The 144,179-nt window shown below is 38.6% G+C and overlaps 4 protein-coding genes across 7 annotated transcripts; 1 reads left to right on the forward strand and 3 right to left on the reverse strand.

Annotated features, from left to right (window-relative positions):
* The first annotated feature begins 3,580 nt into the window (after positions 1-3,580).
* Positions 3,581-47,731, forward strand: LOC127415306 (rho-related GTP-binding protein RhoA-D-like). Of its 2 annotated transcripts, none has more exons than XM_051654012.1 (5): positions 3,581-3,738; positions 39,469-39,626; positions 40,080-40,200; positions 44,872-45,002; positions 47,150-47,665. In XM_051654012.1, the coding sequence occupies exons 2-5, from the start codon at positions 39,471-39,473 to the stop codon at positions 47,321-47,323; spliced, it is 582 nt and encodes a 193-aa protein (XP_051509972.1). In that variant the 5' UTR covers positions 3,581-3,738; positions 39,469-39,470; the 3' UTR covers positions 47,324-47,665. The 2 variants fall into 2 exon arrangements, with proteins under 2 accessions (XP_051509972.1, XP_051509971.1); XM_051654011.1 differs by lacking the exon at positions 3,581-3,738 and adding an exon at positions 4,869-4,929 and having other exon boundaries at positions 47,150-47,731.
* LOC127415305 (zinc finger BED domain-containing protein 4-like) lies at positions 5,855-8,340 on the reverse strand. The gene is made up of 2 exons (XM_051654010.1): positions 6,744-8,340; positions 5,855-6,545 (listed from the first exon to the last, which is right to left on the reverse strand). The coding sequence occupies exons 1-2, from the start codon at positions 7,352-7,354 to the stop codon at positions 6,356-6,358; spliced, it is 801 nt and encodes a 266-aa protein (XP_051509970.1). The 5' UTR covers positions 7,355-8,340; the 3' UTR covers positions 5,855-6,355.
* A 121-nt stretch (positions 47,732-47,852) lies between the features above and the next one.
* LOC127415294 (putative helicase mov-10-B.2) lies at positions 47,853-79,725 on the reverse strand. Of its 2 annotated transcripts, XM_051653993.1 has the most exons (22): positions 79,357-79,725; positions 79,074-79,176; positions 77,030-77,238; positions 75,997-76,235; positions 75,322-75,571; positions 74,616-74,750; positions 74,285-74,444; positions 72,902-73,056; positions 71,937-72,113; positions 71,711-71,858; positions 71,360-71,527; positions 65,798-65,895; positions 65,618-65,715; positions 65,387-65,485; positions 62,680-62,782; positions 59,162-59,279; positions 58,275-58,466; positions 54,204-54,275; positions 53,968-54,093; positions 53,663-53,751; positions 52,909-53,024; positions 47,853-49,449 (listed from the first exon to the last, which is right to left on the reverse strand). In XM_051653993.1, the coding sequence occupies exons 1-22, from the start codon at positions 79,509-79,511 to the stop codon at positions 49,388-49,390; spliced, it is 3,072 nt and encodes a 1,023-aa protein (XP_051509953.1). In that variant the 5' UTR covers positions 79,512-79,725; the 3' UTR covers positions 47,853-49,387. The 2 variants fall into 2 exon arrangements, with proteins under 2 accessions (XP_051509953.1, XP_051509954.1); XM_051653994.1 differs by lacking the exons at positions 79,074-79,176; positions 79,357-79,725 and adding an exon at positions 78,910-78,999.
* Positions 79,726-102,415: 22,690 nt separating this feature from the next.
* mov10b.1 (Moloney leukemia virus 10b, tandem duplicate 1) lies at positions 102,416-125,316 on the reverse strand. 2 transcript variants are annotated; one of them, XM_051653995.1, is made up of 22 exons: positions 124,842-125,316; positions 124,558-124,660; positions 122,887-123,095; positions 121,111-121,349; positions 120,621-120,870; positions 119,242-119,373; positions 118,906-119,068; positions 117,533-117,687; positions 116,262-116,432; positions 116,027-116,174; positions 115,712-115,879; positions 114,144-114,241; positions 113,948-114,045; positions 113,666-113,764; positions 112,801-112,903; positions 112,466-112,583; positions 109,400-109,591; positions 107,738-107,809; positions 107,509-107,634; positions 107,275-107,363; positions 107,051-107,169; positions 102,416-104,920 (listed from the first exon to the last, which is right to left on the reverse strand). In XM_051653995.1, the coding sequence occupies exons 1-22, from the start codon at positions 124,994-124,996 to the stop codon at positions 104,859-104,861; spliced, it is 3,069 nt and encodes a 1,022-aa protein (XP_051509955.1). In that variant the 5' UTR covers positions 124,997-125,316; the 3' UTR covers positions 102,416-104,858. The 2 variants fall into 2 exon arrangements, with proteins under 2 accessions (XP_051509955.1, XP_051509956.1); XM_051653996.1 differs by lacking the exons at positions 124,558-124,660; positions 124,842-125,316 and adding an exon at positions 123,178-124,546.
* Positions 125,317-144,179: the final 18,863 nt, after the last annotated feature.

A 144,179-nucleotide genomic window follows, 5' to 3' on the forward strand; every position in this document is an offset into this window, starting at 1 on the left:
ATTGTGTAATTTGTAACTATATTAAATTTATGAAACTTAAAATATTTAGGTTTTTATTTTATTTCGTTAAAGATTTATAAAAATTAAATTTGATAGAATTTTGTTATAAAATTTAAATGCGTTAATCGTAAAGTTATTTTTTGGTTACATCTCTCCTGATCCAAACTCACAATATGCACCATACTGAATTCAGCTAGTCCTTCACGCACTGCGCCCAGACCTCAACCCCCTGCCGTCGCTCGTGCCAGTGATGTCATTCTATTTTAACGGCGAAAAGGCGGAGCTGTGACCGGTTGGAACGCAAAGCTCCTCTCTTCCAGCCAATAGCGCTCGGGCGCAGACGCCACCAACAGCTAGGGCTATTCGAATCCAGAGATTTGGGAATCGACTCCGATTCCTGGTTTTGGAATGGATGGAATCGATTCCAAGAGTCAATTCCAGACTAATTTATTCGATTCCAGAAAAAAAAAAAAAAAAAAAAAAAAACGAATGGTAAAAGTTATATCTCATAATAAACAGCTCACTACAAAGTGTTCTTTGCACTATTTATAATAATATGAACAACATTTAGCCTACTATTAATAGGTCCATTCTAAAATTAAATCAGGGCCTATATACACATACCAAAGCACGAGGCTTCAATCCCATGAGATAAATTTGAGGGAAGTATGAGTAGATGCGCCTGTATTTCGAAGAACTACCGCAAATCATCTTAAAAGCACCATTTTACCAACACTGAAATTGTCTGTTACGACTCATGAGTTCTTGTTTAAATTATAATGTATAGTAATTGTCCACTACATTTTGTAAACAATATATATATATATATATATATATATATATATATATATATATATATATATATATATATATATATGTGTGTGTGTGTGTGTGTGTGTGTGTGTGTGTGTGTGTGTGTGTGTGATAAAATCACATGCCAATATATCAAACACAAGTGAAAGCTATTTGGTTCGTTAAATGAAGCTTAAAGGTGCAATATGTAACAGTTTTCATGTAATATTCACCTTTTTTTTTTTTTTTTGCCAATGTGTGAATGGCTTGTAACGCAACTTAAAAAAGGAGCCCTTCCCGGACTTCCTAGGTTGCCTATTAAAGCCTGTAGACTGATTTTCATGCGAAGGGAGCAGGTCGCTTTTTCCGGGAAAATCCAAAGGATGTGACGTTTATGCGCACTCCCGAGAGCCTTGCCTCAGTGCTTCCGCTATTAATCATCGACAACAAACTGCAACACTAGGTAATGTTATTTTAGAGATGGAATCCAGCAAATGTCTGGCTCCCAGCACAACACCGACTCCTACACAAACTCAGAGTAAGCTAGCTAGCTAGCTAATGCCGACATAGGCTATTGTATAAATGCAGTCAATATATCATGCAAAGAAAAGTGATTACTTCAAACTACAGTCTCGCATAGTCAGACCTATATCCACACTTTGTTTTAGCCCTGTTCCAGCACTGGAGAGTCAAATATAATATACAGTCTCAAAGTTTGCAGTAAAACAATCATAACTGTGTAATTTTAATTATGCTACCTCATATGTTAGCATGATGTCGGTAAATCATGTTCAGCCTCTTTGTACGTTACGTCATTGTTTTGGTCAATTCTCGCGTCCCTATGGAGTGTGTGCACGAGCACGAGCAACAGGTAGCTGGCTGCAGTTCACTTAACGGCCACAGATGTCATTAATAACAAGGGTTTCTGAATCTTACATACTGCACCTTTAACATTGTCTTTGTTTTTGAGTTGCCACAGTATGCAATAGACTGGCATGTAAATATTAGGTAAAAAATGGCAAAAAAGAAAGAGCTTTCTCTAGAAACTCGTCAGTCAGTCATTGTTTTGAGGAATGAAGGCTATACAATGCTTGAAATTGCCAAAAAACTGAAGATTTCATACAAAGGTGTACACTACAGTCTTCAAAGAGAAATGACAATTGGCTCTAACAAGGACAGAAAGAGATGTGGAAGGCCAGATGTACAATTAAACAAGAGGATAAGTACATCAGAGCCTCTAGTTTGAGAAATAGACGCCTCACATGTCCTCAGCTGACAGCTTCATCGAATTCTACCCTCTCAACACCAGTTTCATGTACAACAGTAAAGAGAAGACTCAGGGGTGCAGGCCTTATGGGGATAATTGCAAAGAAAAAGCCACTTTTGAAACAGCAAAACAAAAAGAAAATGTTAGAGTGGGCAAAGAAACACAGACACTGGACAACAGATAATTGGAAAAGAGTGTTATGGATCTTAAACCCACTGAGCTTTTGTGGGATCAGCTAGACTTTAAGGTGCGTGAGAAGTGCCCGACAAGACAGCCACATCTATGGCAAATGCTACAGGAAGCATGGGGTGAAATGTCACCTGAGTATCTGGACAAACTAACAGCTAGAATGCCAAGGATCTGCAAAGCTGACATTGCTACACGTAGAGGATTTTTTGATGAGAACTCTTTGAAGTAGTTTACATTTTTTTTTAAACTGTCATTTTTCACATTATTAATGTCCTGACTATACATTGTGATCAGTTGAATACCACTGTGATGAATAAAAGCAGTGCTCGAATTGAGGGGGGGGGGCTGGGGGAATCCGGGACCCCCCATAAGAAGTAAAAAATAGACTTCTATTTTAGTAAAGATACTTATATTTTAGTAAAGATAATAATGATAAATCTGATTAAATTCATGCAGTGGATATTTTGTGAATTAATTATTTACAATCATTTATATTAAGTTTGTTTATAGGCTAGTTGTCACGTCTCTTTAAAATGTAAACGCTCCACCCCACATCTAAAGACCGCTAAGCGCATGACATCGTTGACATGACTGCTTGCTTGGCGCCGCTCTGGTGAATCTAACTTTAGCTAAAAAATGGAGAATAATAAACCTCCACTCGCAGTCGGGAAGAGAAAGCTTCATACTGATTTTTTTGAGGGGTAATTTTCTCTCTCTCTATATCTTTCTACTGTATCTATCCACTCCATATCGGTGCTTTTGTATTCCTTGCGTAAATTGGAAACATTTAGGCTTACTCATTTTTCATTATTAATAGGCCTGGTTCTAGGGGGTGCTAGAGATTACTTGGAGTAAGCCATTTAAAAGAAGAATAGTAGCTTATCTCTCTGTGTTATATAACATTGGACTGAAAATGTATATATTTTTTATTCTTTATCAACACAAAAGCCTGTTCTTTTAAGTAAGCCTGTTTTTAATAAATAGTATATAGTTATGCATATTATGATCAAATAAATATATTGTATATTTTGTATAAATTGTATATTGCGAGACTAACACCACCCACCCACACACACACACCCACCCACCCCGACTAGAAAAGACTCAGAGTCAGGTTGATGATCGTTAAGATGCAGTCATTTTATAAGCCTTTTGTAAATTATATTAGTGTTGTTAGGCTTCAGAAATGTGTAGTAGTTCAGTGGTCGAGGAAATAAACACAGTCCGAAAATATCAACCGGTTTCCCCGAAAGGAAACGACTCCAGCTTTGGAGTCGAATCCAACGTTTCGAATTGATTCTCGATTCCCAACGCCTCGGAATCCAAGAGTCGGTTCTTTTTGGAATCGATTCCCAGCCCATACCAACAGCCAGTGTCCGTCTACAGCGCTCCACTCCTGCACGGTCAGCCAAACACTTGAACAAACACACTGCGCCAACCAAAACGAAACCTTCTGCGCTGTCTCACTGAAACTTCACTTTGATAAAGAGGTAAGACTTCATTTCGAAGGCATTGCTGATTTTAATTAGTTTTGATGAATGCAGGAACCCGTTCATGCATTAGCACTTCTGCAGGCAAAAAGTAGGTGTTGGCTTCAGAAAAGCGTCTTTTATGAGGATCAACAACTTGACGTGTTCCTTAAAAACCTCATGAAACAGAATGCTTACAAGATTAGATTGTAGTTCACGAGGATACGAACGCGTCGCGAAAAGTTGCGGTGTGTTTTGGAGGGATTACCACCTGTTTTCACGAGCAGCCTATTCCAGAAGCAGTGCTTGTTTTTGACTACATTCAGATGGATTTGGCTTGGGAGAGTGAGACAACACCCCTGTTGATCGTCTCACACCGGTGTTTTTAGATCCATATTTTAGATCCATTCAGAAATGTGAATGTTACATTGCAAGAGGCTCATATGGGCGTAGACAAACGGATAAATGTTCGTTTGTGAAACTTAAAGTGAACGAATCCCACCTCGAAATAAAAACAACCAACTTTCAGCGAGTGATTTTGACGTCTTCATGCGTGCGCGTTCAAGATAAACTTTACCCCCCAATATATTTTCGAGCGAAACATTTTATTTTGTCGACTGCTGAAAGAGACATTTTTATCTGGTTCATTTGAGAACTTGTTAGACAGGAAAGATTCAAGTGTTTGTGTTTTAAGCAGTTCCTGGAAAACTCCCTCACAGTGTTTCTAAACACTGTTCCTAAAGGAAGGAAGAGGCCACATTTCAGCTGGAATTTCCGAATAATTTTCTCAGGAAAAGACCTCTACCACATTAGCACAACGTTTTAGACAACCAAATTTTATTAACTGTGTCTCAGAACTAGTGATCTGCCTACAGAGACAGCATTTATTTGGGCCAAAGGAGCTATCTTTGGTGGACAGCTCTCTACGGTGTAGGCTATTAGGTTAAACTTGTTATTAAAAAAAGACTCGAAAGTTCGTGAACGCTGTCTAGAAACTTAACGCACTGTCATGCCATGTTATTTCTGCTCTGTTTACCTACCTACCTACATACCTACCTATATATCTCTGACTAACCAGTGTGGCTGTTATATCCTGACGCAGAAAGAGGTGGAAGGTCTGGAGAGCACCAGTCTCTTTTTATGAGAATGTCTCAAGTGTGCCAACCATGCCAAGGCAGCTGTGTAGATCTGCAGTCTCAACAGTGTCAACAGGTGTGGGCTCACAGCACTTAAAGGAATAGTTCACCCAAAAATAAAAATTCTCTCATCATGTACTCACCCTCATGCCATCCCAGATGTGTATGACTTATTATCTTCTGCAGAACACAAAGATGTTTTTAAGAATATTTCAGTTCTGTAGCTCCATAGGTTTTGGGGTGAACAGTACCTTTAAGGCCCTGGCGTACTTCATATGAATTCAAAGAACGAATGGGTGTGACATCATTCTGAACCAAATCTGGCCAAAACGAAGGTGTTTTTGAGTTCAGCAGTTCAGTGGTTTGTAACAGCTTGCCAGTGCGAACTTTCAGGAAAACTTCATGCCGGCTGCCATTCACCTTTTTACTGCCATTGGTCTACACCATCAGTAGGTGTGACCAAGAGCTCATTCGATGGCGAGCAGAGTTATTAGCGAGATTGTGCGAAATTACCCACATCTGTATGATCGCGAACATGTCATGTGATTTTTGTTTAACTAGTCTGCAAAAGAATGAAATTACTCAAATACTCTTAAGTGCCCATTCACTCTGTTGTTTAATATGCTGCTTCATTCATGTGTTGTCTGCAGCTGAAACTATTCACACTAGGGATGCACTGATCATAATTTTTCATGGCTGATTCCGATTGCCGATTTTTTTACAAGCAAATGGGTCAATTCTGATGTCGATTGCTGATTTTTTTTCTTTAAGCAACAGACAAGAAAGAATGAAAGAGTTAATCAAAAATGTTTATTTGCTCTTTAAAAGGCTGAACTGACCTTAAATGAAAAAAATCTGTAGCTATGTGAAATTAGAGGCAACAACTGCATATTAAACACAACGATCCAAACAAAGATGCTACGTACATGTAGCATCAGCAGTTTTTTTTTTGTTTTAGATTGTATATTTTCAAGATTTAAAGTAAAAAAATAATGGTCTGACTTTAGCTGTGTAAAACTACATAAAACACAAATAAATAAAATAATTTCAAAATGTTACATCAAATCACGTTTAGTGCAATGAGTAAAACATAAAGATGCTACAGCAGTTGTTTTTTAAATCAAATTATGTCAATATAATTTTAAGATATAATGAAATGACAATCTTATACATAACTAGGCTATATTGCCTTTATTTATGGCTTTTCTTTCAACAATGTATGTAAGTTCAACTTTACAAAAAGAAGCATTTCAGCTTTTTCACAAGCTAATCTGTTTCTTTTTTCATCCACCACATTAGAAGCTGAGCTGAACAAACATTCACTGTCTACACTCATGCAGGGTGCAGACAGGTACGCTTGCGCAACTTCAGCAAGCGCAGGAAAGTGGCTCTTATTTGTGCTCCAGTAGACCAACGCCTGTTCGCTTCTTGGTATCTGTGCCTCGGACAGGTAGCTCTGCATTCCCATGACGTGATTCTGCTCAGAATTTTCTTCCAATATCTCATCGTGAACAGTGAGCTTGCTCTGCGTAGTATTTTCTCTGCTGGCGCGTCTGTGCTTTCCTCTTTGCTCCCGTCATCAGCGTGTCCCATCTCTGGCCTCTGTTCTCCTGTCTCTGTTTGTAACACATTCTGAAGCATTTCTCGTACTTGATGTTTGACTGTGTTTTGCTGAAATATCGATCCTTGTACCTTTTTGATTAAACAAAACGACATCATTGATTGCATCATTATCTAGACAACCTAAATTTTTTCATCATTATTAGAACTACTGGTATGATTTTAACAGTTTAAATGCCATTTTAAATACATCATTCTGCTAGGCCTATTGTTGTTGCTGATTATTATTATTAGCCAATTATTAACATTTGTTGTTATCGTTGTTGTTACCTTGGATCGAGGATTGTAGCCAGACAGTACATGGGCTCCAATTCAGTGTCGCTGAATCTTTTCTCAACCGCTTCCAAAAGAGTGGTTTTGAACATCTTCATGCCATGATCCGTTTCAGCACTTTTTCTTAGGAGACGTTTCAATGCAACAATTGAGCGAATGACATCAGCCGCAGTCGCTGTGGAAAAGCTGATCTCTTTTGTAAGCTCCTCAAACGGTGCAAGAAGAGTCGAGATGTTCTCAATTAGACCCCACTGGTACGAAGTAAGGGTTGCCGGTAATTTGTAGTCTGCAGCATATACCCCTAAAGCATGCTCCTGCTCCGTAAGACTTAACAACATATAATATGTGCTGTTCCATCGGGTTGGAACATCTTGTTGTCGACTTTTCTTTGACTGGCCCAGTTGTGTCTGCACATTCTGGAGTCGGGAGCAGGCGAGAGGCGAATGTGGCCAACTATTCTTCTTCCAGTATGCTACTATGTCACTTATGCTGCGCTGTGAGAGCAACCCTTCATTTACCACCAGCTGAAGCATATGGGCCATACAAGGCAAGCTAGGTAGTTGAGCATCCTGCATTGCTTTAGACATATTTGGGGCATTATCACGCATGATTACGTGCACTTTGCTCTTGGGAATGTTTCAGGTTTTAAGCATTTCGTCAAAAGCCATTGCAAGAGCAGATGCTGTTTGTGAGCCAGAGAATTCTTGTGCATGTAGGAGAACTTTATGTCTTTAGTTTGAAGTCAGGATCAATATACTGGGCTGTCAGACTCAGCATAGACATTGGGCTCACATTAGAGCTCCATATATCAGTTGTAAAACCTATGGATGTGACATCAGCTTTAAGTAGACTGTGAATGTGGGATGACACATTATTGTAAATTTCAGGTAGAGCCACATCCGAAAAGTAATGTCTGCTAGGCAGTGTGTATCGTGGATCCATGTGCGCCATTAGAATGCTAAAACCTTGATCTTCTACAACCAAAAACAGCTGGTCATCTAATGCAATAAATTCCATTACTTTCTTTGTAATGGCTAGTGCTTCTTGACTATCTTGGCCGTAGCTCTGGGTTTTCTGGAACATGGCTTGTACCGATTGTTGAGTTAGGGGTGAAGCTTTTGGCTGTTTAGTATCAACACATTTAAGATAATCATAACGTTCTTTCGGGTGATGCACTTTCAAATGTCGGATCAAATTTGCCGTGCTGAACGTCTTCGCTGTTGTTCCTCCGTGATAAACTTTTTCTTTGCAGACATTACAGATTGCAATCTTAACATCCTGTTTACAGACTTTGTAATATTTCCACACAAATGACATTGAAATTATTCCAGTGCAATTTGTGTGCATGGGTGCACTTCCAGAACACAGAAAAAAAAAAAAAAAAAACTGTTCCGATTGATGGCTGGTCAACCTGTGCATCTCTAATTCACACTTCTGCCTAAAGTGAGAGATGCCTCTTTTTTTTACTATTCTTTTGTCTATATTCTTCCCAGTAATACTCTTTTATACACACATCTTTGCAGTAGTATCAGTGTCACCATAAATTACAGTAACTGAGTGTAACCGGCGAATATTATGGCCGCGTATAGTGTGTTAGCGCATTAGCCTCATGAATGCAGAATGTAAACATGACAAATTATACATTATCTACTGCATATATTGCTTTAACATCGAGTGGTTAAAACAGTTTCTTATGCTGTAAATTCTACTCACAGAATGAGGCATATAGTCATTAATGTTTTACATGTAGTCTTGTGCGTATATTTTGTCCTCATATTTAAATGCTTCCCTAAACACCTCCCCCAGCAGCGTGGCTGGTGTCTGAATGTTCGCAAACAGAATACCGTTGCTCAGCTTTTTCAAAATTATTTTTGGCTCTGAGTGAAGAACGAAGAAGTACTTCTCTGTGAGTATACTGGGGCCTACTGTGTATGAGCAAGAGGTGCAGGTCGATATCTGGGTCATTATTCAGCTCGCTGTCTAAACATCTGAGAATCTAATGGGGCTTTTCCACTGCATGGTACAGCTTGACTCGACTCTGCTCTCTTTTTGGGGGTTTTCTACTGAGAACAGTACCTGGTACCTGATACTTTTTTTAGTACCACCTCGGTCAAGGTTCCAAGCGAGCCAAGCCAATACTAAATGTGACGTCAAAACCCTGCAGATCACTGATTGGTCAGAGAGAATCGTCACTACCAGTGTCACTGGATTTGCAACACGGGACATCAACCCGCTAGTTTTAAAGTTAGCAGCAGCAACAGCAATATCATTTGTTCACGCGACTTTCGAATTGTACAAAGAAACGGATGTGCGCAAAACCACGCCGTGGTCAATAAACGAGGTGCAGACGTTTCTCTTGTTAGCGTTGAATGAAAATGTGAAACGAAAAAGTCTTTCAGGAAGTGTCTCAGCTGTTGGCCGCACACGGCTACCACCGGACCTACCAACAGTGTAGGGAAAAGTAAAGAAAAACGTAAAAGTGACTACAGAACCATCAAGGACCACAACAGCCGGAGTGGTTGAAACAGAAGAAAGTGGAAGTGGTTCGACCAAATGGACGCTATCTATGGCAATATACCGGCGAGCAATGGGAGGGAGAGTGCCCTGGACTCGGCGTTGTTGGAGTCCGTGATGGAGGATGGTACATTTTGTTATGTTAACTTTATATTCTGCTTGAAAGCTTCACTTTTAGTTGACCAGCTACTGGAAAGCTTGCTTCTAAAACAACCACGCCAATTTAACTGTTACACTTGTGTAAAATCACCATGCAACAACTGCTTTATGCAGCACAATGAGCTAGTAGCTAACAGCTAGCGGTCGTGTTTTTTATGGTCAGTAATGTTTGTGTCGCGTTTAAGATGATGTCACGGCAGTAGAGGCTGCGCAACTATGATGATCAGCCTATAATTCCACCCGGATTGAGGCGGCACTAAACTGCAGTGGAAAAGCAAGCTCAGAAAAGTAAAGCGAGCAGAGTCGAGTTGAACCGTAACGTGCAATGGAAAAGTGCCATAAGTAAGGCACACTATTTGGATTCTACTGGACCTTTTAATGCTTATTCAAATAACATTTGATACAAGTGCTACACATGCTAATAATTGCAATTTTATAAAAATGAATAAGACAATAACAATTGTATCTGTTATTCACCTTATGCACTGGGGAAACTAGCACACAGCCATCTTGAAAATGTTGTCTTTGAGCTTCCATTCTAGCTGTTGCTATATAGATATATATGGTGTTCATATCAAAGTGTAATTAGCTAGCGAAGTGGATTTAAAGGTTATAGAGTTGTCAAAAACTGTCATGAGTATTTTAAAGTGTTCAGAGGATGCCATAAAAACTGAAATTAGAGCAGGGAGATTTTAAAACAAGAGTACTTCATAAATCCACAAGATCCTACCTTCCTGCTGTGGACATACTGATATTCTTCTGTGCTCATGAAACTCCAAGAGACAACACAAAGTCATTAAAAATATCTCTGTACGACATCTCTGGCCATCTTTTTGTGTCATTCACCCATCGTGTTATTGTTAAAGTGAGCAGATTTTGTGTTAAACCGGGATGGGGGAAAGGGTGCTATTTATATATACACATACACACACACATATATATATGTGAAAGTGTATGTTTTATTTTATATTCAGTTTACGACCATTTTTATCACATTTAAACCTCTAAAAAATGTAGGGTGACAAATCTAAGAAGTGCAATTGTAATTTTCTTTAAAGGTGCAATATGTAAGGTTCAGAAGCCCTTGTTATTAATTACACCTGTGGCCGTTAAGTGAACTGCAGCCAGCTACCTGTTGCTCGTGCACACACTCCATAGGGACGGGAGCATCGGACAAAACAATGACGTAATGTACAAAGAGACTGAACCTGATCCACCGGCATCATGCTGACAGATGAGGTAGCATAATTAAAATTACACAGTTATGATTGTTTTACTACAAACTTTGAGACTGTATATTATATTTGACTCTCCAGTGCTGGAACAGGGCTAAAACAAAGTGTGGATATAGGTCTGACTATGCGAGACTGTAGTTTGAAGTAATCACTTTTCTTTGCATGATACATTGACTGCATTTATACGATAGCCTGTGTCGGCGTTAGCTAGCTAGCCAGCTTTATCAATAGCTGATAGCTAAATTTGGTGGATGATGACAGTAGCTGTTTATAAAATAGAATATACATTATAAATACAGTATGTTGTCACAATTCAGTATTGATGTGATTCCATCACAACTGTCATTTTGATATATCGATGCACTATTGTGTTATAATAATAGAATGTATATATTTTCTGTATAACCAAGTTACGTTACACTAATTAATGGGTCATTTTTGCATTATCTTGAACATTGTCTAGCATTCATTTCATGTGTTTTTGTAGTTTACCTTGCTGAATAATTACAGATTAACATTGTTTATGACAGTTACTGTGCAGGCAAGATCAAGTTAGCTAATATTACACAGATCAATCCTTATGGCACTATATTTCACATGCTTTGCAGCTATGTAAGCTTACCTGTCCAATAAGAAGAACGCCAATTCAGGGTCGGTTTTGATCCCCAAAACCGAACGAAGGTCCTTCCAGGAATCAAATGCCCTGCCGATTTTCACTCTAGTTTTCGCTCGACCATGCATACGTTCCCGCTTAGCTAGACGGGATTCAGTAGATAAAGGTTTTTTTTTGTTTTTTTTTGTGCTGGGTGTTGTGCTGAAAGCCGGACGTTTGCTGGATTCCATCTCTAAGATAACGTTACCTAGTGTTGCAGACAGTTGTCGCTGTTGAATAGCGGAAGGGAAGCACTGCGGCAAGGCTCTCGGGAGCGCGCATAAACGTCACATCCTTTCGATTTTCCCAGCAAAAGCGACCCGCTCCCTTCACATGAAAATCAGTCTACAGGCTTTAATAGGCAAACTCGGAAGTCCGGGAAGGGCTCATATTTTAAGTTGCGTTACAAGCCATTCACACATTGGCCAATTTTTTTTACATATTGCACCTTTAAAGTTATGAACTTGCATGTTAACCCTCTGGGGTCTGAGGGTGTTTTGGGCCCTGGAGAAGTTTTGACATGCCTTGACATTTGTGCTTTTTAAAGTTATAAAGTCTGATAACACTTCAGCACAAACTGGCCTACAATAATATGTGAGCAACATGTATGTACATATTTGTACTTTTGAGAAAATAACGTTTATGTGTGGTTTTTGAAAAAACAAAAATTTTAAGTCACTGAAATAAGGCCATATAACACATACTAAACATTTGTTCACAAGAATTTTGAGAACTGGATCTTATAGCCTAGAGTTTTTGCTATAAAATGATGTGAAAACATCCTGATCACTCATTCATAAAAAAACAATAAAGTCATTTAACTTTTGTAAGACGCTTTTAGTGTTAGAAAGGCCATATGCAAGGAGGCGTGAATGATCATGAATACTGATGTGATTCACACCTGAGGAGACAAAGACCCCTCCCCTGAGAGAGAATGAAAGGAGACTTAATGATTGAATGTGTTATCTGACTATACATTTTCTTTACATAAAGACTTTACTTAAAAACTTTAGACTTGCACTACCATTTAAAAGTTTTAGATATGTAAGATTTTTTAATGCTCACCAAGGCTGCATTTATTTGATCCAAAATACAGCAAAAACAGTGATATATTGAAATATTTTTACAATTTAAAATAACTTTTCTATTTGAATATACTGTCAAATGCAATTTATTACTGTGATCAAAGCTGAATTTTCAGCATCATTACTGCAGTCTTCAGAGTCACATCATCCTTCAGAAATCATTCTAATATGCTTATTTTCTAATATGGGCATATTTACAGCACATTTTACACATTTACACCCGAACAGATATTTGCAAGCACAAGCTTCGTTGATGATAATGAGGCAGCATAAATACTAGTTAAAATATAATCTAAACATTCATATTATTTGTATATTATATTGCATATCATATTTATATCATACAACATACAATTTAAATACCTGCTTTAGCCGACACAACATTTAAATGTAACAACTTGCCTATTAGGACATATTTCAAATTTCTATTCTCTGAATCCTGTCTGGCAAGTCTGGAAATAGTCCAACTAGTAAAATATGTCCATGTTTATATAAAATAGCATGTCAACTAATGTAAGTAAAGACTTACTCATCCGAAATTGTATCTTTGGCTGGATCAAATCACTCTTCAAACATCGTCGGAGTCCCACTCTTCTTCTGAGGAAAATGTGAACTCTTCCTCACCTGTGTAGCGTGCCATCTTCCAAACGCGCAGGAAAGTGAATGAATCGGATGATGAACTTGATGCTTTTGAAGGCACTGTTGGGGGCGTTTACCATTTGCATTGATCGCCATACATTACCGTATGAATAGCGTGCTCTGCTGGTGGGTGTGATCTCATTAGGGATAATTAGGTGAGCCAAGAGAAACTGTACATCGCTTTGTTTCATACAGATTACATTGCAGGAGAATATTTGTTTTAAATTTGAATTGTTTTATTTAAAAGTAGACATTTTAAGCTTTGTTTAGACATATGTTTCATGTTTGTGTGATAAGTATTCGCGGAGTTTCACTTCATTTTTGTGACGTGTTTCAGAAAGATGCTCGCGGAGACAGACTGCTGAAAGCACACCCTGTTTATTTTCTTTATTTTACAAAATCACAAGGTTTTGTTGTTATTGTGAGTGTATACAAATAAAAGTAGACCCTTTATAGTCTCTAATGATGTCTTACACTTATCTGTATGCCCAAAAATGACAGTATTTTAAGTTGTTTCCGCTGTCGTGAGGAAAAAATCCAGCAGGACGCGCCGGCGCGTCCGTCGACCCCAGAGGGTTAAATAATGAGCTGTCATTGTTGGAAATTTCATATCAACAACACATTTTAATACAAATTATTAACCAGCTGAAACCTAAATATTAAGCAGAATTACTTGTATAACAATTAAACGCTTGTATTATGAAAAGTGCATTTTGTCATAGCTGTCTGAATGTGATCTGCCAGGTCCAATTTACCTGGACTAAAAACGGTTCAAGGAACGAAACCGAAAACAAATGAAATTTTTAGCAAAACGTAACCGAAAACCGGAACAAAGTGATTTTCAATTGTTCTGGAGTGAAAATTTTATTTTTAAATGCTGGTAACCAGTTATAACCGATTCGTTTTTTTCCGATAATTTTTTTCATTAAGCTAAAGGCCAAAGGGTTTATCACAGTACATTTCTGTAACTACACCACATCATGTTGCCTGAAAAAATTATACATGAGCTTTGATGAGTGCCCAACCGATATATTGGTCGGCCGATATTAGCCTTTCACCGATATATCGGTATCGGCGTATATTTTACAGATTATATCGGTATCGGCGTATATTTTACAGATATGCGCCAAAATGAAAACTTTTTCAGAACATATAATGCAGAAAACAATGCTTTAGAATTGGTGTCATAGTGTAGTTTGTCCAGCAGAGTGCGCTCCAACTCCATTGTTTACAGAGCTGAACTAACAGTGGCTCTGCAGACAGGGCGGAGTTCAGCGGTGTCATCACGGTAAGTTGTTAACTAGTCTGTTAAATACATACTGGGAACTTAATAAACAATGACCCCATCATTTTCCCTTTTCAATATAACTAATATAACGTTAACCTTGTCCCTGACAACCATGTCACTCATGTCTGTTTGCTGTTAGCCAGCTATAGTTTGTCAGTGCAGTCAGTAATGTAGCAGATTGAAAGGTAAACATCAGAGCATCTTTTGCCGCTCAGCAGACAACGGTGCGGTGGTGGATTTTGTCTGAGTGTTGATTTCATGCTATGTTATTACCTAGTTGGTGAGACACAATGCTGGAAATTAAAATAAACAACGTCCGTCTTTTACTCTCCGTGACAATGAGCTTATAGCTAACTAGCTAATCACATAACTACTTTTATTGTTGTCAGTGTGGAAGCTGAGTAAACATGTAATCACCAAACTGTTTTGTTTAGGATTCACAGTTTGGTACCCCCTTCAACCGAACAATTCCAGTTGTGTCATTTATAAAATATAATATAATATAATATAGTGTAACACGGCTGCCACTGATTATCTTGACTCGGCAGTATTAATATAGTCAGCATTTGACTGATACTAAACAGTAATACTGATGTTTATTTAGCTATTATTTTATTTTTATTTATTTTTTTATTTTAATGGTCAGCATTTGATTGAAACTAAACAGTACTGATGTTTATTTAACTATTTGTTTTATTTTTATTTATTTATTTTAATGGTCAGCATTTGACTGATACTAAACAGTACTGATGTTAACTTTGTTTTATTTGTATTCTTTATTTTAATGGTCAGCAATTGACATACTAAACATACAGTACTGATGTTTATTAAGCTATTTATTGTATTTGTATTTATTCTTTATTTTCTCAGTGTTCATTTCTAGAATTTGTTGACATTGTATTATAATAATGTCAAATATTCTTTGATAAAAATATTTAAGAAAGCAGCCTTCTGAGTACCTTTGCATAGTCATATCAGTGCAAAATTGGTGAAAAATCCACATAAAAAAGGTCTGTTTTCATTCCAGCTCAAAAATTAAATATATCGGCCACCATATAGGTAGTCTGTGAATTTTCCCCCTCTAAAATCGGTATCGGTCTCAAAAATCCCATATCGGTCGGGCTCTAGCTTTGATCTTGAAGGAAACTGCTGCATCACACATTTCTTTGCCTAATTGTCCATTGTGGATGTAGTATTCTGTGAATGAAGACCTTTTTAACAACTGTGCATATTTACTACACATGCATGGCTAATCCAAATACAATGAAAAGGTGAAAAGAGGTAAAAAGTTAATTTCTCAGTTGTTTTCAAGTCTTCACTGAATTATTGTTAGATATGATGTATTAATACAGATTCAATGCTGCTGGGTTTTGACTCGGAAGCAGATCTGTAGTTAAAAATTATACTTTACTGTTAATTAACTGTATGCTGTTATGATTTCTTTGCTGATAAATCCACCACACGGGTGAAAAAAATTTATTGCTAATTTTTGCTTATTATAGTGAGGCAAGTGGCTTATTTTGGGCTTGTTTACTTATTTCTCTTGTGAGATCTGGCAACACTGCAATTGGTATTTCACCCACCCCTCAGTGCAGAGTATTGTCACCTTAAAAATAACGTTATTAACCATTCTTTTATTTAGTTCTAAGCGGTAACCTTTTGGAAAGGAGGCTGCAGAACTTTTGAACCGGAATGATACCGGAATGATAAAAAATAAAAAATACAGTTTTTGCTCAGAATGAACCGAAATGAACAACATTTGAACAACAGGTTTAATCCCTGATTTACAGTGACAGAAAAAACACCTCAGGAGCCTTTTCATGTAGTAAATGGGTGCTGTAGACTCACACCATCAACACTTGGGGAAAAATACTTTCTATTGTCTCACACATAATCCATTTTGATCGACTGTTCTCAGTAGCTTCAATGCTAACAGGAAGTTATATGACAAAATTCGGAAGACTGGAGTGCGGAAAAGGGGCAGGGCTGAATAAGGTGAATAGGGCTGCACAATTAATCGAAATAAAATTGAAATCGCTATATGAACTTGTGCGATTATTAAAACACAAATGTGATTTAATTAAATAAATGGTCTGCTCGTGCTGCTCTCTTCAAAGTTTATGTGGGGTGCTCTGTCCTGCCTGTGTTGTGCTGGTGCCTTATTTCATTTTTTTCTGAGTGGTTCTGTGCTCCATAACTCCATCTGGTGCTGAGAGTAACGGTTCTGTTTGTTTCTGTGCACTGAGCATTTTATATATAAAGGGCTCCAAATTTAACTTCAGCATGATTAAGTTAATATACAAATAATACACCCCATGGTGCCGGGTGTTTGTGGACAGAGGAGGAGATGTTGAAATGAGGAGCATATTATACAGCTGTTGTGAATGTGATCTCACTACTGGACAGACAAATCTTCATGTAGATGTCGCCAAAACTAAAAGCTTGACGGTTTAGAACTCTTTGATTTAAAGGGATAGTTCACCCAAAAATAAAAATTGTTTCATCATTTACTCACCCTCATGCCATCCCAGATGTGTGATAAATGTAATCCATAAGACCAGTGGTTAAATCCATATCTTCTGAAGTGATATAATAGGTGTGGGTGAGAAACAGATCTTTTAGTCAAACAGATTTTAGTCAAACTGTAACTGTTCCAACTGGTCCGGATCGGCACAGATTAGTACGGTTTCCCAACGAGAATCGTTTGGCCCAGTGGTGGAAAAGTCGCTATAGTTCATCCAAAATTAAATTCTGTCATCGTTGACAAATTGTTGTTCCAAATCTGTATGACTTTCTTTCCTCTGTGAAACACAAAAGGAGATTTTAGGCAGAATGACAAGCTCAGTCATCCTGCTGAGAAGGCAAACTAAATTCACTGTTCCAGACATATGAATACTCAGAATTAGAAATCATAAAATTTTTATTGCACTGTTGGTTGTCTATCCAATTAAATTTACTGTTAAGAAACCGAGAGACCTTGAGAACCGGGCATGTCTGAACTAGCAGCTGCTATCTTTCCCTTTTGTCTCGCTGTCTGGTTGCTCAGTAATCAGGTTTGTAGTGTATAATGTCACTCTGATTTTGAGTGATTGTGCATGAGAAGCTGTTTTCAGGTCAGTGTGAGCCCTTTGGGCTAAGTCCATTTACTCTCTTATGGTGACCTTATTGTGTGAAAAGGGGGAAGAAAAGAGTTGAAAAGGAGGAAGAAAGGACAGTGCTTAATTAGAAAATCCTCTTTTTCCTCCTCTACTCTTCCCCTCTCTAGGAACAAGAACAAACATTTAAGTAGGTCAGACCCTTCTGCTGTTTCTATCCTTCTGATTTGGAGAAATCTGTCTGTTCCGTTTATGTTGGGTGAGGCCTGGCATAACTTGTCACTTGGCCTTGATTTGAATTTTTTAGAAACTTTCAAATACAAAGCTTTACTACTGTTGAAGTCAGAAGTTTACATACACTTAGGTTGAAGTAATTAAAACTCATTTTTTAACCACTCCACAGATTTCATATTAGCAAACTATAGTTTTGGCAAGTCGTTCAGGACATCTACTTTGTGCATGACACAAGTAATTTTTCCATCAATTGTTTACAGACAGATTGTTTCACATTTAATTGACTATATCACAATTCCAGTGGGTCAGAAGTTTACATACACTAAGTTAACTGTGTTTTTAGGCAATTAGCAAATTAGCTTCTGATAGGAGGTGTACTGAATTGGAGGTGTACCTGTGGATGTATTTTAAGGCCTACCTTCAAACTCAGTGCCTCTTTGCTTGACATGGGAAAATCAAAAGAAATCAGCCAAGACCTCAGAAAAAAAAACCGTGGATCCCCACAAGTCTGGTTCATCCTTGGGAGCAATTTCCAAATGCCTGAAGGTACCACGTTCATCTGTACAAATAATAGTACGCAAGTATAAACACCATGGGACCATGAAGCCATCATACCATTCAAGAAGGAGACACATTCTGTCTCCTGGAGCTGAACGTAGTTTGGTGCGAAAAGTGCAAATCAATCCCAGAACAACAGCAAAGGACCTTCTGAAGATGCTGGAGGAAACAGGTAGACAAGTATCTATAGCCACAGAAAAACAAGTCCTATATCGACATAACCTGAAAGGCTGCTCAGCAAGGAAGAAGCCACTGCTCCAAAACCACCATAAAAAAGCCAGACTACAGTTTGCAAGTGCACATGGGGACAAAGATCTTACTTTTGGAGAAATGTCCTCTGGTCTGATGAAACAAAAATGTAACTGTTTGGCCATAATGACCATTGTTATGTTTGGAGGAAAAAGGGTGAGGCTTGCAAGCCGAAGAACACCATCTCAACTGTGAAGCTTGGGGTGGCAGCATCATGTTGTGGGGGTGCTTTGCTCCAGGAGGGACTGGTGCACTTCACAAAATAGATGGCATCATGAGGAAGGAAAATTATTTGGATATATTGAAGCAACATTTCAAAACATCAGCCAGGAAGTTAAACCTCAGTCACAAATGGGTCTTCCAAGTGGACAGTGACCCCAACATACCTCCAAAGTTGTGGCAAAATGGCTTAAGGACAACAAAGTCAAGGTATTGGAGTGGCCATCACAAAGCCCTGACCTCAATCCGATAGAAAATTTGTGGGCAGAACTGAAAAAGCGTGTGAGAGCCTACAAACCTGACTCTGTTACACCAGTTCTGTCTGGAGGAATGGGCCAAAATTCCAGCAACTTATTCTGAGAAGCTTGTGGAAGGCTACCCAAAAGGTTTTACCCAAGTTAAAACAATTTAAAGGCAATACCACCAAATAATAACAGTGTATGTAAACTTCAGACCCATTGGGAATGAAAGAAATAAAAGCTGAAATAAATCATTCTCTCTACTATTATTCTGATATTTCACATTCTTAAAATAAAGTAGTGATCCTAACTGACCTAAGACGGGGAATGTTTTCTATGATTAAATGTCAGGAATTGTGAAAAACTGAGTTTAAATGTATTTGGCTAAGGTGTATGTAAACTTCTGACTTCAACTGTATGTGATTCTGTTGAAAGTCTTTCTGTCTTTCTCTTTCAGAGAGCTGAAAACAGAAATGTGCAATCATCTGTAAAGTTAGCATCAACTTTAGGGATGTTAATGAATAAGCGATGATTGATTATCCGTCATTAATAATAAGATCAAGTAAGCTTATGGATTGTCGATTAATACATTTCAGTAATAATTAAGCCAGCATATACAGAAAAGTCTCTGGTAGCAGATCATCTGCTGCTAGAGGGCACAATGCTGTTTGCGAACAGCATGTCATGTCCTGTCAGCAACTAATGGTGGGAATTTTGATTCATCCCAGTGGCTTGAGTCTTTTGAATCCGTTCATCAAAAAGGTTCAATCAGATTCATTCATTGACAATTTCTGCAAACTACCAGTCATATATATATATATATATATATATATATATATATATATATATATATATATATAAAGACCTCTGTTCGGTCGGGAAAGGAGGAAGCTGAGACCCAGCTGTGCAGTCAACATAAAGTTTTAATGATACAAATGAACTTCAGCAAAGTAAAAGACACACACAAACATAACTCCATGTCTGTCTGTCTGTCTCTCTCTCTCTCTCTCTCTCTCTCTCTCTCTGGCATCTCTGGCTCCCCTTTATCTCTCCCCCCTGCTGATTAGGTGACTCAGAGATATATACAGCTGTGCTCAAAAGTTTGCATACCCTGGCAGAAATTGTGAAATTTTGAAAATATGACTGATCATGCAAAAAAGCTGTCTTTTATTTAAGATAGTGATCATATGAGGCCATTTATTATCACATAGTTGTTTGGCTCCTTTTTAAATCATAATGATAACAGAAATTACCCATATGGCCCTGATCAAAAGTTTACATACCCTTGAATGTTTGGCCCTGTTATAGACACACAAGGTGACACACACAGGTTTAAATGGCAATTAAAGGTTAATTTCCACACCCGTGGCTTTTTAAATTGCAATTAGTGTCCGTGTATAAATAGTCAATGTGTTTATCTCTGACGTGGATGCACTGAGCAGGCTAGATACTGAGCCATGGGGAGCAGAAAAGAACTGTCAAAAGACCTGCGTAACAATGTAATGGAACTTTTTATAAAGATGGAAAAGGATTTAAAAAGATATCCAAAGTCTTGAAAATGCCAGTCAGTACTGTTCAATCACTTATTAAGAAGTGGAAAATTTGGGGATCTCTTGATACCAAGCCAAGGTCAGGTAGACCAAGAAAGATTTTAGCCACAACTGCCAGAAGAATTGTTTGGGATACAAAGAAAAACCCACAGGTACCCTCAGGAGAAATACAGGCTGCTCTGGAAAAAGATGGTGTGGTTGTTTCAAGGAGCACAATACGACGATATTTGAACAAAAATGAGCTGCATGGTAGAGTTGCCAGAAAGAAGCCTTTACTGCGCCAATGCCACAAAAAAGCCCGGTTACAATATACCCGACAACACCTTGACATGCCTCACAGCTTCTGGCACACTGTAATTTGGAGTGACGAGACCAAAATAGAGCTTTATGGTCACAACCATAAGCGCTATGTTTGGAGAGGGGTCAACAAGGCCTATAGTGAAAAGAATACCATCCCCACTGTGAAGCATGGTGGTGGCTCACTGATGTTTTGGGGGTGTGTGAGCTCTAAAGGCATGGGGAATCTTGTGAAAATCGATGGCAAGATGAATAGAGCATGTTATCAGGAAATACTGGCAGACAATTTGCATTCTTCTGCACAAAAGCTCCGCATGGGACGCTCTTGGACTTTCCAGCACAAGGCCAAGTTGACCCTCCAGTGGTTACAGCAGAAAAAGGTGAAGGTTCTGGACTAACCATCACAGTCTCCTGACCTTAATATCATTGAGCCACTCTGGGGAGACCTCAGACGTGCGGTTGATGCAAGACGACCAAATACTTTGCATGACCTTGAGGCATTTTGCCAAGACGAATGGGCAGCTATACCACCTGCAAGAATTTGGGGCCTCATAGATAACTATTACAAAAGATTGCATGCTGTCATTGATGCTAAAGGGGGCAATACACAGACTATGCAGACTTTTGAACAGGGGTCATTTCATTTTTTTCTTTGTTGCCATGTTTTGTTTTATGATTGTGCCATTCTGTTATAACCTACAGTTGAATATGAATCCTATAAGAAATAAAAGAAATGTGTTTTGCCTGCTCACTCATGTTTTCTTTAAAAATGGTACACATATTACCAATTTTCCAAGGGTATGCAAACTTTTGAGCACAACTGTATAATACGTTTAGCAGGCAAATAAATTTACGGTACAAATTATGGTTACTCCAGGGATGCTTGTGCATCAGCATTAGATGCTGGAAATGTCTAAAATGTAAAATATGATTGGTTAGCAAATATCCAATCAAGTCTGAAATTAAAGTTCTGATTGGTGGATCAGCTTTGTCAGTCTGTCTTGCCTGTGCCATCAGATGCGCTCCCACTGCTCCATGCGTGTTTAGAGAGAATCTCTGTACCCTTTTTAAAATGATAAAAAAAACAAAACACAATTCACCCAATGGTGCTGCGGCATTGTGTTATTAGATTGAAAAAGTTCCGGGTGAAAATCCTGCTGGCGGCCATACATACCATCACTTATTTTAGGTGGGCATATGCAAAATCCTAAGAAAGATAGGTGGGCATACGGTGTATGCCTGCGTATGCCCTAGACTACACCACTGTTCGAAAGGGAGAGACATCAGTGAACGAGAAATAAGTATCATCCACACCGACAATGACGTCAGTTCTTCCTGGGAGAACATGAGGTTGCGGGAGAGACATTCACCTGAAAACTCGCATTCACCAGTGTAGAGGTATGTTATTAGCTGTATTCACTTGGTGTATTTTTACTTATTAAGGCCTGAAATATCCTACGATCTACAGCGTGAAGTTCTTGAATCTGAACTCGAATCTGTATCTTCTGTACAAGTTATTATTAACAGTAATACATTAACATCAAATTAATTCAAAAACAGCATGAATGTGTTAAAAATGCAATAAACTGAAAAAATTTAAAGAGGAAACTAACAGTACTCACATTTCTTAAGTGTATTTATTTCAGTGATATTTAAACAGTGTACTTCGGTGGCTGTTTGATGTTTTCACGTTTCCTTCTACAGTAAGGAATTTTTATGTTGATGTTTTCAAGTTTGCATTAGAATGGTTGGTCAGTCAAAAATCAAACTTTGTATAAAGCTTTAATTGGAGAAAAATATGTATCATATATTTTTTTTTCAAGCTGTTCACCACTTACAATTTATTAATCAACAGTAATGATTGTTGTTTATTAAGAATTTCTTAAATTTGCAACTCTAAACAACATCAAATATTAATCATTGTTTTTACTAAACTGAAGCAAAGGAATTTTAATTAAAGTTGTGCTATATTTGTGTGTGTTTTCCTCCCTGATTTGAGTGTTGCACTGGAAGTGTTTCCTCTGTGTGATAAGGAAGCCAAACATCAGTGAGGCCTCAGGAGGCCCTTAAATTAGAGTTTAATCTTCTGTGCACTTCTCTGTGCTGCTGTCTGGAGAATCCGATCTAAGGATCTGCTGCAGGTCCACAGAACTCTGAGGCAGTTATGGGCTTTTCCACTGCACGGTACGGCTCAACTCGACTCAACTTGCTTTTTGGGGGTTTTCCACTGTGGATAGTACCTGGTACCTGATAATTTTTTTAGTACCACCTCGGTCGAGGTTCCAAGCAAGCCGAACCGATACTAAATGTGACGTCAAAACCCTGCAGATCACCACGCCGTGGTCAATAAATGAGGTGCAGACATTCCTCTCGTTAGCGACGAACGAAACAACGTGAAACGAAAAAGTCTTTCAGGAAGTGTCTCAGCTGTTGGCCGTACACGGCTACCACCGGACCTACCAACAGTTTCCCTACGAAAAGTAAAAAAAAACGTAAAAGTGACTACAGAACCATCAAGGACCACAACAGCCGGAGTGGTTGAAACAGAAGAAAGTGGAAGTGGTTCGACCAAATGGACGCTGTCTATGGCAATAGACCGGTGAGCAATGGGAGGGAGAGTGCCCTGGACTCGGTGTTGTTGGAGTCCGTGATGGAGGATGGTATGTTTTGTTATGTTAACTCTATATTCTGCTTGAAAGCTTCACTTTATTTAGTTGACCAGCTACTGGAAAGCTTGCTTCTAAAACAACCAGACCAATTTAACTGTTACACTTGTGTAAAATCACCATGCAACAACTGATTTATGCAGCAAAATGAGCTAGTAGCTAACAGCTAGCGGTCATGTTATTGTTTATGGTCAGTAATGTTTGTGTCGCGTTTAAGATGATGTCATGGCAGTAGAGGCGGCACAACTGTGACGATCAGCCTATAATCCCACTCACGTTGAGGCAGCACTAAACTGCAGTGGAAAAGCAAGCTCAGAAAAGTAAAGTGAGTCGAGCCGAACCGTAATGTGCAGTGGAAAAGTGCCAAATGTTTGCTGTTGATTGGCTATCACACTCTGGGTCAATCAGTCCTGTAATAAAAGAGTTGCTGTAGCAGTCTGCCGGAAGTTTCAGTGTGATTGTGTGTCGGCAAGTGATTTGTAAAGTACTGTAGCTCATCTGGCTTTCCACAGCACGCACACTTATTGCATCACATCTCACCCACATTAAACCATAATTTCTACTAAAGTAAATTTGCAACTATTTTTAAATTAATCTGCCACAGGCATACACTCCAATACTGTAAAAATAAATATGAAAAAAATAAAATAAATGCTTCATACCCATTTGTTTTCAACAGCCCTACCAATGTGTGTGTGTTAAACATAATTCTAAAGCCTTTGAGACAATAGACACAATCGTTTAAAAATTATGTAATAAATATAATTTGATGCCATAAAACATTCATTAAAGTTGAAGTGTGTTGTTTCTGAGCCAGGTGGCACTAAATGGAATTGGAAACATGATGATTGTTTCCAAATAGGTTTCCCAAATTCTTCTACTGATTGCACGCCTTAAAGCTCAACAAAGCAAGGAATATAAGTTTAAGTTAAAGTGGAGACTGCTTCAGCTAAAAGGGACAATCTACATCATTCAGATTTCAGTTAATGGGGCTTACGAATTTTAATGAGCGCTTGTGTGTTTTTTGTTTATAATTGAGATCAGTTACTCTGAAACATTGAAAACATGTAAAGACAGACAAAGTTATTCATTGAAATTTATTTCGAAGTAATGTAATTACCAGTGATTTGAAACTAGCATCAAAAAAGCATAACCACCAAACTATCGATGTTGACAGAGGTTGTTCTTAGTAATGAAGATTGTTGCCTTTTTAGCTGAAGCAGTCTCTGCTTTAGCTTTATCAAACTCATCATATTCCTTGCTGTGTCAAGCTTTAAGGTGAGTAATCAAATCACTTGTGTTAAGTTTTAAAGGTATTTCCACCTAGTGAAATTCAAGCAGTGCAAAGCATTTCCACCCAGGAGACCTTGTCTTTCCAACACTGCACGTGTTGTAGGCTTATTGTCTACAATATTATTATTAATGTTTTTAAATAAACGGCCATTGGCCGATACTAATGTATGGCCAGTATATCGGTGCATCTCTAGTTTTTTTACACTTCAAATATCAACCTACAAATGGCTTAGGCTACTTGTAGTAGGGGGAGGAGAATGCATAAATTACAAACTTCACCTTTAATTTAGAGAATAATTTGTCTGCCACCAAATTGAACAATCACTCAAAACAAGTCGTCATTTTTATTCATATAGCATGTGTGCAGATCAAGGCCCGTATTCACAAAAAATCTTAAGGCTAAGTGTTGCTCCTTACGTGGAAATTTTGGAGCAACTCTTAAAAATTAGGGGCATAAACTTGTAAAATTTTCATCTAAGAGTAATTTATGAAGCATTTTAATACTAAGAGTAGCTCCTAAACCCACGACAGTATAGAAGTCGTCCTGAGGACTTCTAACTCCCTAAGATTGACTCACAAACGTCCTGAAGCATATCTGCTGTTGTCAATCCACCATTAAAAACAATATATTAGAATATTATTATGACATTGGCCTTTTAAAAAGGTACTGTCTGAATCGCGGGGTGCTTTACATTATTGTAAACTTGGATATAGAAATGCAGTTACCTCTCACACGAATCGAAACAACCAAATTACACCGGAAATAAAGGTTTTGACAACTTTGCACTCACTGACCACATCAAAATAAAACTTAAGCGTGGATGAATGGGGAATTTCTGTCATCCATCAGCAGAATAATCCATCAAACTCATCCGACAGTTCAAAGCATATTTTTTTTTGTCCTGTGGATGCGCGTGCCCAAGGGGGGCATTCATAGGGAATCACGGCAATTGCAGGGCTACCCGGTGTTTTGATGCTGTTGATGGGATGCACGCTCGTTTCATTACATCAACACAGGATGAATAAATGTTCATAGATAGATAGATATAAATATATTATCTATAGATGGATTAAATCCATCCATCCAGTGTGTATACACTGCATGTACTGTATGAATGGATCGTTTGTTCGTTCTGTTGTATGTACTGTATGTATGGATCGTTCTTTTGTATGTGCTGCATGTATGGATCGTTTGTTCGTTGTCTGTCTTTGCTGACAAAATGCGGTTCCCTGTCTACCAATCACTGAGGGTAATTTAAAAGTGCACCAATAAAATGACGTCATCCATAGCAATGAGGTCAATTCCGCCTTACTCTTTTATTAAGATTTCCTTACTAAAACTTGCTCTTGGCAGTTTTGTGAATTAGCTAGGAACTCTTTGGAGAACTAGTGGTAAGATAAAAATATTTGTGAATACGGGCCCAGGAACCTGAGAGCATTCCACACAGTCCAATCACCTCTGTGCTTCCTTCATGCTGCCTTCAGAAACCATTTCCATTTTAGGTTCATGTCAGGGTTGGATTAGACAATAGAGGGTGATTCCAGATCGACATTAATAACAAACTAGTCAAAGTTTACTGTAAGATTACCATCTTTAATTACTGGACTCCACAGTAAAAACAACAGGTGATTAACTGTGTTTGTGTTAGTGATAGTGAGCCATTTTATCACATATAATAGTGTATTTGCACAATATCCATCTGACAATTGCAGCCACGTTTTGTAGTTTTGCTACAGTGTTCTGTATGGCTGTGTAAATGTTACCTCGGTATAGTGAATTTGTGCATGTGTGATCGCTAATAAATTATTATTATTAGGATTCTAGATGCTTCCTGTTGATGTTTGTGATTCACATTTCAGGGGGAGAGCTGATAACTGATTCTCTTAGTCATCTTTGAAAGATTCCCACATTGCTTTTTCAGTTAAACAAAAAATGACACAAACAAACACACTGAAGGAACCTTACTGCTTTGGGAAAAGCAGTATATACTGAAATGTGTTTTCTGAGAAGATAATTACGATAGCTCTTGTCTTTTGAATGAATGCCTGGGTCAAGCATTTCTAGATTTTCTCACATGGAGCTTGCCAAATTTTTGTCACTTTCTGCGACGTTTCAATAACCAAACTTGGCAATGTTTTGCTTTTAAAACTATGAAGTTGTTTTGCCAGGTTGCCACAGTGGAAACTTCGTGCTGTGTTTGCTGATTCACACCAGCAACTACTAGAGGAAAACAGAAAGAAATGCTCCTTATCTGAAAGTGGTTTGATGGTTCTATCGAAAAATGAGGGAATGAAAGAGATAAGAAACTTGGACACTAAGAGTTTATGAATGAGCTACACCCTTTCGCTCGGCAGGAATGAGGTTGACCTGTGATGGGAGATTAGGACTTTTGAATCAACCATACACATCAGCAGAAACTTTAGAAAGTCCTGATAAAATTCAGTTTTGTCTTCAGTTTTGCTGATATAAATTCGGATTGGTTCTGGTTAAGTGAAAACATTAAGTGAAAATTGAGATCAAGTGGGACTTAATTTTCCCCCAGAAGAAGTGTGTGTTCCACTGTAGTTTGGCAGTAAGAGAGAGAGAGTGTGTGTGTGTGTGTGTGTGTGTGTGTGTGTGTGTGTGTTTTCAAGGTGTGTCAGTCTTAAGTGAGAAAAAAAGACAATATATTACTATTGTATAGTATTATAATCTTTACTGTTATTAAATGTAATTAAATAATAATAATAACAAAGCAATATTTCACATCTGTGATGTTCTGTTGTGCAGCACTTCATTTGACAAAAAAATCTGAAGTGATGTTTACAATTGTACTGTGAGGATTTTGTATAAAAGCACTTCATTTGATAAAAGAATGTTATGTTGAAAAATTAAAATAATTCAATTTTCATTTGATTAAAGTTATAATGAATTCCTTTGACTAGACACCATTTTGATAATCAAATTTAATTAAACTGTCAAATAAATTCAGAATAAATAACCATCCGATAACCATAATATACATTATGATCTATACATGGTTTTTGCTTATATATTACACATGTTGGGCACACACCTGTATGTCCTGGAAATGTCCTGGAAAATTATGGGAACCCTGAACACACTGTCCACTGTAAAATGTTAATTTTTAGAGGCAAGAGAACTGATTCCTTGTCAAATAAAAATTACATTTTAGTTTTACCGGCAGTACATCTAATCTGTAATCCGATTTTCTAAAGCTATGGCCAGTTGTGCAGTCCACCAATAACGATAGAGCGACAGCAGTAGGAACGCACACTAGTGAATTCACAGTACAGGGACTAGCGACAGCAAGCTAAAATTATGCTGGTGGTGTGAACGGGGCTTAAAGCAGCATATCAAACAATAGAGTGAATGGCCACTTAAGAGTATTTGAGTATATTTGATTCCTTTTGTACTCTAAACAAATATCACGTGACATGTTCTTGGAAAATGTCCCTGCACTAATTATATTATAGATGTCGGTAAGTTTGCACCAGCTCGCTGGTGGGTTCATGTTGATTGATCATAACTGACATGTTGATTGATCATAACTGACTGAACGGGAATTAGCTTTCGACCTCAAAGTAGGTGGAGCTCCAGGTCAAACCTACCAATGACGTGGACCAATGACAGTAAGGTGTTTAGCAGCCAGTACGAAGTTTTCCTAAAAGTTTGCATGAGCGAACTAGTACGAACCACCGAAACAAACTCAAACACCTTCGTTTTGGACCGATTTTGTTTGTAATTACATCATACGCATTCATTCTTTGATTTGATTTCATATATCGTAGACATACGAAACATCTGCAGATGCATTAACATCTGCTTTTGTGATCCATGGAAGAAAGTAACACGGGTTAAGAACAACATGAGGGTGAGTAACAGAATTTTCATTTTTAGGTGAACTTTCCCTGTAAAACCAGTTATAAATAGGACAATAGCTGTTGAGCCTTCAGGCAAAGTCAGTGTGCTGCATAGTGATTTTACAGTCTGCCTACAAGCCTCAGACACTCATTTCACAGAGCTCTCAGTGCTGCGGCTCCCAATGTGGGCATCATATTTTCACATCATTCTCCAGACACACTCTCACCAGTACTCGCATTAGCCGTTACTTCCTGGGGACAGAGGAATCAGGCCAGTGGGCATCACTCAGCATGCTTTCATTTTTCTTGTGTGCCCAACCTGTCTTTGTAAGGAAGATTGAGAGAGAGTTACTGACTTTGAACATTATGGTGTCTCCTCAGTGAACAAGTAAACTGACAGATGACTGCAGTCTTAAGGTGGTAGAAGGACAGGGACACTCTTCGCTAACTGGGTTTCCATCAGTGGCAGCTGGTGCTTTTTAAAAGTGAAGAAGCACAGACTGTTGTTTTTGGTCTCTGCATCCTTACTTTCAAAAGCAGCTCAAACTGCATGCATACTGTATCTCCAAGGGCTTCCAGGTGGGACAAAAATGCATTGTTTGAAAGCCCAATATCCAATAGGCAATCCGATGCAGATCCAATGCAAATAGCGCTTGCAAAGCTCCCATAGACTCCCAGAGAAACACTGTGTCCGAGTGGGACCCAAAATTATGTGTTTAGAACCTCTTATCTAATCATTATTGATCTTTTGTGCCGTTTGATTGTCATTGGTAAAGGTATCTGCCATAGACTCCCATTAAAGCATGGCTTCAATAGCATTATATGGGCCATGTGTACACTGATTTCTGTTGACATATTCATGCAGAAAAAAGCAGATAGTGTTACCTAAACAAATCATGTGAATGAATAATGTGCTCATAAATGATTGGCTACTGTTGCCGGCCAACGATCACTAGCAAACATGAGGTTCATCTAAGCATTTTGTCTGTGCACTCTAAACCGCAAGTAATTAATTTCATTTAATAAAAGAGCCACTGTGGCTTCCCCAGTGACTACAACTTTCATTTCTACTTGGCAACAATTATGATTTTGTTCTCTTTTAACACATGGCATTAGAACGCTGCTTTATTCGCAAATTGTTTTTGCGGTATTTCAATAAATATATAATATAATTGTATTTATTTTTTTCACAAATTCTCAACTTGGATGGAAACTAAACGGCCACACACACAATCACACACACAGAGCCATCACTCCACAGCTCCTGTGGCTCAAGGTCAATTGAAAGCATTTAAAGTGTCAGCCTGTCCACTGCACAGCCCTGAAACATTCTCTTGGTCCCAGTTTATGAGCTCTAGGTGTGCGTGTCATTTCTGTGGTGGGCATGGTGAGGAGAAGGCTGTCATGATGGACTGGACTCAATTATACCATGATCCCTTATGGAAATCTTTGAAGCAGAACGATTAAGCCTTCTGAATCCAATTTAAACCTCAATCATTTTCCATATCCAGGTTGTATTGAGCTATTATAGATTCCTATCAATCATAATGACACCTGTTTTTTCTCATTTTCTTCTGATTAACTCCAACTGATTCATTGCAGCTTCAGTACAGTGCTTGACTCGACATGTCTTTGATTCTTGATGTGTGTGATGTGTGTATATGATGTCCTAGCTCTATTTTTCTCCATTAACCAACATTTTATGGAGTTTTGGGTTCCTTGCCACAGTTGCCTTCGGCTTGCTCACTGGGGTTCTAAATACAGTTATTATTAAAAAAAATGTATAGACAATTTACAATCATATTTAATCAAACTACACGATGATTTTAAGACTTTATAGATATTACAATTTCATTTTCTGTTAATGCATGATTTTCTGTAAAGCTGCTTTGAAACGATGTGTGTTGTAAAAAGCGCTATATAAATAAAAATGACTTGACTAGCTCAGGTCTTTCCTGGGAGGTTTATGAAACCAAATATATGCTTCCAAACAGACCTTTAATATACAGGAAGTAAGTTGTTGGGCTTCACAAAATGGGTCTTTGGCCCAGTCCCTATACTTAACGCTAACCTATATGTGCTCTTAGCTCTTGTGTATAGTTCTAGCCTATACATATATTAACTGGCCTAATGCAGGCCAAGATACAAGCAATTTGTTACTCTACAAAGACCTCACATGCTTGCCTAAATTACATATGTTAGCGTGTTTGTGTAAGTAAAATTATGTGTTCTGTCTTTTAAAAAAGTATTTACAAAGTGCTTTAAAGAAGAGATACATGTACCAAAAGGTTGTTACAAATGACTAACAAGCTAAAGATTGATTATTCTGACTTAAAATATTGATGACTTTTACTACATATTTTTGACCAATCAAATGATCTCTTGAATGAAAATGCCACTCCCCCTAATACAACCTGCATGTTTGTTTACTACAAAGTCGAGGGTTATTTATAATAATTTTAATAATTTATTCGCTAATCTCTTTAAGTCTGATGTTTGCTATTTTATTTTTTAAATACCAACACCATTTACCATTAAAGCTGGAAAAAGTTCCCTCCTGCTCAATGTGTGAGACAAACAGATTCCAGTTTTTCTTCTGTTCCAGTTTGTGTATGTTTTGTTCCCAAATGCAGATGTGGGAATAACGAGAGCTGTGATCTCAGATAATTTAACAGACATAAAGTTTTTTGGAGCTAGCATGTGAACAGGAAGGGAGTTGTCAGAACAGGAAGTGAGCTCCTTCTCTTCCTGCCAACAGAGGTTGAAGACATATTTCCACATTGTGCACTCAGAGAAGGGGGAAACATTCCCAGAGAGAGCAAGGTGGGAAATTCCCACAAGCCATGTCACAGGTCCCTGCAGCTGCTGGAAAAATGAATTTACATTTAAATGAATTGATGAATTTGATACTTTTTTGTTTTTGTTAATTTTATGATGTTTACTAAAGTGACCTGAATGACAGTGAGTGGACTGTCAAAGCAATTCAGTTATAGTGAAACATTGGAACATTATTTTCTTCTGCTGTAGAGTGTTAAAAACGAGGTCACGTTGTGAGCTCATCTCTTTTCAATAAATTTTTTCCTGCCGATGAGGAATGTTTAAATTCTCCTTTAAAGAGAGAGTTTCTTTCATCATTTAATGTTGTTCCATCCTGACCCTTATGATGCCTTTTTTTTTTTTTTTTTTTTTTTTTTTGTGGAAGACAAAAGCACAAACTTTAAAGAATATACTGGTTGCTCTTTTCCATGCAATTGCAATGATTGGGAACTGATGCTTTTGAACTTCAAAAAGTATTCTAAAGAATATCATAAAAGTGGTCCATATTATTTGTGTGCTATATAGTGCTATATTATACTTTTATTTGAAGTCATGCTGTGTAGCTGTGGGTAAGAAACAGATGAAAAGTTATTCACTGAAAATGTTGACATTTCACCCTGGCTGCTCTTGGCCTGTTCATGAAAGTTCATGAGAGAAGTAGCATGTCTGATTCATAAACAAATTTTTCTATTTAAGTTCACAAAACTGGTCTGAATGATTTCATGATTATTGATGAAACAAACTTTGCTACTTTTCTGATGAATGCTCCAAGGCAGGGCATTTGCGAGTGAATTACTGGACAATGTGTGGATAATTATTTGGCTGTACTGCTGCAAATGACGGCTGATCTTACACCCGAAATGATGGACAACATTTTAAATTATGACTGATGTCATAAAAGCATGGCGTTCGCGTGCAACATTCTGAGAAAAGCAGCGAAATGCGGCACAATGGTCAAAGACCCTCTTCTAGTGCAGGTTTTTATAGAAAAATAATTCAAAAACAGCAAATAAGGACGCAGAACCCCATCTTCACTAAAATTGTGATGTTTGTGCGCGTCATATAAAATATATTACATTTTTATGACTATCGTGAAAAACATTTAAGCATTATTGCTTTATACAACACTTAATAAAGATAGTTACAACTAAAAATACATTTAAATAGGTATGAATGTCATGAAAAATGTATAATATATTTGAGTGTTGATGAACTAATCTGTTAAGAATTACCAATATAATGTTTGTTACTGGCAAATGGAAGTATAAAGCATCATCGATACATTTTTAGTTTATTAGATGCTCATAAAGGTGATCAGTCAGGACTGATGTTGTTTAATGCTGCCTGTAAGGTTAACTTAAAAATAACTTGGGGGAAAAAAAGGTTTATCAGTAAAGGTGTCCTTTATGTAACAAGCATCTTTTGTTTCTGAATTCTATTTTAAATATTTAACTGTTACATGTAATCTTTAAAAACCTAAAAAGACCTCTGACTGTGCCCCTAAATATTTGACTGTGCCCCTAAGATTTTTCACATAGGAGCATGAGCGATCCTAATAAAAAATGTTAGTGTAGAGCCCTGCAAGGATAGCTAGGGTGGATGTTTGACTTTGGAAGACTTGGAATAATATACAGCCTGAATCACACCACTTTTATGATACTGTTTTTCTGCGTCCTTTTTGAAGCTTGACCGCTCATTCCAGTCGCATTTAAAAGAGCGACCAGTACATTCTTCAAAATGTCTCCTTTTGTGATCCATGGAAGAAAGTCAGTCACATAGTTTTGGAATGGCATGAGGGTGAGTAAATAACGACCGATTTATTTTTTTAAATTTTGGCTGAACTATCCCTTTAACTCGTTAACATTTTGCAGAACTAGGTGTATTTGAAGAGCTTGTGAGATGAATGTAAGAAAGATGAATGTGTATTCAGGTGAGAAACCAGGCTGCTGTCACCAAAAACACATTTCTTTCTCCAGGGATGTATATTCAAGAATAGCACTGACCTGCTTGAGATCTTTTCCCTCTCTCAGAATGTGTCCTTTGTTTTTGAGGTATCGAGTGTGGATGTGTCACCTGGAAACACTTATTGAAAACACCTGTAGTCATCTTATCCAGCAAAAATACAAATGTCATATGAAACTATCCTGACCAGACCAGCTTGTAGGTAACCGAGCAATCAAGTGATGTGCAGTCAACCTTGTGGCCAATTCAAATTAAAACAAATGGTGTTCTCTTATTCACTAGCCTCTCTTTTAACATGCTCCTGAGACAGATTTGGCATGTGTGTGTGTTGGTGGTGGAAAATGAGAAGTGAAGTGTAAAAGCATCTGAAATCCATGAAAAACATCCTGCTTTCCATCTATACAGTCTACAAGATTTTAAGTAAAGGCGCAGTATTGAAGTGTGTTTGTTTTAACCTACATTTCCCCTTACTTATTTGCATCTCACACCTCATTGCACATTAATCTGTAGTTAATCTGTTGTTGTCCACACATGACAAAAGAACATAATTAATTGAGCTTGGTTAATCAGGTTTTTGTAGAGTGTCAGGTTTCTGTCAGAGGGCTACTGTATGATGGCTCTGCTGTTCTATACGTGTGTGTCCTGCTTAAATGCGGACAGCTGGTGGGATTGTCACTATTTAAAGAAAATTGTGTGGGTGTGAGTTTGGTTCTTCAGTGACGTTTTGGGGCCATGGTGTCCTTGCTTTTTTTTATTTTATTATTATTATTATTATTGTGGGAAAACAAGGAAAAGGGTGAGGCAGGGAAATGTATCTCTTTCTTTCTGTATTTTTTTTCTATTATGTTTCTATGTGTGTCTGTCTTTGTGAATGCAGAATCGCTCCCAACAAAATGTGCTTTCTTTCTAGAGTTATGTTCATTTATTAGGTCAGTTAATTCCATAATCAGCATTTTTTGGTCCTTGATTCTTCATCATTGCAGGATTCTAATTGATCTTTGAAAAGTTTAGCTGCTGTTCTGATTCACAGGGTCCCTACACAGTGTTCAATGCTCCCAACACACTAAGCAGAAGATATCTGTAGAAGTTCACTTCACTTGACAGAATGAGTTCATTTGGAATTCACTGCAACTTCATCAAACACAGAACATTTTGTTTCGGGTATGATGGCATAATTGTGTAAACTGTACTATCTATATATACACTCACCAGCCACTTTATTAGGTACACCTGTACACCAATCATGTGGCAGCAGTGTAATGTATAAAATCATGCAGATATGGGTCAGGAGCTTCAGTTAATGTTCACCTAAACAGTCAGAATGGGTAAAAAATGTGATCTCAGCGATTTAGACCGTGGCATGATTGTTGGTGCCAGACGGGCTGGTTTGAGTATTTCTGTAACTGCTGATCTCCTGGGATTGCACGCGCAACAGTCTCTAGAGCCTTGTTGATGACAAAGGAGAATGGCTCGACTAGTTCAAACTGACAGAAAGGCTACGGTAACTCGGATAACCCCTCTGTACAATTTTAGTGAGCAGAATAGCATCTCAGAATGCACAACACGTCGAACCTTGAGGCGGATGGGCTATAACAGCAGAAGACCACGTTGGGTTCCACTGTTGGGTTTACTGTTCTTAGCTGACAGTAGTAGTACCCGGAGGGGTCATCTGCTGCTGTAGCACGTCCGCCTCAATGTTCAACATGTTGTACATTCTGGGATGCTATTCTGTTCACTACAATTGTACAGAGGGGTTATCTGAGTTACCGTCGCCTTTGTCAGCACGAACCAGTCTGGCCATTCTCCGCTGACCTCTCTCATCAACAAGGTGTTTACGTCCACAGAACTGCTGCTCACTGTTTTTTTTCTTTTCACTCCATTCTCTATACACTCTAGAGACTGACCCCGTTTACATGCACTTAAGAAAACGATTTATTTCAGGGTTTTTGCAGAAAGCGGCATTCTGAAACGCCATGTAAACGAGAATGCGGGTTTCCTTACGCCAGGGATTAAGGGATTAATAGAAAGCGGTTTAACACACCAAGTTGCTCCCAGAGAATGCGGCTTATCTGGCCATGTAAACACACAAGCGGCGTTCTCACAGGTTTTTGAAGAGTGCGCATGTGCGTGAACAGACCGGGGTAACACGCGTCATCAGATGGAGCCGAACAAGAAGTAAACAAAGACTTCAACATTTCCGGGAGTACAGTAGGAAGAAGCACATACACAATAAACTATACTCATTCATAAACACCAGTGTAAATTATCGACTCTCCCTTACCTCTGTGTATGTGCGCTCGTACATTGGGGGAATACCGTTGTTTTACGTAATAGAGAAAACCCCACTATTGCTGCGCAATTCCGCTTCAGGTCGCAACAAAGTTAAGGAAACAAACACAGTAATAACTGCGAATATATGTAAATAAAGCGAAGCAACAGAGTAAAATAGCAAAGTCTTAGATACTGTGTTTGTTATTTACACAAACGTTGCGGGGATATTACGTTGCTATGGAGAACGCTGCTTTCTCACCAATCCGCATGTATACATGAGTTAAGAGTACACCACTTATACAGTACATGAAAACAGGAACGCAGCTTTCTCTCAATAAGCTGCATTCTCGCAATACGCTGCTTTCTGGTTTCCATGTAAACGCACTCACTGTTGCACGTGAAAATCCCAGGAAATCAGCAGTTACAGAAATACACACACACATATATACACTACCTGTCAAAAGTTTTGAAACACATTCTTTATTATTATTATTATTATTTTTTTTTTTTTCACATTTCAGAATAATAGTAAATTCATCAAAACTATGGAATAACATAAATGGAACTATGGGAATTATGTTGTGACTAAACAAAATCCAAAATAAATCAAAACTGTGTTATATTTTAGCATCTTCAAAGTCGTCACCCTTTGCCTAGAATTTGCAGACATGTACTCTTGACATTTTCTCAACCAACTTCTTGAGGTATCACCCTGGGATGCTTTTTAAACAGTATTGAAGGAGTTTCCATCTATGTTGGGCACTTAGTGGCTGCTTTTCTTTATTATTTGGTCCAAGTCATCAATTTCAAACACTTTTTTTTTAATTATTATTCAATTTTAGTTTTATAATGAAATAAATTAATATGATGGCACAATAATATTTTTGTCAACAAAACTAATTTCAAGCATTTAAGCATACGACTTCAGATCAAAAGATTTTTAAGATCATGAGAAACTACGGAAGCCTTGAACCGCAAGGTGGAAAAAAAAAATAACGGTGAGCCTAAGTCTTACATTTTTTTTTTCTCTTCCTAAAATTTTTTTCTCTCTTCCTAAATTTTTTTTTTCTCTCTTCAAAATTTGTTTTTTTCTTTCTTCAAAAAAATGCATGGGGTACCAAACTTGGCCACCAGGTGCCACTATCAGTAAACGTAATCTTATGCTTTTAATGCTTTCTCTGTTGCTATATAGCTGAATAATACATTTATTATTTATTTTAAGGGTTTGCAATCCTTAAGACAAAATAAGGTTACATATGTTTGATATGGCATTCGTTGTCGTGTAACAACTGGAGTTATTTTTTTGTTTGAAATTGTTGGTCTTTCTAAACCATCCGTTTGCTCAGTGTTACATGGTGGAAGCGAAGGAATGTATTGAGGAAAACGGGAAACATGGGGAAATTATTATGTCTGTACTTTTGACGTGTTAGGGGTACATCTGGTAATGTTAATGTTGTAAGTAATCTAATATCTGAATGAAAAGATCATTTATAAATTAAATCCTCACGACTGTACGGGGATGTCATGTGCAGACTTTCATGGTGGAATTTAATTATAATAATATATTTTAATATAACAATTTGTCTATGCATTTGAAACACACTGTCTACTGCAGAAGTGAAAAGTTCCAGATGAAGAATGTCAAATAAATATCCAAATATTGTTGGTCTGTCTAAACATGAGCTAGACAGTTACACAGATGTAAAATGCTCATCCCAAACAAATTGGTGAGGGGTGAGGAATCACCTATAGTATCGCTCCCTGGGTTCCGCCTGGGGAAGAATAGTAGTAGATTTCTGTTGTTGGGGGGGGGGTTTTGGTACTGCTAATTTTTTTGCCGGAGCTGCCGTGCCGGGGCATGGGCTGGCTGTTATTGCGAAAACGCTGTGAGTAAATTGGGAGGGGTTATTTGGGACTTCGGTGTAATCTTGAACTCAAGGTTTAGGTGGCCGCTGTTGATGTGTTCTACGAATACTGTATCCCACGTCTGGTAGCGGGTTAGGAAGCCAGCAGTACATTTTGTTGTTGGGTTATTTGTTGTACATGCTTGTGGGTTTCTTTTCTCCGGGGGAGAATACACAATTGAAAAATATTTTACTTATGGTAGCCATCCAGCTTTTACCTTACAGTATTTTTCATTACAAAAGATTCCACTCATCTTTAATTACCTCATGGATATTTTACAAATTGCACTTATTCTTACATTCACATTCGCAGTACAACCTCAATTAGGCACTTGCAACTTCTCAAATCTGTCACTGCAATTTCAAATCTTCGTGCCTTGACTTTTGCAACTATTTTCACGATATATCTGATGCATAACTAACTTGTGCACTTGCAAACTCAGTGTTGGAGAGAGAAAGGCGGGGCAGGGGGAGGGCGCAAAGGAGTTGTTTTATAGGTTGGTGGCTAGCCAGTGAAATCGGACTTATTTTGTACACGATGTCACGACCATATCATCACCAATCCTCAACCTGGTCGACTAAAGTTTAGACGGAGACCTGGAGAGGCCTTCAAGTGTCTCGCACCCACTGTGAAATTTGGTGGAGGATCAGTAATGATCTGGGGGTGCTTCAGCAAGGCTGGAATTGGGAGGTCCTTTGTGAAGGACACAGGAATCAAGCCACATACAAGGTTATCTTGGAAGAAAACTTGCTTCCTTCTGCTCTGACAATGTTCCCCAACTCTGAGGATTGGTTTTTCCAGCACGACAATGCTCCATGCCACACAGCCAGGTCAATCAAGGTGTGGATGGAGGACCACCAGTTCATGTCATGGCCAGCTCAATCTCCAGACCTGAACCCCTTTGAAAACCTCTGGAATGTGATCAAGAGGAAGATGGATGGCCACAAGCCATCAAACAAAGCTAAGCTGCTTGAATTTTTGTGCCAGGAGTGGCATAAAGTCACCCAAAAGCAACTTGAAAGAAACGTGAAAGCTGTGATTAAAAGTCAGGGTTATTCCACCAAATATTGATCTCTGAACTATTCCTAAGTTAAAACATTAGTATTGTGTTGTTTAAAAATGAATATGAACTTGTTTTCTTTGCATTATTCGAGGTCTGAAAACACTTCATCTTTTTTTATTTTGACCAGTTGTCATTTTCTGCAAATAAATGCTCCAAATTACAATATTTTTATTTGGAATTTGGGAGAAATGTTGTCAGTACTTTATAGAATAAAAAAAAAAAATTCATTTTACTCAAACACATACCTATAAATAGTAAATCCACAGTAACTGATAATTTTGCAGTGGTCTCAAATTTTTCCAGAGCTGTATATGTGTGTATTTAATACCAATACATAGCTGGTGGTGTGCAATGGTGGGTAAATTTATCTTTCCAGTTCCTGTGAAGGGATGTATCAATGCACACTTGTTCCCTATGCCCTTCGGGCTGAAAATGTATACTACTATTGTGATTTAGAATTTTACTTAAGGTGTCATTCACACAGAACCAAATGCATTTTGCATGTGTCTGCACTATTTTTAATCGTTTGCCCCCCCCCCCCCCCCCTTTTGTAAACACGTACTGGATGGATGACTTTGACTGTTGCAGTGGGTCTTGTGAAAGAGCACCACATTTTTTTGATGCTGTGTCAAGTACAAATGAAGTAAAATAACAACAACAAAAAAAAAACCTCTATTGCATTCTGTTCCATTTGCTGCACTGTGTTTAGATTTTTTCATTGCAAGAATGTGGCCCCAAAGATGGACAGTACCCCTTCTGCTACACTGTATTGTGTGTCTCATAATTCATGTGAAATGAAGTGTTATGGCAATTATCAGGGCTTGTTTGTGAATTTTATTCTCATTGCAGACTTTATCTCTCTCTATAGTGATGGCAGCAATCCGTAAGAAGCTGGTGATTGTGGGAGATGGAGCCTGTGGTAAAACCTGCCTGCTGATTGTGTTCAGTAAAGACCAGTTTCCTGAGGTTTACGTGCCCACAGTGTTTGAAAACTACATCGCTGACATAGAGGTGGACGGCAAACAGGTCAGTCGGCCTAAAATAGAGTTGTACACAATTCTAGTTCCTCTCGTTTTGTATATAGAAACTCAGAGCAGCTTGTGAGTATGGTTGTTTTAGAGAGAGAACAAGTTGTTCCTTCATCAGCCATATTTTCATCCCAAATTTGTCTGTCTGTCCCAAATTTGTCTGGAAATGGCTGTTTGTTCCAGTGTCCTGTTTGGGATGGCCTTGTCCTCTATTTTAAAAGAGTTCAGAAGATTGCAATGTGTCTGTGGTTAAGAGTTGAGATGTTCAGTCTGCTTAGTGCCCATCAAAGACTGCAAGTACACTGCAGTGATCTCTTTAAATAGCTTCTGATTTATAACTGGTTTTTATATTTATGGCCACTGACATTGATGTTAAGGCCACTCAAAGTACAGAGAAATAACTTAAGCCAACAAACACTGATGTCTGTACCTCTCTCTCTCTCTCTGTCAGGTGGAGTTGGCTCTATGGGACACAGCTGGTCAGGAAGACTATGATCGGCTGAGGCCGTTGTCATATCCAGACACAGATGTTATTCTGATGTGTTTTTCTATAGACAGTCCAGATAGTTTAGGTAATGCTGTTAGCCACAAATGTGATAAATAGCTTTAACAAAAAATAAATGTAGTTAAATACGTTTTAGTTACATTGATATGTGTCAGAAAAAAAAACGAGTGCTATCAGTTGATTCATATATTAATGGTGATCAGTTTCATTATTGTTTTTGTAGTTATTCGTGATTAATCGCAGATTTTGAAAGTGCTGAAATTTGACATTATACAGTGCATCTGGAAAGTATTCACAGCGCTTCACTTTTTCCACATTTTGTTATGTTACAGCCTTATTCCAAAATGGATTAAATTCATTATTTTCCTCAAAATTCTACAAACAATACCCCATAATGACAATGTGAAAGAAGTTTGTTTGAAATCTTTGCAAATTTATTAAAAACAAAAAACGAATAAAATCACATGTACATAAGTATTCACAGCCTTTGCTCAATACTTTGTTGAAGCACCTTTGGCACCAATTACATCCTCAAGTCTTTTTGAGTATGATGCTACAAGCTTGGCACACCTATTTTTGGGCAGTTTCTCCCATTCTTCTTTGCAGGACCTCTCAAGCTCCATCAGGTTGGATGGGGAGCGTCGGTCCACAGCCATTTTCAGATCTCTCCAAAGATGTTCAATCGGGTTCAAGTCTGGGCTCTGGCTGGGCCACTCAAGGACATTCACTGAGTTGTCCCAGAGCCACTCCTTTGTTATCTTGGCTGTGTGCTTAGGGTTATTTTCCTGTTGGAAGATGAACCTTCGCCCCAGTCTGAGGTCCAGAGCGCTCTGGAGCAGGTTTTCATCAAGGATGTCTCTGTACATTGCTGCATTCATCTTTCCCTCGATCCTGACTAGTCTCCCAGTTGCTGCCGCTGAAAAACATCCCCACAGCATGATGCTGCCACCACCATGCTTCGCTGTAGGGATGGTATTGGCCAGGTGATGAGCGGTGCCTGGTTTCCTCCAGACATGACGCTTGCCATTCAGGCCAAAGAGTTCAGTCTTTGTTTCTCATGGTCTGAGAGTCCTTCAGGTGCCTTTTGGCAAACCCCAGGCGGGCTGTCATGTGCCTTTTACTGAGGAGTGGCTTCCGTCTGACCACTCTACCATACAGGCCTGATTGGTGGAGTGCTGCAGAGATGGTTGTTCTTCTGGGAGGTTCTCCTCTCTAAACAGAGAAATGCTGGAGCTCTGTCAGAGTGACCATCAGGTTCTTGGTCACCTCCCTGACTAAGGCCCTTCTCCCCCGATCGCTCAGTTTGGCCAGGTGGCCAGCTCTAGGAAGAGTCCTGGTGGTTCCAAACTTCTTCCATTTACGGATGATGGAGGCCACTGTGCTCATTGGGACCTACAATGCTGCAGACATTTTTCTGTACCCTTCCCCAGATCTGTGCCTCGATACAATCCCGTCTCGGAGGTCTACAGACAATTCCTTGGACTTCATGGCTTGGTTTGTGCTCTGACATGCACTGTTAACTGTGGGACCTTATATAGACAGGTGTGTGCCTTTCCAAATCATGTCCAATCAACTGAATTTACCACAGGTGGGCTCCAATCAAGTTGTAGAAACATCTCAAGGATGATCAGTGGAAACAGGATGCACCTGAGCTCAATTTTGAGTGTCATGGCAAAGGTTGTGAATACTTATGTACATGTGATATTTTTCTTTTTCTTTTTTTTTTCGTTGTTTTTTTTTTTTTTTTTAATATAAATTTGCAAAGATTTCAAACAAACTTCTTTCACATTGTCATTATGGGGTATTGTTTGTAGAATTTTGAGGAGAATAATGAATTTAATCCATTTTGGAATAAGGCTGTAACATAACAAAATGTGGAAAAAGTGAAGTGCTGTGAATACTTTCCGGATGCACTGTATATACTACTATTCCAGTCAAAATGCATTATTTCCATCTTAGGGAAGAAAACAAAACAATATGTAACAATATAATACTTTATTAACATTTTCCTAACAAAGCCTTCCACAGTATAAAGATAGAAATGCACTAAAATAGCACCAATTCAAGAAACATTAAACTTTTCCCAAAGTCTGAGTGGGAGTTTGACTAATTTAAAGAACTAGTGTCTCCACATAGGTTGCATTTTCATTGCAACTGGCATGAAATCTCTTAATTTCTCATCCTCCACAATATTAATCTGCCGGTAGACTGTGGCTATCTGCTTTGTTACAGAAATCACGTAGCCTTATTCATGATTTGTGTCAGTTCATCCACAGTTCATCCAGCCAGCGTCAAACGCCACTTTGAACTACGCATGAAAAGTGCTTGCAGAGGCTGTACAATACTTGTTTTGTACATCAAATAGTTATAATAGGTCATTTCTCCATCATTTGATCACTGACACGGAAGTGCTGGTGTGTGTGTGTGTGTGTTGTGAAGGGTGCGTCAGTGTAATGACTCCGGGTGGACACATTAGAAAGGTTCCACCCTTCCAACCCTTGTTTATGCCGGTTAATATTGCATTGATTGTAAATGCATTAATTATGCTTAAAAAAACAACAACTTTAAACTTTAATCGCATGCGGTAACGCATTCTGACGGCTCTTAAAAAATAAATAAAAAAAACATAACATTTTTCATTAAACATTGTGTATAATGTAACTTCATGACAGCTACAGTGCTGTGAAAAAGTATTTGCTGATTTCTTCTGTTTTTGTGTATATCTCATACTACATTGTTTAAAAAATTCAAACAAAATCTAACATAAAACAAAGGCAATCTGAGTGAACACAAAGTACAGTTTTTAAATGATAATGTTATTTATTGAAGCAAAAACATTATCCAATACCAACTGGGCCTGTGTGAAAAAGTATTTGCCCCCTTACTTACTAAACCCCAGATCTATGAAACCGCATTCATAATGGGGTTCAGCAGGACTAGACACACCCAGACCTGATTACAGCCAGCCCTGTTCAATCAAATCAACACCTAAATAGAACTTTTTCAGCAGCATGAAGTTGGGTAAAAGGTCTCATTCAGTAGCCCACTATGCCAAGGTCAAAAGAAATTCCAGAAATGATGAGGGAAAAAAAGTGATTTAAATACATCAGTATAGGAAGGGATACAAAGCTATCTCAAAGGCTCTGGGACTCCAAAGAACCACAGTGAGAGCCATTATCTCCAAATGGAGAAAACTTGACACTGTAGTGAACCTTTCCAGAAGTGGCCGACCTTCCAAAATTCCTCCAAGAGCACAGTGACAACTCATCCAGGAAGTCACAAAAAAGCCAAGAACAACATCCAAGGAACTGCAGGCCTCTTTCGCATCAATAAAGGTCACTGTTCATGACTCCACTATCAGAAAGACACTGGCCAAAAATGGCATCCATGGAACAGTGGCAAGGTGAAAACCACTGCTAACCCTGAAGAACATTTAAGGCTCATCTGAATTTTGCCAGAACACACCTTAATGATCCTCAAACCTTTTGGGAGAATGTTCTGTGGACTGATGAGCCGAAAGTGGAACCGTTTGGAAGACGGGTCCCGTTCCATCTATCGTAAACATATAATTCAACAAAAAGAACATCATACCTATGGTCAAGCATGGTGGTAGTGTGATTGTGTGGAGATTCTTTGCTGCTCCTGGGCGACTTGAAATAATTGAGGGAAACATGAATTCTGCTCTCCACCAGAAAATCCTAAAGGAGAACGTCTGGTCATCAGTCCATGAGTTGAAGCTCAAGCACAGCTGGATTATGCAGCAAGACAATGATCCAAAGCATAGGAGTAACTCCACCTCTGAATGGCTCAAAAGAAGCAAAGTGAAAGTTTTGGAGTGGCCTAGTCAAATCCTGACTTGAACCCGATTGATATGCTGTGGCAGGACCTTAAATGGGCAGTTAAAACCCTCCAACCCTATGCTTGAAAACCCTCCAATGTTGCTGAACTAAAGCAGTACTGCAAAGAAGAGTGGGACAAAATTCCACCACAGCATTGTGAAGGACTGATCTCCAGTTATCGGAAGCGTTTGGTTGCAGTTGTTGCTGCTAAAGTTGGCACAACCAGCTATTAAGTTTAAGGAGGCAGTTAGTTTTCACATGGGTGATATAGGTGTTGGATAACTGTTTTGCTTCAACAATATATATATATATATATATATATATATATATATATATATATATATATATATATATATATATATATATATTTGAAAACTGTATTTTGTTTTTACTCAGGTTGCGTTTGTTTTATGTTATATCTCGTTTGAAGTTCTAAAACAATTTAGTGTGAAAAATACAAAAAAATAGAAGAAATCAGGAAGGGGGCAAATACTTTTTCACATCACTATATACATTTGAATAAACACATATCTGCTGGAAAATAATGGCAGTGTGTTACTGATGTGTTTACCATTTTTAACCCATTGTTCCAAGACTTATCACAAGACACTTTTGCAATTTCTACAAATCATTATCTGTGTTAGCCTTTGCTATTTATAGATAGTTACCTTCATGATGTATGTAAATAAGCAGAATGCAAAACAGTGTTAAATACATCACAAAAATCCAGATGTTTAAGTTAAACATAAAAACACATGTACATGATTGACAAATGTAAGGCTGTGTGTGGCTCCAAACTGTTCACTGGCACCAGGTCATCAGGCCATCCTTCTAACATAATGCACATATCTGTTTTCTGAATGACAACAGGTTTTGTAAACTCTTTTGTTCTCCCATAGAGAATATTCCAGAGAAGTGGACACCAGAGGTGAAACATTTCTGTCCAAATGTTCCCATCATTCTGGTGGGAAATAAAAAGGACCTGCGAAATGATGAACACACACGTAGGGAACTCATCAAGATGAAACAGGTATGGCCAATGTGTGATTTGTGAGGTGTTGCCACGCAACTTGAGGTAGTGTTTTATAAGAGACAGCAGGGGCCTTTTGTTGTCCTTTGCCTTATCAAACAGGACACTTAAGTCACTTCCTGTCTGGAAGTGCAGCCGTTTCCTTTGGGGATAAAGCTGCTTCTCATGAGTTACATCATACTGTATGTGTGTGAGAGTCAGACACTGTAGATACGTTCAAAATTGCGGATGACTTATCATGGTCTACAGTGTGGTTGGGCGATCAAGAAACAGACGCAGTGGGTGTGGCGTCAAGCCTCAGAGAGTCATTTATTGGAAATAACAATGAACAAAATGTCCATTAAAGGAGAAAATAAAGTGTCCAGGGGGAATGATGTTTAAAACAAAGGTATCCTCGCGGTGAAACGGGGCTCTGTGAAGGGCGGGAAAGTGTCCAAGGAATGGCCCAGGCATGAGCGGGTTCCAACGGCCGCACGTGCTCCTCTCCTGGGTCTGCGGCGTCCTTGGCTGCTTGTCTTCCCAAGCCCGCATCAGGTGAGAGGGGAAGGCGGCCCGGCCTCTAGCCTGTCAGCCACAACGCGGGATGTTCTCCCCCGGCGACACATCTAACTCGGTCCGAGGAGTGTGCAAGGATGCCAGTGTGCACATGGAGATTTGAAGCCGGCTCGCTGAGAAGAGGTGTGCTCTACGTTTTAAAGACGGCGGTGATGAAGCATTATTATATATGACATGTTTGCTACGACAGCACACCACTCTTTAACAAGCACGAGTGCCATTTAGAAGGGAATGTATGAAGTAAATTTTAGGAGAGTTATAAAGATGTAAAGAGAAAAGAAAATAGATTTTACAGGTGTACTTCTAGTCTAATACTTTATTTTAATTATATATTAATATAATAATACATATTACATACTCTGCACCCATCTACTGAGGTACTTAAACTTGAGAATTAACATTACTTGTGTTTGAACATCATATTTACGGGCAAATTGGCGTTATTATAATTTTTTAGACATTTCCGTTGAAGCAAAGAATTGTGGGTTGTGAGAGCCAATGAGGATAGACCTCATGGATCCTCCGAATTCCCGAGAAGGTCGCATTCGAAGGCTGCATTCGAAGTGTCCTACTCGATTTTATGAAACGAGACGTATGCGGCCGACAAATGCGACCTCCAGAGGACGCAGCCTTCCAAATGAGACACAGCCATGCTCAGCTAGTTTTGCCCACAAAGCAATATGTTGGGATGGAGCTGTTGGGGGTAAAAATGTTTGAACGCTATTTTAGGAAGCTAACAAAGGTGTCGTTCGTTCTGGGAATGCTCATTGAGCTGAAAGCTTGATTTTATCTCTACAGGAATGCACCAGATTGTGGGACATGCGATTAGTGTTTCAGTATACTACACTATGAAACATTTGCTGTGGTTTAGTCTGTACTGTACCATAGACTATTTCAAAGTGTATACACTATTGTAAAGTGTAATGTTAAACAGCCTTAACTCGCGCTCACATGGAAATGTTAGCAATGTTAAAAATCACCTTTAGCTTTCAATTTAAAAGGATAGTTCACCCAAAAATGAAAATTCTCTATTTACTCGACCTTATGCCATCCCAGATGTGTATGACTTTCTTTCTTCAGCAGAACACAAAAAGATTTTTAGAAGAATATTTTAGCTCTGTAGGTCCTTACAATTCAAGTGAATGGTGATACAGTGGTTAATACAGTTTTTACAAAATTGGTTATTAAAGGAATAGTTCACCCAAAAATAATAATTCTCTCTTCATTTACTCACCCTAATGCCGTCTCAAACATGTTTTTTTTCTTCTTCTGCGAAACAAAAATATTTTGAAGGATAAATGTTTTTTTGTTTTGTTGTTTTTTTTTTGTCTGTACAAATATAACTCAATAGGGTCCAAAACTTTCATGCTCCAAAAAGGGATATAAAGGCAGCATAAAAGTAAGGCTTGAATGGTTTAATTCACTTTCCATAAACAATCACTTTGGGTGAGAAACAGACCAAAATTTAAGTACATTATTCACCATAAATCTTCTGAATAAGAGGACAGTGTCCAATCCAATATGACTTTGATGCCCATGGTTTACTGACTTTGACTTAAGATGTGTGTGTGTGTATACTGTGTGTGTTTCAGGAACCTGTAAAACCAGAGGAGGGCCGTGATATGGCTAACAGGATCAGTGCTTTTGGATATCTGGAGTGTTCGGCTAAAACTAAGGAGGGAGTGCGGGAGGTGTTTGAGATGGCCACCAGGGCAGCGTTGCAGGTCCGCAAGCGCAAGAAGAGAAGCGGCTGCCTGCTCTTATGAGCCACACACTGATGCAAACACATCTCCATCTACTTTCAAACAATTGATACACAACCCCAGAAGAACCTTTATCTAACCTTTGTCTGCCTCCTCATGCCATTCACTGCATTTCAAATGGTCGAGGCATGGATGATCGAAAAATATTTATAGAGAAACCAAAATGTGTGTCAATACCTCTCCATCTTGACATCTTTCTTGCTTTTTTCCTTTTCACCAGCAAACCTTCTTTTCTGGGAGAAAGACTGACTGATTCATTTTGTATTTGTACATAAATCTCTGTTTCGCTCTGTACTCTGGTTTGCAGTTATTCTATGCCTCTATAAATGATGTTCAATGATCTAAGTTGAAATCTGACACATTTGTGAAAGAAAAAATTAAGAATACATTTATCATTCATTTAAACTGCCAGTCAGTATTCTGTCTCTGTGTTTGTGAATGCTAATTTTGGGACTGTGTCCTACTGGAGTCTTAATGGAAGAAACAGCAAGTTCTCAAATCAATAGTAAAGGGATACTGATATGTCCAGAAGTATAAGGGTTTAGTAGGCCCAAAAAAAACTGAATTAGGTCAGTAAGACTGAGGCTGTCATGCTGACCTGGTGTGCTATACTGTGTGTGTGTGAGGAATTGGCAGCTTTCATGACTAATTTTTTGCACTACCTAACAGAATTAGGCAATTTTCCCCCTGCCATATTTTGGCCAAAGCGGTAGTTCTGCCACAAATTCAAGCTATTGGTTGAGCCAGAAGTCGGTCAACTGCACAAACAAACAAACAGCAATGGATGGCACCACAAAAGTGTTTACACAAATCACATCAACTTGTGAATTACTTGCTTGTTTTGTCTGCACAGTAAAGTTGGAAAGTATTTTAAAAATGGAAAAACATACTTCACAGCTAAAAAAAAGTAACTAGTATTCCAAACAGGTCGTACATTATAGGGATAGAAGTTTGTCATAATGGGGACTCACAGTGATCACAAACAAATTGAGTAGCAGTACACTACTGCCAAAAGGAGGACACATTCATTATACAATCACACATCAAGAAAGATGCTGATTTTATTTTTAAACTATTTAATCAAGAAATAATGTTTCAGTGAAAGTGTTATTAACATTTGCGTTTTCAGAATTTGTGTTGTGGTTGGACATATAATATTTACCATTATGCACCAGGTGCACAACCCAAAACAACAGGAATGTAAATGTCAAAACCCAACTGTCATTTTTGGCCACATTCCACGATGATTTTACACACACACACACACACACACACAATTGGATGTTTTCTTAATGTGAATGTATAAGATTAACTAGGAGATTTTGTTTGATAGTTTTATTGAAGAAAAAATAAGGCAGATTATAATTCAAAATCAGTGATTTATCGGCCATGTGCTCATATCCATTTCATTTTGACAGCTAATATATTTTTCTTAATCTAATGAAACCATTATCAAACATTCAGATTTCACAGACTCTAGCCCTGTGATTAATGTAATATTTACATATTAGTATATGATTTAATGTAGGTGCTATCTTTAAAACCAAACTTATACTTCGAGTCTATGTGTGTCTCAATCAGCTCCCTGGATCAAATATATCGTGAACGCGATTTCGGCCACTGAACATTAGCACACTTTTAACTCGACCACCTGTGACACAATAACAAGCTCGCTGCTGGTATTAATCAACAACATCGCATTTGTTAATACATTACAAACAACATCATTTTCAAAGAGGAAAATAACGTCTTTGACTTAATAGTTTTACATTTGTGCAAGTCTTTTAACGACTTGAAAGGCTTCAGAATACCTGACGACGTTTCCGGTAAGGAAACATGGTGAGCATCGATGCTCCTTGTTTTTTATAGTGCATTCTGAAGATTTTTGTTTTTGTTTTTGTTTTTTTGGGAGCGAACGTTTCAGTACACTGCATCTATTTTGTTATTGGGACAGCCATATAAATGGCCCTATAAATGGATGACTCCTTGATCAGTGCCTTGACTACTGAACTAGGGAGCTGTTTGAGACGCTGCGGATGGAGAGGCTTGAGCTGGATGGATCTTTATTTAGTGCTCGTGTCTCCACTCAGGATTGAGATATTGTTGGACCGCACTCTCCTCTGTTTCCACTAGAGGGAGAAAGAGCACAATCATTATATTAACAATGCAAGGAGATTGCATGGATGTGCGTTAATTCTATGCACTTATTAGTAATATGTGCAGATGAAATAGCCAAACCCATTAATTATAAAGGGTGTGGTGTCTACATACTTATGCATTGTTAAATGAGTTAGTCACCCATTAATTTTTCCTATCAAAAATGGGGCCTGTTTAACTGCATTAAATCAGTAAAAATGTATTTCTCAAATCTACATACATGTTAATGTTATAAATAATTATAGATGAATTGAAACAACATTTGAAAAAAGAAAAAGGTATGGGATTAAAAATACAGAACTTGTAGTTAAAGGGATAGTTCACCCCCCCCCCCCCCCCCCAAAAAAATAAAAAAAATATGAAAATTCTCTCATCATTTACTCACGCTCATGCCATCCCAGATGTGTAAACAAAGATTTTAAAAATAATATCTCAGCTCTGCAGGACAATACAGCGCAAGTGAATGGTGGCCAGAACTTTGAACCTCCAAAAAGCCCAAAGGCAGCATAAAAGAATTTAATTAGACTCCAGTGGTTAAATCCATCACCGTATCTGCTAACCACAATATAGTGCACTATTTTGGGTGTCAGACATTTTGCAGACGTGTCCAAATTCGTTCCCTACATTTGTTCACTCATTCTTACCCACAATGCATTCCACAATGCGAGCGACAGCACTTTACAACTTCATTTCATTCCTGCAATATTTTATTTCAAGCTGACTGCAGTGTTTTATTTTTTGACATATCAAAACTCGATTAAAAACAACATAATAAAATATAACGATCCAAAATCATACAGATAAATTGAATATATATAAATATATATATATATATATATATATATATATATATATATATATATATATATATATATATATGAAGATTTATAGTATATACCATTATATAAGAACAAGTATTATTATTGTTGTTATTATGATTATTATCTTACACGTAATATAAAAGTACAAATGTGACAAAGTTGTTTCTGCGTCATCTCCAGTGATCTCTCTGACACTCCGTAAATACGTCAGCATCTGAATTCACTCAGTAGCTGTAGTTGCGTCCCAAACCGCACACTTCTGCACTATTCTATGCCATTTTGTTGTGTAAGTAGTGCGAGTAGTAAGAAAAGAAGTGTACTTTAAGTACACGGATGATGCGGTTTTTCAACCGTCAAAATGGAGTGTGGAATGTTGGACACCTTCGTATGGCAAACGGAGACAGAACTTATCATGGTTGCTATGACAGCACACAACTCTTTAACAAGCATGAGCGCATTGAGTGAGAAGGGAACAAAGTCCCTTTGGAAGGGAGAGTATAAGGTAAATTTTAGGAGAGTTATAATGATGTAAAGAGAAAAGAAAATAGATTTTACAGGTACACTTTTAGTCTACAATACTTTATTTTAATTATATATTACTATAATTATACATATTATATACTCTGCACCCATCTACTAAGGTACTTCAACTTCGGAATTAAGATTACTTGCGTTTGAGCATCATATTTTCAGACAAATTGGCATCAATTATTCAGACAAATGATGTTCATTTCCGTTGAAGCAAAGAATTGTGGGTTATAAGTGTCCACGAAGGATACACCTCATGCATTCTTTGAATTCCTGTGAAAGAAGGTCGCATTTGAAGGCTGCATTCGGAGTGTCCTACTCTCTTTTCTGAAATGAGACAGCCTCGATGACGTATGAGCAGGGTTGGGAGGGTTACTTTTGAAATGTATTCCACTACAGATTACAGAATACATGCTGTAAAATGTAATTTGTAACGTATTCCGTTAGATTACTCAAGGTCAGTAACGTATTCTAAATACTTTGGATTACTTCTTCAGCACTGGTAGATTTTTTCACTTGTTTTGACTATAAAAATTCTGCCAGTACGGTAAGACAAAATACACGTTAAAAATACATTCTCTGAAAAACCTAAATATCTTATGCAGTGTTGTTTCTAAAACAAGATCAATCAAATTGATCTTGTTTTAAGGATTTTTAGATATTTTTACAGGAAAACAACACAACATTTTTTATCAAGAATATGATTTTTGCCCTAATATCAAAGGTCTTACTAGAAAAAAAGAAATTATGATCTAACGTGAATTTTCTTGATAAAAAAATATGATCATGCCTGGTAACGTGCATGTAAATTGGCTAGAAACAGCATTTTAGCTTATCATAAAGCTGACAATTTACACAAGGTTTATTTCTATTTCTTCTGCTTCAAACTTACTTCTCTGTCTGCTCGTATGAATGTAACACATCAACTTAGTGAAGACCCTGTCTGTGCACAAATAAAATAAAGAAATTGCAAAATGATGTTAAAGAATGATTTTTATTACATTTTAATGAATGTTGCAACTGTCCCTGTGGACTGTTGCAACCGTCCCCTCTTATGGGGTCAGTTGCAACATTTGACTTTGTCTATTCAAGTATAAATTTTATGTATATTATCATATGTACACATGTTACAGCAGTGTGGGTGGGTAGCTGAGAGATGTGGGTTTAATGTATTAAAATGTTGGCTTTCCAATACAAACAGTCTCTGAGAAACTGAAGGAAATGCAAAAAGTGTTGCAACTGTCCCCACTCTCCCCTACCAATGATTTAAATTGCAACTGTAGTGGAATACAGTTACTTATATTTTGTATTTTAAATACATAATCCCGTTACATGTATTCCATTACTCCCCAACCCTCTGAAGGATGCAGCCTTTGAAACGAGACACAGCTACTCATTTCATTTACTGCTTGCCTGATATAGGGCACTCACAGACATCCACTATATAGGAAATAGTGAATGAGTGAACAAGTGAGCGATTTCGGACACAGCACATTTTTTCTGAAGCGATATAATAGGCATGGGTGAGAAACAGATCAGCAAGTCCTTTATTCCTATAAATCTCCACTTTCACATTGTTCATTTGTTTTTGGAGATTCGTATTCTTTGTGCATATCGCCACCTACTGGGCAGGGACAAGAATTTATAGTAAAAAGGATTGAAGTATTAGTAAAAATGACTTAAATATTGATCTGTTTCTCATCAACACCTATCATATCGCTTCTGAAGACATGACTTTAACCACTGGTTCGTATGGATGTCTTTCATGCTGCCTTTACGTGCTTTTTGGACCTTCAAAGTCCTGGCCACCATTCACTTGCATTGTATGGACCTAAAAAGCTAAGATTTTCTAAAACTTTTCATTTGTGTTCAGCAGAAGAAAGAAAGTCATTCATTTCTGGGATGCCATGAGGGTGAGTAAATAACGAAATCATTTTCTTTTTGGGTAAACTGTCCCTTTAAATAAAAAATACTAAAAAACAGACAATCTAAAATCAGGTTTATTGTTGTGTTGGTCAAAATCATTATATTGACCAGACAGTGGAAGACAGAGGTTTAGACTATGATAAAGACCCATCTTACCCTTGTCCTCCTGAATGTTAAGAGCAAGCAGACGCTCTTCAACCTCCTCTATTCCCTCCACGCTGGAAAAATTAAATCCAGTGTAACCGCCCTGCTCAGTGCAGAAATCAATAAACCTACAAACACATATGCAAGCATCACAGCGTTAAATTTAAACTCAAAACAAGTTCATTATTCAAACAAGGAATATTTTCCCTCACACCCTGTCTACACCGGAAGCTAGCGTCTCATTACAATCAACTATGCTGTCTTCAATGGATGTGTCCGTAGCGTAAACAGTGGACAGATGCCCCGTTCTATTTCTGATGCGCTGCAAAGCTACTCCAGCCACCTTTTTAAGTTGTCTGTCTAAAATTAAATTATTTTAGTTACCAAACATCATGTGTGAGTTCCTTTTGCCATGAATAATTAGTAAAATATTTAAATAACTCCAACATTAAAGCCAACTTGTGATGTTACTGGTCTTTGATCTATTAATTTAAATAATATTTTGATTCTAACAATATGTTCATGCAGTTCTTCAAATAATAACATTATATTAATAATTATATAATAAGTGTATTTCCCTTGAAAACAATGTAGGATACAGGTTATTCACCCATTTACCATTGCTAAAGTATAGCCTTGATTCACTATGAGCTTTGTCCAAGACGATTGTCAAAGCCCCAGAAACAAGAAGTGACAATATATTAAAATAATTATCAACTTTTTCATGATCACAGACGTTTCATGAACTGTCAGTTTATATGCATACCTGCCCCAGCTTTTATCTGTCCGTAGAATGATGGGGTTTCCCACCATGATGAACAGGGCTTTTGCTCTTGTCACAGCCACATTAAATCTCTGAAGAAAAGAGACGTAAAAAAAAGAAAGTCCAGGCTAAGACACCACAAACACTTAAAATACTATTAGCAGTAATCATAAATACATATATTACAATTTCAAATGCTGAAACTGCATAGTAACACTGAGAAAGAAAAAATTACTGGGCTGGTTACGGAGAACATGTCCTAGTTTACATTTATGTGTGTGGTTTTTAGAGTTTTTGTGAGCTATTACCTTCTCATTCTTGAGAAACCCAATGTTAAACATTTCATCCAAACTAATGAATTTCCCACTGCTGCGAACAGCTGACACTATGATCACTTTCCTCTCCTGGCCTTGAAACTCCTCCACGGAACCAACCTACACAACCCATAGCAAATCGCCACAATGGAAAAGGGGATTTCATTTGTATCGATTTAGGATGAAAAGTCATACCAGAGTAATGGAGTGTTTACAGTCCTTAAACTAACCTTCAGGTTGTTAATGCCCATGCATTTTTGAAGGTCCTCTTCTGCATCAATGGCCCGTCTGATCTTCTCCACCTGTGAATCAAACCTCAGAGAGAGAAAATGTATTAAATGGACTTCACCGGAAATTAACTGCCATGAGCTTGCCCTCTGCTTGCATCATCTTGGTCATAAGCTGGACTACACTCCCTTAAAATGGAATACATAGACAATAAATTAATGCCAACTAAAGCCTTCATCAACCAAATAAAAGGACACTTCCTCTTTGTGCACTTCCAAGTCCAAGTCAATTCGGGATGAACTTCAAAGACACTTAATGTCTTCTAATGTCTGTTTATATAAAATTCTTGAGTTTTAAACATTGCCCACCAACATCTACTCAGTTTACTCACATAAAAACAAGACTTGTACTACACATAGATAACTAATATTGGCATGATTTTGAATTCTGTTATTTAAAATCATTACAGCATTATTTTCTGTAAAGCTGCTTTGAAACTATGTGTGTTGTGAAAAGCACTATACAAAAAAAAAAAAAAAAAAAATGAGGGATCCAAGATAAGTTTTACTGTATATACAAGCTGAATGTATGGCTTACTAGAGAAATGGCTAAATTTGCTTTCTCCTTAGTAGAACTGTGGCTTTTGGGCCAATTAACAGCTAATGCTTCTTGCAGCCACATTAAACCATTAAAGGAAAAGTTCACCAAAAAATGCAAATTGTGTCACCCTTTCATTAACTCACCCCAGTACAAATTTCCTGTAGTAGTAAAAAAAAAAAAAATATATATATATATATATATACAGGTGCATCTCAATAAATTAGAATGTCGTGGAAAAGTTCATTTATTTCAGTAATTCAACTCAAATTGTGAAACTCGTGTATTAAATAAATTCAATGTACACAGACTGAAGTAGTTTAAGTCTTTGGTTCTTTTAATTGTGATGATTTTGGCTCACATTTAACAAAAACCCACCAATTCACTATCTCAAAAAATTAGAATACATCATAAGACCAATAAAAAAAAACATTTTTAGTGAATTGTTGGCCTTCTGGAAAGTATGTTCATTTACTGTATATGTACTAAATACTTGGTAGGGGCTCCTTTTGCTTTAATTACTGCCTCAATTCGGCGTGGCAAGGAGGTGATCAGTTTGTGGCACTGCTGAGGTGGTATGGAAGCCCAGGTTTCTTTGACAGTGGCTTTCAGCTCATCTGCATTTTTTGGTCTCTTGTTTCTCATTTTCCTCTTGACAATACCCCATAGATTCTCTATGGGGTTCAGGTCTGGTGAGTTTGCTGGCCAGTCAAGCACACCAACACCATGGTCATTTAACCAACTTTTGGTGCTTTTGGCAGTGTGGGCAAGTGCCAAATCCTGCTGGAAAATGAAATCAGCATCTTTAAAAAGCTGGTCAGCAGAAGGAAGCATGACGTGCTCCAAAATTTCTTGGTAAACGGGTGCAGTGACTTTGGTGTTCAAAAAACACAATGGACCAACACCAGCAGATGACATTGCACCCCAAATCATCACAGACTGTGGAAACTTAACACTGGACTTCAAGCAACTTGGGCTATGAGCTTCTCCACCCTTCCTCCAGACTCTAGGACCTTGGTTTCCAAATGAAATACAAAACTTGCTCTCATCTGAAAAGAGGACTTTGGAACACTGGGCAACAGTCCAGTTCTTCTTCTCCTTAGCCCAGGTAAGACGCCTCTGATGTTGTCTGTGGTTCAGGAGTGGCTTAACAAGAGGAATACGACAACTGTAGTGTCTGTGTGTGGTGGCTCTTGATGCCTTGACCCCAGCCTCAGTCCATTCCTTGTGAAGTTCACCCAAATTCTTGAATCGATTTTGCTTGACAATCCTCATAAGGCTGCGGTTCTCTCGGTTGGTTGTGCATCTTTTTCTTCCACACTTTTTCCTTCCACTCAACTTTCTGTTAACATGCTTGGATACAGCACTCTGTGAACAGCCAGCTTCTTTGGCAATGAATGTTTGTGGCTTACCCTCCTTGTGAAGGGTGTCAATGATTGTCTTCTGGACAACTGTCAGATCAGCAGTCTTCCCCATGATTGTGTAGCCTAGTGAACCAAACTGAGAGACCATTTTGAAGGCTCAGGAAACCTTTGCAGGTGTTTTGAGTTGATTAGCTGATTGGCATGTCACCATATTCTAATTTTTTGAGATGGTGAATTGGTGGGTTTTAGTTAAATGTGAGCCAAAATCATCACAATTAAAAGAACCAAAGACTTAAACTACTTCAGTCTGTGTGCATTGAATTTATTTAATACACGAGTTTCACAATTTGAGTTGAATTACTGAAATAAATGAACTTTTCCACGACATTCTAATTTATTGAGATGCACCTGTATATATATATATATATATATATATATATATATATATATATATATATATATATATATATATATTGTGGAATGCAATAGGAAACATTTTGAAGAATGCACTGGTCACACTTTTTTCATGCTTTCACAATAAATGGACATTTAAAAAAAAAAAAAAATGCAAATAAGAGCTTTCAAAATTTTTCTTTAAAGCAAATTTACACATTTACCAATTTTCACATTTCACATCTGACGTTTTATTCAGCTCCATGTGAGTTCTGAACACTTGCTGGAATTGGGCTGAACCTTTGCGATGTGTCTGGGATCATTACACTTAAGCACATACCACAAACACACACAACAGTGATGCCGTGTCAATGATCAAGTGATGGAGAAAGAACCTCTTATCCATAATTTTTGGAAAAAACAAAAACCATATTGGACCTTTGTAAAGCTGCATGTACAAGACTCTCTGGAGTGAGGCATCAGCATTTACCCAGTGCCATGTTGCACTTCCATCTTACCAACAATTCTGATGAAGTATCGTCTACATGCGCAGTGCCAGCGCTCAGAGCAAAACGAGACTCAGCAAGATTGTAGCACTTTTATGTAAAGTTCAAAATGGCACGAATCATGTAAATGCGGCTTCACGATTGCTGTAGCAAAGTGGATAGCCATGATTAATATTGTGCAGGATGAGGGCTTAAGAGATTTAATGCCCAATGCACTGCATACACAACCTAGTTCTTTCAGTTAGTCAACCTCCCACTTACACTTTGGGAACTTTTAATATTTCTTAAATTGGTGCTATTTAAAAACAGTGGAATGCTTTGTTTAGAATATTTTAATAAAACATTATTGTTACATATTGTTTCTTTTTTTTCTAAGAAGGAACTAAATGTATTTTGACAAGAAAAGAAGTATATATATATATACAGTCAAATTTCATCACTTTCAAAATCTGCTATTAATCATCATTAATTAAGAAAAATTATGCGATTAATTGTGAATAAACATTTTAATCAACTGACCGCATTAATGAAAATATATCTTAAAAGTAATCTAAATGACTTAAGCGCTATATTTCAAGTCATGCAATGGTGGTGGGTGAGAAACAGACCAAAATTCGTTATGCACAAATAATCTTGACATCTGGCCAAGCTCTCCTTGGCGAGTTCATAAGAGACATACATTTCATGAACGAATCATTCAGACCAGTTTTGTGAACCGGATCAATCGATTCTTTGAAAAGATCACACACAAAAAAGAAACATTTGTTTATGAATCGGGCATTGCTACTTCTCTCATGAACGCACCAATGAAACCTAGGATGGATGTTGAGAACTCTAATCTTGGACTGTTTCTCACACAAAGCTATAGCATTATTTCAGAAAAATTGGAATATAGCGCATGAGTCATATGGATCACTTAAAAAAAACAACAAAAAAAAAAACAAAAAAAAACCTTTATGGTGCTTTTGCATAATTTTTTAAGCTTGAAAGCTCCAGTCACAATTCATTATAACTGCATAAAAAGGAGTGACCAAATTTTGTTTTAAGGAAGAAAGTCATACAGGTTTGGAGCAAAATAAGGGTGAGTAAATGATGTTCATTTTCGGGTAAACTATCCCTTTAAGCCTCATCTGCAGCTCTATATATTTAATGGTAATTGTGCTTCAGCATCTATTTTGGTGATTAAAAAGGGCTGTCAAAGAGGAGTTTTGACCTGTTTTCTGTAGGGGGCAATAATGCCAATCTCTTTGGGGAAGATTTTAGAGATACCCCTCTTGGCCTGTGTCAGGAGCAGCTTCTTCAGGTAGTCAATGATGATAATTATTTCAAAGGTGTTAAAGAAAGAGGGGCTGTTTGACTCCCTCTCATCCTTCCCAGGCACTCCATGGAAAATCACAGGAAATCCCTTAAGGAAAAAAAAAAAAAAAAAAATCAGAACATTACAGAAGCATGGGTCATCTCTGGGAAGCACAACAAATAAACAAAGAAAAGCATACAAAAACATGACTAAGAACAAAAAAACTGGGAGAAGTTTTACATTTACAATATGTTGACAGCAATAAATTATATGTGTGCAGGCTGGAAAATGAAAATTCTCTGATATCCTAAAGCACCACGAAATACAAACACTGGGTCTCATTCATGAAACATGAGTAGAACAAATTTCAGTGTGAATAGCAGTACAACGTAAAACCAATTGTTCATAAAACTGTCCCACTGACAAATGGATTTATGAATTATTTACACAGTAATTTGTTCTGCTTGTGTTTCATGAATGAGGCCCAGTGTACACAAAGTTCATAGTGGCAGTAATCTTGGTTTCTGGTCTTCACATTCCTCACAATAATAACTACTGTGTCTGTGAATGTTTGTGTGCATGTCTGACACAGGCTGAAAATCAGTTTGTCAATCCCTGTGTTTCAGAATAAAGCTTAGACACAGATTAGCAGATATAGGGCATGCAAGTTAATAAAACCCTGAGTAATAATTATAAGGGTCTTATCACTAAGTGTTTTCTTAACTTAAAGGGTTTGTTAAAAATGGCTGTAGGTGTTTTGCCAAATGTTGTTGAACATATTTTGTGTCTGGTATGTCTCATACTATTTTGGGCAGGTGTTCCCAGGTGCAGTATTGGTTAGAGTTGATCTCATTTGCACAGGATATCAACTCCCCAGCATAAAACAACTCATTAGGAACTTTTAGAATGGATGGATGAGACCTAGAGAGAGAGAGATAATAAAGACAAATTAGAATTAGAGACAAACACTTTGACATTATTAATGAGAAAATTTATGTTTTCCACTCAATGAATTTGGAATGTCTACATTTCCTCCTGGTTCATTGTTGCACCACACTTTTCTCTCTTACAATGACTCTTTAGTTACTCTTCAGATTTTAATGAGTGCAACTGCACATGTTAACTTATGACTTTAATAAGATGATGTTACTCAAAAAATAAATATACCTATATATATTAAAATATTTAATCGCGATCAATCGCATGATTTTTCATAGTTAATCACGATTAATCGCAGATTTAGAAATATACTTTTATACTTTTTCCTGTCAAAGTGCATTTATTTTACTTTTTTAGAAAAGAAAACGTTACAAAAAAAAAAAAAAAAAAAAAAAATTATTAACATTTTCCAAACAAAGTATTCTACAGTATAAAGACAGAAATGCACTAAAATAGCACCAATTCAAGTAACATTAAATGTTTCCCAAAATCTAAGTGGGAGGTTGACTTATTGAAAGATCTAGTCCCTGTAGGTTGCTAGTCCACTGCAATGCCCATCCATTGCTACAGCAATAGTGAAGCCGCATTTACATAATTCATGCCGCTTTGAACTCCACATGAAAAGCACTTCCAGAGAACGTCTTGTTTTGCTTTTAGTGCTGGCACTGTCCACATAATGATAACTCATCCAAATTGTTTGGTAAAGCCGGGGCCACACTAGCCAAGTTTTCCATCGATTTTTATGTGTGAGCTTAATTTACATAATTACCGGTCAGGTGGAGGGAGACAGAGTAGGCATTAGCATCTGCTTGACCGCAGGGACTCCCTGCTGAGTTAATGGTTCCAGCAACGGAAAAAAGGATCCAACATGACAGAAAAAAAAATTCCAATGAGCTTCTTCTTTTACTGAAGAACTGACAAGACATCATGCTTATCTGAGTGACCAGTGAGCTTCTTCTTTTACTGAAGAACTGACAAGACTTCAAGCTGACACTACAGTCTGTTATATTGAACGTAATTTCTTTACTCATGGAAAGCTGCATATGGACATACGCCTTCTATGGCAAGTCATGAGGGGATAAATACACAGTCACACATTTTCAGGTAAAGTTACTCCATTAAAAACTTTTTTTTTACAAATGCTTATGCTCACGCGGTACTACTATTGTAATTTCGGTGAGTTCCATGTGACAGGGAATCAGAGAGAAAGAGTTGCAGTGAGTTGGTATGTGTGTCACCCCTCAACCATTCTGAACACAGCAAGATCTCAGAAAAACAGTCGACAAGTGTGACACCCTCGGCCAAAATCGAGTTGTTTTGAGTCTGCTAGTGTGACTCTGGCTTAAAACAGAGGTCCAACTCAACGCTGGGGAAATACTGATGCTTCCTTTCAGTGGGTCGTGTGAATGCGCCTTATCACAACTCCCATCTAGTTTTGTAAAAAAAAAAAAATATATATATATATGGTTAAGAGGTCCTTTCCCCATCACTTGATCATTGACACGGAATCACTAGTGTGTGTGTTTGTGGTGTGTACGCCAGTGTAATGTCTCCTGACACATCACAATGGTTCAGCCCAATTCCAAACCTATGTTTAGAACTCACACGGAGGTGAATAAAATGTCAGAATCTAATGTCAAGTTCGTAAATGCATTTATCACGTTAAATTTTTTTAAAATGTTAAACATTTTAAATTAATCACATGCGTAAATGAGTTACTTACCCAACACTATATATATAATGTTGAGTAAGTTACTCAAAAAAAATTATCTACTACAAATTACTAATTACTTTTGCCAAATTAAAATTGTAATCAGATTACTGACTTTACTGATTAATTAACTGAAAAAGTTATGAAATTACAAATTACTTTTACATAACTTTTTAAAACATTTTTGAAAGAAAGGTTTTTGTTTTCCGCTCAACGAATTTAAAATGTGTACATTTCCTCCTTCATTGCTGCATCCAAGTCATATCACTCGGCACCATACGTTTCTCTCTTACAATGACTCGTTAGTGACCCTTCAGCTGTCACAGAAACACAAACAGACATGCATATGAACACAATTCCTGTTTTATATGAAGTAGAGACAAACATTTTGATTTCATTAATGAGTGCAACTGTACATGGTAACTTATGACACAGTCATACAGACTCTGAAAAAATTGCAATCCACTACAAATTGATAATTACTTATACTTATTTTGTTTTTAACTTATCTAATTTAAAATGCCTACATTTCCTCCTTGTTTATTGCTGCACACAAGTCTGTGAACCCTTGATTGACAGGATAAAATGTGAAATGTGTAGTAGCTTGTGGCACAGGGAAAACATAAACATTAAATAAGGAAGAGGAGAAATTGGCCAAAAATCAAGGTACTGTTTGCCATGCCATGGGTTTTTAAACTGGGGTCTGCGGAGCCCTAGGGGGGGCGCAAGGAGGTGCTAGGGGTCCGCAAAAATGTCAGAGTAAAAAAGCGTAGAAAATGTGGATGAAAACAAGAAAGTTACAATTGCACTCAAAAGGTTACTGAAAAACAATTTGCTGTTGATGTGATAAAAAGTAAATAACTATAGATAATTGTTAAATAATTTATTTTGACTTCAGTACAATGAAAATATAAACAGGGTTCCCACACTATGTGACTATTTGAATTTCCATGACATTTCCATGAGCTTTCCAGTCATTTGTAGTTAAAGGATAAGAATTTTTAAAACTCATTTTGATTCAGACTGATTTGCTAATGAATCATTCCAACTAATTTGTTGAATTGGTTCAACGATTCATTGAAAATAATCAACCCGAAAGAACCATTTGCACAAAATTGTGTCACAATTTTGCATGTTTTAAATTAATAAATGTTAACTAATAATATATTAGATAACAAAATGTTGTCTGTATAATATTATTTTTCTCAAACAGTATAAATGTGTCTTTATACATGAAGATTTACAGCTGCCTTTATACTTTTAGTAAGGGGATCATCATATATGGGGGTCCCTGGCATAAAAAATGTGAAAACCCCTGTGCTATGCCACCCACCCCAGAGCTCAGTTATAAATTAAGGGGTCAGGTATGTGTATTGGTACAGCAAAGACAGAGTAGCTCTTCATTCTGTTAAAAACGTGGCAAGACTGAGCCAAAGTGTGCAATTAAGTTTTATTTGTGTCCAACTTGGATTTTTAAAGTAGTGAACTATATGTTTCAGTGTTTTTAATGATTTGTTGTCTAGGATAGCATATCCTATTTTTTGTCTTTTATAAATCTTTTGTTTGTTTAACATTCAACATAATTACAATATAATTATACATATATAATTTTTATGTATTTTTAATTCATGGCTGATATTGTGGCAGTGAGAGATCTTTGAATTACCCTACCTGTAGTTCAGAAGCAGTTTGGTGACGTAGCGTTTGTCATATTCCATGTTATCTTTCTTATAAAGCTCATTCTGTGTCATTAGCCTCTCCAGCAAAGAGACACCTACAGGAGAGGAACACATGCACAAAATTCTGTGTAAAGACGCAATGATGCATAAAAGTCACACTAAATTATACCTGTTCTGACCCACCTCAGCCCCCAGTATTAAAGGCAGTTCTTATGCTGCTTTGGTTCAGTGTAAATGAAATACAGCATCAGAGCAGCCTTAAACATTTTTGTAGTCATGGTGGAGCATATATTTAATAATTTAGTTTAACATTTAAAAATATAACATCACATTTTCATTCATTTCATATTTCTACATTCATAGTTTTAATATTTAAAACATTAATCTCATAACATTATTAATGCAATTGTAATTGCTGTGTAAATGCATGCTTGCTCTGAGCAGCATTAAGTAGTCTGTGTAAATACAGTACACCTAAATGCCACTTCAGATGCAGCTTCTGTGCCACCTTTACAGTGTAAAGATGGCTCCACACATTCATACAAACCAGTGTTTCATGCAGGATTTTTTTTTCTATGCAGCTGGGCAATGACCTCCCTCTCCTATTTGTTTGCAGTGGTTTAAAGAAGTTTTGCAGCCCATTTTACTTCTCTATAATGATCTTTTTTAACCTGTTAAGCTCTGAGAGTGTTCTTAAAGATTTCCTGTTTCAGTGGCATATAAATTGTATTATTGTAAAGAAAACTTTTCAGATTTTTGTATTATATAGATTATGATAAATTCTGAGACTCTCAGCCTAAGAAACTGCTGAAATATCAAAACATGAGCCAAACTTTTTTTCTTATTTTTTCTGATTTTACATTATATATCTCTGGGTGTAAATGAGGTGGCTCTGAAAAACTGCTTTTCCCCCCAGTCATGTCAACTGTAACTGAGTACAATTTTGTGTTGATTCAAAGCAATCAAAAGTTATAGCATTACAAAAATAATTTATCCTAGTGTACAAAAACATCTCCATGTGTCCAAAAGCTTCTCCAAACAAATAAAAAATAATAATTGCACATAGGAACTACAGTAATTACACATGCAAACACAACAATGACTAAAGGTTTGCATAGCATGCAGACATGATTTTAGTAATGAGATTTCACAGAATGAGTGCCATTTGAATCGATGAGTCTGCATTATTGAGTCTGTGTCATTTACTTGGCGCCATCTCCTGGTGTCCATATGCAACAGTCACCTATCACGTCTCTCTGCCCAAATATGGATAATTTTTGCACCGATCTGAATCCAATCCGATAAGTTTAGCGTTCCATGACACTACATCATTTCTGCTGAAATCATCTGATCCAGGAAAGATAACGTGTTTTCAGCCAGATTGCAAAAAGACAGATACTGTGTGCATATTGTGCACCGTGTCAATGATCTAATGATCTATGCATCCGATTACCTTGTGTGTGGGCTCGTTTGAAAGATAATCACCTCCTCTAAGTAATGGTATGATATTTTATGTTCTCTTTATTTTTCGTGAAGCTATAAGCAAAAATGCAGCATATAAGCAACACAAGAAACATAAATGTCAAAGACATATACTTAGCTATTACATGCTATATTTTTGTCTGTGAATAAAACAAATAGGCTGGTTATATTCTACTCTTTGAGAACTTTCCAACAACATACGATAATTTTTTCTTTATTAATCATCAAAACGGAACACTTCTAATTTATCTGCAAATTTCAAAGCACTTGAAGACCTTAGTTATTAATATTTTGACAATTATATTTGTTCTCGCAGGTCCATCTGAGCTTAAAGGGTTATGGAAGTTTTGATGTTTTGAAAGAGGAAACAAGGCAAAATATCTGATAAAGAATGTTGTATCACTGTTCCTAAAAATATTTAATGGTTTTATTAGCTAAAGGCTGTGCTAACTTGCTATGTCATTTGCTGAAGAAATAGATTTTTCAAAATTAAGCAAGGCTATCGGTTGCCTAACAGTGTCAACGTATTTCATAGGATTGTGCATCCCTCGGCCCCAGCAGTGAGAGGATTTGCCTTGAATGCTCTGACTCAATCAATTCAAAAGCCTCTAAAAGAACTTTTGCTGTGAAACTAATGATTGAAGCAACTACATAATAGCATTTTGTATCGTCAGCCGCAATGTCTCATAGCATCAGTGAGGTTTTGCTATGCAGCAGCTACTCCCAAAACTCCAGCAATTTAAGGGAAACTGCGTAAGTTGTCACGATAAGAAATTCTGTACTCATCAAAGTGCTTTGAGTCAAGTCAGTACATTTATAACTTATAATTTGATTTCAGTTGGACTAAAACAATAATTTGTCTTTTTAAAATATAATGTAAATGCTTTAGTCAGACAGAAATTTAGCAAAGTCGAACTAACAGATTAAGATAATGCGATTGTAGCTCAGCTTTGTTCAGCATTTATAGTACATGTTAAGTGGACCACAATTAGCCATTATAGGCATTATGCCATGCTCCGAAAGACAGACACTTCCTCAGCTGACGGCCTTCTTTTAAATATATGATTACGCATTGTATCATGTATACAGACAGATGAAGACTGTGACTATATGAAAACTCTCTGTAACCCGATTTGAACTGCGCATGTAAACATACTGTGTGTTGTGTTTGCGCAAGCACATCGGGTTACCCTAGTCTGTATACATGTGAATCTCACCAAGCCCGTGATTAATGGCAAGAGGAGATCTCAGAATCGGCCCCAACTGCAAGGGATCTCCAGCCAAAACAAGCTGTCCAGTCTCTGCATTCAGCAGTCCTACACACAGACACATCCATGCATGCAATTATACACAAACACACACCAAATGAGAGACAGTGACTTGTTACCACATACAGATCTCTAGTGCCCAATGTCAAAATTAAATATCTAAAGTTAGTGACTGTCCACCTGCCACACTGATGACGGTCTCTGACTCCACAGCATGTCCAGCCTCATCTACAAAGATATGAGTGAAATGACCCAGAGGAATCCCCCCACTGACCAGCCTACCAACACATATAAACATAGTTCTTATTGATTTCTGTAAATGTATGCGAAGAAATCTTGCATGTGTACATGATACTTTACCTGCCTGCGGTGACCAGAGTGCTGACTAGGATGCTGTAAGACATTAGATCCTCTTTACATGGAAAAACAATTAAATCACCATCCAGATTACTGTTTTTCTAAACACACACACACACACACACACACACACACATACACACAAACAAACGACATGAACATGTACAAAGTCAAAATCAACAGCAGGAAAACTATACACATTTTTACATAAAGTGGCCCCAAAAACGATATGGATACTTAAAGAAATAGTTCACCCAAAAATTATAATTCTCTCATTATTTACCCACCCTAATGCCGTCTCGGTCCGTGTACCTTCGGATAGTTCGTTTTCTCATTTTTGTCTTCAAAACGTAATAACCAATAAATTGACCATTTACTAATTTTTCATCTAGAAAGAAATTACAAAATTGAGAAAACACTTTTATTTTTCATTTTTTCATTTCATATAAGAACTAGAATACATTTTTATAATTATTGTATACCTTTTTAAAAGTGAAATATCGGTGGGGGTGTAAATTTGTGTCCATATACAGCAGTAGTGTAGTCTAGGGCAAATGCAGGCATACGCCATATGCCCACCTATCTTTCTTAGGATTTTGCGTATGCCCACATGAAATAAGAGATGATATGTATGGCCGCCAGAACAACGGGTAGTCTTTTGACTCTGAACTTTTTCAATCTAATAACACGATGCCACAGCACCGTTGAGTGAATTGTGTGTTTTTTTATTATTATTATTATTATTTTAAAAAGTGTACAGAGATTCTCTCTAAACGCGCACGGAGCAACGGGAGCGCAACTGCTGGCACTGGCAAGACAGACAGTCCAACTAAACTGATCCACCAATCAGAACGTTAATTTCAGATGCGACTGGATATTTGCTAACCAATCATATTTTACATTTCAGTAAGGTGCAGGACATTTCCAGCGTCTGATGAACAAGCATCTCTGGAGTAACCATAATTTACACTGTAAATTTATTTCCCTGCTAAACATAAATAAATAAATAAATATATATATATATATATATATATATATATATATATATATATATATATATATATATATATATATATATATATATATATACACATTTAAATTTAACTTATGCAATTAAACTTTGTGAAAATACTGCATGTTATTGCACTCCTGCTAGTTTTTGATGCTCTTTCTTTTTTTTTTTTTTTTTTTGCCTTATACTGCTGTCTGTGGTGCCTTTTTCTCATGATATCAAATCATTTCAGTTTATATTTCTAAATAGGAAAACCAATTCACTATACACAGAAAAGCACATTATAGTTTACAAATAAAACAAATAACCATTAATTTTTATGTAGGCAATATAGTAATACAAGATAACGTGTTAACGTGAACTTTAATACACTCATATTAGCTACAGTGCTTAACAGTTTATTGTGTATTATGAATTAGTTTATTAGTTAGAGTAATAATAAAGTATTAACAATTTTCATAGTAGCCTAATAAAAGGAACAATAATGACACATACTAATTTAAATAAATATTTAACATCAAGTTACCATACCATGTTTCTTAGCAGAGCTACACCATGCCAGCAAGACACTTACCCTGATATACATTTTGTAAGTTTATGTGTGACTACAATTACAACAGCCATTTTTTCTTTTTCTTTTTTTATGAAAAAAAAAAAAAAAAAAATCCTTACACATTTTACATATGTAATGTATATAAATGTAAATGAATTTTAGAGATCAGGTGCATGTGGGGTTGGGTCTTTCATAAATTCACAGTATGCCCACCTCTTCAGACACAGCTACACCACTGATACACAGTATGCTATGTGTTAAACAAAACAGAATGAACCTAACATTTTTAATGGCTACAAATAGTTTTCATTTTATTTTTAGGATACATCTAACCATGAACTGATTGAATAAAATCAAACCCTTATCTATTATGTAGTTGTCTCTCTTTAACATCTGGGCTATATGATCTGCATACAGACAAGATGTTACCTTCACTATATGAGTTCAACCATTATGCAATAAAATATTATTTATGTACAGCGAATTTGTTTAAAACTTAAGGGGAATTAAGTTAAATAATTGTTGTACATAGCCTAAGTAAGGCTCTTCTAGCCACAATTTGATTATGGTTTTAAATATTATTAACCCATTATAATAGCTGGCCTTATTAATATTAGGCCTATACCCCATGTGAGTGCCTTGGATTTTTGGCTTGATGTAGCCTACCATTATTCTCTAAGACCACTTAGACACTTTTAATACATTTGATAAAAGAAAGTTTAATAAAAAAGATGATCTATTACTCAGATGATCAATAAGTTAATTACATTAGGGATTCATGCTTTCAGCGTGAGGGGGCCGTTTTCAGGTTCAGATAAGTAGGTCTAATGATTTTATTTTAATTTTTTTATAAATCAAGCAAAATGCAACTGCATGTCAGCGAAAGTAAATCAAAAAAGGGCGCAGTTAGTTGCATTTTATTTTATAAATTCAATGGAACGGTGAACGGGCCTCGGATAGGTGATAAGTGACTAACTGCACACCACTCGTGCCCCGACAATGAACTTGACACTTGCCGAATAAAGACTGGAAAGCAAAAGGTGTAACTACGAATGAAAAAAAATCAAAAGAGAGAATAAAATAATTAATAATACATGAACAATACGGGCTGAGATCCTTCCCTCAAAATATCCTATGGTCCTTTTGTGCCCTTGTCCTGCAAGGTTTATTCACATCCAATGAACATTTATATTTCCCCTTATGTTTCCCCTGTAATTATTGGCTTGATTTAATTATCATTAACAACAACAACAACAACAACAATAATGACCAGATAACAAAGTATATTTAGTTACAATTCATAATTTCCCAATTCATAATTTCCCAATTCATAATTTTCCTTTTAAAAATAAAAAAGCACTGCCACCCCATCCCGCGGTTGTCCTATCCAGGTGTTCATTGCTTGATGAGATTGCAATAAACATGCAATAGTATTTCTTTTTTTTTCCTTTTTCACTCAATTTGGAATGCCCAATTCCCAGTGTGCTATTAAGTCCTTGTGGTCGCGTCGTGATTCACCTCAATCCGGGTGGTGGAGGAAGAATCCCAGTTGCCTCCACATCTGAGACCATCAACCCGCGCATCTCATCACGTGGCTTGTTGAGCGCAGTGCCACGGAGACATAACGCGTGTGGAGGCTTCACGCCATCCACTGCGGCATCCGCGCTCAACTCACCACTCGCCCCACTGAGAACGAACCACATTATAGCGACCATGAGGAGGTTACCCCATGTGACTCTACCCTCCCTAGCAACCTGGTCAATTTGGTTGCTTAGGAGACCTGGCTGGAGTCACTTAGCACGCCCTGGGATTCGAACTAGCGAACTCCAGGGGTGATTGCCAGCGTCTTTTACCACTGAGCTACCCAGGCCCCAATCAGAAGTTTTTCTAAGAAATATTAAAGTTCTTCATTAAAATGATTAGAATCTATCTGCAAAAGCAATTGGTAAACTTGAACTTGGTGAACAGGGTTGAGGAAGAACAGACGATGATGCACGTTGACAATCAGTGGAAACAGGAGACTCGGGCCCGCACACATGTGCAAAACAAATATTCAAGTTAGAATCAAGGGCATAGCCAGGAAATTACTTTTGGGTGGGCCTCAACAAAAATGGATGGGCCAAATTTTAACCCAATTTTTTGTTTTTTTAACCAAATTTTACTTAACAACAAAAAGGCGTTACATTCAAGGAGTTCTTTCACATTTTCAGAAATCAGAATTTATGCATTTTTTTAAACTATTTTATAAATATTTATTTGAAGTCAAAGAGTAATCTGTAATATTCTGGGTGGGCCTGGCTACGCCACTGGTTATAATCTCGGTTTATACGCACAAATGAAAAGTTTGTTTTCTTGTTTCTGGCTATTTCTTTTATATTGAAAAACAAGCAGATACAACATAAATGGTAGTGATGTGATAAAAGAGAGATAACGGAAATGTGATAAATGAACGGTTAATTGGTTATTTTGTTTTGAAGACAAAAACGAGAAACTAATTATCCAAAGGTATACGGACCCGTCTCAGACTCTCGGACTTTATGAATTTTTAGAAGGATGTATAATATGTGTTCATTGTAAGTTACCCATTTATGTGAAATATTTCTTTCAATCACAATTAAAATTTATGAATGACATTGCATTAATAAAATATAAAAACAAGTGAATTATGCAAACAAATTTAGTTTTGTTTTGTTTTGTTGCCCAAATGCCCAAGGACATTTGTAATGTATCAACAAGTTCAGTTCCCCTCAAGTTCACACAGGTGTCCTAGCAGAGTCCAAGTGACTGCGCTCCATAACATCAGGGAAATCAGACCTTTTCTGTCTGAATATGCTGCACAGCTCCTGGTCCAAGCTCTGGTCATTCAAGACTGGACTACTGTAATGGTCTAACACAATTAAGCCACTGCAGATGGTCCAGAATGCAGCAACACATCTGGTCTTCAATCAGCTAAAAAGGGCTCATGTCAGCCCACTTTTGATTTCACTTCACTGGCTACCTGTTGCTGCCCACATCAAATTCAAGGATTTGGCTCTGGCCTTCAGGACAGCCAGTGGAACCGCACCCTTACTTCAATTCACTCCTTCAGGTCTATGGTTCAACTCGCTCACTGCAGTCTATGAATTAGCGACGCCTGGTGGTCCCATCAAAAAGAGGCTCAAAGTCTTATTTCATGATTGTTTACTTTCTCTGTTCCACTGTGGTGGAATGAGTTTCCAACATCCACACGATGTGCTGAAACTATCTCAACATTCAAGAACCAGCTGAAAACACATCTATTCCGTGAGCACTTAACCAATCCACACTAATTGCACTTACTATTGAACTTAACTTGCACTTAGTGCACAAAACAAAACACTTGTCAGTCTCTTTCTTCTGCGCTAGCGCCTATAACACTCCAGCCACCTTAAGAGCTTGGCAGTACAGCACTGTAGATGTTGTTGAACTTTGTATGACAAATTACTTGCTATGTTCCTCATTTGTAAGTCGCTTTGGATAAAAGCATCAGCTAAATGACTAAATGTAAATGTCACACAGGTGTAGTTCATCACATTAACAATGGACATGTTACATGTTAAGTTTGACAACCATGAAGTGTCCAAATATTTTAATTTCTTTGTTTTAGGATTTAAAACCTAACAAACTTTTTGTGAAATGTTTGTCTTAAAAAGTATGCCTTTCTTTCTTTAAAACAAGTGCCATTTAATTTGGTATTGTTATTTAATGCAAAAAATAAATAAATAAATAAATAAATGTAAGTGTGCCTTAAGTGTCCAAATACATTTATGGGGCCACTGTATGTCATTATTTTTTCATATCATAACTGACATTTTTATGGGTTTTACAATCAGTTTTTTTTTCTCTCTTTGTATTATTATTATTATTTTTACTGTGTTGTATTTTCACTTTTTATTATCATCATTATTCTATTTTTTTCAACATAATGTGCACATTTTGTTTAACTTTATATAAAAAAAACAAAAAAAAAACAGACACTTACAGCTACAGCCTTAGGGATGTCTTTAGGATTGCGTGTACTAGCATAGAGTCGGTAGATTTTCCGTGAGTCAACGTGTTGGCTACTGATTAGTTTTTCGCACAGTTGATCAGCAGCACTATTAGAGGGAGCACATGCTAGGATACAGGCACCAGGTACAATCTTCTCCACCTTAGAGATGAAATAAAGAGAGAAATACAGAGAAAGAAACAAATAATTTCTGTTTGCCTACATGTAGTTTTATATATAGGCAAATATAATCTCATTTACAAACTAATTCATGCAGGTGTCTGATGGGGGTGTTTATTTATGAAAGTGTGTATTTGCATGTGTGCGTGAAATAACCTGCTTTACCTGTTTGATGGCCTCCACTATTGTGACAGTTTTACCAGTGCCAGGAGGCCCAAACACCAAGTAAGGTGCTGGCTTGGACGTACCGGCCACAATGTTACATACTGCACTGTACTGTTCAGGGTTCCTCTCCAGATTTTGATCAAAGAGTCTATATACACATACAAACACATTCAACTGAAATACTCCATAATGTCTTATTCTAAAGACTCAGCTGGCTCTTACTGACTTCAGGGAAGGCTGAGGTGTAGGGGTCACATCCCTTGACCCCACAGGGAACAGCACATCTTTGAGGTTGTGCTGGACCACCATGTGTACAGCTCTGTGTTGTAGTCTTAACGGGAGACGATTAACCGTGAACTCTACACGGAACTCCATGTTATTTATGAAAATTTTATCTAGGAATCTTAACACACACACATACACACAAATGCAATCAATGGGTTTTCATCGGATGGATTTCTGTTGATGATTTTGATACAAGCTGCATGAAATTTTTTTAAATAATCTTTTTATTGCTGTAGATCAGTGTTTCTCAATCCTGGTCCTGGAGTACCCCCAACACTGCACATTTTGGATGTCTCCTTTGTTAGACACACCTAATTCAGGGCATGCAGCATCTACAAATGAGAAAATTAATTGAATCAGGTATGTTAGATTAGGGAGACATTCAAAATGTGCAGTGTTGGGAGGCCTGGGAACCTCAGCAAGCAAAGACGCTGACTACCACCCCTGGAAACACGAGTTTGTATCCAGGGTGTACTGAGTGACTCCAGCCAGGCTTCCAAAGCAATTATGGCCTGGTTGTTAGGGTGAGTAGAGTCACGTGGGTTACATTCCTTGTGGTCGCTATAAGGTGGTTCTCGCTCTTGGTGGGTCTCTTGCTCAGCAAGCCACGTAATAAGATGCACGGGCTGATTGTCTCAGAAGCAGAGGCAACTGAGGTTCGTCCTCCGCCACCTGGATCGAGGCGAGTCATTGTGCCACCATGAGGAATCAGAGCGCATTGGAAAGTGGGCATACCAAATTGGGGAAGAAAAGGGACAAAATTCCCCCCAAAATAAAAAATTTGCAGTGTTGGGGGTCAGCAGGATCAGGATTGTGAGGCGCTGCTCTAGATTTCTCCTGCAATGTCCTAAAACAGTATCCTAATTACAGCTGCCATACTGTACACCTTTAACTCATAATTCATACCTTCTGGAGAGGCCCAGTTTGACCTGATTCAGTTCCACTGTGTGGACGTAGCCCTTGTATTTTGTTACAGATGAAAGACTGACCTCATTACTTTTGGTAAGAAGAAGGTGGTCTCCCCTCAGAACTGATGGCCGATTCTCCGATACACCAGGGAGCTATTGTGTAAGAGATATAAACAAAAACCTCAAAACCTTTTCTCTTTCCAACATATATTAAACACATGAACACTGTGTGCATTAGGCTTTGCTCCAAAACCTGCCTCCTGTCTACCTAGACAGCTGCCTTCTATGGCAGCATCCTTACCAACATGGAACTTCATAAGTGACTGATTTGAAACGCTCTACATAGCAGCAACTCCATGCGTCACACACTGTAGCGCTCCTCACACACAGCATAGTGAGCACACAGGGGAATATTCAATGAGCATAAATATACATAGCACACACACAATGTTTGTTAATATAGTACATTTTCTATCATGAAGGTCACATTAAAACTAGCTTGGAAATTTTTTACCATGCCTTCATCATTTAATTTTGGTACTTCTCAAATTCTATGTATAGATTTGATTGATTTATCCTTGTTCCAGACCCAGACTTTCAATAATAAAATATGAAAATCCATTATAAAAATACAAATTGTAACGTTTAAAGCTATGAGAATTTAAGCAGAGTTAAATAAGCATACAGTAAGCAATTTTAATATATATTGTGTAAAAAGTATTTATATCCATTCTTTATAAAAATACGACTGCCCCACAGTTGTCCAACACCAAACAATTTTGCCCTTAATAATTTTTTTTCGACAAAGGTGTCAGTGACGAGCAATATGGGACAAGTGATGTTTGAAAAAAACAAATCATGGTAAATATCATTAGTAAGCAGAATATTTTTATTGGGCGTCATCTCCAATTAAGCTGTAATTTTGTCAAATTATGCAAAAAGTATGGAAATATTATTTAATTGTGTGTACTTAGGATACATGAAATGTTAGCTATGAAATTAGCCTTAGCAAGACAAAAGAGTCTGCAATTGAAAAAGCAACAATGTTAAAATGTAATTTCCACCATGGAACTCTATTAAACACAATGCAGAATTTGAGATGTGGTGGAAATGACAATGTGGTGGGATTTATAATGACTTTCAGAACAAAATGACAAAAATTACATTCCTGTGGCACATGTACATTCACTGTTGAACAATTATTATTAAATTCAAAAAATATTAATCAAACTAGCGAAAAATGTGTGAAAAATGTGGAATTTACTTTCTAAAAATACAATGAAGGTACAATTACTCTCTAGAAAGTGTCCGCAGTTAAAGAAACACCTTTCTTCTGTCTATCAGGAAAGTTTTAATAAAAGACAGCAACATTTCCACTTACATTTAAGACCACTAGACTTTTGTCAGAGTCCCTCACTAAGGCGACTTTGTCTTTGTTATATCTCTTGATGTCAACATGCATTTGACACTCCTCCAGGTACAGCAGTAAATCGAATCGTTCCGCATAGTTATGGAACTCCAGCTTACTCTGCAATAGTGACCTTGAAACCGCAGATGCACAAAGAAAACAATCATTATGTTTCTTAATGTTTAAATGTTCATGTGGAGCTGATTCAAGACCATTCAAACCTATATAAACTCTATAACACCAGACGTTAACCTGGTCTCAGACCAATTCTTAATGACATGATTTGAGCTTAAAGGACACTAACTGAAGTTCCTGAAACTTTCCTCTCAGAGTCCGGGAAGAACTGTCATCTTTCAGGAGCTTGGCCAGCTCAGGGATATGGAGGGGAGGAGTGTATTGCCCCAGCGGCACTACATTTTCCAGATAGTTCTGAACAAAACTATGTATTAAAACAAATAAACACACATGAAAACAGATATTATGGCTATTCAGGAGAAGGACATTAAATGAATAGTTTACCCAAAATGTATATTCTGTCATTATTTATTCACCCTCATGTTATTCTAGACCCTCTTGTTATTCTAGAACACAAATGGTAAATTTTGAAAGATTTTCATGAAGATTATCAGTCAATTACAACTTACATTTTTGGTCTGTTCAATACTGCATGGCTTCAAAAGACATGGGTATGGACAGCTTTTATGATACCATGATATTGATAGCGTGATTTTTTATTATTTTGTAGCTCGACAGCCTCAGTCCACAGCCACATTTTTATTATATGGAAAAGAGTGGCAAAGATATTCTTCACATTTTCACCTTTGTATTCCATGAAAGAAACTCACACACTTTGTACATGAGGGTGAGTAAATATTGACAGAACTTTCACTTTTGGGTGAACTGTTCCTTCAAGGAACTGAGATTTGCAGATACCTGTATGTTTCATACCAACACAGGTCAAAACAACAAAATTCTGTCTGAAAAAAATTATTGAGTGATTTTGCTCTTACCCCTCAGGTGGAACACCCTCATCCACTATGCAGTTTTCTGGTTCAGAGGTATTGAGCCTCAGAGGTTTGAATGGTTCTGTGGGGCCCAGTAAGGCTGCAAGCTTAGTCGTGTACACTGCTTTAATGAAGCGCAAAATGTGGATGGGTTGAGTGGTGGCTTGGGTGTTCTCCTTAAACTCAAATGCTAGAGTAGCTGAATAAACTCCCACATGACTGGATTTGAATCTCACAGTCACCTCATACTGCTCACCTAATAAAACAAAATGTTAAAAAAGGCAACAGCACATTTCTAATATTTATCATTTTTAATAAATCACATCAAAGATGACAGACCGGCATGTTACCAAATACAACCTTTTAACAGCATAGTAAGAACTTTTCATCTTTGTTAATGATATAAGTCATGAATTTGTGTCTCTGTGCAGTTTTATAATTTGGATTATACCACGGTTGAATGCTCGATTCTGACTGGTTGACGGATGTTCTAAAGTGTGCAATTATTTTCCAGTAAACGCACGGCTATGAAGTAGTTCCAGGTCTTGACCGCATAACAGTTCCACTCCACTTCGCATAGAGACCGCATTACCACCTCGGGGTGTACATTATTTATCAATACTTCAATGTTCCGTTGTCAATTACTCATTACTTAGTATGTAGGGTATTTGCAGCACTTACGTGGTTCCAGACAGAGTGGATTGTTGCGTGTGACTCTCTTGCTGTCTTCCAGAGTGAAACACTGCAGCCATTGGAGAGCGGTGTAGTAGGTGAAATACACAGCCTCCTGCCCTGTGTTCTCAACAAACAGCTTCAGCATATAAACCTCTGCGCTGTCCACATTGATCTGAATCTCACCATCAATGATCTTCCTGTCTGAGGACACCCGCACCCCACACTTATCAGCTATAAACGCAGACCTAGGAGAGAGAACAGCACATAAACGGTTTTGCGATTCAGATTTTGTAAGATAAGAGTGTAATTAGAGTGGATATAATTAACTGGAGTGAATAAAGGACCTTTAAAAGTCTTCTAAAAGAGACAACACTTACATCAGTCAGACTCTGAACATTGTTCATTGCCAGCAATCCTGAACTTTCAAACTAACCTGAAAGGTCTCAGATAAACATATCATCCAAAAAGATCGAACCTTCTAGCTTTTAAACCTAGCCTAATTATATACAGTGGCTGCAAAAAGTATTTGGACACTAAAGCCACAATTAAAAATGTCTGAATTTTATTGAATTAGATAACAAAATATCTAATCAAGAGGTGTTTATTTTAAAGTAAGACAGCACAAGTACACTTTTCAATCAAAACATTTCACAAAATCTGTATGTTTTGTTTAAAACAGTAGACATAGGCCTACTGTTTAAACTTCATATTTTTGGACCACTACATCATATAAATACAGTATATGCAGTAATTAAAAGTATTCAGCTTATCAGCAGGGGGCTTTGGGTTTTGAAAGCTTGACAAAAGTACAGTAGCAAAATTTAAACTTGGAATTAACACAACACTGCTTGGACTCTATTTAACTTCTCGCTTTAGTAAACGGCAATACTACAAGAGTATTGTGCACTTTAATAAGAATAATGCTGGTGGAACAAGAGTACAAATGGTGCAAGGTGATACTCTTCACATTTCTGAGTAATTTCAGAGGATGTCTGTTAGTTCATGCTCAAACAGTTCAAAGTGTATGAAACCAGCTCACCTGTCTTTACTGTCTAGTCGGTGTAGGATGTATTTAGCCAGTTTCCTCCTTCCTCTGACTCCACCCTCTTGTCCTGGATCAGAGGGTGGATCAGAGGCCTCCTGGCCACTAGAGAATGGTCGTGAGTTTCCATTACTCAAACTAGGCGTGGCTTGATTTTGCTGTCTGCGAGAAGATCTAAACCACTGATCATGCAACCTTAACCGGACCTGGATATGCCATAAAAGGAAATTTCTGTTTATTCACCAGCATGTGAAAACTAACACATCACATTACAACCAGCCTATATTTATGACAGGGCTGAATGATCATGTTTGACTGGAGGGTTATAAATTCCCCATGTCAGATAAGCCATTAATCGTTGACTATTATTCAGTTTCATGAATAGTATATTCAACATTAACAGAGATCAGAGAAGTTAACGTAGCAGGTAGTATACTTTTATTTTATTAATTGGAAAATCGATTAATAAATAAAAAGATAAAACTGTTTTAGGAGTAGGTTTAGGGCGTGGGTTAGGTTAATCAGACGTGATTATATTTAACTTTATGTAACAAAAAGTGTATTTTATGTTCTGATTTAGATATGAAAGTAAACCTGTGTGCTCATGTGAGGTGGCCAATTGTCTGGCTTTTGCCTATTTTCAATAACAGTGTTCACACATAATCTTTATTATACTCTTATTTTTGAGGTGCATGTTGTGTCTTTCTCTGCTTCCATGCATCTCTATCCGCTCTTCTCTGTGTCTTCTCAAGTGTACACCAATCAGCCACAACATTAAAGCCACCTGCCTAATATTGTGCAGGTCCCCCTCGTGCCACCAAAACAGCGCCAACCCGCTTCTCAGATTAGCATTCTGAGATGCTATTCTTCTCACCACAATTGTACAGAGCGGTTATCAGAGTTACCATGGACTTTGTCAGTTCGAACCAGTCTGGCCATTTTCCGTTGACCTCTCTCATCAACAAGGCATTTCCGTCCACAGAACTGCTGCTCACTGGATGCTTTTTGTTTTTGGCACCATTCAAGATAAATTCCAGAGACTGTTGTGTGTGAAAATCCCAGGAGATCAGCAGTTACAGAAATATTCAAACCAGCCCATCTGGCACAAACAATCACGCCACAGTCCAAATCAGTGAGATCAAATTTTTTCCTCATTCTGATGGTTGATGTGAACATTAACTGAAGCTTCTAACTGAAGCAGCCACACGACTGGCTGATTAAATAATCACATCGATGATTGTTGGTGCCAGACGGGCTTTTAATGCTGTGGCTGATCAGTGTATTATTAACAGTTTGCAGACAGGGTGACCCCCAGGAAACTTCATGCCTGGAGTAATCCTGAGTGACTGCTTCCATCTGCACCACTCTCTTAATTATTAATTGAGTGATAAGCAACTTTATTAAAGCATATACTAAAGTGTTCCTGAAACAGACACCTCAACTTATCATGTGTTGTTGGCAGAAGACAGAAATTCTGTTATGTAGAGTTAATTTAAGCTTTCCAGTTTCTTGTTTCTTTTTCTGATCACTACCTAAATTCTAAACTAAGTCTTCAGTAAATCTGATATACTGCAATGTTCACTATATTATGTTCTCTGCAGAAATGTATATACAAAATTGATGTAAAAAATTGCACTATTGCTTAAGTGACCAAAATATCAATACCAGTAACATAATATGTTCTATGGTCTGGCATCAAAGGCCAGAGTAACTACCAAGCAGGCTATACAAGAATCTAGGGCTGCACAATTATGACAAAAATCATAACTGTTTATTATTTCCCTTTATATTGTAAATGTAATTAATATATAATTAACATTCAATTCTAATTCAATGAAAATTAAAGTGTACTCGACTACAGGTGATTAAATCCATACCTGAAATCATTCGTTTTGCAATGTTTCTCTGAGAAAACGCCAAATACAAGTCTATAATCATATAAGGTAGCCTACAGAGACTGAAAAGACAGGAAAAAATAACAAACTGGACATTAACCATACAGAAACAGACTGGTAAGGAAAATAAAGAGGATGTTTCTTACATTATTGTTAAAGTAAACATGTCCTGATCTGGTGATGCGCGCCTTGTTGCCTTTTCTCAATGCAAAGAGCACTGTGGAGAAGTTTGGGTCTTTAACTCCATCCCTGTAAAGATACATGCAAATCGGATGTTACATATATTGATGCCCCTCTTCTAATAAATACATTTCTATTATAAATATCTATAGCCTAATCTTAGTAAATAACCAAAATAATAAATATAAGCAACACTTCTTATACTACATACTGATACAATGTAAAAACATAAAACTTGTAAATGTTCACCTGTCTCGAAACTCTCGATCGTAGATGTCTTTGAGTGTGGCTCTGTCAGTAATAGATCTCCTGTTTGTTTCCTCCAGCAGTTCTATGAAGTCCAATCCAACCGCACGCGCATCGGCCCAAGAGAGCCGGTTCTTTCTGTTTCTTCTTCTGCTCATGCTGTAGAGCGTTCTGTGCTGATTTACGGAGGTATGATGACCCACACACACTTGTATAAAGCAGTCGCAGCTGTTTTTGCGGAAACGTTAAAGAACCGAGGAAACGAAACTTAAAATGTAGCCTATTACGTTAGGGTTTCTCATCTAGATTCAAAACTGATTATATTCACGACCTTTACATCTGTTAGCTAGAAAACATGTGTGAAATGTAGCCTACAAGGCACACAGGGCCAACAGTAAACGTGTAAAATAAGACTTTGTAAACATTATTTGAATAATCTGTGATGAATTGCTCGGAGAGGTAAGCGCGCCCCCAGTGGATCAGAAAGAGTAGCGCTACAAATAGACAAAACAAGGCAGACGCAATGTTAAAAAGATAGTCTTGCTATTTTATGCATCATATTAAATGTGTTATCTACGTTCCAGGTGACACATGAGGCAATATGGCGTTTTTTCATGGTTAATGTTTCAAATGTGCTTACTTTTGATTAGTGATCTAGAAACAGTGCAGAGATATTATAAATATTTCCATTCAACACTTTGAATAAAATGTTAACAATAACGGCAAAAACATGATAGGATTTTACACAAATCTATGTAAAACAAGAAAGAAAGAAAAAAACAAGAAAAACAAGGAAGCTTTCTATTGTTTGATGACTTTAAACACAGAGTTTATTATTAGGCTCATTCTATAGTTTAGGGTACATTCAATGTCCATTGATGACAATTATATATTTTCTAACCATTTTCTTCAGAAATATCCTGCTGAAGCAGTTTTGTATGGAAAAATGGTCCGAAATTACTTCCAAGCATTATGCAGGTCTAATCCGCTGCTACCAGAAACACTTGGTTGAGGTTATTGCTGCCAAAGGAGGATTGACCAGTTATTAAAATCACTTACATTTTCCACAGCACTGTGGAAGTTTAATGGGATGTGTTCAATAAATACATGAAAGATTATCATTTGTGTGTGTGTGTGTGTGTGTGTGTGTGTGTGTTGTTAGCTTTAGCACAATGTGTTTGTCTATTTTTGTGAATTCGATGAAGATGAGATGTCATTTTATTACCAATTAATGCAGAAAACCAGCTAATTCCAAAGGGTTCTCATACTTTTTCTAAGTATGTGCTTGAGTAAAATGATTTTATTTTTTCTATTTTTTTATTCTATAAAGTACTGACAACATTTCTCCCAAATTCCAAATAAAAATATAGTCATTTAGAGCATTTATTTGCAGAAAATGACAACTGATCAAAATAACAAAAAAGATGCAGTGTTTTCAGACCTCGAATAATGAAAAGAAAACAAGTTCATATTCATTTTTAAACAACACAATACTAATGTTTTAACTTAGGAAGAGTTCAGAGATCAATATTTGGTGGAATAACCCTGATTTTACAGCTTTCGTGCATCTTGGCATGCTCTCTACCAGTCTTTCACATTGCTTTTGGGTGACTTTATGCCACTCCTGGCTCAAAAATTCAAGCAGCTCGGCTTTGTTTGATGGCTTGTGACCATCCATCTTCCTCTTGATCACATTCCAGAGGTTTTCAATGGGGTTCAGGTCTGGAGATTGGGCTAGCCATGACAGGGTCTTGATCCAGTGGTCCTCCATCCACATCATGATTGACCTGGCTGTGTGGCATGGAGCATTGTCCTGCTGGAAAAACCTATCCTAAGAGTTGATGAACATTGTCAGAGCAGAAGGAAAAAAGTTTTCCTACATGGCTTGATTCATGCGTCCTTCACAAAGACGAATCTGCCCGATTCCAGCCTTGCTGAAGCACCCCCAAATCATCACCGATCCTCCGCCCGGTTGTCTAATGGTTAGACGGAGACCTGGAGAGGCCTTCAAGCCACAGTGTCTCCCACCCACTCTGAAATTTGGTGGAGGATCAGTGATGATCCATATATTTATGTGTGTGTTTGTGTGTGTGTGTGTGTGTGTATGTGTGTGTGTGTTTAATACTCTTACATAGCTGGTGGTGTGCAATGGTGAGTACATTTCCCTTTCCACTTCCTGTGAAGGGATGTATCGATGCACACTTGTTTCCTATGCCCTTCGGACTGAAAATTTATACTACTCTTGTGATTTCGAATTTGACTTAAAGTGCCATTCACACAGAACCGAATGCATTTTGCATGCGTCTGCACTATTTTTAAATAGTTGTTTTTTCCTTTGTAAACACATGCTGGATGGACGACTTTGACTGTTGCAGTTTTTGCAAGTACAAATGAAATAGAGTTTTTAAAAACACTCTATTGCGTTCTGTTCCATTTGCTGTGCTGCGTTTAGATTTTTTCATTGCAAGAATGTGTTTGGTCTGAACGGCCCCTAAGATGGAACGTGGCCCCTAAGATGGAAAGTACCCTTTCTGCTACACTGTATTGTGTGACTCATAATTTATGTGAAATGAACTGTTATGGCAATTATCAGGACTTGTTTGTGAATTTTATTCTCATTGCAGTCTTTATCTCTCTTCATCTTATCTCTCTCTATAGTGATGGCAGCAATCTGTAAGAAGCTGGTGATTGTAGGAGATGGAGCCTGTGGTAAAACCTGCCTGCTGATTGTGTTTAGTAAAGACCAGTTTCTTTCTTTCTTCCATGCAACACAATAAGGAGATATTAGACAATACTCTTACAGAGCTGGTGGTGTCCAATGGTGGGTACATTTCCCTTTCCACTTCCTGTGAAGGGATGTGTTTGCCTTGGTCACCATTTACTTTCAGTTAATGTTTTTTCTCCATATTTTGAAAGTGAATGGTGACCCAGACTGTCAGTCTCTAACATTCTGTCTAACATATTTTGTGTTTCACACAATACAAAGGGTCACACGGGTTTGGAGCAACATGAGGGTAGGGAAAGTTTGACGGAATAATAAATTATGGCTGAGCTATCACTTTAAAGGGATAGTTCACCCAAAAATGAAAATTCTCTCATCGTTTACTCACCCTCATGCCATCCCAGATGTGTATGACTTTCTTTCTTTTGCAGAACACAAATTATGATTTTCAGAAGAATATTTCAGTTCTGTAGGTCAGTACAATGCAAGTGAATGGGTGCCAAAATGTTGATGCTCCAAAAAGTAAAATTAATCCATACGACTCCAGTAGTTAAATAAATATCTTCAGAAGTGATATGATAGGTGTGGGTGAGGGCAGATCAATATTCAAGTCATTTTTTTGCTAGAAGTTCTTCTTCCTGCCCAGCAGGGGCGATATGCAGAGAAGAATGTGAATCACCAAAAAAACAACAAGAAGAATGTAACCTGTTTCTCATCCACACATTTCACATCGCTTCTGAAGATATTGATTTAACCACTTGAGTCTTATGGATTACTTTTATGCTGACTTATGTGATTTTAGCTTTAAAATGTTGGCACCCATTCACTTGCATTATTTGGACCAAAAGAGCTGAGAAATGCTTCTAAATATCTTAATTTGAATTCAGCAGATGAAAGAAAGTCACTAAGTAAATAATGAGAGAATTTCCAGTTTTGGGTGAACTATCCCTTTAAGGGCTCTTGTCAGATCTGGATTAATTTGTCAATAAGAAGAGAGGTTTGGAAGCCTTTCTAGTAGTTATTATGGTGAAAACATGAACAATGTCCTACAGGGACATTATATATAATGCTGAAATATAAACCAAAGCAAGATTATGTTTTATTAATGCCTACTTTCACTATTTTATGGCTTTTAAAGTCCTGCATGGATCCTTATTTCAGTGTAGTTACAGTTTTCAGTGTCGAAAGAATTTAGATCATTAGTTCTGTACACAGTACCGCTGCTCCCTAAACGCAGAGTACGCAGCCTGCGTAGGGCACCACGTGCAGAAATGCTGTCTGTTTGTGCTCCAGTTGTCAATCACACGTTCAGCAGAGCAAAAGGCATTTACACTTAACATGGATTTTTACATGGATTTATACTGTTAATCAGCCCGTAGCTGCCATAGTTTCCATTAAACCCCCGAGAGCATGAGGTAAATGTGTAAATACTGCTCATGACTTGCGGGATGCAGAACAAAGCGCACTAATATATTGCTGCAGATTTAAAAATGTACACTTAAAAACTGATGTCTCAAGAGACCATATTTACAGAATCACCCTGAAAATGACCATCACCATGTCACAGAAAAGCCCACATTATCATTAGAACCACAACTTACCTCAGAGTGCTGCCTTAAGTTGAAGCTTCAATTTTAATCTTGAAATATCCGCTAGTCTTGGTGTTAAATGAAAGCATTGCATGTCGAAACTATTCTTTTTTTCACTGTGCGGAGCAAAGAAATTGTTTCACTTTGAAGAGCATGATGCAGCAGCAGTGATATATATATATATATATATATATATATTAAATATATCTGGGATACTTAAAGGATTCTACCTGAAATTGTAAAAAAAAAAAAAATACTATTTTATTTATTTCATTTTATTTTATGATTTCACAGACTTAATTAACTTATCCTTTACGTTTTTTTTGTAATAAAGGTGCTGCAGTTTTTCTCATGGTCAGTTCAACAAGGCTCAGAATGCACACACAAGCAATGCAATATGACCATGGTTTTCAAACTGGAAGGCACGCCTCCCCAGGGGAACGCCAGAGCATGTAAGGGGAGGCGCGGAATTGATGATAATTTCACCAAGTAAAATAAAAAGATACATAAATATAATAAAAATGTATTATTAAGATAAATTAAAATTATTGGCACAATGGACCATAGTGCTCCTCAATAGACCGTAGCTCTATGGCATTATAATATTGTTAATGTCGAGAGCACAACATGCATATCATGCGAGAGCGCATCCATTTACCGGTTGCGCTGGCGCAAATCTCTCCGCTTGGACGCAGGTAGCTCTCGCTCAAAACTGGACGTGCGCTCTCAGATAAACTACACTGGTCTACATTCACAAATCTATTATAAAGCCACACAGCTCCACCACTGTTCATTCATATTCTGCTTCTGCAGTTGTGTTATATCAAGGGAGAAACAATACCGGAGTCTGAGTAATCAACTCATCATTTGGCCGGTAACTCTTTTTTTTTTTTTTTTTTTTGAAAATGCAGCATAAAATGGTTAAATTCGTATTGTAAGAATGCTATTCTGATGCTCACTGACGATGTAAGTGACGTGAGTAAATAAAATCGTCAATTAAACATCTGTTGCAACTGACATTTTCTGTCACCTCAGTGGAAAACAGCTGCACAAGTTAATCTAGGGCGCAGAAAATCCAAAAATAAGCGGAACAAAATCACACATGTCCATTATTCAACATGATATCGGGTCGATGTGTCTTCATGTGTTTGTGACAAGTGCAGTTTCACATGGAAACGGAGATTGGCTCATGTGTTGCAAGTTTATCACAGATATAGGCTAAACACAGTTAGTGTTACTGTAGTAAATTCAAGGGTGGTGATGTAGAATTCTGTGCCGAATTCAAATGCTTTCCGCTTCTTGCGCCTTGCTTCTCACTGATTCTCGCAAAGCTGCGAATTTAAGAGCTCGAGCTTTAAGAGCTTTGTGCTCGCGCTGCTCTGTCCATTGAGCCATATTCATCTACAGAGCCATACAGGTGCATTAGCCGAGATTGTGCCTCCACCTGTGTATTTGACGCTGCTAAACCAGATACTTCAGATGAGTCGCTAGACTTCAAAATCAGATGAACCGTGGTACAAATGCATACCAACCCGTATAATTGCAAACCAACTGATAAAGTCTAGATAAACGTTTTAATGCAAAGAGGAACTTGACGATAGATTTGATTATTATGAGTGACAAACGCACCCCATTTGTAACCTAACACCCCCCTTTCTACTAATTTGCTCTCAGCGCCCCCTGGCATCCTTTGAACGCCCCCCTTTGAGAACCCCTGCGTTAAACACTGTTGCTTGATTAACAGCTATAAATGTTTCTATTAATAATATGAAACCGTATTCTGGATTATTGTTTTATTAAAAATACCTGTTTGTCCTCATGACAATGAGATTACTTAGCCTAACTGTACTTTAGGGAGAAATAGATTGATAATAATTATTATCATATCACTAATTCAGCTCTATTAAATTTGTCATAGGCTACATTAGTTGAGTGAGGGAATATAATTAATTTTTGTTACAATTATAAATATTTATATTTTGTATTTATTGTTTTTACTTGTGTTTAGAGTAGGTCTACTGTTTATAATTACAAAAATGACATAATTTGTTTTATAGAAATCATGTTGCATTGTAACCAAAAAAGATCCATGCTTCCATGTGTTTACTTTGGTCTTGTTATAAATACCACTGTTAAAACTATAAAAATAAATAATTAATAAATAAATAAATAATGTAAAAAGGGCAAATGCAAAATACACTATTTCTGTTAAGATGAAATAGAAATGTGTAAATCCTAAAAAAAAAAAATAAAATAAAAAAAAAGTTGAGAACCACTGGTTTAATGCATTTGCTGAATGAGTCTGTCAGACTGAATTAAAGATTATTGATCATCATTGTTGAATTGCTCCAACACCTGAAATATGATGCATTTTGATAAAATTACACTAGAGGAAAATACCTGATAAAACTTCAAATAGGTGGGCAGAATGTACCTGCTGTCTTATATTTAGATTTTTTTTTTTACATTTAGCATTGGGAGACCTTATTTATTATTCACTTATTTATTATTGCTATTGTAAAGGCCTATACAACATTATTGTATGTTTGTATTTCTGAAAAGGGGGGGTGGGGGGGCTTACTGTCCAAGACTTTGAAAGACCCTGCAATATGCAATTCAATGTAATGCGATATCATTCGGTAGGGCTTGGCCAAAAAAAAAAAAAAAAAATATTTCTCATATAGATAATATCGATATTTATCACAATATATACTGTACATTTCATATCATTAATGAGGGCAGAACTGCATTCCACATGTTTGTTAGACCTCAATAATGAATTAAACATAACTTGTTTGTTTACAAGTAAATCCCATAGTGTAAGCGATCTTTAAAGTACACTCAGTTTAGGATTTAATCCTACTTAAGGTGTGTAACCTCTTTTTGATGAAATTTAGTCAATTTCATTATCTTCAGCTGATGTTAGACATAAGGTGACCAGATTTCTGAAATGAAAAACAGGGACATTTCTAGTTCAGTGGTAAATATGTAATTGAAATAGGAACTATTGCAGCTGATTCCAAAGCACAGGGACACCTGCCCTTGGTTCCCTATCTGTCACTCACTCAACGTTGTGTCAATGTAGTGACACTAGGGGTCACTCTTGGGAGCCCCAAACACCTCTGCTTTTTTTTAAAAAGGCCAATGAGAATTGGCGAGTGGAACGTTGCAGTCATGGCTTGCATTCCTAAGAAAGCAAGCCATCCCAGGGGCTCCCCGCCTTGGTCCTTCTACCTACGGGTATGAGGCCGTGCCGGTTAGCACTGGGGGTGATTTGGGGACCTCAATGGGACCACCTCTGCCGGATATCCCCCCACAGATCTCCAATTCCCAAGCACGCTCGCCTGCTCCAGTCGGGCGCTCGGACGAGATCGCTGGCTCATCTCAGGGCGAGTTCGACATCTCATTCGGAGCCCAGGAAGAAGACGAGTTATCAAGCGCAGCGTCAGAGAGCGGGCTCATCCAGTCGGACGCAGAGGCTTCGACTGGGCTTCCTCCTTCAGGAGTGGTCGCCCAGTCCCAGTCCGATGCAGAAATGACGGACATGCTTTCCCGGGCGGCCGCGAGCGTCGGGCTAGAGTGGAACCCTCCGCTCTCCCCTGAAACCTTGCGGCTCGATGATTGGTTCCTGGGCTCAGGGCGCCACCCACGGCCATGCCCTGCCCCCGTTCCTTTCTTCCCGGAAGTGCATGAGGAGCTGACAAGATCGTGGGAGGCACCTTTTACTGCCCAGTCCCAGTCTTTCAGCTCCCCCGCTCTCGCTACCCTCGATGGCGGAGCGGCCAGGAGGTATTCGGTGATCCCCCAGGTGGATAAAGCGCTCACGTTGCACCTGTGTCCGCAGAGCGCCGCCACCTGGCGTGGGCACCCGAAACTCTCGTCCAGGGCCTGTAGGTTTATGTCGTCCCTGATGGCTGGAGCCTACGGTGCCGCTGGACAAGCCTTTCTACGGGCAGGGGTTCCCCTAGAGCAGGTGTCCAGGTGTGTCGTGGTTACAACAGACGCCTCCAAGATGGACTGGGGCTGCGTATGCAACGGGCACACAGCTGCCGGCTCCTGGACTGGCCCGTGGCTGTGTTGGCAAATCAACTGCCTAGAGTTGTTGGCAGTACTGCTCGCCCTGCGGAGGTTTCGGCCGTTGATCTAGGGCAAGCACGTGTTGGTCCGGACGGACAACACAGCATCGGTAGCATACATCAACCGCCAAGGCAGTCTACACTCCCATTGCATGTCACAACTCGCCCGCCGTCTCCTCCTCTGGAGTCAGCAGCACCTCAAGTCGCTATGAGCCACTCACATCCTGGGTGACCTCAACACCGCAGCGGATGCGCTGTCACATCAGGTTACCCTCAGGGGAGAGTGGAGGCTCCACCCTCAGGTGGTCCAGCTGATTTGGAGTTGATTCAGTCGAGCACAGATAGACCTGTTTGCTTCCCGGGAATCCTCCCATTGCCCGCTCTGGTATGCCCTGACCGAGGCACCCCTCGGTATAGATGCGCTGGCACACAGCTGGCCCCCTGGACTACGCAAATACGCGGTGAGCCTACTTGCACAGACCCTGTGCAAGGTCAGGGAGGACGAGGAGCAGGTCATCCTAGTAGCACCCTACTGGCCCACCCAGACGTGGTTCTCGGATCTCATGACAGCCCCCCCCCCCCACCCCCCCGGTGAATTTCCCTGAGGAAGAACCTTCTCCACGTCTTGCCCCTGGATGGGATGCGGAATACCTAAGTGGCCTACCACCCACGGTGGTAGACGCGATCACTCAGGCTAAGGCTCCCTCTATGAGGTGCCTGTATGCCTTGAAGTGGCATCTGTTCGCTAAGTGGTGTTCTTCCCGATGCGAAGACCCCCAGAGATGCGCAGTCGGATCAATGCTTTCCTTCCTGCAGGAGAGGCTGGAGGGGCGGCTGTCCCCCTCCACCCTGAAGGTGTATGTAGCTGCTATTTCGGCGCATCACGATGCAGTAGATGGTAAGTATTTGGGGAAGCATGACTTGATCATCAGGTTCCTGAGAGGATCTGGGAGGTTGAATCCCTCCAGACCACGCCTCGTCCCCTCATGGGACCTCTCCATAGTCCTTCGGGGTCTACAGGGAGCTCCTTTTGAGCCCTTGGAGTCAGCTGAGCTTAAGGCACTCTCTTTGAAGACTGCCCTCCTGACTGCACTCACTTCCATCAAAAGGCTAGGGGACCTGCAGGCGTACTCTGTCAGCAAATCGTGCCTGGAGTTCGGTCCGGGTTACTCTCACATGATCCTGAGACCCCGACCGAGCTATGTGCCCAAGGTTCCCACGACTCTTTTTAGGGATCAGGTGGTGAGCCTGCAAGTGCTGCCCCAGGAGGAGGCAGACCCAGCCTTGGTGTTGCTGTGTCCGGTGCGAGCTTTACGCATCTATTTGGATCGCATGCAGAGCCTTAGAAGCTCCGAGCAGCTCTTTGTTTGCTTTGGTGGACAGCGGAAAGGAAGCGCTGTCTCCAAACAGAGGATCGCCCACTGGGTCATCAACGCCATCACGATGGCATATCAGGCTCAGGACGTGCCACCCCTGGAGCCCACTCCACCAGGAGTGTGGTGGCCTCCTGGGCCCTGGCCAGTGGTGCCTCTTTGGCAGACATCTGCAGAGCAGCAGGCTGGGCAAAACCCAACACCTTTGCGAGGTTCTACAATCTCCGGGTTGAGCCGGTCTCGTCCCGTGTATTGGCAGGCACGAGCAGGTAAGTTCCAGGAAAACTGGCCAGGTGTACCACTTGCGCATAGCGCCTTACCCCTCCCTTGAGGGAAGACGTGCACTCTTGACTCCCAGTCGTGTTCACAGACTGTGATCCCTGTATGACTTTCCTCCTTAGCCCTCTGGCAGCTGAGTTTGCGAAGAAACTCGCTGACTGGCCCAGTAAGTGCGCTAATGAGCCCCTGTACTGAGGTAGGTGCTCCACATGTGCTGGTTCCCCGAAGGCGACCTCATGTGATATCTTCCGCAAAATTGTTTCCCTGACGTCAAACTGCGTCTTCCTTGGGCACATGACATACTTCCGACAAGACTCGGTAGGACCATGTGACGTATTCCACTCAAAACACCCCCCCCCCCACCTTTGGTCAGGGTGTGGTCTCCGCGGTGTATTTCACCTAACTGTTTCTATCAGTTATCTCATATGGTATCTCATAAGGACCTGTTTTTCTTAATTATACCTTTTATTTTGATCAACTCTTGCATTATACATTATGATGCTTCTTTTCAGTCACTTGTTTCCCAGCTAGGTGCAATGTAATCTATGCCGTAATGTGCTGACTTACATTTATTGTTGTTCTTTGCAGATACTTTATTACACATTTAATTTATTTTCCATGTTATTAATGTTTTATTCTTATTTTAAATGTTATAATACATAACAATATAACTTCTTTATAACATAACTAGTATGTGACTCACCTTGAAGCTGTTAACGATGATGATGTTTATTTTCAATTGTGCTTGCTCCCTGGTCCAGTTCTTAATGGCAAAACTGGCGCGAACAAGTAATCAGTATAGGAAGATGAATGACTTAAAGCTGCTAAAGCGAGCAGCCCCCTCTGTTGGTCAAAACGAAAAGCACAAGATTAACCTTGTTGCCGGTAAGACTTCTTGCCATGTATTTTCACTTAGCAGACTTTTTTTAATGTGCAGTAAAAACAGGGATATTTCTAGGGACAGCTCCAGTCGGGGACAGACTGTCAAAAACCAGGCCTGTCCCCGGAAAACGATCTGGTCACGCTAGTTTGACTCCACTGAAAGACTTTGTGATGTTTCACTGTCCAGTTCAGTGGGTGGCGGTAATGCACCATAAACTGGATTGCCAACTGGCAATAAAATTAAGAAAGTTAAAAGAAAACATTCTTGCCTGTGACAGCACAATGGATCATGATAAACATTTAACTAATAGTACATAAATAAACTGCAATGGTGACGTCGGAGTTGTTGTTGTGTTCAGTCGACAGCTGTTGTATTGCATTGTCAGTGCTGTCGGTACACAACGATATTAAATTAGCCGGATAGCTAGCTAATGGCTACCGAGCCTGATTGGTTTCCATGACAGCAGGGCTGCCTGCTAATTCTTCCTAACAGGCTGATTTCATGTCTGTGATTCATTTAGCAACACGTACCTGTTTTGATCGGCTACTCTAGATGTAGAACATAGGCTAAATATAATCATCGATATCAAAACTTTTTTTTACAATAAATATCGATATCGTTTTATCACCCAGCCATAACATTAAGTATAATTTTGACAAAAACTTGCCAGCTGTTTTAAGTCCACAAAAAACTGTACGCGTGCTGATTGCAAGACGCTAAAATACGGGACAAATCTCTCTCTCTCTCTCTCTCTCTCTCTCTCTACACACACACACACACACACGGACAGAGAGAGAGAGAAAGAGAGGGGGGAGAGGTGGCATATATACTACGAAAACATTAATAAAAGCGCTAGGTTTAAATTGAGGCAACCTTTGGTCAGCGTCGGCGATCCTAATGAGCTATGTAGCTACAAACCAATGTTTGCGACAGTATAATATTAGCTAGCTTTGTGTGTTAATTAATGTGACTAACCTTTGAGAATGTGTTCTTGCTGAAGTTCCTGCTTTTGAGGGCACAACCAAATGTGAGCACAAATGGCACGGCAGGTGCCGTCATGTTTAATGGGACTCTTATCACATTATGGGGTTTACACGGAAATTCATCATCGTGAATATGATAAGGGTCAAATCGATCATGACACATGGGGAAATGTGAGGCAGATGTAATAAAACTATACAAATAAAACACAAATTCTTCCTTTAAGATATTAATAGTTAAGTTTAAAAGACTCAAGTCATTTTTGAAACATATATGAGTCCTTTGTGTCGAGTCAAGTCTGAAATCATTTTAGGTTGAGTCTAGAGTCGAGTCTGAAGTCTTAAAATGTGACTCGAGTGCGACTTGAGTCCAAGTCTCTAAATCGAGTCCCCATCTCTGGTCAATACCGCTCCATCTTGACATCTTTTTTTCTTTTTTCTTTTCACCAGCATACCTTCCTTCCTTTTCTGGGAGAAAGACTGGCTGATTAATTTTGTATTTGTACATAAATCTCTGTTTCGTTCTGTACTCTGGTTTGCAGTTATTCTATGCCTCTATAAATGATGTTCAATGATTTAAGTTGAAATCTGAAACATTTGTGAAACAAAAAATTAAGAATACATTTATCATTCATTTAAACTGCCAGTCAGTACTCTGTGTCTCTGTGTTTGTTAATGCTGATTTTGGGACTGTGTCCAACTGGAATCTTGGGGTGCTTGATTGAAGAACGGCAAGTTCTCTAATCAATAGTGAAGGGAGACTGATCCAGAAATATAAGGGTTTAGTAGGCCTAAACTGAATTTGCATAAAGTGCTAACTGAATTAGGTCACAGAGGCAGTCACTCTGGCTTGTGTGTGTGTGTGCGTGTGTGTGTGTGTGCGTGCCTGTGTGTGTGCCCGTGCACATATATGTCTGCACATACAAGAGTTGGCTTTAAGGGCCAAGTTTTAGAAAGTGTCTTCACAAATATAGTAAACATGTCAACAACTGACTTGTGAGGACATTAGTAGTTCTCACTATATGAAATGCTCATAATTTAGCCAAATTGTGTTTAGTTTAAAATTGAATAGTCAACCGGTTTCTGTGAGGTTTAAGGGTAGGGTTTGGGCATAGCAAATCCCATTACCTCCATGTAAAAACAACTGCATCTGAGATGTCCTCACTAATATAGTGAAACCAATGTGTGTGTGTCTGAGAGAGATTAATCCTTTTTGACTCTGTCTGAGGTACAGTGTGTGTTACAATATTAGAAGAGTTATCAAGTCAGCAGAAATCAATCAACTCCAGAGAAAGTCAATAACTGCTCAAAAGAAGGTATTAAGTGGCTGACCTTCCATTTTTATTTGGGTTGAAGTGGGTCTCTGTATTATTTATTTAGTTTCCTCAGAACAGTGGTTGGTTTGACCATTTCTTTATGACCTATAGCAAAAAAGTGCCATCAGTGAAGGTCTTGGAATGAGTATGAGAGAGTAAGCTTTTATGAGGACAGTTAAAGCTCTGGACTAGTTACACAAATATTTTAAACTTTTGTGTACCCTGCCTGAATATTTGTACAATTCGTGTTCTGCATGTTACTTTGAATGAAAAGTGCCAAAAAGGGCAAGTGGTTAAGAGAGGACCTAAATGCTTTATCTGAGCAGCAAATGCAAACCAGGGGTGATTAGTGCCTATGTTATTAGCCTTTAGGGACTTTAAGGCCTAGACAGCTCAAAAGCCTGAGTTCAAGGTCATTTCTGCACTACATATTGGAATTGCAAAAACAGTAAACGTGTTCAGAAAGGTTGTTCGTTTACGACTCGGAACACTTGATATTGCGTTTATTAATGCATATGGGGAGTGCCTACTTACATGACCTAGTTGAAACCTCTCTAAAATAATGCCAATATTCTAATATTGCTATGGTGTTTGAGCCCCGCCTCTTTTGGCGCGAAACTGTCCGCTATAAAAACAGGTGCACAAACACCATTTCCTCAGAATTTCTTCCTTCAAGACAGCGATCATCGCTTGTCTAGAAGCCCTCTACCTTCGCCGTCGATATACACAAGTCAGCAGGCAGAATCTTTGTGGCAATGAGAAGACTCTCCGCTCCCCTGCAGTGCTCCGGCGAACATCACTCTGCCTCGCCGCTTGACGCTTCGCTGGTGAACAGGCCTCAGCATCCTGATTCCCCGCAGCGCTTCAGCAGGTGTTGTGTATCCTTACAAAGCAATTGCATTTTGTGTGATACATATTATATATTTATATATCTAAAAGAGTCGCTTATGTGTTTGCTTCTTTTTAAAGATGCCGTTCTGTAAGTGTTCATTGTGCGAGAGACACATCCTGCTGTCAGATCAGCATGAGAACTGCGTTTACTGTCTGGGCCGCACCCATGCAGAGTCAGCTCTCATGGAGACAAACTGCCCTCACTACGAGGGCATGAGTCTCAAGTCGCTTTGCTTGCGAATCACCCTTGTTCTCAGGGACGATTCAGTCTCTTGCGCATGGCGGGACCGCGAGGTCGAGCAGGATGAACTTGAGGTGGACCTCGTGCCGGCACACAAGCCTCTCAATCTTCTCGAAGTGCATGTTTCCCGATACACTATGTGCGAGACAAGCTCCGGCCCTCTAAAAGAGCGTGCGGCCATGTCTTGTTCGGCGGTTCTGACGCTGGGGATATAATGACAATGTCATGTCTCTCACCGCATCAGGCGAGTGGTCAGTGGATGATGCTACCGCCCCTCTCCCCAGCAAGGGTGAGGAACCTGCATGCGCCACTGACAGGGAGATGCTTTGCATCCTTACAAGGGCAGTTGAAGAGCTCAACCTCGAATGGTCTCCCCCAGAGGAACCTGAGCAGTCTCACCTCGATGAGTGGTTCAAGCAGTCCGGACACCATCAAGCGGCCACGTCCTGCAAATCTGCCCCATTCTTCCCCGAAGTTCATAATGAACTATCTAAGTCCTGGCCCTAACGGGTATTTCAGAATGGGTGCAAAAAACGATCAAACGTGGTTATATGATCCAATTTGCATGCCTGCCATCCTGTTTCAACGTCATTCTGTCTTCCACGGTTTCATCTGAAGATGCGCCAGTGTTATGAGCTGAAATACACAATCTCCTCGTGAAATGCGTGATAGAGATTGTGCCAAATTTTCAAGCCCAAAAAGGGTTTTACAGCCGTTATTTTCTTGTCCCAAAGAAAGATGCCGGGCTTCGGCCGATCCTGGATCTGAGACATTTAAATCACTCACTCACAAAGTGGCCATTCAAAATGATTACTCAGAAACGGATCTTATTGTATGTACGCCCACATGACTGGTTTGCATCGATAGATCTGAGGATGCGTACTTTCATATCCAAATTTGATGATATCACAGGATGTTTTTGAGGTTTGCGTTCAAGGGAACAGCGTATCAATTCAAAGTCCTGCCCTATGGACTGCCTCTGGCTCCTCGCACATTTACAAAGTGCATCGATACGGTCCTCACCACCTCTGAAACTGAGCGCTGTGTGCATCTTGATCTACCTCGATGATTGGCTGTTACTGGCACAATCAGAGGCTCTGTTATGCCAGCGCAGAGACTTTCTGCTTCAACATCTAAACAGCTTGGGCCTCAATGTGAACTAGGTGAAGAGCATGCTCTCCCCTCAGCCAACAAATCCCTTTCTCCTTTTTGGGAGTCCTCCTCGACTCCACAAGCAGGTGCGCGCACCTCACGAGCGAGCGCGTTCAGGCCATTCTACAGTGTCTGTCTCAGCTCAAACTGGGGAGAACACTTCCACTGAAGCTGTTTCAGAAAGCATTGGGGTTTATGGTGGTGGCATCTGCCATCATTCCATTAGATCTCTGACACATGAGGCCTCTTCAGTGCTGGCTGAAGCTCCGTGTGCCATGACATGCTTGGCGCCAAGGGCGCATACGCATCACTATATCCCGCCACTGTATAGCTGCTTTAGCACCCTGGACAGCTCCTGCGTTTTACCAGCGAGGTGTCACGCTGGGGCAGGTTGTCAGGCAGAAAGTGGTGACTATGGATGCTTCCAACACAGGTTGGGGGCGGTGTGCAATGGATGCCTGACTTTCGGCACCTGGCCAGGTGCAAAGAAAGCATGGCACATCAACCGCCTAGAGCTATTGGATGTATTCCTAGCCTTAAAGGCTTTTCAGTCACAAATAGCAAACTATCATGTCCTGGTTCACTCGGACAACATGACAGTTGTGGCATATATAAACTGCCAAGGCAGAATTCATTCACCGCCACTGTTGAGACTGACACGTCACCTCCTACTATGGAACGAGCATCATCTCCTCTCCCTGAGAGCAACATATGTCCCAGGCCCTGAATTACTGTGCAGACCTATTGTCATGCCAACGGGTGATACCGGGCAAATGGAGACTTCATCCTCAAACTGTATTGAGGATTTGGGAAATATATGGCAAAGCAGAAATCGACCTATTTGCCTCAGTGGAGAATACCCAATGTCCCCTCTGGTACTTGAAGTCCCAAGCCTTGCTGGGAGCAGACACAATGGTCCACACATTCCCCCAGTGTTCCTGATACACTCTGTCGTATGCAAAGTCCGAGAGGACAAGGAAATGATTCTATTAGTTGCACTGAATTGGCCCAACCAGCCATGGTTTCCGGAAACTTTAGAGATGCTGTACAGCTCGCCATGGCAAAGACCCAGTAAACTGCCCCATACATGAAATTCTTATTTCTTCAAGAGCGATTAGATGCAGGACTCACTCCGTCAACGCTCAGAGTGTATGTGGTGACTATATCTGTTTATCTGCACATGAAGTCAGCACCACTATAGGCAAGCATGATTTAATCATAAAGTTTCTTAAAGGAGCAAGACGATTAAACCCACCTCGCCCGGCTACAGTCCCGACTTGGGACTTAACTTTAGACCTAAATGCTCTCGCAGGGCCCCCCTTCGAGCCTTTGGACTTTGTTGATTTGCACATGCTCTCCGTTAAGACTGCACTACTGCTGGCTCTGGCCTCAGTAAAGCGGGTTGGTGACCCGCATGCACTATCAATTGACAATTCATGTCTGGAGTTTGGCCCCGGTCTTTCAAAAGCCACTGTCAAACCCAGAAAAGGCTATGTGCCTAAGGTCCTAACCACGCCCTTCAGAGCGCAGGTGGTTCACCTTCAGGCATTGTTCCCTCCTCCATTTGGATGAGAAACAATCATTGCATTTGTTATGCCCTGTGCGGGCACTATACGCATACGTTAAGTGTACACGCCACACGTCTGATCAGCTATTTGTATGCTATGGAAGATGCACGAAAGGAATGTCCGTCTCCAAGCAAAGACTTTCTCACTGGACTGTCGATGCAATTGCCCTGGTTTATGAGTCACAGTGTAAGACTTGCCCAATTGGTGTTAAAGCACACTCAACTAGAGGCATGGTCTCCTCATGGGCATGGACGAATGGCGTGTCTTTACAAGACATATGTTTTGCAGCAGGATGGTCTTCTCAAACATATTTGCAAGGTTTTACTACCTAGACGTAACATCTCTCTCTTCACAAGTCCTCTCTGTTTAGAGCGCTTGCTATTCATTGGCCAAATATATATGCTTATGCTCCTCCCTTTAAGGATGAGCTCCCCATCTTTTTACACAACCACCTGCATTCAGGCCATTGTAATTTACCATAAGTCACAAGCACTTACGTTATAAATAAACTCCCTTGCCAACTGGGTTCGTGAAGGAGTTAATTCATACTATTTGACTTTAGTTCATATATTCATTCTGAGTGCTCCCCTCCTGGCCCAACACGAGGGTCACTCACTGCGGCATACTCATGTCAGTCGCCGTCCCACAAGACTGCAGTGTCATGCTTCCTTTCTGGGAGGTTATGTCGTGTAGTGCAGCCTGATGGGATTCTGTTCCCCATATGTGTTAATAAACGCAATGTCAAGTGTATTGAGTTGTAAGGGAACGTCTCGGTTATGTACGTAACCTCGGTTCCCTGAGACGAAGGGAAGGAGACATTGCGAACACTAGCCGCACTACAAGACTCAGAGTTCTTGAGGCACAAGAGATGCGCTCCTTGTTCTCAGTCAGAAATTCTGAGGAAATGGTGTTTGTGCTCCTGTTTTTATAGTGGACAGTTTTGCGCCAAAACAGGTGGGGCTCATACACCATAGCCAATATTAGAATATTGCCGTTATTGTAGAGAGGTTTCAACTAGGTCAAGTAAGAAGGCACTACCCATATGCATTATTAAACACAATGTCTCGTTCCCTTCATCTCAGGGAACTGAGGTTATGTACGTAACCAAGACGTTTTCCCCCTTCAAATGTTTGAATAAAGAGGTAGTTCCGATCCCTGAATTCACGCTATTGGTTGAGCCTGAAGTCGAGCCTATATGGTCAACTGCTCAAACAAACAAGCAATGTTTGGCACCACAGAAACGCAGTGTTTACACAATTCAACCTACAAATCACGCCAACGCCTACTAATGGCTTATTTGTAGTTGTGTGTGCACATGAAACTAATAAAAAAAGTATTTTAACATAAAAAAAGAAACTTAATCTTTACAGCTAAAACAGTAGTTGGGTACAAAGGGGCTAAAGGCCCTCCTGAGGTAAAAGACACTTGGTTTTACTTTCGCCCAAAACACTAAATTGCAACTAAAAGTTGATTTTGAGGTCATTTGATCTAGCATTCAGTAACTTTTCAAATGTTGCCCATTTATGTAGCTAAGGAGAATGTATGATAATGTAATACTGCGGGGCGTGGTTTGCACTCAAGTGGTTTGGGAAAAAAAATCACGCATCCAATCACTTGTGGTCAGGTGAGACACATAGCTGTTTAAACCTGGTTACATAAATGCATCTCCTGTGACCACGTGTGAATTCCAAATGCCATTTTTGCACACCTTGAAGGGGTGTTTCAAATGAAAGTGGGCAATTCAAGCCCTCCACAGAGGTCCCTTTCACAAGGCAGTTAGCGAAGAGTACATGCAATGGTCACTTCGAAGAAGTAATTTTACCATTTATGACCCAGGGTGGCCTGTCCTTGGAATATATTTTTAAGCAAGGTTGTTGATCAGAGCATATTACATGTTCAAACGCTCGGGCAAGCGCTATAGCCCTTTTATAACAGATACTTCCCCTCTTTCGCAGTTTACATTCATAAACATACATAAGATAGTAGACAGCCATAAGCAGAGCGATACTCCAAAAACAGGGTAAATTGTTTTCCTGTAGGCTAGTCTAAACCCTGTGGTTTATTATCATTTATTTATTATTAAGAATTCTCATGTACCACATAACTTTCGGCAGTAAATGTTCATTCATGTATTTTATATACATTTATGTACAGATATATTACTATTATTATTATTAGGTTGGCTTGAAAAAAGCCAACCTACTGATCTACTATTTAAGCTTATTATTATTGTTATTATTCTTAGACAAAATGATCAAGTCCAGGTTTTTTATTTGTATAGCGTTTTTCACAACACACATCGTTTCAAAGCAGCTTTACAGGAAATCATGCATTAACAAAAAATGAAACTGTAATATCTATAATGTCTTAGAGTAATCATTGTGTAGTTTGATTAAATATGATTGTAAATTGTTTATAGAAATTAAATAATTAAATAATAATTGTAAACCCCTGTGAGCAAGCTGAAGGCGACTGTAGCAAGGAACACAAGACTCCATAAGATGTTGGTTAATGGAGAAAAACAACCTTGGGAGAAACCAGACTCACTATGGGAGCAACTTCCCCTCTGGCTAAACATGAATATAATGCCAATATTAGTTATTTGTGTGCAGTGCAAGTCATGGTTTTAAATTTGTAAATTAAGTAAGCATTAAGGTCCATTGTTTAAATAAAAAAAAATAAAAAAAGATTTTTGTATTTTTTTTACTTAAAGATTAATGACTAATGTCTTTGAAGTCCATCCTGGATTAATTATAGAAGTTCACATAGATGCATTGTCCTTGGTTAGTTGGCCGATGAAGGCTTTTGTTGGCAGTTAAATGATACTGCCATTTCAAGAGTGTAGTTCATCAATAGACAAAGATGATGCAGGCAGAGTTTAATGAGGTGCATCGCAGTTCAACCTGCAGGTCATTCGGTAAAGATCGGTGGGGTCCATCCTAAATCCAAGGTACAGGCAGTGGCATATGAAGTATCCAATGTCTTATATCAAGAGTAACTCCTCCTACAGTTTTTAAGCTACAACCACCAAATTTGCAACAGACCTTCAGGCTGTTCTTAAGTTTTATACTCTAGCTTTTCTAACTGATTGGAATTCCCATATTGGACTTCCGAACAAAAAACTTTGTTTTTAAATTGACTCCCATTCAAGGTGTAAAAACTTTTCCCTGTAATCCTTTAGAGGATTAAATCTACTTCATATCACTCCACTACTCATACTTTCTATCTGTCTATCAATCCATCACTTTCTTTTCTATCTTTCCATCACTCCACTCTTTTTGTTCTTACTTTCACTCCATCACTTTAACACCCTAGCAACTGCATACAGCCTAGCAACCATTTAGTGCACCCTAGCTACCAAAACCCATTGACTTCCATTCAAAATGGCTTAGATGGATATCTCTGATCAGAATGTCATAGAGACTTCAGGTTTGACTCATTACACTCAGTCCAGCAAGCAGCCTTTTTAGTGTCACCTGGAAACTGCCTAGCAACCAGATGGACTTACCCTAGCAACCAAGTAGCAAACCGCATATCTCTGCACCAGAACCTCGTAGAGACTTCAGCTTTGGAATATTTGACTCAGACCAGCAAGTAGCCTTTAAATATCATGCTGTAATATACTTAGCCACACCCTAGCAACCATTTAGTGCACCCAAGCAACCAAAACCCATTGACTGCCATTCAAAATGGCTTAGATGGATATCTCCTGATCAGAATGTCATAGAGTCTTCAGGTTTGAGTCATTACACTCAGTCCAGCAAGCAGCCTTTTTAGTATCAACCTGGATACTTCCTAGCAACCAGATGGACTTACCCTAGCAACCAAGTAGCAAAACACATATCTCTGCACCAGAACATCGTAGAGACTTCAACTTTGGATTATTTGACTCAGACCAGCAAGGAGCCTTTAAATATCATGCTGTAAAATATTTGCCACACCCTAGCAACCATTATTGCACCCTAGCAACCAAAACTCATTGACTTCCATTCAAAATGGCTTAGATGAATATCTTCTGATCAGAATGTCAGAGATTTCAGGTTTGACTCATTATACTCAGTCCAGCAAGCAGCCTTTTTAGTATCACCCTGGCAACTGCCTAGCAACCAGATGGACTTACCCTAGCAACCATATAGCAAAACATCTACCTCTGCATCACAACATCGTACAGACTTCAATGTTGGCTTATTTGACTCAGACCAGCAAGAAGCCTTTAAATATCATGCTGTAAAATATTTAGCCACACCCTAGCAACCATTTAGTGCACCTTAACAACCAAGTAGCAAATCACATATCTCTGCAGCAGAACATCATAGAGACTTCTGGGTTGGGTCATTTGACTCAGGGTAGCAAGGAGCCTTTTGAGTATCACCCTGGTAACTGCCTAGCAACCAAATGAGCTAACCCTAGCAAACAAGTAGAAAAACACATCTATCTATCTATCTATCTATCTATCTATCTATCTGTCTGTCTGTCTATCTATAAACTTTCAGACTAGGCTTTTTCAAGCTAACCTAAAGTTTGTCCACAAACTACAGCAACAGTAAGTAATTTTAAATAAGACACAAAAGGCAATGTTTAAAAAAAAATATTTCAAAAAGTAAATTTATTTGCAACAACAAATTAACAGCAATAAATAAGAGATTCCTGTTGTTAGAACAGCTGTGCTGCGACGTCATGGTAACGTTTCAGGTGAAGATAAAGTGGAAGTGACACGTCTTTCATTTCTCCCTTCATCAAGGGTGTTCCAAATGGCCATATATGAGACGAGAGTGCCCTGCTCCCTCCACAGTTCCCACTTCAATGGCTCAGCCCTTCGGAGGGAGTAGGGCATAGGGATGCTCACTTCCGTTTGGAATTCGCCCCCAATTATGTTTGGATTTGGAGGGAAGGGTCTCGGTTTCATGACCACATACACCAGTCAATTTGTCAGTGTCTTACTGCATGATAATTAAGTGCAACAATGTCAGAAAAGACAAAGAAAGCGTGAAAAACGGCGCACTGTTTCTCCCAGATGTGGTTGAAATTTAATTTAAGCCCAAACGCAGCATGTCAAGCAGAATTCTCCGTTATTGTAGTGTATTACCTGTATTAAAAGAGCTCGTGCTTGTCATCTGTGTTGATAGTTAAGATTAAATAGCAGACTGTAACACCAACCGACACAGCCAGGTGATATTAACAAGAAAGATAGTATGCATAAAAGCACAGTAACCATGATTTTCAATGTAAAATTTAGCTTTTTTTCAGCTTTTAACATTACAAAATATTATTCTTGGTTAGAAACAAGAAAGCGCAACAGTGCCCACCCACTTTTTCAGCCGTTTTGGTTCCGGAAGTATTTTTCCCATTAATTTGTTCCATAAGCTTTTCACAAAATCCTCCATAAAAGGTTTGTAAGCCATGAACCAACCAATCAGCTCCGAGGTAAATCATAACATCTCAAACTTTTGAGGCAAAAAAAAAAAAAAAAATTATTTTTTATTTAATTCCATCCCAGATGTGTATGACTTTCTTTCTTCTGCAGAACATAAACGAACATTTTTAGAAGAATATTTTAGCTCTGTAGGTCAATAAAATGCAAGCAAATGATGATCAGGCTTTTGGAGCTCCAAAATGGAGATTAATGCAGCATAAACATAATCCATCAGACTCCAGTGGTTTAATCAATGTCTTCTGAAGTGATCCAGGTGCTTTTGGGTGAGAACAGACCAAAATAAAACTTCACTGTACATCTTGACAATAGTCTCCTTGACGATCATGATTTCAAGCTCGAGTACAGTTCCCATCTAGCACTCTGCGCATGCATCAAGCACTAAAGTGTAATCAAGCTTGAAATCATGATCGTGCCTAGAGACTGCAATGGCAAGGTGTACAGTGAAAAAGGAGTTATATTTTGATCTGTTCTCACCCAAAACCAACTGGATCGCTTCGGTAGACATTGATTAAACCACTAGTGTCATATGGATTACGTTTATACTGACTTTAATGTGCATTTTGTAGATTCAAAGGCCTGATCACCATTCACTTGCATTGTGAGAACCAACAGAGCTGAGATATTCTCCTAAAAATCTTAATTTGTGTTCAGCAAAAGAAAGTCACAGACCCCGTTTCCACCTGATATTAAAATGCATTTCAGGTGATCCGATCATTGTCAGCCCTAAATACAGGTTTTAAATGGGGCCTATAACGTTTTGTGAAAGGACATAGGAATGTGGTCAAAAATGCAAGTGTCCACATCACATTTGAGGTGTAAATGCTAATCTTTCCTATATGCGTCCTGGCAGCAGTGAAGCACCACCCCTCACCTTTCAGTCAACCGCTGTGCTTAAACAAGAGTTTAAACTTTGCCATTTACGAGCAGCTTTAAAAGGAAATAACCGTCCGATAACGGACATTTAAAAAAGTGGATCCATACACAATCACGAGAGTTTCACAGATCTTATTTAGTGTGCACTGTAAAAAATGCCTGTAATTTTAACAGTAAAAGACTGTAAAAATGCTACAGAAATAAAACGTTAATTGATTAACGAATATTAACTGTAAAATATACAGTAATTTTTTTTATATATATTTTAAAAGACAATACAGTAGTTTTTACAATAAAATGTTGTACAAATTACATTTTTTGTATGTGAAAAGTATGATTTTCCTGTATAATTAATGGTAAAAATTTACGTTATGTTAAACAAGAGAGTACATGTACTTTTTACAGTAAGTCATTGTTAAAATTATAGTAAAAAACAATAATTGTGTGTTCCCACAATTCCCTGGATGACCCATCATATTTCATGATATTTTATGGGAATAGTTATGTTTCTTCTTATATTTAATATCAGTTATGTACATTGGGGTGTTCTGTTTTATATTTGATGTAGTTTAGTTAGTTTACTGCATTATTTAAATTTCACATGTGTTACCCTAATGGTGTTTAGTGTTTGTGTGAGTGACACTGAGCACTGTCTCAATATGTTTATTGGTCATTGCTCCTGGACAAGCCACTATTGGTGAATTTCATGTCATCATGTGCTCTTATGTAATTTTTATGGTGATTAACAATACCTTATAAAGTAAAATGCAGATTTTTCAGAAGGTTAGTATCAAGTTTATGACGTCTTTTTACTGTAAATTTAACATAATTTATTTAATACACTGCCATCGTGGTCATGTAAACTGTAAAATGTACAGGTTGTTCTGTAAAGTTGTTTACATTTTTACATAATTTTTTACATAAATTTTCTGACAACCACAGCTGCCATTTTTTTTTTTTTTTTTGTAAAAACAACAGGATTTTTAAAAACTCATAGTTACATATTGGGAAGTATGTGTTTGTGTCGTCAAGGCCTTGATTACAGTTCTTAATGTTACCTGTCTGATCAAAACAACTTACACTGTTTCATTAAGTCATATGTCTCATTGTAAGAAGCTGTTACTTCAAGGGCACATCTTATTGTCTTGTTTTTAAAAGTTAATAAAAATAAAAAAGACATTAATGCAGAAGTGCAGCAATATAGCTATAGAAGTGCCTATACTAAACGTGAATCACAATTCCAAACGATAAGACAATTATTTTAAACAGACTTTTCTGCAATACTCCTTAAGTTGCCTATTAATTTGTCCCCAGCATTTGCGTGGATTTGTGGTTTTACATGAGATTCAACATTATACAGCAGGTTTACGAGCTAAAAACTATGGGAATATTATTGTCAAAAGTCTTTGTCATGCATTTGAGCTAATAATTAATAATATTATTGAATAACAGTATAATAATAATAATAATAAATTAATAATTGGGTTGACAGTGCCCTGATGTAAAACAAACACTTTCCAAATGTCCAGACAAACAAGCATATACAGAAAACAAACAAACAAAACCCATCCACACTGTATGAACAGCTGCTCAGTCAGTAATTACCGGTGTATAATATACAAATTACATTATTGCTTTTATGTGAGGCCAGCATGATTTAGCTGTCAGAAAACAGTTTTTTTTTTATTTATTTTTTTTATGATATGGCCACTTTTTCAATGATTTCATGCAAAAAAAAAAAAAAAAAAAAAAAAAAAAAAATCAGTTGCAAGTTAAATGTTTGAGTTAATTTATGTATGACTGTATAAGTTACAATTAGGCACTTTATCATAAAAATGTGTGGTTTATCGACTCGACATGTGTCCCATGTGCTCATATTAATTTCATATGCTCATATCACAGCAGATAAATGTATTTTCTGTAAAGCACCTGATAAAACCTATAATATACTCTATCCCTGAGAGTAATGTAAAGCTAACATACAGTATAGGCTAAGCAGAATAGCACTGATATCACTTCATTGGCTTTAAAAAAATAAATTTACTTAAGACTTTAATTCCAGACTATCTTCAGCAGGGGGGAAAAGCTTGAGCTGGAGGAGCTTTAATAAATGATCACACTTCTTTATTTAGTGCTCGTGTCTCCACTCAGGATTCAGGTATTGTTGTACCACACTCTCCTCAGTTTCCACTAGGGGGAGAAAGAACATGACAGTGAGCATTTCATGACCTTAAAAAGGACAAGTTCATTGCTGTTCAACCCACACCTTAATAAAACTATTGTTTCAAAATATTTATAATAATCTGTACCAGTGCTGCTGGTTGCGGTAGTTTTGAGAAAATGCTTCTTTATCCCATAAGCCAGCAGTGCTAAATCCTGCTTCAGGAGAGCTACATCTCAGTGCAGATGACAAAGGGTTTGCAAAAATGCAAAACAAAATGATTGAAACCTAATACAACTAATGTTTTGTCTAGTTGTCTACAGACACCGGTTCGCGATTCAATCTGAATGACTCAGAAAGCTTGCGCGTGCGCTGCTGAATCATTTGTGCGCACTCTCACTTGCCAATAAGCTCATTGAGTATTTTATAAAACGGAAAGTAAAGATAATGCTGGTTGCAATGAATCTACAATCAATACAAATGAAACCTGCAAATGCGTCCTATCGTTTGTTAGTGATGAAGGTCTTTATTAAGTTCAACATGTGTGCAGCTTGTAAACGACTTCTGCAGGTAAATACATTTTCCAAACAAAAGAGTATAAAAACACGTATTAGCCTAGGCTACATGAAAATACTTAAAAAAGTACCATGGCATTACCATGTTTTTTGGACATGTACCATTACCTGGACGCACTATGTTAGTACAATGGTAGGCTATATGAATATTGTAATCATATAGCAAATTACCATGGTAGCAACATGGTATTCTTTGAAGTACTTTGAAGCACCATGCAAATACAGAATGGTACATAAATATGGTCATTGTATATCAAAGGACCATGGTATTACCATCTGATACCATCAGATATCACATTGTTATTGCCCAGATGTGCTCACACACACACACACACACACACACACACACACACACACATGTTGGTGCAGCCATCCTTATGAGGACTCTCCACAGACATGATTTTTATACTGTACAAACTATAGATTCAGTCCCCTAACCCTACCCCTAAACCTCACAAAAAACTTTCTGCATTTTTACATTTTCAAAAACATTGTTTAGTATGTTTAAGAGATTTGAATTGTGGGGACACAAGAAATGCCCTCATAAACCACAGTTATAGCATAATACCCTTGTAATTACTAGTTTGTAACCTAAAAAAAAGTCCTCTTAAACCACTTAAACCCACCCACACACGCACACAAACACACACAAGAAATTTGGCCTCTGATGATATATCCTGTAATTATGTGTCTAGCTGCTGTATTTCTGTATTGTATAGATGAATATATACAGTAGATGAATAGTAAACTGTATGTACAGTACATAGAGTTTTTATACAGGAATGTGCAAATGAAATTATGTTTAAATGGGTATGGGTTTGTAGAGGTAGTAGTCTAAATCTGAAAAATAAAATGTAAAAATAGTGATTTTTCATGTTGGGCACGTGTTTGTAGAGGTAGTAGTATAAATATGAAAAATAAAATGTAAAAATAGTGACTTTTAATGTTGAACAAATGGGTTTGTATAAGTAGCATATAGTCTAAATATGAATTTACATGTTTTTATTTTTTTTTGACGTGCACATAAAGGTACATATTGCAACATACTGTATACTTGTATGTATTGCACTAAACTGTAATATACAGTACCATGGCTTTGATAAACATCATGTGAATAAGTCTTTTAGATGCACATGATGCTCCATGCATCTGGATAAATATGAAGTAGCTTAAATGTAGCAAGCTACTTTTGGCGTGTAGCTTGAAGTGTAACTTGCTACTTTCTCTGAAGTGTAGCTTTTAGCTTAGCTTAACTAGTTTTTCTGTTGAGTAGTTGGTAGCTTAGCTTGCTACATTTTTTGAGTAGCTTGCCCAACACTGTTCTCAGGTATTTTAAAGCCTGTTAAACTGCATTTGATCCCAATGAAAAGCTATAACTAAATCTTTAGCAAACAGCTATAATTTTTCAACACAATTAGAAACCAGTTATAATGTATGGGTTAAAAAAACAAAGAAAATTTCCTTTAATGATAAGAAAAGAGAATTCTATCAAAACAGTATAGTTTAAGGTTTCAAGCTGTGTAGGTCCAAACATCTGTTACAACCAATCAGGTAAATGTGGGGGCTATTAAGATCAGGTCTTACCATTTATCTCCCCGTGGATGTTAAGAGCAAGCAGACGCTCAACAACCTCCTCTGTTCCCTCTAAGCTGGAAATATCATATCCAGTATAACCACCATGCTCAGTGCAGTAATCAATAAACCTAAAACACAAACGCAAGTAAACATCAACTCACAACAAATCCAGGATTCAGACCAGGAATTTTTTTTTTGCATTTCATAAATATATAAGTTGGAAGTGTGCATGCCTGCCCCAGTTCTCATCTGTCCGTAGAATGATGGGGTTTCCCACCATAATAAGTAGGGCTTTGGCTCTGGTCACTGCCACGTTGAATCTCTGGACAAGAAAGAGACAGATGGACAGACTGCATCATGATTGGAACAAGTTAAACACAATGCAAAGACACCACAAACACTACTCCTACTACTATGTTTTTTGAAGTATTGTGTGGTATATAGTCTACTGTGTGTAGGTAGTCTACCTTCTCATTCTTGAGAAACCCAATGTTGAATGTTTCGTCCAAATTGATATACTCCTTGCTGCTACGAACAGCTGATACTATTATCACTTTCCTCTCCTGGCCTTGAAACTCCTCCACGGAACCAACCTACACAACATACCACAGACATTATATTTTTGAGTTCCCCTGTCCTGACTTAGATGAGAAGCCATAACAGAGTGTGAGAGTGTTTACATGGACTCAGACTGACCTTAAGCTCTTCAATGCCCATGCAGGATTTAAGCTCCTTCTGCATTCTGATGCCCTTTCTGATTTTCTCCACCTGGGAAATCAAACCCCACAGAGAGTAAAATGATTACATACTGTAGAACATCACTCTTTGTATACCTCTAAATTCCATTGAAATGCTGATTCAACTGCAACTTTGGTAGTCTCACAGAGCCACTTTTCACTGTTGGCATAAAGTCTGGCACCTAGCTTTTTCTGGCCAAAATAATCTGACTGGAAGGGGCTGTATGTAAAATGACTGACCACAGTTAACTCTTTGTGAAAATGTGACATTTAGGGCAAGTAAACATGAAATCAGCATAACATAATTGATCAGCATGCAACAAAGTCCAAATAATGGCACAGCGGTCTCTGTGAAAGGTTTGGCAAAAAACACCAAATGTGTGTAGATATTGTGGTCAGAATTTCTGACTGTCCAAATGTAATATGTATGGAATATTTCATAAACATAACTCAGCAAACATAGTGGGATAAAAAGTTGTGCTTGAGGAGATCTCATTTACTTGCTACTTACTGCCTCAAACAAAATTTCCAGTAATTATCTTTTAAAGATTCAATGCCATGAATCTAATGAGATTTGGAAAATCAAGTGACTAGTTCTTGCTCATAAGTGCCCAATGTAGCAGCTTGGTAAACAAAACTTTTTTCCAGACAGACTGATAAAAACTTTTGAACCCTGTCACCAGAAGTTGCATAGAAGCCAAACAATCACATTGGAACTGGCAATTATTGCAAGTTCTTGCCATTATGACAGCTTATGACGCAGTCACGTTTAACTTCGTACAGCGAAATTCCGCGGGTGAAATACAGTAATTTAAATGGGAATCCACTAGGCTTAGGATCAATGCCTTTTTCACGCCTCGATAATCGGAAGATGTTTCCAATGATTATCGATATATATCGGGATTTTTTCAGATATAAATAGGGCTACACCTTCTTATAACCTTTGGGTGTTTCGTTCTGTGCAAGGAGCTCTAAAATACCTGTCCTATGTTGTGATACCTTTGCCTTGAGACCTGCTTGAGTAAATGTAAATCACCCTCTTGTGGTCTCCCAATGCTATTACGCCAGACATTCAACAGAAGCCCAACTGAGTAAACAGGAAAGCACGCAAATTTGGCTTCTAATTTAAATGTTGGTTAATGTTAATATATTGATGCCTCAAAAATATATTGAAAAAATAACGTTCCAATCAATAATCGATATATATTGATATTTTATGACATGCCTATGTCCGTGCGATGGACTTCCGGTGGCGAAAAATTTCCCCTAGCAGATTTCGCTTGGAGTTCCAGTTTGGTGAACTTTGACAGGAGAATTCACCACATTGACCAATAAGAAGATGCTTGGTTTGGCAGTAACCTCTGTGTGGGTGGTGCTTCGTAAACAGCTACACTTAATATTCACAATGGACTAGGATATAATTTTAGTGGCAAGTTTCTTTTTAACATCACTCTCACATAGTATATGTGAGTATAAAGTTCAGCATTAAAAAGAAATGAGCTTGGAAATAAGTTTTTTGGTGGTTTCACGCGCGCACAACGTCCGCCCACGCCTTCTTTGCCTGTGGAATTTCGGAATGTGACAACTGCTATTTTGGAGACTGCAAAAGATGTATTCTCACCTGTTTCCTGTAGGGGGCAATAATGCCTATTTCTTTGGGGGAGATTTTAGCAATGCCCTTCTTGGCTTGTGTCAGGAGCAGCTTCTTCAGGTAGTCAATGATGATGTCAATTTCAGAGGTGTTGAAAAAGGAAGGGCTGTTTAACTCTCGTTCATCCTTCCCAATCACTCCATGGAAAATCACAGGAAATTCCTAAACATAAAAAAAAGAAATACAATTAAGTTCAGAGCTGCAGTAATCTGTTTCTAGCCTTCTATTCTAAGGCATTTTAATCAGAGATGACAGATGAAGCGAGAGAAATGTTAACGATAAACATACTTGTATTTCAGTCAGTAGTAGACAAAAATAGTCCAATCTAATTAAAATGTATTATTTTACTCAATATATGCATGTGTGCTATATATGTTTATTCTTATTAGAGTATTGCATTGCTATTGTTGCTAGAGATGTAAAAAATACTTTGGTACCAATTTAATAGTAAAATAAAAAAGATGTCACGATACCAGCAGTACCGAGCACCAACTCAATTCGATACCCATGTCTCACTGACACACAACTGCTTACAAATGCTTACACACAAATTTGAAATATGGAAAAAAAATTAATATACAATTAATTAAGTTAAAATCGTTATATGCCCTAGTGTGATTATTAAACTGCAAAAATTTTCTTTCTTAGTGAGCATGTGCTGCGTGCTTCAAAGTGAATGTGTGGAACCAGACGCTCATACCCTAAAAACACATGAACATCATGCACTGTGCACGTTATAGGAGCTGACAGAACATAGCGCTCAATCATTGTGAAGCACACAATACATGTAATATCATTATATAATTAAATTGCAGTATAATCACACTGAGCCATGTAGTAAACTGCTTATCTGTAGGTGTGAAGCTTCAGTCAACACCCCCCCCCCCCAAAAAAATACCAAGTCAAAATAAAAACTGGATTAAAAAAAAGCTACATGTGTGAAGTAAAATAAATTGCAATAGAAACATAATACTGTATAGTAAAACATATTATTACTGTAATAACAAAAACAATGATAATTAGAATAAATTAATAATTATTATTATTAATAAGCTATATATTAAAAGCAATAGTGCTGTTGTACTGAATTAAAGTTTTTATCAATGTGTTAATTTATACTGTGATGCTCTGTTGTGCAGCAATCTATTTCATAAAGAAATAAAACCAATGTTGTGTTTTAGTTTATGCTGTGAGGATCTTTATAGAAGCACTTCATTTGGTAAAAAAAAAGTGCAATGGTATGTTGAAAAGTATTTGTTCTATTTTCATTTGTTACGTTTTATTAATTAATTTGATTAGACGCAGTTTTGATAATAAAATAAAATTAAACTTTAAAACATGAAATAAAAAATGAAATTAAAAAAATAAAAATGGAAAACAGGATTTGGGAAAAACAAAACAGATTGCAGTAGGGCCCTACTTAAAGAAACTTGAAACAATGCTTACTTAATTGAGAAACACTTGAGGGAAACATGCATTTGTATTAATTTATTATTTACCTTGTTATTTAACTTTTTAAATATGCAAAAGGAGTGTGTTTAGTAGTGAATTACCCATTTTTGCTGTGGTAACGAAATTGGTATTGAGAATCGTGAAATTTTACTAATATTGGTACCGAATACTGAAATTTTGGTATCGTGACAACCCTAATTGCAGCATCATAATGAAACTCCATTGAAGCAATGTCTTTCTAGTAAGTCAGTCCACTGTCGGCCATCTTTGGAATGCTCTTGGGAGGCTACTTCCAGTCATGCCAGTTCCAGTCATGCAGCTCCTATCTACTATCTACAAAAATGGTTGGTCAAGATGACAATCTAAGAAAAATTTTCAAATCAACAATAAAATTTGACAATACTGGTATCATTGGATACCAGTTGCTTTGGATAAATGCGTCTGCCAAATGAATAAATGTAAAGATAAATAAATGTATCATAACGTATAATGTATCATAAATTGTGATTCTTTACCTCATATTATGCTAAAAAACAAACATTTCCCGGTTTGTATAGCTAATGTGCATGCGCGTTCTAGAGTTGATTGACAGGTGATGTCTGTATCTAAAAGGTGATTGGCTCTTTTAACTGTAAGGCGGGGCTTCCTTTCTACATCCGTTGACCGTTGGGCGCTCAGAGCTCCTTGGTTGAGCGTTTCAGTTTCTCCCATTCATTTTAATAGAAGTGGCCCATCTCTGCTTAATAATCTCTGATTGAAGTCAATTGTGAGATGAGTCTCCTGTGGGCTTTGCATGAGAGCTACATGTATGACACAAAGAGTAGCTGCCAATGTAGGGCATTCAAAGTCACTTAATTTTGAGTGAAAGTTAGGATGCTGCCTTAAAAAGTAGCTGCAGTAGTATGCAGGCAGCAAGGCAGTTTACTAGGTTTTGGAACATTGCCAGTGACCTAAAGAACTCAAAAAACATTACAAAACAATTTTTACACATTTCATAAAATGGAAATCTGTATGATGTGGAGGAAAAATTCATTTGATTATGTTTCTGATTACATTGCATTTATGAGATTACTGTTTAGATGCTAAGTTGAAAATTAATCTCTTGATTATGAGTATGATTCTGCTGGTGTGTGTGTGTGGCCTCGAGAGAGGGGACACGGCATTTCTGCTGAGGACCTAAGTGTTTAAACATAATATAAAGCAGACGGTCACGTTCACATACTATCAGAACTATAAGAGTCAATGTGTTCTTTTGTTTTTGCCGTGTTGTTTGTTCAAAGAAATGTAACCAATCAGAGTTAATCCTTAAAACTACTAGATGTGCAAGAGTTCTTGACATGAAGATATAAAAGGGGTCTCTGTTTGATTATGTTTGTGTGACTTTTCTGCTCGGGAGGGATCTGTTACTTTTGTGTATGAGAACTTTCACCTGGCTGAAATAAACGTCCTTCTCTTTGGAAAAGACAACAAGACTTCTCTTTATAAGGATCATTTCCATGACAATTTATAGCATGATAATGGACATAAATAAAAGATATTGTATTGTCTTGATCTGCACAGGTTTGTGTACTGTATGTCTCATACTTTTTTTGGCAGGTGCTCCCAGGTACAGTACTGGCTGGAGCTGATCACATCTGCACATGCCAACAACTCCCCATCATAGAACAGCTCATTAGGAACTTTCAGAATGGATGGATGAGACCTAAAGAAAGGGAGAGAAAGAGAGAGAAATGGGAATTAGATGTACAGCTATATTTAATTAATTAAAGGCAGTTCTACATATTAATTAATTAATTAATTTATTAATTTGTTGAAAACACAGCGCTCAAGATATCAATCCTCAAAAAGATATAGAAATTCTGTTAGAGATATGATGTACACAGTTCAGATCCTCTCTGTCTACAAAATTAAAACTTTACCTGTAGTTCTGCAGCAGTTTGGTGACATAGCGGTTGTCATATCCTGTAGTACCTTTCTGATAAAGTTCATTCTGTGTCATCAGCCTCTCCAGCAATGAAAGGCCTACAGGAGAGAAACACAACTCTTGAGTACAACACATTCATATGCATCAACATCCATATGGATTAATTCCAATTCACACTTCACATTTACAACACAATATGCCACAATGTTAAAAGAATATTTCACCAAAAAAACAGAAATTCATTTACCCACCTTCATATTGTTCCAAACCGGTATGACTTTCTTCTGCAGGGAATTTTATAGAATGTCTTGTTCGCTGATTTCCATACAATGGTAATTGATAGCGGCTCACTGTAAAGCTTAAAGGACGCAAAAGTGTAGTAAAAGTAGTCCATGCAACTTATGCATCATATTCCAAGTCTTCTGAAGGCATACAGTAAATTTCTGGTTGTTTCAGTTATTTTAATTATTTGATAAGTGAAAATCTTGACCTCTTAACTCGACTTCTCGTGAACATATGAACGCGCAAAGCAGAGCTATGGTGGAGCTATAGATGTCAGGTGCAATTGTATGAATTTCCACAAACGAGACATTCTTTAAAACTCCCCCATTTGTGTTCTGCAGAAAAAGTCAACCAAGTTTGGAACAACATAAGGCTCACCCTTAAATGATGACAGAATTTTTCTTTTTGTGTTATCCTTCACACATAATGATTCAAGTTCAACAATGTAATAAACAAGATATGCAATAAACTCTTTAAATGCTCCAGTGGCTTTCATTACGTTTTAAAGAAAACATGAAAAAAGCCCCAAGTGTGCAAAAGCATGAGTATGTGCACGTTTCTATGCTTATGTATCTCACCAAGTCCGTATTTAATGGCAAAAGGAGATCTCAGAATCGGCCCCAGCTGTTTGGGATCTCCGGCCAAAACAAGCTGTCCAGTCTCTGCATTCAGTAGTCCTACAAGCACAGACACACATCCATGCATACAATTCTACACACGCAGACGGATCTTAAAATTAAAGATCTGACAATGTTTTTTTGGGAAGATTTATCAGCACAGTTGAGAGACCAGTGGAGAAGAAATCAGTGTGTTGAGAGTAGCAAAATTGTGTGTGTGACAGAGAAATAGAGAGCATCCACCTCCCACACTGATGACGGTCTCTGGCTCCACAGCATGTCCAGCCTCATCCACAAAGATATGAGAAAAATGACCCACAGGAAAACCTCCACTGACCAACCTAACAACACACACAAACCATTTTTTACATGTTAACAGATGTGTGGGTGTGTGTGTGAGAGTCCGTGAGTGCATAAGATGTTTGTATAAGCCCTTTACCTTCCTGCAGTGACCAGAGTGCTGATCAGAATCTTGTAGGACATTAGAACCTCTTTACATGGAAAAACAATCATACCTCCATCCACATTACTGTTGTTCTAAATACATACAAAACATGTACGCAATTTCAGAATCAATACAAAAAACTATGCACGGCTCATTCTCACAATAATTTACCATAAGTGTATAAGTGACTTCTTACTAACATAATCAACAGGAAAATTCAGATGCTGAACATAAACACATTATTCGATAGCTTTAAACTAGGGCTGGGAAATTCTGTTTCCTGTCTCCTCTATTATTATTCTCTTTAATACTACTTATAATATTAATGAATATAAAGGTAGTTTTACTATAGTAATATTGTAGTAACCATGTTTTTTGTCAATACAATTAACGATGGTGTTAATACAGTAATATGATGCTTATATAGTAACCATGTTTAATTATGTGGTTTCTATGATTTTACTACAAAGTATCATGGTGATACTATGGTTAATGTAGTAAAACAATGGTTATTTTTAAGTAAAGGAAGGTTAAGGTTAGGTTTAGGGGTAGTTTTAGTGTCTGTGGGACTCTAAATAAACACAATAAACATGCTGCAGTGATGTCCCTATACTGTTAGTATTTAATTTAATCAGGGGTGCAAATAGGAGACTTCACCTGCAAGCGGTGAGCCAGGTGTGGGAGAGATACGGGTAAGCTGCCGTATCTCTTTGCATAGAAGCACTTATTTACTGTCTACTGAACCAGTTTCAAAAACAAAACCATGTGTGAGAGATCAAGCATGTGCACGATAGAGATCGCACGGTAGCCAGAAAAATAATAGTTCTAAGATTTTAAACTTCAGCATTTAATTTGTTTTATATCCATATGTATAGTGTCTAATAATGCATTGGCAATGTACACTTAAGTTTATCTTGCCATTAAAGTTTGATATGAATTGAATTTGCACATTTGATCCTATTATTAAAAAAAGTCCATTGGAAAAATGTCAGAAGATATTGCCCAACTTTTAATAACAGCTTGTCCACTGATTTTATGGCATGTAAACATATACTTTGATCAAAGATTTATACCTATAAAAATATGTCTAATTAACTCTATTTGCAAAAATATGTTTTTAACATGTACATTTTAAAATAAATGATGACCAATGATAACCAAATTTTTGCAAGTTCTATGAGACAAAGTATAAAGTAAATATAATTATGATTGTAATTCAAATTCTGTTTTAATGTACCATGTTCCACGATTAATGTCGATTAATCACAGAAAACTGTGCGGTTAATTAGTTAACATTTTTTAATCGATTCACAGCCCTAAATTAAACTGTTTAATGTGTCATTTAGCAAATGTCTCAATTAGCCTTTTTTTTGCATGTCCCCATTCTTAACTTCATTGTAATGAGTTATAATGTATAAAGTAATAGTAATCTACCATAATGTAGCTATTATTAATTTTTTCCTTCATAATGTGATATTAATTGAGTTTAAATAACATTTAAACAAACCTTTAAATAAACCTTTAATTCATTACTAAACAGAAAATGTCTAACAAACACTAACCACGAGAGCTGCAGGGATGTCTTTTGGATTGCGTGAACTAGCATAAAGTCGGTAGATTTTCCGTGAGTCAACATGTTGGCTGCTGATCAGTTTTTCACACAGTTGATCAGCCGCACTGTTAGAGGGAGCACATGCTAGGATATAGGCACCAGATACATTCATCTCCACCTGAGACGGGAAAGAAAGGCAAAAACAATGATTAAATTGCAATGGCTGTTCAGCTTTTAAATTATGACTTATGACATTTTGCATATAGACACAATGAGATGGTGATTTGCATGCAGGTGTGTCTGTGTGTGTGACAACCAGCTTTACCTGTTTGATTGCCTCCACTATAGTGACAGTTTTACCAGTGCCAGGAGGTCCAAACACCAAGTATGGTGCAGGCTTGGACGTACCAGCCACAATGTTACATACTGCAGTTTTCTGCTCAAGATTCCTGTCCAGCTTTATATCGAAGAGTCTATACACACAGACACACAACTTCTGAAATAATCCATAATGTTTCAATAAAATATGATGTAGTAGCATATCTTTAGCCCTTACTGACCTCAAGGTAGGAGGAGACACATGGACACTCATTGAGCCCACAGGGAAAAGCACACAAGCTAGGTTGTGCTGGACTGCCATATGTACTGCTCGATGTTGCAGTTTTACTGGGAGACGGTTAACCGTAAACTCCACACAGAATTTCATATAATCTATGAAATTGTCAAGCAGCCTTGCAGCACAAAAAAGCATTACAAACACATTAAAGTGGTAAAAATCAGTCATACACAAAAACTGCTTTTTTTTCTTTTCATTTTTTACTGCTGATGAAGATTTAAAAATGTAAGTCCTATTTATGGAGCCAGTATACATTCACTGAACACTTTATTAGGAATACTATGGTCCTAATGATACCCCTGACATCTTCTGCTGTTGTAACCCATCCGCCTCAAGGTTCCACGTGTTGTGCATTCTGAGATGCTATTCTGCTCACAATTGTACAGAGTGGTTATCTGAGTTACCGTAGCCTTTCTGTCAGTTTGAACCAGTCTCCATTGATCTCTCTCGTCAACAATGCATTTCCGTCTGCAGACACTCGCTGAATGTTTTTTTGTTTTTGGCACCATTCTGAGTAAACTCTAGAGACTGTTGCGGTGAAAATCCCAAGAGTTTAGCAGTTACAGAAATACTCAAACAAGGCCATCTGGCACCAACAATCATGCCACGGACCACAGTCGAAATCGCTGAGATCAAAATTCTTCCCAATTCTGATGGTTGATGTGAAAATTAACTGAAGCTCCTGACCCATTTCTGCATAATTTTATGCATTGCAATGCTGCCACATGATTGACTGATTAGATAATCGCATGAATGAGTAGGTGTACAGGTGTACCTAATAAACTGCTCAGTGAGTGTAAATTCAGCACAGGTTGGGCAAAACTTTTTATGCTGAAATGTACAGTAGTCATCAATATGTAAACACTCTATACATATATACATGTATATAAACTGAAATGATGAGGGTATATAAACTGAAATATTATTAAATCAATTTGCCTCTAAAGCATGCATGTTTATACTGTACTATATGTACTATACATATAATATACAAGATATTTAATTAAATGTTTTGTAACCCTAACTGTTAATAGGTTATTTTGTATGTTGTTTTGCTACGCTTTATGACATTTGCAATCCATAGTTAAAAATATGACCACAAATTTTTATCATTTTAAGATTATTTGCCCAAAACATGGCCTTGTGTCTTCTTACTTCACGTGTGAACCTTTAAAATGCTTGTGCTCTATGCAGTGTTTTAATTATACTTCATACCTGCTGGAGAAGCCAAGTTTAACCTGATCCAGTTCCACTCTATGGACGTAGCCCTTATATTTTGTTACAGTTGAGAGATGGACATCCTCACTTTTGGTGAAAAGCAGGTGATCTCCCCTCAGGACTGATGGCCTGTTCTCCGAAACACCAGGGACCTTTATCAAATATATATATTTATATATTTATATATACATACCTCAAAACTGTCTCTGTAGACACTACATGGCCAGAAGTATGTGAACAGCACCTTCAAATTATCTGGTATTTTTATAGAAGTCTGAAAGAATCACTGACATGGCTGATTTGGATGGGATTAAATCCACAGAGTTAAAGCTCTGGTAGTTCTTACCAGTGTTGGGTGTAACGCGTTATAAAGTAATGTGTTACTGTAATTAAATTATGTTTCCCTTGAAAAAGTAAAGTAAGGAATTACTCTTCATTTTTTAGTAATTTAATTACAGATACTTATGATGTACTTGCATTACATACTGTATAGACAATTTCATATAAAACATTATTGAATTGAAAATTGAAATTTAACGTCTAATTATAACATTTGTTTTTAAATTCAACACGGACCCATTAAATGCACTGGCAATATGCCTGCGTGCGTGAGCTCACGCCGCTATGTGAGAAATCGCTCAAGTGAAAATATGTTGGAAGATACGAGTGGCTATTTTACTAAATGGAAATATCCCCATTACTATGAGTTTATGACAAATGCAGATAAGAAGACAAATGCAGATCCGAACCACAAGTACTAAGGCACTTGACATGGCAACAAAGATATACACTTTTGAGAGATCACAGGGGCTGTTCACACTGAACGAATTTTTGCGCAAGTCTGCACAGTGTTTTAATTGTTTTCTGACGTCTTTGACTGCTGCAGTGTGTCTCGCTGTTTCTTTCGAGTCTCACACAGGACAGACGGATTTTAGACACCGCGTCAAGTTAAAAAGCTTCAATATTTGCACCTCGAGGCACCTGCGTTCTGTTTCATTTGTTGCTTGGAGAAGAAATTATAAAAACAGTTATGGATTTTTGAGTTAAAGATTTTATGAACCATTTAGGAACAGTTTAAGAATGGTTCAAGAATAATTTATTTGATGTTATAGGATTTATTTGAAAGAATTAAAAGAATAAATTGATGTCTGTCCTTTTATTGTCCATCTGGTCAAAGTTGAAATGAGTTTTAGAAAAGTAATGCAAAAAGTAATTAAACTTTCAGTACAGTAATCTAATTACAATGTAGAAGATGTAATTAGTAATACATATACAATACACCACTGAACCTTTACCTCACTACACCTCTCCATATAAAACTAATAACAAAATCACATGCTTTAATTACAGACAATAACAATGTCACTCACCTCTAAGATCAGTAGTCGTTTGTTTTCATGGTCCCTCACCATGGAGACATCATTTTTGTTATACCTCCTGATGTCCAGATGCATCTGATCCTCCTCCAAGTGCAGAAGTAAATCAAAGCGCTTTGCATAGTTCTGAAAATCCAGATCACTCTCCAGTAGTGACCTAACAACCACCAAATGCACAAAGGAAACAGTCATGATAAAATGGCATTTAAAATTCAGGTTCATGCAGAGAGCTGATTCTGGATCATCCAAACCATCATTAGTGTACATAGCAAGGACCAATCACAGGTCTCAGATCAGTTCAAGGCACAATTGAAGCTAGAGATCACTAACCGCAGTTCCTGGAGCTGTACTTGTGTGAAGGGAGAACGGTTGCCTTTCAGGACCTTGGCCAGCTCAGAGATATAAAAGGGACGAGGGTATGTCTCCAAAGGCACCACAAATTTCAAAAAGTTTTGAGTTGAACTATAAGTTAGAGAAACATACAGACAGACACATATGACTAACCATAAGCACACATTAACATATTTTAGCTTTGTCTGAATGATATGGAGTACTGAGATTGCTGAGAAGTTACACTAACTCAAATTTGAAGAATTAGTTTACACAAAAATGAATCAATTATTCACCCTCATGTTGCTCAAAACTTGTATAACTTTCTTTGTTCCATGGAACACAAAAGAAGCAATTTTGAATAATATTCCAGTTACAATAAATGCTTTTGACTGGAGCTTTCAAGCTTCAAAAAGGATGCAAAAGCATCATAAAAGTAATGGAGTTAATTAACAGAGGTTCGGGAGGAGCATGTTAATTTTAATCTGATAAATCACAGCCCAGGAGCAGGAGTATATAAGCCGCTGCTTACCTGCTTCCTGTGACAACTCTCCTGACATCCCACCTCCACCCCATCTCAACATATTCTCTAGATTCATTATCTAAATAAGTAAAGTCCGGGGGGGTAATCAGGACTCGAGTCGAGTCTCGAGCTCTGAGCCCTCCTGTATACGGACAGCAAGCCAAATACATTTACTGCTTCAACACAAGATTACATTAACATACGAACTACTGAACCATAAAAGTGGTCTTTTAAGCCTTTTAAAGCCATACAAAACAATATCTTAGTGTGACTGAAAATACAGAAAATATAAGTTCTAAACATCTGCTCTAGCTCTCCTGGGAAATTTCATGAGAGAAGCTGCAATGTCAGATTCGTAAATGAAACATTCTTTTGAGACAGATCTTTTCAATGGATCGGTTGAGTTCATAAAACTGGTCTGAATGATTCAAGAATAAATCAGACTAATCGAGTTCAATGAGTTTAACTCAGTAACTCAACAATCCGGTCACAGTGGTTAACAGCTCACTAGGCTAGAGTGGAATATTATCAGTGAATAATTACTTAAATTTTAGTCTGTTCCTTACACTTGGAACATAATGCATGATTAGTATGAACTACTTTTATAATGCTTTTTGGTGCTTTTGTGTGCTTTTTCAAGCTCGAAAGCTCCATTCATTGTCATGACATAGAAAAAAAAGTCAGTACATTATTAAAAATGTTGTGTTCCATGGAAGAAAGAAAGTGAAAAAATGCATACAGGCTTTGCAACAACATGAGGGTAAGTAAATGATGACAGAATTTAAAACTTTTTGGGTGAACCTTTCCTTTCAATTAATTTTTAAAAAAAGAAAAAAGAAAGAAAATTATCTCTCACCCTTCAGGTGGAAAGCCCTCATCCACATTGCATCTCACTGGTTCATAGGTCTCAAGCCTCAGGGGTTTGTATGGTTCTTTGGGGCCCAGCTGAGCTGCAAGCTCAGTCCTGTGCACCGCCTCAATGAAGCGCACAATATGGTAGGGACAGGTGGAGGGATGGATGTTTTCTTTGAACTCAAATGCCAGAGTGGCTGAATAAACTCCCACATGATCTAATTTGAACTTCATGGTCACCTCATACGATCCACCTTATCCAAAAATAAAGGTTCAAAGGATGAATTCAAACCTGCATAGGTCATGTGATCACTACAGCCAAAACAACATGGTGTGCTTTTGAATGACTCTTTGTTGAAATTAATAAGTGTACACATTATAAAATCAGATGTGAACTTTTAATCAATATTGACAGTGAATCAATATGAATCAATATGAACAGTTTCTTCACTGTGTACCAAATTCTCCAGTAATTTGGTATTGGCTGCACTCACGTGGTTCAAGGCAGAATGGATTATTGCGTGTGACTTTCTTGCTGTCTTCCAGAGTGAAACACTGAAGCCAGTGGAGAGCGGTGTAGTAGGTGAAATACACAGACTTATGACCTGTGTTCTCCACAAACAACTTCAGCTCATAAACCTCTGCACTGTCCACAAAGATCTGAATCCTGCCGTCTTCCATCTGCATTTTGGAGTACACCCGTACTCCACATTTATCAGCTATAAACTCAGACCTGGGAAAGAGACAAGTTAACATTTTGTAATCAAATAAAAGTAGATTAAGGACCACTAAAATCCTTGTTACAACACCAACATCAAAAGATACAACACCTACACACTGCAAGCAACTATCCAAAATATCTCAGGATAAAAAAAAAAAGATAAACATATCATCAGAAAGGATCCGACATTTACTTATAAAAGCAACCTAGTCTCAGGATAAACGTTACTATAACTACATTTTGCAAACTGAGTTTTACACGTCATGTTCTATATTTTGCTGCAGTTTCCTGGTGAAATGAACACTAGAGGCACTACTACCAAGGCTCGAGCCCATGTCGCATTTGCTTTTAGCACACTATCGGTTAGGTTTAGGTGTTGGTTAAGGCAGCCATAACCACAATATACACTGAGGGGGATGTGTCCCCCCAATAATGTATATCTTTATTACTGTTCTGCTGCAGTCCATTAACTGTCTAACTGTCATTAAGATGTTGCAGGGATTACATAATGGTTAAAAAAAGTTAAATTTTTAGCGTGGGAGATAGCCAATCAAATCAAAGAAAGCGGGACTCATAAAAGCTAAGCGCGAATCTAGTTGTTCCAGAGGCACGCATCAGCCCGCTCAGCAGTTCAGGTCATGAGTGTAAGTATCTAACTAAACATGCGATATTTGCCCAAGATTTTACATTGAAATGTTGTACTGACTGACAGTAATTTCCATGGATTCAATCCTAATCACCTTTTGGCTAAATTTGTCATTTTAAATTGATAATATGTCATGTAGAGTACGTGATTCATTACGTCGTTTATGGCCTCTGGTTAAGGGTAAGGATGTCTGGTTTGTTCACCTCTCATTTGCTTTTAGGACACTATTGGTTAGGTTTAGGTTAAAGTTTTAGGTTAGGGAGGTACGTTTTACTCATTAAAACCACCATCTAACATTCACCTTAAAAACCTTGTCTGATTACGCCACCATTTCACCCGCATTTGGCACCCCTCGCTGGACAATTCACTGGGAAACTACAGCGAAACGTGTAATGAAGCACTTAATTTCCTTTTGCAAAAATGTTGCCATGGTCACTAAATTTTCATGAGATCAGGCTGTGTAAACTTAGCCTAAATATATACAGTGCAGTAGCCATGTATATAAAGTATTTGAGCACTCAAGCAACACTTAAAAATGTATGAATGTCATTGCATTGGATGACAAACTATCAAACCATGCAGCATGTATTTTGAAAGAAAAGATAGCACAAGCACACTCTTCAAGCAAAATGTTTTACAAAATTATGTTTATTACATTTTAAATTATAAAATAATAGATATGCTTTTCAAAATTAAGACAAAATGTAAATCTACAATTTCTGGTTATCAAACATTGTGAACTTGAGGGTTGAACTGACTTTATAGAGCACATAGACTAAAAATTACCTTGGGATCAATAAGTAACTCCAAAATTGTTAAGAAAAATAAAGTTAGTTCTGACAAAAGGTCTTCCATCATTTGTTTGCAGCTCCCACTTGGTCAAAGTGTATGAAACCAGCTCACCTGTCTTTACTGTTTAGTCGGTGTAGGATGTCTTTTGCCAGTTTCCTCCTTGCTCTGACTCCACTCTCTGGTCCTGGAACGGAAGGTGGGTCAGAGGCCTCCTGGTAACTAGTGGATGGCGGTGAGCCACCATTACTCAGACTGGGCGTGGCTTGATTTAGCTGTCTACGAGAAGGCATAAACCACTGATCGTGCAACCTCACCCGGACCTGGATGTGCCCCAATAGGAAAATGTTCAGTTTCTGCCCATATCAACTACACTGTGCCACACTAATACAAGCCCATATTTACCATATGACAAGGCTGATTGATTGTGTCTGATAGTAGGGTTATAAATTCCTCTGATCCGATTTGTAATATTTCCTTAGTATTATCTGTTTAGGCTCCTGTGTTAAGGAAATATAAAGAACACACGACACACACATGTTCTTGGAACTCTGACTATTTACTCTTGTTCTGTGCTCTTACAGGTTCAGGTGATACGTGTTTTCATACAGCTTCCGAAATGCATAAACTGCCTAGTCTTTATTATATTTCCATTTGTTTAATATATTGATGTTGCGTCTTTCTCTGCTTCTATGATTATCTATCCTTTCTTCAAGGTGTGCATTCTTTAGAGATGAAAAGCGTGACTCCTTACTCATGAGGCACCAATGACCTTCTCTGCCTTGGAAAATTTGTGTGTTTTCTCTCTCACTATCTCTCTCTGTCTTCTTCTCAAATGTATTATCAACAGTCAGCAGATATGGTGACTCCCAGGAAACTTTATGCCTGGAGTAATTCTTAATCCTAACTCTAATCCAAACTCTTCATTGTTGCCAAAGGTTTGCTGCAGTTTACCACTACCGGTTAAGACCAGCAAACTTCTGCCAATAATTTGCGGAAAATCACAATGTGTGGCAAATTTGTGGCAAGTTTGCCAGAACTCTCGATTTTTGTAAGGGATGTTATGTTAAGCAAAATGTCATGTTTTGAGGTGACCAATAACTATTGGATTTTCTATATGCTGGGGTTAATTCACCCTCATACCACTCCAGTTTCTTGTTTCCTGGTCTGATCTCTACCATAATTTTGAAACTGTAAAGAATTTGAAATCTTCCATAAATTTGACTCACTTCAATGTTTACTTCTTTTTATGTTCTCTGCAGACATGCACTGTATAAAAAAGTGATGTATAAAGTACACTTATTGCATAAGTGACAAATCGTTCAATACCAGTACAATTAAATGTAGCGAAGACATGAGAATCTCATGATAACTGCATATATACAGTTGTATAACATCTGCTGTGTGGTTGTGATGATTCATAGTTCATGAGCCTGTGTCAACAGCTGATCAAGAAAACACTAAATCACCTCTGATCCAAAGTTTCTTTTTGATGAAAATAAAAGTGTAACTACTCTTCGGGTGATCAAATACATTAATACATTTATTTGCTCTATCCGAAACAATGTATCTCAGCATGAACATTTACAAACATTTACAAAAACTGCATATACACTTTCATAAAACCCCAACAGTAGCCTACACTTATCAAGACCCTTCTGTGTTTTGCTTTGTGTGTCACAAAAGCCTCCCTTTTCCATACAAGCCTTTAAACATACTGACCAAACTGAGAGTCAGCCATTACAGATCGGTAAGACTGTGGAAAATAAAGAGGATGTTTCTCACATTATTGTTAAAGTAAACATGTCCTGATCTGGTGATGCGCGCCTTGTTGCCTTTTCTCAATGCAAAGAGCACTGTGGAGAAGTTTGGGTCTTTAACTCCATCTCTGTGAAAAGAAATGTAATTATAAATGCATATCGATGCACTTCCTCTTCCCTTTCTAATAAATGTCTGTTGTAAATATTTATACAGTGCCAGTGTTAATAACTGGGATAATGTATATAAGCAATACTGCTTACATTAACATACAGTTAAAATGTAAAAACATAAAACTTGTAAATGTTCACCTGTCTCGAAACTCTCGATCGTAGATGTCTTTGAGTGTGGCTCTGTCAGTAACAGATCTCCTGTTTGTTTCCTCCAGCAGTTCTATGAAGTCAAATCCAACCGCACGCGCATCGGCCCAAGAGAGCCGGTTCTTTCTGTTTCTTCTTCTGCTCATGCTGTTTGACAGGCACAGGTAACTCTGTGCTTGTTTACACACTCCAGCTCAGGGATGACACACACAAACTTATTGGACATGTTCACTGCTCACGTCTCGCCAGTGGACATGTACCGTCAGCTGTTTCTGCGAAAACGATAGAGAATGGAGGAAACGAAACTTAAGATGTATTACGGTATAGTCTTACTCTATTCGAATAAAAAATCATCACATTCACGTCCTTTACATCTATTAAAAAGAAAATATGTATGAAATGCTAACTACAAGGCACTAAACGTGTAAAATAAGACTAAATGTGATTAGAATAAACTGAGGCAAAAAGCTCGCCCCCTGTGGATCAGAGAGATTATTGCTCCTTGTTCCACACCGAAAAGGGCAAACGGAATATGGCAAGCCATTTTTACATTTATTCCTTAACACTTACTAGTATCTATTTTTATGTTACTGGTACTTAATTTTAGTGACTACTATTCCATTAGATACGATTACTTATTCATTAGTTACTATTACTTATTTAACAAGTACCAGTACTTATTCATTAAGCACTAGTACTTATTCAATAGATACTAGTATTTATTCGAATAATGACTAGTATCTATTTAAATGTTACTATTCTAGAAAATATAAGTACTAGTACTTAATTTTAATGACTAGTAACTATTTAGCCCACAGATATTCCAAACTTAATAGGTACTAGTACTATTTCTAGAGTACATTTGCATACTATGCGAATAGTTTGTTGAATATAAATGCAATGTCACTCTCTTTACACCCAGTGTGCCTACTGACACTTAGTGGTAGAAAACTGAAACATCAACGTTGCTGAATGGACAATTAATGGCATAGATATTACAGAACTGCTGAGCAGCATGATGAAATAAATAAATTAAATGAAAAAGGGTGTCATGTTTTTCCTATATATACCACACATACTTCAGTAAAACAATACATGACTAAATCAATTATAAGAGGCAATTGTAGTCAGTTACTTTATATTTCTATTGTAGATTGTCTTATTTTTTAATCCATGATGACACTTTTCCTTATAGATTATGTGCAATGAGTTACAGTAAATTATACTTTATCTGATGATTACAGCAACAAACTAATTACAGCAAACTACTATGACTGTATATAAGCATGGAACCAACATCTTTTTGTGAAGAGAATGCTTCTTTCTGTGTTCATAATTTTTTTTTTCAGTCATAAATCAATAATTATTTGCACTCTGTCTGACCTCAGATCATTCCTAGGAGGAAACAAGTCTGCCTATATGCGTCAGCACCTCTTTGACTTATATGCAGTCAATCAGCGCTTGTTGTTGCGCTCAGTCCATAATGAAGTAGGCCTATACTACTGCAAGTAAAAAAAAATCTTGATTCTATTCTATTATAAATTCAGTTTTGTATTGGTAGATACTTCTATGTTAATGAACAGTAATCTTTGCTCTGTTCTCTCTCTCTCTCTCTCTCTCTCTCTCTCTCTCTCTCTCTCTCTCTGTCTCAGTTTCAGTTTTAAGGTGTTTTCTTGGCATGACAAATATTTGTACATCTGTATTTCCAAAGCAATTACAGCTGAGCTGCATACAAATAAAACAGTGCAAAACAAAGACAGGACAAAACAACATACATAATATATAAAAAAGACAAGATATACAATGAAAAATTGACATATAAGGTAAAAAGGATAATGTTAAATAATAAAAATGAAGTTGCACATAAAGGAAAAAGAAAATGTTACTAAAAAAAAAAAAAAAAAAACAATAAGAAAGAGCCATAGTAAAATATTATAGAAACACAGTCAAGTCAGTTCACTCACTGTCTCATTCTGTGGCAGACAGACACATGTTGTGCTGCTATCATGCAGCTGTCCTTTTGTTCTCCTAATAAGAAGGGCAGTTCTCTATCTGTCCCTCACTCGACATTGTGTTGATGTAGTGACACTAGTGGTCACTCTTGGGAGCCCGAAACACCTCTGATCTTTTGAAGAAATGCCAATGAGAATTGGCGAGTGGAATTTGCATGCCACTCCCCCGGACATACGGGTATAAAAGGAGCTGGTAGGAAATCACTCATTCAGATTTTCTCTTCAGAGCCGAGCGGTTGCATTCAGTGCACTGAATACAATTCCTCTAGAAGAAAAAAAAAACTCACCTCGCTAAAGACTGCTGGATTTGACTGCACATTTCAGCGGCTTCTCCCCCTCTGTGGCTGTGCAGTGCAGAGAACGCCCCTGGGTGCTTCGGCAAAGCAAAAAAAGAGTATATTCTGAAAAGAGTATATTTTCTATTCATAAAAGAGCAGCACACACGGAACGTCTTTTTAAAGATGCCTTTCCGTTTGTGTGTTATTCCTGGTTGCGGTCGCTATCTCTCCGCTTCCGATGGCCACGATTGCTGTCTTACGTGTCTGGGCACTGCCCACGCGGAGACATCGTTCGTGGATGGATCATGTCCTCATTGCGAGAACATGACCATGGCAACGTTGCGGTCGTGGCTTGCATTTGTAAGAAAGCAAGCCTCCCCAGCGGCTCCCCGCCTCAGTCCTTCTACCTACGGGTATGAGGCCATGCCGGTTAGCACTGGGGGCAATTTAGGGACCTCAATGGGACCACCTCCGCTGGGTATCCCACCACAGACCTCCCATTCCCCAGCACGCTCGCTTGCCCTGATCGCGTGCTCGGACGAGATCGCCGGCTCGTCTTAGGGCGGGTTCGACATGGAAGATGACAAGTTATCGAGCACAGCATCAGAGAGTGGGCTCGTCCGGTCTGACGCTGAGGCTTCGGCTGGGCTTCCTCCTTCGGGAACGGTCACCCAGTCTCAGGCCAACGCGGAAATGACGGACATGCTTTCCCGGATGGCCGCGAGCATCAGGCTAGAGTGGAACCCTCCACTCTCCCCTGAACCCTCACAGCTCAACGATTGGTTCCTAAGCTTGGGGCACCGCTCACAGCCGCACCCCACCCCCGTTCCTTTCTTCCCGGAAGTGCATGAGGAGCTGACAAGGTCATGGGAGGCACCTTTTATTGCCCGGTCCCGATCTTTCAGCTTCTCCGCTCTCACTACCCTCGATGGTGGAGTTGCCAGGGTGTATTCGGTGATTGCCCCAGGTGGAAAAGGCGCTCGCGGTGCACTTGTGTCCGCAGAGCGCCACCACCTGGCATGGGCGCCCGAAGCTCCCATCCAAGACCTGTAGGTTTACGTCGTCTCTGATGGTTAAGGTCTACGGTGCCGCTGGACAAGCCGCCTCCGCCCTGCACGCCATGGCTCTCCTGCAAGTACACCAAGCCAAGGTGCTAAAAGAACTGCACGAGGGTAGTTCTGACCCGGGATTGATGCAGGAACTGCACTCGGCGACCGACCTTGCTTTCCGGGTGATGAAGGTCACAGCGCGGTCTCTCGGGCAGACGATGTCCACTCTCATGGTCCAGGAGCGCCACCTCTGGCTCAACTTGGTAGAGATGCGAGATGCTGACAAGGCACGGTTCCTTGACGCCCCCATCTCCCAGGTTGGCCTGTTTGGTGACACTGTCGATGACTTTGCCCAGCAGTTCTCGATGGTGAAGAAGCAGATGGATGCTATAAAGCACATCCTGCCCCAGTGCGGCTCAAGATCCCGCACCCTGTCTACTCGTCGCCAAGGGCGTCTCCCTGCAGCAACATCTCCGGCTCCGCTGCAGCCCGCCCCTGTGGCCTGGCCCCAGCGTGCAGGAAGCAGACGCCTCCCGTCTCACGGCCAGCTGCCAAGAACCCGAGGAAGGCTTCGAAACGGCCCTGAGACGGGCAACCTGGGGGCAAGGAGACCCATCTCTCTAGAGCTGGTGCACAGACCACTCCATCCCCCGGTGGAGGGCCGGGAGGAGAATCTTTTGTTTCTTTTTTCGCTGCATGCCCCAGAGGTTTGCGGTACCCAAAGGTTCAGCAAAAGAGCAGTTTCCTTGTTTCCTGGGTCACATGTCCAGTGTGCAAAGCCGTCCTCACGACTGCTGTCCACCGTTCCTTTTTGGCAGGGTTGGCGCTCCAGCGGTGGACCCCCCACCCCTGGGCACCCAGCTGTGGCACGAATACCCCTACACGAGATTAGTGCCGATGGACCTCAGGGACGAGACTCCTCCTCCCCCCTCCTCGGCCAATCTCATGGTGGGTGGTAGGAGCCAGGTAAGTGCTTTGATGTCCCTCGATTCAGCACGGCCACAGGGCTCGAGTCCCCTCGACGTGGCACCACGAGCTCCGCCCCACCGCGAGGCCCCACCTGCCGGTACGTCCGACACGATTATCCCCATGGTCCCCCTTGCCCGGAGTTTGGACGCGTGGCTCGCGCTTTCCAACCCGTCGCGGTGGCTGACCCAGACTGTCCGACTCGGCTATGTAATTCAGTTCACCAGGTGCTCTCCCAGGTTCAGCAGCGTCCGCTTCACCTCGGTGAAGGGCAAGAACACCGCTACCTTGCGTGCGGAGATCACGACCCTCCTGAGCAAGTGCGCGACAGAGCCTGTCCCTCCAGCCGAGATGAGGAAAGGGTTCTACAGACCTTACTTCATCGTACCAAAGAAATGTGGTGGGTTGCGACCAATCCTGGACCTGCGAGTACTGAACCGGGCCTTGCACAGACTCCTGTTCAAGATGCTGATGCAAAAACACATTCTAGCGAGCGTCCGACATCTAGATTGGTTCACGGCGGTAGACCTGAAAGACGCGTACTTCCACGTCTCGGTCCTACCTCGACACAGACCCTTCCTGCGGTTTGCCTTCGAGGGCCAGGCGTACCAGTTCAAGGTCCTCCCCTTCGGCCTGTCCTTGTCCCCTTGCATCTTCATGAAGGTCGCGGAGGCAGCCCTTGCCCCGCTATGGGAAGTGGGCATCCTCATTCTTAATGACTGGCTGATCTTAGCTCACTCTCGAGAGTTGCTATGTGCACACAGGGACCTCATGCTCCCGACTGGGGCTTCAGGTCAACTGGGAAAAGAACATGCTCTCCCCGGTTCCGAGCATCTCTTTTCTCGGTCTGGAGTTGGACTCAGTCTCGATGACAGTGCGCCTCATGAACGAGTGCGAACAGTCGGTGCTGAACTGTCTGAAGGCATTCAGATGGAGAACAGCGGTTCCACTGAAACACTTTCAGAGGCTCCTGGGGCATATGGCATCCTCAGTGGCAGCCACATCGCTCGGGTTGATGCATATGAGACTGCTTCAGCACTGGCTTCAGACTCGAGTCCCGAGATGGGCTTGGCGCTGCGGGACACATCGCGTGACCATCACGCCAGTCTGTCACTGCCTCTTGAGCCCTTGGACCGACCTGGCATTTCTTCAGGCAGGGGTTCCCCTAGATCAGGTCTCCAGGCACGTTGTTGTTACAACAGACACCTCCAAGATGGGCTGGGGTGCCGTATGCAATGGGCACACAGCCGCTGGCTCTTGGACTGGCTCACGGCTGTGTTGGCACATCAACTGCCTAGAGTTGTTGGTAGTACTGCTCGCCTTGCGGAGGTTTTGGCCGTTGATCCAGGGCAAGCACGTGTTGGTTCGGATGGACAACACAGCGATGGTAGCTTACATCAACTGCCAAGGCAGTCTACGCTCCCATTGCATGTCACAACTCACCCGCCGTCTCCTCCTCTGGAGTCAGCAGTGCCTCAAGTCGCTACGAGCCACTCACATCCCAGGCGACCTCAACACTGCAGCGGATGCACTGTCACGTCAGGTTACCCTCAGGGTCCAGATGATTTGGAGTCGATTTGGTCGAGCACAGGTAGACCTGTTTGCTTCCTGAGAATCCTCCCACTGCCCACTTTGGTAGGCCCTGACCGAGGCACCTCTCAGTATAGACACGTTGGCACACAGCTGGCCCCCTGGACTACGCAAGTATGCGTTTGCCCCAGTGAGCCTACTTGCACAGACCCTGTGCAAGGTCAGGGAGGACAGGGAGCAAGTCATCCTAGTAGCACCCTACTGGCCCACCCAGACATGGTTCTTGGATCTCACGCTCCTCGCGACAGAGGTTGAACCCCTCTAGACCACGCGTCATTCCCCTGTGGGACCTCTCTGTAGTCCTTCAGGGTCTACAGGGAGCTCCCTTTAAGCCCTTGGAGTCAGCTGAGCTTAAGGCACTCTCTTTCAAGACTGCCCTCCTGACTGCGCTCACTTCCATCAAGAGGGTAGGGGACCTGCAAGCGTTCTCTGTCAGTGAATCGTGCCTGGAGTTCGGTCTGGGTTACTCTCATGTGATCCTGAGACCCCGACCGGGCTATGTACCCAAGGTTCCCATGACCCCTTTTAGAGATCAGGTGGTGAACCTGCAAGTGCTACCCCAGGAGGAGGCAGACCCAGCCTTGGCATTGCTGTGTCCAGTGCGAGCTTTACGCATCTATTTGGATCGCACACAGAGCTTTAAAGGCTCCGAGCAACTCTTTGTCTGCTTTGGTTGGCAGCGGAAAGGAAGCGCTGTCTCTAAACAGAGGATCGCCCACTGGGTCATTGACGCCATCGCTATGGCATATCAAGCTCAGGATGTGCCACCCCCTGCGGGGTTACAAGCCCACTCTACCAGGAGTGTGGCAGCCTCCTGGGCCCTGGCCAGTGGCACTTCTTTGGCAGACATCTGCAGAGCAGCGGCTGGGCAACACCCAACACCTTTGTGAGGTTCTACAATCTCTGGGTTGAGTCAGTTTCGTCCTGTGTAGTGGCAGGCACAAGCAAGTAAGTTCCGGGACAGCTGTCCGGGTGTACCGCTTGCGCATAGTGCCTTTCCCCTCCTTTGAGGGGAAGACGTGCGCTCTTGACTCCCAGTAGTGTTCACAGACTGTGATCCCTGGATGACTTCCTCCTTAGCCCTGTGGCAGTTGAGTTTGTGGAGAAACTCGCTGCCGGCTCAGTAAGTGCGCTGGTAAGGCCCTGTACTGAGGTAGGTGCTCCGCATACGGTGGTTCCCCATAGGTAACCCCATGTGTTATATCTTCCGTAAAATCGTTTTCCTCTTGATAATCTACGTCTTCCTTGAGCTGAGGGCCATCTGCTCCGGTCACCATGCTTGTAGAAACTCCTCCCCCTTTGGGTAGGACCTACCATGCGACTCTCCACATGACATACTTCTAACAAGACTCGGTAAGACCATGTGATGTATTTCCACATGAAGTACCCCCCTTTTCTCTGGGCGGGTGTGGTCTCCGAGGTGTCTTCCCCTTGGGAGTGACACCCCCCCCGTTAACAAAATTCCACTCTTTTTGAGGAGAAAAAAGAGGGAAAAGAGGCCTCGGCTGAGCTAGCCTGTCCCTATTTGTTGAGCAGTTGACTTGTTCTTGAAGGACCGTTCGACGCTCATAGCAGCATTGGGGGAGGTTACATGACAGCCTGATGTGGTGGCTACGAGGCATACAAAAGTCTGCCCATCTCGCACCGCTAGTCCACGTAACGTAGTTCAGCTAGTTGTGGCGTTTTGTATAGGGACCCCTAGTGTCAATACATTGACACAACGTCGAGTGAGTGACAGGTAGGGAACGTCATGGTTACTTTCGTAACCTCCATTCTCTGATGGAGGGAACAAGACATTGTGTCCCTTTTGCCACAGTGCTGAACTACCTGCTGAAATGGCCTGGATCTTGTCTCGGATCCTCAGCACAAAACCTGAATGAGTGATTGCATACCAGCTCCTTTTACACCCATATGTCCGGGGGAGTGGCATGCAAATTCCACTCGCTAATTTTCATTGGCCTTTTTTCAAAAGATCAGAGGTGTTTCGGGCTCCCAAGAGTGACCCCTAGTGTCACTACATCGACACACTGTCTCGTTACCTCCATCAGGGAATGGAGGTTACAAAAGTAACATGATGTTTTTCATCACTTGTTAAACTGTTGTCTATGTATTTTATGCATTTTGTTAGGAAATGCAGCTCTGTCTCGATGTTTTGTGTTTTGATCACAGTGTGGACACAACCTTTCTTCTGTGGTAGCCATGTTTTCCTGTGTCTGCCCTTTTCTATAGTGAGGTTGTGTCCACTGAGTCTGAACCTTGTCAAGGTGGCTCTCAGTTTTTATCTGTCACTGTGTACAGATATTCTGCCATGGTATATTCTTTTTTTAGGGCCGGATAGCATTTAAGTGTTCCAATAAGTGATATAATTGAGTTTTATGTGTGCTGTAATTTGGCTGTATCTAATTAGTTTAACAGTATTGTTCTGGTCCAGGTCTTCAGTGTGATGAGGGTTAGTAGATATTGGTTCAGGGCTTTATAATGGTATGAGTGGGGGTCACTGAGTTTTAGATGTTTCCAGAATTTGATTGCCGGGTTTTGTATTTTTATAATTAGTGGATATTTGCCTAATTGTCTCTCTCTCTCTGCTCCCTCCTCCCCTGGCAGGGAGTCAGATTTACCTCAGAATCATGTATAAGCCAACGCCAGGTGCAGCTGTCTAAAGGAAATCTGAATTTGTGCAGATTATGTCAAATTAGGTAAGTGCTGTCGTGGTAGATTTCTTCAAAACAGTCGAGTCAAAGATTTCTGGAGAAGCAAAGTTCTGATTCCAAAAGCATTTATTCATACCACCCAGCCGGGGGCGAAGCTCCTGTGGCTTCTGCCCTCCTTAATTTATGACAGGCTTATATAGAATTTACTTATGTATAGTTCCTTCGTCTACATGTGTTTTTCTCCTCAGCAGATTTCCATGTGATATCAGCAAAATAACTTTTAGGATGCATTTGTATACATTCTATGTTATTCCAAGTTTGTCATACGATCAGATGCATGCTCTTTATAATAAAGAGACATTTGTCTTTTGCTCAAAAACAGGATGTTACATTTGAACTCGTGATCACATAATGCTTTTTCTAGCTGCAAAGTACCTAACTATTATATTTTCTTTCACACTAGCAAAAGCATAACTATTTCAATTTGTATGCATGAAACACACTATAATCACTTCATATAGTTACATACTAAATGATTAAATGAAAATATACCATAGTGCAAGCAGTAATAAGATTATAATTAAAGAAAAAATGTTTGTGGAATTATAAGAAAAAATTTGATATCATCATAATTATTAGAGTGTAATTTGGTAGCATTCACGCAGGACGCGTTCTTGCTTTCCATCCGCATTGTTTTTTAAGTGATGGTCAGATCTGTGTTAGAGGTCTGCAGGGGCAAGAAGTTGAGCCAGTATCATGAAAAATATCCATGACAGGTTTTCTACATTTTTTGGATGTATTCTTGTACAGATGTTTTTGCCGCTGCTGTCCTCTCATGGAGCTCTCAATAAAAGTCATTAGACATCACACAGAACAGAATGAATGTGTTATGATGTTAACAGCAGTAAAATGTTTTTACTGAAAAAATTTAACATGCATTAGAACTTCAGTTTTGTAATGAATGAAAGCAAACTATGGCTATCAAAGTTAATGTCAACCCATTTTTGGTAGTTGAGTTACGTCTTGCTATTTTTTCTCGTGTCATGAGCATTGTGTTTTTAAGACAGTGAATAACATTTTAAGCAATATTAGTGTATTATTTTGGGCTCCTCTAAGCAGCTGCCTAGCACTCTGAAAATGAGAATAATTGATGCCCACAAAGCAGGAGAAGGCTATAAAAAGATAGCAAAGCGTTTTCAGGTAGCCATTTCCTCAGTTCATAATGTAATTAAGAAATGGCAGTTAACATGAACGGTGGAGTTCAAGTTGAGGTCTGGAAGACCAAGAAAACTTTCAGAGAGAACTCCTCGTAGGATTGCTAGAAAGGCGAATCAAAACCCCTGTTTGACTGCAAAAGACCTTAAGGAAGATTTAGCAGACTCTGGAGCAGTGGTGCACTGTTCTATTGTGCAGCGACACCTGCACAAATATGACCTTCATGGAAGAGTCATGAGAAGAAAACCTTTCCTGCATCCTCACCACAAATTTCAGCATCGGAAGTTTGCAAATGAACATCTATACAAGCCCGATGCATTTTGGAAACAAGTCCTGCGGGCTAATGAAGTTAAAATATAACTTTGTGGCCGCAATGAGCAAAGGTATGTTTGGAGAAAAAAAGGTGCAGAATTTCATGAAAAGAACACCTCCCCAACTGTTAAGCACGGGGGTGGATCGATCATGCTTTGGGCTTGTGTTGATGCCAGTGGCACAAAGGAATATTTCACTGGTAGAGGAAAGAATGGATTAAATCAAATACCAGCAAATTCTGGAAGCAAACATCACACCATCTGTAAAAAAGCTGAAGATGAAAAGAGGATTGCTTCTACAACAGGATAATGATCCCAAACACACCTGAAAATCCACAATGGACTACCTCAAGAGGCGCAAGCTGAAGGTTTTGCCATGGCCCTCACAGTCCCCCGACCTAAACATCATCGAAAATCTGTGGATAGACCTCAAAAGAGCAGTGCATGCAAGAGGGCCCAAGAATCTCACAGAACTAGAAGCCTTTTGCAAGGAAGAATGGGCAAAAATCTCCCAAACAAAAACTGAAGGACAGGTAGCTGGCTACAAAAAGCTTTTCTAAGCTGTGATACTTGCCAGGGAGTGTTACTAAGTACTGACCATGCAGAGTGCCCAAACTTTTGCTTTGGGCCCTTTTCCTTTTTTGTTATTTTGAAACTGTAAAAGATGAATATAAAAAAGTAAAATTGCTTAAAATATTAAAGAAATGTGTCATCTTTAACTTTAAGCCTTTTGGAAATCAGGCCATCTTTTGCTCGCTTAGCAATTCACAGCAACAGAAATTTTGATCAGGGGTGCCCAAACTTTTGCATGCCACTGCATATATATATATATATTGCTTATATTTAAGATTTACACATTTCAATTTCATAACATAATAATTGTGTGATCTTTAGCTAATATTAATACAACTTTAATTTATTCAAGTTTTATTGATTTAATATTGTTAAAGATTGCTAACTATAATTTGATTACATTTTGTTATGAAATTAAAATTAATTAAATTAATTATAATACATATAATACTTTCCATAAAAATAACAGAATTTCCATAATATTTGTGCTTTGATTAAATGCAATAATTTTGATTGAAAGGGTGCACCCATTATTATATAAAAAAATGTTGTGCTGTCTTCTTGCACTTTATTACCATACAGTAACACACACAGATGTACAATATTAGCATTTTAGAAGATTCGTTTATGTTATAATGTGCTATTGTAACACCCATTCCTCCTCGATTTTGGCTTAGCAGGTAAGAAGACTTTTTCCTTGGGCAGGCAGCAGCAGATGTGGGAGGCGTTTAGCGCAGGGTGTGATTTTTTTGTTTTGTTGCTGGTTTCTCATGTCAGAAAAAGCATGAAAGAGCAATGTCAATTTTAAACGCTCATTTAAAACCATCAAACTATAGCTAAGACTAATTATTCGGACAAAAGGCATCCCGACTGTAACTCCATCGGCACGCAGGACTGAACAACTACCCTTATTTATAAATATTGAGCAGTATATTGCAGTTGGAATGAATAAAATTTACACCTGCTCCTTCTGTACTCCCTTAATCCCATTCGCCATTACATTTATTAAAACGCAATGAAAACAAATGTATTACATAATCATACAATTTATTCAATATAAAAATTATATATTATAGATATGAGACTAAACTCCCAGTCAGCATATGATGTGGCTTGCGATCTCTTGCGTTGTTCATTAGAGACAACACCTCGCAACAGCACCAGCTAGGTGCCCAGCAACAAGATTTTTCTGCGTATGGCATGTGTAGTTAACAGTGAGTTGTAGTTCGGGACAATATTTAATTAAAATTGAGCCAAATATGCAGAGCGGTACGAACTGTTATTCTGGCTAAAAGGATTAAGGCAAAGAAGACTGCACGGGTTGGCCAATCAGATGAAAGGGGCATTGCAGTGCTGCCCACATATGCAAATCTAATATTGTTTGTATTTTTTATTTTTAACAATGGACAAAAAATACATTTTTTAATAAATTCTCATTTTCCATTTCTGAAGCATAAAAATAAAACTTAAAAAAAAAAAAAAAAAAAAAATGTTTTTACCCACATGGAATTTCTCCCTCCATTTTTTAACCTGCTACTATTGGCTCAAAAAGTGGATTCATGGAAAACCAGGTCTCATTAATATTCATAAAGTCATTACCATAGCTATTCTTACCTGTTAAAATTGTATTTCTAGATATCGATAATAGTGTTTTTACTTGTTAAAATCACATTTAAGATATTAGTAATTCTATTTTCACTAGTTGCAAAGGCTATTTTAGATATCAAGGCAATAATTGTTACAAGTAGAGCTCATTTTACTGATATCAATAATTATATTTATTTACAACATTTAAAATGTTCATACTTGATATCAACAATTGAATTACAACTAGTGAAAATGGTAATTTTTTATATCAGTAATTGAATTTCAACATGTTACATTTGGTATTTCTGATATCTGGAAGTGGATTTCAGATATCAATAATTTGGAGTGTAATTAATGATATCTAACAAGACTTTCTTACTAGCAACAATTACATTACAGATATCAGAAATTAAAATTTTCACTAGTGAAAACTGAATTACTGATATAAAAAATGGGCATTTCCACTAGTAGAAATTACATTCTTGATATCAAAGATTATATTTTTACTAGTAAGAAAATAATTGTTGATATGTGAAATTGGACATTCAACTAGTAAGAAACCAATTTTTGATATCAATAATTGTGTTTTAAATAAGAGTGAATGACATATCGGTGTGAAACTTCACTAGTGAAAATTACATCCTTGATATCAAGAATTAGCATTCTAACTAGTGAAAATTGAATTGTTGATATCAGCAATTCATATCCTGCGAATGAATAAAAGCTAAAACGGCTTGCCATACACGACTCGCCAGTGGACATGTACCATCAGGTGTTTCTGCTAAAGCGATAATGAAGGAAACGAAACTTAAGATGTATTACGGTATAGTCTTACTCTATTCGAATAAAAAATCATCACATTCACGTCCTTTACATCTATTAAAAAGAAAATATGTATGAAATGCTAACTACAAGGCACTAAACTTGTAAAATAAGACTAAATGTGATTAGAATAAACTGAGGTAAAAAGCTCGCCCCCTGTGGATCAGAGAGATTATTGCTCCTTGTTCCACACCGAAAAGGGCAAACGGAATATGGCATTTTAATGACTAATAACTATTTAGCCCACAGATATTCCAAACTTAATAGGTACTATTACTATTTCTAGAGTACATTTGCATACTATACGAATAGTATGTTGAATATAAATGCAATGTCACTCACTTTACACCCAGTGTGCCTACTGACACTTAGTGGTGGAAAACATCAACGTTGCTGAATGGACAAATAATGGCATAGATATTACAGAACTGCTGAGCAGCATGATGAAATAAATAAATTAAATGAAAAAGGGTGTCATGTTTTTCCTATATATACCACACATACTTCAGTAAAACAATACATGACTAAATCAATTATAAGAGGCAATTGTAGTCAGTTACTTTATATTTCTATTGTAGATTGTCTTATTTTTTAATCCATGATGACACTTTTCCTTAAAGATTATGTGCAATGAGTTACAGTAAATTATACTTTATCTGATGATTACAGCAACAAACTAATTACAGCAAACTACTATGACTGTATATAGGCACGGAACCAACATCTTTTTGTAAGGAGAATGCTTCTTTCTGTGTTCATAATCTTTTTTTTTCATACATAAATCGATAATTATTTGCACTCTGTCTGACCTCAGATCATTCCTAGGAGGAAAACAAGTCTGCCTATATGCTTCAGCACCTCTTTGACTTATCAATCAACTTCAGTTTTGTAATTAATGAAAGCAAACTATGGCTGTCAAAGTTAATGTCAACCCATTTTTGGTAGTTGAGTCACGTCTTGCTGTTTTTTCTCGTGTCATGAGCATTGTGTTTTTAAGACAGTGAATAAAATTGAAAGTGGTTTAACTTTTGAAAAAGGCAAATAGAGACTCCTGCATTCAGTTCCATTCCGTTTTGATCCGTCTTTCTGTTGGACGCAAGAACACGTATTGATACAGCTGCACAGTTAAAGCAGATTTAGGGAATTATTGGGTCTGAAGATTTTAGGTCCTTCAACTTGTAATTAGACCAGTAGTGCCCATTAAGTAACATTAACATTGATTAAATATTTCTCTTTCAGAGTTTACTTGATCCTGGCCCTGCACTGAATAATGCACTACTCCTCCTGTCTGTCAATTTTTTATCCTTGTTACCATACCTTTTAATTTGATGTATATGTATATTTTATTTCAATGCTTTACTATATTTAATTGTCATGTCATGCTCTAGTTTCCCTATTCTTGCCATGCTCCAATAAAAAATAAAGAATAAAAGACTGAAAAAAAATAAATAAAAAATAACTATGGTTTTACTGCAGTAACCATATTACCGTGGTATTTTGTAGCAAAGTAACCACAAAATTAAGCATAGTTACTATAATAGTACTCTAGTAACACCATAGTTAATTGCATGAAAACAACCACTTCCACCAAAAACAAAAAACAAAAAAATACATGTACCATATCTTATTAGAAAATCATGGTTAATTTTACCCAGATCATACCTTCCTCTCATCTCCACGACATTCACTGTGACCAAATTACTGCGAGGCAATCAACATTTATATTCATTTTTATTTATTATTATAAGTAGTATTAAAGGAAATATAAAGAGTAGAGACAGGAAACAGGATGGGGAAAAGTGGGGAATCCAACCCGGAACTTCTGCTTCATAAAACATTGATTTGAAACTTTTTTATAATTCTTTGATTTCTCTAAAGAATAGCTGTAAAGCTGGCAAGATATCTCTTCTTTTGTAAAAAAAAAAAAAAAAAAAACAAACAAACAAAAAAACCTTTGTACTGAAGATTTAAGATGTATGTCCGTCTGTATTTGATGGATAAGTGATGCAGTCATGTAAAATTTGTGGCATAAGGCTGCATTATGGTAATATATTCCCTTGTAATTTGTTTTGTATTGTTATTTTTAAAGGTTAACACTGCAAAAAAAATAAAAAATAAATAAAACAATAATAAAAAAATAAATAAAAAAATTACAATAGTAATAATAATAATAATAATAATAATAATAATAATATATATATATATATATATATATATATATATATATATATATATATATATATATATATATATATATATAAAATTCTGCTTCATAAAAACAAATCTTCACTGTCTTTGCACACACTTCGCCATTAAGACGACACTTGGGGGCGCAATTTGTCTTCAATTTTTGTTTCCATCAGACTTAGTGTCATTGTGTAGCAGCTGCTATTTACACCTAGTGCAAATAGTTACTCCGCAATAAAATTATAATTACACTAACAGTGGTTTGTGTACAATTTGGTATGTACACATTGTTACATTATGGTCTGGCATTTTATGTTGTTTCATTCAATGCTATATGAACCCGAGTTTAGTTTTCAAATGCAGGGAGGAAATATCTGCAGCACAATCTGCTTTTGTTTTGGGGATTCTATTTAGTACATAATCAGAAATCTCACAATATCACTTGACAATTAATGCAACCTTAACCATGAAAATATGTAATGGAATTTCTTTAAAAAATATATATATATAGCACATTTTATGTAAAAGACACATTGTGAAAGATTACCTTTCATAGTTGTCTTTTATATGCCACATTGTGTTTATATATTTTTGTTTGAATGCACCCCTTTATCCCTGCACAAATAAAGGGACTCTTATTTTGAAGTGTCTCCCCGTTCTCCATTCAGAGATGGGTAAAAGATTAATTTGATAATTAATTTAATGATATAGCATCCATATTTTCAAAATCAAACATCAGTCGAGTCTTGCCCTTCATTCCAACGGGGTACTACATCTTACATGATATAATTGATGCAACAAATTCAACTCCTTTCTCTTTCTTTGTGTTTTCATTGATGTAATGCTAACATTCCTAGAGCAGGCGAACTATAATCATATTAAAACTATCCATTTCGATCTATATGGTAATATAGATGTGGTAAATCCATGTAAAATACCACAGATATGTTAATAGCTAAAAGGTTCTCATGTTTATGCAATGATCAGTTTGAATGAAGATGTCCCCATCCACATTCTTACTAGTTCCTTTTGTTGTTGGAGATATCTCCAAATTTAAGATACTAGTACTTATTCCACTTTTGTTATCAACTGTTCACTTCTGACTAGTATGTATTCCAATAGATACTAGTGCTTATTTATTAGATACTAGTACTTATTCATTAGGTACAAGTACTTATTATTTAGATACTAGTACTTATTTATTAGATACTAGTGCCTATTAGACACTAATGTCTTTTCCTATTGTTACTAGTAACATTTCGTATCTTACTAGTAACAATTGTTTTTTTACCCATCAAATGCAATGACTTGTCAGAATGGTGATTGTAGAGTAGAATTAAAAATCTTACTAGTAAAATAAAAAATCTTACTAGTAACATTCGGAATAAGTACTAGTATCTACTGAATATTATTAGTATCTAATGAATGAACTAGTACCTAATGAATAAGTACTAGTGTCTATTGAATAAGTACTAGTGTCTATTGAATAGGTACTAGTATCTAATGAATAAGTACTAGTATCTAAAGAATGAGTACTATTATCTAATGAATGACTACTAGTATCTATTGAATAAGTATTAGTATCAAATGGGATAGTTACTAGTATCTAATGAATAAGTTCTAGTGTCTAATAAATAAGTACTAGTATCTAATAAATAAGTATTAGTATCTACTGAATAAGTACGAATACTTATTGAATAAGTACTATTATCTATTGGAATGCATACTAGTAAGAAGTGAATAGGTTATATCTGAACCACAGATCTCCATAGGAATCAATGGCAAAATTTTGAAATGTGTTACTAGTAACAATGGAATAGTTACTAGTCACTTTTGGAATACATACTAGTATCAAATGAATAAGTACTAGTATCTATTTAATAAGAACTAGTATCTATTGAATAAGTAATAGTATCTAATAAATAAGTACTAGTACATAATGAATAAGTACTAGTGTCTATTGAATAAGTACTAGTGCCTAATGAATAAGTACTAGTACTTATTGAATAAGTACTAGTACCTAATGAATAAGTACTAGTATCTAATGGAATAGTTACTAGTCACTAAAAATAAGTACTAGTAACAAAAATAGATACTAGTAAGTTTTAAGGAATAAATGTCAAAACAGTTTGCCATAGACGAATATGGTCATTTAATATGCATTATCCATGCTTAGGTGACACAGGAGGCAATGTTGCATCCATATGAAGTTCAGGCATTTAAGGCATTTATAAAGGTTAACTGTTTCGGTTATTTTATTTAATAAAAGAGCAGCTTTTGCTGTGATAGGCAATTTGTATGCAACTTGTATGCCGCATTGCATATTATAAAAGAGTGGGGATGGTTAAAGGTGCTGAAAGAGTTCCCTATCTGTCACTCACTCGACGTTGTGTCGATGTAGTGACACTAGGGGTCACTCTTGGGAGCCCGAGACACCTCTGGTCTTTGATAAAAGGCCAATGAAAATTGGCGAGTGGTATTTGCATGCCACTCCCCCGGACATATGGGTATAAAAGGAGCTGGTATGCAACCACTCATTCAGATTTTCTCTTCGGAGCCGAACGGTCATGCTCATTGAGCTGAATCCTACTGTTCATTCACCTCTGCTGGATCTGACGGCGCATTTCAGCGGCTTCTCCCTCCTCTGCACTGGTGCACTGCAGAGAACGCCCCTGGGCGCTTCGGCAGAAAAACAAGAGAGTATATTTTCTGAAAGAGCTTTTTTCCTCTAAAAGAGTATATATTTCTCTAAAAGAGCAGCACACACGGAACGTCATTTTAAAGACGCATCTTTTTAAAGATGCCTTTCCGATTGTGTGTTATTCCTGGTTGCGGTCGTTATCTCTCAACTTCGGATGGTCATGATCGCTGTCTTTCGTGTCTGGGCGCGACCCACACGGAGGCAGCATTTGTGGATGGTTCATGTTCTCATTGCGAGAACATGACCATGGCAACGTTGCGAAAGCAAGCCACCCCAGTGGCTCCCCGCCTCGGTCCTTCTACCTACGGGTATGAGGCCAGCGCGGCTAGTACTGGGGGCGATTTGGGGACCCCAATGGGATCGTCTCCACCGGGTATCCCCCCGCAGACCTCCCATTCCCCAGCACGCTCATCTGCCCCAGTCGGGCTTCCGGATGAGTTCGCCGGCTCGTCTCACGGCAAGTCTGGCTTCTTGTTTGGAACCCGTGAAGATGATGAGCTCTTGAGTGTAGCATCGGAGAGTGGGCTTGTCCAGTCGGACGCAGAATCCTCAGCTGGGCTTCCCCCTTTGGGGATGATTGCCCAGTCACAGGCCAATGCCGAAATGATGGACATGCTTTCCCGGGCGGCCACGAGCGTCGGGTTAGAGTGGAACCCTCCGCTCTCCCCTGAACCCTCATGGCTTGATGATTGGTTCCCGGGCTCGTGGCGCCGCTCAAAGCAGCCACGCCCCGCTCCAGTGCCATTCTTCCCGGAAGTGCACGAGGAGCTGACAAAATCGTGAAAGGCACCTTTTACTGCCCAGCCTCTGCAGTTCCCCCGCACTCACTACCCTTGATGGTGGGGTGGCCAGGGGCTATACAGCGATTCCCCCGGTGGATAAGGCGCTCGCGGTGCACCTAGTTATGCCCGCAGAGCGCCGCCACCCTAAGCTCCCGTCCAAGCCCTGTAGGCTCACATCGTCCCTGATGGCTAAAGCCTACAGCACTGCTGGACAAGCTGCCTCTGCCCTGCACGCCATGGCTCTCCTGCAGGTCCACCAAGCCAAGGCATTGAAAGAACTGCACGAGGGTAGTTCCGCCCCAGATTTGATGCAGGAACTGCGCTCGGCAACCGACCTCGCTCTCCGAGCGACAAAAGTCACGGCGTGGTCTCTCGAGCGGACGATGGCTACACTAGTGGTCCAGGAGCGCCACGTTTGGCTCAACCTGGTCGAGATTGGTGAGGCCGACAAGACACGGTTCCTTGCTGCCCCCATTTCCCAGGGTGGCCTATTCGGCGACACCATCAAGGACTTTGCCCAGCAGTTCTCGGCGGTGATTTAGCAGATGGAGGCAATCCGACACATCCTGCCCTGGCGCGGCTCAAGATCACGCACCCTGTCTGCT

Source organism: Myxocyprinus asiaticus, chromosome 24 (assembly GCF_019703515.2).
Source record: "Myxocyprinus asiaticus isolate MX2 ecotype Aquarium Trade chromosome 24, UBuf_Myxa_2, whole genome shotgun sequence".
In the NCBI taxonomy this organism is placed as follows: Eukaryota; Metazoa; Chordata; class Actinopteri; order Cypriniformes; family Catostomidae; genus Myxocyprinus; species Myxocyprinus asiaticus.

What these genes read in the sequence shown, in the direction of transcription:
- LOC127415294 (XM_051653993.1), bottom strand. Translation starts at nt 79,511, where the DNA reads ATGAGCAGAAGAAGAAACAGAAAGAACCGGCTCTCTTGGGCCGATGCG. An exon ending in TAGTGGAGGCCATCAAACAG is followed by an intron (nt 71,528 to 71,710) that starts GTAAAGCAGGTT and finishes TTCATCTCTAAG; the next exon opens with GTGGAGAAGATTGTACCTGG. An exon ending in TGCCATTAATCACGGGCTTG is followed by an intron (nt 62,783 to 65,386) that starts GTGAGATTCACA and finishes CCTCTCCTGTAG; the next exon opens with GTGTCTCTTTGCTGGAGAGG.
- mov10b.1 (XM_051653995.1), bottom strand. Translation starts at nt 124,996, where the DNA reads ATGAGCAGAAGAAGAAACAGAAAGAACCGGCTCTCTTGGGCCGATGCG. An exon ending in AAACTTGGCTTCTCCAGCAG is followed by an intron (nt 116,433 to 117,532) that starts GTATGAAGTATA and finishes TTGTGCTGCAAG; the next exon opens with GCTGCTTGACAATTTCATAG. An exon ending in GTGTCTCCTCCTACCTTGAG is followed by an intron (nt 116,175 to 116,261) that starts GTCAGTAAGGGC and finishes CTGTGTGTATAG; the next exon opens with ACTCTTCGATATAAAGCTGG.
- LOC127415306 (XM_051654011.1), top strand. Translation starts at nt 4,884, where the DNA reads ATGCCAAGGCAGCTGTGTAGATCTGCAGTCTCAACAGTGTCAACAG. An exon ending in AGTCTCAACAGTGTCAACAG is followed by an intron (nt 4,930 to 39,468) that starts GTGTGGGCTCAC and finishes CTCTCTCTATAG; the next exon opens with TGATGGCAGCAATCCGTAAG. An exon ending in TAGAGGTGGACGGCAAACAG is followed by an intron (nt 39,627 to 40,079) that starts GTCAGTCGGCCT and finishes TCTCTCTGTCAG; the next exon opens with GTGGAGTTGGCTCTATGGGA.
- LOC127415305 (XM_051654010.1), bottom strand. Translation starts at nt 7,354, where the DNA reads ATGCGTGATAATGCCCCAAATATGTCTAAAGCAATGCAGGATGCTCAA. An exon ending in GCTACAATCCTCGATCCAAG is followed by an intron (nt 6,546 to 6,743) that starts GTAACAACAACG and finishes TTAATCAAAAAG; the next exon opens with GTACAAGGATCGATATTTCA.